At 41.0% G+C, this 144,179-nt stretch overlaps 3 protein-coding genes and 1 long non-coding RNA gene across 5 annotated transcripts; all 4 read right to left on the bottom strand.

Annotated features, from left to right (window-relative positions):
* Positions 1-28,009: 28,009 nt before the first annotated feature.
* Positions 28,010-42,002, bottom strand: LOC115365015 (uncharacterized). The gene is made up of 5 exons (XM_030059726.1): positions 41,915-42,002; positions 40,740-40,799; positions 31,482-32,093; positions 31,360-31,398; positions 28,010-30,822 (listed from the first exon to the last, which is right to left on the bottom strand). Exons 1-5 carry the CDS (start codon positions 42,000-42,002, stop codon positions 28,076-28,078), a joined length of 3,546 nt encoding a protein of 1,181 aa, XP_029915586.1. The 3' UTR covers positions 28,010-28,075.
* Positions 42,003-70,143: 28,141 nt separating this feature from the next.
* LOC115365014 (GTPase IMAP family member 8-like) lies at positions 70,144-73,374 on the bottom strand (the record flags this gene model as incomplete). The annotated part of the gene is made up of 2 exons (XM_030059725.1): positions 70,144-70,178; positions 70,728-73,374. Coding segments are annotated over 2 exons (2,682 nt in total), but the record flags the coding sequence as incomplete, so codon positions are not given.
* Positions 73,375-73,462: 88 nt separating this feature from the next.
* Positions 73,463-76,641, bottom strand: LOC115364902 (uncharacterized). Of its 2 annotated transcripts, none has more exons than XR_003928735.1 (3): positions 76,615-76,641; positions 74,927-74,983; positions 73,463-73,502 (listed from the first exon to the last, which is right to left on the bottom strand). It is a non-coding gene; the product is annotated as an uncharacterized LOC115364902 (long non-coding RNA). The 2 variants fall into 2 exon arrangements; XR_003928734.1 differs by lacking the exon at positions 76,615-76,641 and adding an exon at positions 76,482-76,502.
* A 5,676-nt stretch (positions 76,642-82,317) lies between these two features.
* LOC115365013 (GTPase IMAP family member 8-like) lies at positions 82,318-139,875 on the bottom strand. Its single transcript, XM_030059724.1, has 4 exons — positions 139,793-139,875; positions 138,949-139,014; positions 135,831-135,890; positions 82,318-83,531 (listed from the first exon to the last, which is right to left on the bottom strand). The coding sequence occupies exons 2-4, from the start codon at positions 138,974-138,976 to the stop codon at positions 82,318-82,320; spliced, it is 1,302 nt and encodes a 433-aa protein (XP_029915584.1). The 5' UTR covers positions 138,977-139,014; positions 139,793-139,875.
* Between the last annotated feature and the right edge of the window lie 4,304 nt (positions 139,876-144,179).

Below are 144,179 nucleotides of genomic sequence, written 5' to 3'. Positions count from 1 at the left end.
TGATATGACATCGCAAATAAAACGTGTTTTCTTAAAATAAAGTTGATATTATACGGGACTGGTGGACTCGGCTGAAGCACATGCCATCGTTACACATCCTCATAGCTCGTGGTAAGTCTGCCTTGGATGGTTACAACGTTATGGCGAATAATCAGACCTTTTTCCGGAATATCGATTAAATTTGCACTTCCGGGATCTATGAACCACCACCCACAGCGTGACGTCACGGATCCTCGCCGACTTCCAGTGAACACTTTGTGTGGTGACCACACGGAATTAAAACCATAGAAATCGATTAAAACAGGTTACATGCGAGGAGCACGCAATGCGTTATTAGGAGGTCATGCTCATTTCACGGATTTCTGTGAGAGCAGGTTAACCCCACGCCTCCCTCCCCAGATTTCCACGGTGACAGTGAGGACAATACTTCAGAGCGGAAGCTACATCAGCGACAGTGGTAGCAGCGTCCATAGCAACAGCCATAGCAACGATAGAAACCTGAAAGAATCTTCGTAATAACTAACAAAGTAAACATTATATACACTAACTGAACGAAGATTTTGGAAATAAAATGCACATTTCCCGCTAGAAATGTTATCAAAATGCATTTGCATGCATAAGCTCTCTTAAAATATTGCATTTTCCACTGAGAATAAAAGGAATGTCCGCCATTTTTCTTAAGGCTCTCGCTTCGGGGCTCGCGCAGGCGCGCTGATCGCTCGTGCTGCTGGAAATTCGTAGGAATATGCACGGAAATTTGTGCATTATTTTTCGTAGGAATTTGTACGAACGTTGAATGAGAACAGCCTGAACAATGATCTTGATTTTCTGCATCTTCACGAAGACAAAATAAAATAAAATACATCAAACTACAGAATCAGTGTTGTCCATCTTGAGAGCATCGAAGCTGCTTATTGTTTTGTTTCATGCACAGGTGTTCACCGACACACCTCCCAAACCTACTTCGGCATTTTACGCTGCATCACTCGAATGCGCTTCAGGAAGCCTCGATAATAATGACGTAGGAATCCTCCGCAGGCTGCACCGTCCCAATTCACTAAACTTTTAGTTCCGGTAAACCTGATATCAGCACCTATGTCAGACACCTCCTTCGTGGGCACTCTAGGCTGCAACCTAGTAGTCATCTACCCCTTAGATTGAGACAGACCCCCTCTGACTGGTCCAGCCCAGGTATGCGGCCTCCTTCTGCCAATGAGGCTCCCTGTCAGAAAGCAGTACCCCCCGATACGTCATCCATGCTTGGAAATCCTGTACACCGGTCCACTCCAAAAAAACAAGCAAAGAAGAGAACTACGCACTTTATGAGGACACCTGCGCCTGGGTGCTGTACATGCCAGGTTTTGTTCGCAGAACTGAATGTGGTGAAGAAGCGGCTCAAGACTGAAATCGAAAGGAATCACGAGCTCAAGCAGCTTCGTTCTTCAACCAAGCTATGTTCTTCTGATGGAGCATGTCAGTGTGAAAATACTGTCAGTGACTTTTGATTAAGCTTAATGTACTTTGTTTTTATTTCAGGCAGTTAAATATAGCCGGCGTAAACCTTTTTCGCCCAGCAAAGCCCCTTGTTATAGTAAATATAAACCTCTCTTATTAAAGTTACTAATATTGAATTTATTAAATGGAGAGAATGTTGTGTTATGCACTGAGGCAAAGAATTTAAGAATGTAGGCTATGCAAATAAACTTCATTTGAGTTTTGTTTTTGTCCCTACACTAAGACTGGTGGAGGAATTCAGGGGCCACATGGAAGGCGCCAACCCATCCCAGAAAACACAGGAAAACGCAAAGCAGCGTGCCAGGCACGTCACCTGTTTTCAAGAGTTCATGGCAGACTCGGCAGTTCCGCACGTCAGCCTCCTTTTCCTGAAAAACCATGGGAGAGTCCGCGAGTAAGTACTAAATTCATCTTATCTTATCGATGTCTATTACACGCATAAGACGTGAACTGATTTTTATTTTGACTTTAAAGATTTTTAGTGCATCTCCAAGGCCCCGGGGTTTAGGCCGACAACCCAGAGAAGCTATCTGATGGACGCCGTGGCTTTCCTCAAGTACCTTTTGAACATGCCGCCATCAAGTGTCAGACTTTCAAATAAAAGTATAACGCCCTCTTGGTTGAGCTGAGGACACATCTCAGGGATATTGGTCGGGAGGTAGTCGGGCACCAGCTCACCGGGCGCCTATCTAAATCTGGTGAGTTTAACGAGCAAATGTCCACCTCCGTTTATTTATGTCACATCGTTGATGGTGAGAAAAGTCTTTAATAAACTGTATTTAAATTTGTTTTCAGATAGACTCGTCAAAGCAAAGAAACACACTACGTTCATTCAAGAGGCCCAAGCTGATTGATTCTACACTTGGTATGGATCACTTGTCAATGCAATTATTTGATCTGTAAATTGAATCTATTTTTTTTTATTATTAAGAGGGTCTGTACCGATTGTGAACCTTGTGGATTTTTACATTAGAGGGACTGACCTTTACAAACTGGGTTTTAAGGTATCAGTGTTAATTTTGTCAGCACATTAGAGATTTATTTTTAGTTTTAGTTATAGTCTAGTTATAGTGATCTCACTTTAATTAATTTTAGTCAAGTTTTAGTTGACTAAAATGTCATTGCATTTTAGTCGACTAATTATACAGTAGATTTAGTCGGCTGATTTTGTGTAATGTACAGGGGAACCAGCTTATAGTGATCACGGTCACATAAAAGGGTTCTTCTGTACAGTATTTATGTTTTTCTCTTGAATTTCCAGTCCTTATACTTCTGTAGGAGGATCTACTAGCCTGTCATCATGATAGCCTACCCAAGTTTGAACATGCAGCATTACAATACACAATGCAGTCACGTGCGCACGCACACACGCGCGCGCACACACACACACAGGCTCCCTTTCTGAAACGTTAACGTTAGCTCCAGCTGTAGTGTCCCCCGAAATCTGGGGAGAGCCCGCTTCGTAACACAGAGAAGGTGACTTTATGAACGGGAAAGTGAACGTTATGTCAAAAAGTATACTAATACATATCTTTGCGCATTTTTAAGTGGTTATACGGAAATTCGGGACCTTTTCTAGTGGGTATACGGCGACTACACCACTGCCTTTACCTAACCTTACGTGGGTACTGCAACTTTTCCAGTGTAGCCAAACACTGAGCAGAGAATTGCCGTGTCGTGTTGGAACTGAAGATGCCGTTTGAGGTTGGTGGTATTTTTCCCACTTATCAGATGGCCACATTCGTCGATGGTGCATGTGCTTCTGTTATTTTTTTCTTTATAATTAAAATGACACCATAGGTCCCACCTCCTCTTTCTTCCAAGTCGAGACAGCGGCATGCTGCTGTTTTGTTGTGCGAGGAAGTGGCGGTGGTGCTGCTGCGGATTGGCTACATCCGTCTTCTTTCTCTACGCGCAGAATGGCGGAAATCAAACAAATAATTTAATTCAGATTCTCTGTCCAAACGTCCCTCTTATCAATTTTCATTTCGTTTTTATTTGTTGACGAAAGTGCAAAGAGATTTAGTCCTATTTATAGTCATCATCAATCTGTTTTTATTAGTTAACGTCTCGGAAACGAAAATTGAAAATCTATGTGTTGACGAACATCTTTCGTCTCGTTCTCGTCAACGAAATTAACACTGTAAGGTATGTGTGGGTCTGATGACTAGGACATCTTCCAGTTTCTATGGAAGAGTATTGCGGTGGTTGATGAAATATCGGTCGATCGGGGGCCGAAACGTAGTGGGTTCATATGCACAGCTTTGGATTAAGATGCAGATTTTTACATTACAGCAACCTACATTCAGAAAGTTTTTATGTATGTATGTCGGTCTGGTGATTTGGTGATTTTTTCTCTTTTAAATGAAAGAACACGTTTGTACTTTGTGGCATTTTGTGGTCAGTGCGTGGCTCTCTATGGTCCTTAGCTAAAGAATGTCACCGTTACAAGCTTACGCATACAGTGTTTTTCCTCTGTTTTTACGGGTCACCTTGAGACGCACCCCTCAAACAGACCTTAAACTTGTTCTTTGGACTGTTGGGAGGCTACATCATAACTGGCCACCAAAAGGGCGTCGTCATCAATATGACGCTGGAGGAGGTCGAGAACGCGGAGAGAACCAAGACAGGCGAGTGCATCATCCGTGTAAGTACATGATAATAAAAATCAAAGTTACACAGGAGGCATATTCATTGTTTAATTAGTTGGTCGGATAGGAAAGCCATGTCTCTTGATCCAATAGGCTGGACAGCACAAGACCCAAAGGTACCACGGGCAAGCGGCTGTCCCCCTCTATCGCCACGAGTACGACTGGTTTCAGCGTTACGGGCGACTTCAATACAGAACTGATGGAGGCAAGGAGGCAGAGACATTTTTCCACAATGCCAACAGGGATGTCCTTAAGTTGCCTGAATATTTCAAGGAGGCCTGGGAAAAAAAATAATCTGGAGACTCCTCCCACATTCAGCATGCTGCGTTCTTCCTGTAGCACGTATGTGAGACAACTTTTAATCTGTTTTTTTTTTTTAAATACGATTCCATAGGTTGAGATGTCACATGCATTTCAGTCTTGTGTATTTTTCATCTTTATGTTATTCATTCTTCCAGGCCAAGCGCCAACTGGGACGGAAAACGTATGACAAAGTGTCTACGTTTATGTGTCATGATGCCAACACCGCCAAAAGATTTTACCAAGGTTATTTAAACGAGCTAAATTCATGCAAAACCGTTTATGTCACGTGTGTATGCGCAGTATACATTAACGTGTTTTTTTTTTTTTTTTTTTATCTATTGCTTTACGCAGCGGACGAGCCAGCAGAGGAAACGCTCTGGAGCAGATCGTTGACAATGGTGATTACGAAGAAGAAAAGAAGTGAGAACCGGAAGAAAGACCAGGCAGTGACAATCTCCTCCACGGAGGATGAAAGGGAGGGCAGACGGACCATGCAGGACGAAGACCGAGGGTTTGAAGAGGAGGAGCGGGAGCCATCAGAACCAGAAGAGCAGCTAAGAAAAAGGCTTTACCAACGGATTGGGAACAAGATTTCTGTGCCCTAAGATCCACAGGTGAGAGTCACATGACATTACATATATTACACATATTTTGGTCGTTCACCAGATGCTTTTATCCAAAGCGAGTCGGTTAGTGCTGTGGGAGACTGTGGTGCTTAGTCTATCAGAGGTGTACATACCAAGTACTTCAAGTACTCTCAGCAGGGGTGTGTCTTCAGGAGATTTTTGAAAACCGAGAGGGTCACCGCAGTTCTGATCGCCTTGTTTTGGTGCTTCCAGTCTGTCCAAAATGAGCAAAATACATTTCAATTGTTCCATAAACAGATGGTGAGCACGGCAGAGCAGGACCCAGGTGAGACCTCGCAAGAGGAGGAGGAGACACGAAGGCCTTACACTCTGGATGACAGAGGGGGACTAGTGCTCTCAAATCAACCGATACAAATAATAAGAGTTGTTTTGATTGTTTCCAGCGCTTTCAGACATTACAAATACTTAAATTTTCCATTATTTTTTCTAAAAACAGGCACTTAGCTCTTCTGACAAGGATGGGATGAAGGAGCGCCCTGTCCTGCGAAGCGAGGTGAGAGTTATCGCTAGTTTCATCGTTTCCACACATACTAGAATCTTTTGAATTCAGAATGAACAAAATATATTTTATCTTTTCTAAAAACAGATGCTGAGCTCTTCCGATGAGGATGATGCAGATATTTGGAAACCCACCCAGGAAGATGAGGAGGAATCAGATGATGATGAATCAGATTCTGAGGAAGAAAAACAACCAGCGAAGCAGAGTCCATTGGCAAAGAAAAAGGGGGTCAAGCGCCATGTACCGCAAAGAGAGGTGAGACCTGTCATCGGTTTCATCACTTCCACACACACTTGCATTTTTCAGTCTACAATAAACAAAATATCTCTTTTCTCACAAGGCTCCTCCTCCCTCTCTGCCTCTGTTTTCCTTCTTCGCCCTTCCTTCTTTGCTTCTCTTTCTTTTCCATCTTCAACTTCATTGCTTGTCTCCTTCCAAGGCTCTTCCTGTGTCTCTGCTTCTCTCTCTTTTCCATCTTCGCCCTCCCTGATTGTCTCCTCGCAAGAAAAATAAATTGGAGGGACGGCCACAAAGAAGAGATGGGCTAAGGGCTTTAAAGAGTTTTAAATGTTCAATTGTTTAATTACTCACAGGCACACGTTTTTCATTGTTCATGAAAAAAAAAAGGAAATTAAAAGTTTTCATGTGAAAATTTATAGTTTTTGTCTTCATTCATGGATTATGCAAAACTACTGTATGATACAGATTTTCAGATTTTTTATGATGATGTTTTAAGGCCAGAAATGTGAATATTTTTAAATTAAAAGGGTTACGCTGAAAATATACATGTATATCCGGTGTGATCATGATCCAGTTCATCCAACATACATCAGATCCTTTTAGTTGACGACCTTGTCAGTATATAAGGGCTAAAACCAGGGGTGGAAGTAACTAATTACAAATACTCAAATTACTGTAATATAGTAGTTTGTTGGGGGTAGGTAGATACATAGATAGATTTACTTTATTGATCCCAAACTGGGAAATTCTCATGTTACAGCAGTATCAATACAAACCTAAAATAAAGTTATGCAGAAGTATACACAATAAAGACTAAATATATACAATAAAGACTAAAAATATACAATAAAGATTAATCTAAGAATATGATATAAGAAATGTGAAATATACAGATGGTATTGAAGTATACAGATGGTTGTAATAGATAAAAAGAGAGTGAGCATGAAACCATGAAACCAAGAAACCAAGTGGCAGAACCCGACGCCCGGTACTGGGATTCAGGAACTGTCAGACTTGATTCAGCCCCTTATGGAATCACACCTTCCCCTCCAGTCAGTATGAAAAACAGTATGAATGTATATTAACCTAGGATATAATATATAGATAATAAATAAACAGTTAAGGTGCTGGGTAATGGATAATAAATAAACAGTTAAGGTGCTGGGTTATGGATAATAAATAAACAGTTAAGGTGCTGAGTAATGGATAATAAATAAACAATAAATAAACAAGTAAGGTTCTGAGTAGTGGAGTGTTAAAAACAGAACTATACAGCAGACAGTTGCAAGTCTCTGTCTGACAGATGTGATTTGTTGTACAGTGTGATGGCTTGTGGCAGGAATGATTTCCTGTATCTGTCCCTTCGACAGCGGAGGTGTATCAGTCTGTTGGAGAAGGAGCTCCGCTGTCTGTCCAATGTGAGGTGGAGAGGGTGATCAGGGTTAAGGCCAATTTATGCTTCTGCGGACACTCGACGCAACGCACACGCAGTTGCCATGCAGGGCGTGTGTCCAACATACTTCTGCGAAACACGCTGAGCAATTCTCCACCAAAACGGTATGGGGCGCGATTTTTTTTTCTGCAGACCTACATACACCCTGTGATGTATGGTCGCTCCTCTACCTGTTGTGGTGCCGGCAGCACTATTTTTAAAAGGAGCAGCAGCAGATCCAGATCCAGCATGATCCAAACTTTCCAAACAATTTGAAATTAACTGACGAGAAGATGCAATCACAACAGCAGTTCTTTTAAAAATGACGCTGCCGGCTCAACAACTGGACGTGACGCCGGTGGAACGAAATGACGGAAATGATGTAGTTTGGCGGACCAATCACAGCTCTTGTTGTCAGTGGGGGGCCTGCGTTGGGGGCTATGGGCGGTCTGCGTAGTTACAATTTCTCGGAGGTGCGCGGCAAGGCTCTGCGGTGGTTGCACAAACTCCGTAAGCTCCGCACAACCCCCGTACGCTCCGCGAATGCAGAAGCATAATTATCCATGCTTATTATCCATGATGTTACCCATGTTATCCATGATGGATAACAGTTTGTTCAGTGTCCTCCTCTCGACCACAGCCTCCACAGTGTCCAATCTGCAGCCAATCACAGAGTATTTGTACTTTAATGAGTAGATTTTCAAGTTTGTACTTTTACTTGTACTCAAGTATTAATTTCACCATGTAATCTACATAGTTGAGTTCTGAGTACAATATGAATCAATATACAAACATTTCATCTGCATTTTTGTAGCCAATCAGGTGATCTGATCACAAACAAGCTGATGAAGAAAAGACATACAACTGAAAAACAAAACAAAATGGTGTGGCAGCAAACATTTGGAGTAAGGTTAATGTAAGTGCTTAATCATTAATCAATTAATTGTCAGAAAGAATTTCTTGTATTTTTATCGTGGCAAAGCAGTTTCCCCCAGGGGATTATTAAAGTTTTTTCAATTCAATTCAATTCTCCCTTGGAGGGCTCGGGCCCTAAAAAAAAAAAAAAAAAGCACTGCCAGTGGAGGCGGACGCAGCCCAGGGACAGCGGTAAGCAGCATACGTGATCAACCCACTGGCATGAATGAACACCGGCCCCCAACAAAATTAAAAAATAAAAAAGTGAACACCGGCCCTCACGGCCCAAACATCAGACTGGCCCACCAGGAATTGTCCCGGTCCTCCTGATTAGCCACTCCGGGCCTGCTCAGCAGTTATTAAACCAGCTGCTGAGATTCCTGTCCTTCAGAAATCTCTTCCCCAGACTTTGTTTGAGTCTTTCAAGGTTAGGTAGTTAGGTACAGGGCCACTGTGTAACTTGCTTGTGTCCAGGACAAGATGGACTCAAAACCCCTCCTCCCTCCTGCAGATTATTTAAAGCATTGTGAACTATCATCCCCTGGGCCACAGAATATTGATGAATTCAGAAGATGTGGGGAAGAAAAAACACGTTCTAGTATATGAAGCATTTTTTTCTCCCTATGTTGAAGCATATCAGAAACAACTGAGATGGAAATAATCTATTGGGAATGATTTGCCGGTGTTAAATATGTGTTTAACCCACAGGTTCGAAAGACATTATAAATCCATGTGACGCTCATTGTCAGTTCCCTGCGAGTAGCCACACAACTAGAGTGCCTGTAGAGAGAGAGTGGCGACAACTCCGTTCACTGCAACGGTTCAGTTTTTTCACAGCAATGGCGGCGTACGGAGACCCTCGAAAGTTCCCGGAAGTTAGCATAAGCTAACCGCTACACAATGTATTCCAACGGCGCGGATTGTCGGAGCTACACTTTTTCAAGGTAAAATGTTTAAATAATCGTATTTCCATATCAATTGTGCATCGAAATCAAATTGACACGAGTAATTAAGTATGTTGACGGATTGTCACCGCTTTGATTAGTAGATTTAGAGAATATAAACCGATAAAAGTTTAGGCTAGCACACCGGATAATGATAGCAACACATGCCGCAGGCTTATAAATGCAAATTCTATTGTTAAATATAACTTCATCCAACGCTGTTGATAGCGATGTTAATATGTAGGGAGAACTATTGTACTTCTATTTAATTTTAATTTATTATTGAGGCTGCGGAATGATGGGCAAAGCACTCGATATGGAGATATTGATTCTGGACTGTGGGTCATAATATGTCTTATTACCACCGCGTTGCACACACTTAATAATAACACAGGTCATTTTACATAACTAGAAAGTGAGCTATTTTGTGGAATAGTGCAGTTAATAGCAGTTACCTACACTAGGTGCTGTGTGGTCAAGAAGCAGTGATGTGATTTTTTTCTTGTCATTTTGTTGTTTTGTTTTGTTTTGTTTTTTTTGTTTGTTTGTTTGTTTTTTGCTTGAATCCGCAACCTCAGCCTTATAAATCTCCAGATGATTTTTTCTTTTCCTCCACAGCATGATGGAAGCTTGTTGGAGAGTGCCAGAGCTTCCTTCTCCAACACACCCACAGCGTTAGGAAGCTCCATGGCTTTTGTGTTATTTTCTCTGTTCTGTGTTCTGTTTTTAATTAAAAAATATTAAACTTCCCTATGGTGTGGTCTTTGAAAATGTGCAATGCATTGTTTGAATATGATTACCTCACATATTTTTTTTTGTTTTCACAATCAATTAAGGTGGTCATATTTCTCCTGCTGACTTTAGCCATCCATATTTTCCTCCTGTGCCTGTCTTTGGGGAAGCCATACATGCGCACGCCTTTCTCTGAACGATTGGAGCATCCCCATGCAGCACAGCATACCATGGTGGAGACTGTATTCAAGGACAGCAGAGACAACACATGGCTAGACATGCTGATCTATTAGAGTTCTATGCTGCTGTAAAGGAATTCATTTTGTTATTAAGTGTATTTGGAAAAACAGAGTATGTGTGTGATTTATTATGTATAATATGTATAGAGTAAGTTTGGGATAGTTAACAGTGATAGAAATCCATATATTTGCAATGAATTGAAATCAAAATTGTATTTATTTGCCATGGATTACCTGTAAGAACTCTATATTGTGAGTCCAGACTTGTGTAGTTATTTGGGAAATCATAGTCTGCCTCAGTCAAATAAAAAAAAAAAAAAAAAACATAAAACTGAAAATATTTATATTTTATTGCTGTCAGCGACTGTACAGGTTTAGTGAAAGTAACAGACTTAAAAGTAATTCACACAAGGAGATACTGACAAGCAAGAGTAGTTAACAAAATAAGTCCATTTATTTGCCATGAATAGAAATCCAAATTTTATTTAATGGATGGACATGGATTTCCTGTAAGAACAGTTATCATAATGTTGTGAGTCCAGCCTTATTGTGTTGACAGTTGGCAAATCATTGTTCGTCTGCCTCAGTCAAATCTGAGATAAAATGAGAAAATATTACGATTTACATTGTTTAGACGACCATACAGGTTTAGTAAACTTAACATACTTCAAATCAATTAACACAATTGTAAAAAATAATGCACAGCAAATCATTTTTTGATCATTTTTTACCGATCGTCGTAGTTTTCCAATTACTTTCCAATTGCCCGCCAAGCACTTCCTGGAACTTTTGGGGGCTACATAGACCACGTGATCGGGGAGCGTTTTGAGCTTCCGGTGGCGCCACTCTCTCTCTACAGGCACTCTACACACAACCTGGGGCACTGGGGGCCCCAGTGGCCAGAGTGCAATTTGCATCTGTCAGGGTGGAAGTGACCGTCTCGTCAGCTGATGGATGTTGGCAGTGGTTTTTAAACCTGATTTGGACAGGAAACTGAATCATTAGCTAAGGCAGGCTGCCATCGCTCAGCGATCTGGATGGACTTCCACGCACAAAGCTGGAGAGGCAAAGTCCCTACAGAGAGCAATCACTTCTTTTGCTAACGTTAGCACTAACTTAGCTAACGTTAGCTGGTCTAGCTACTTCTGTCTCGCATAGGTTCAGGGCACTAACGTTGTAAACTCGGTTTAGGCTAACGTTACTATGCTTCGGCTACTATGGATTATGGCTACACCAACGTTGATGGACTTTGAAGGTAAGATGGCAATGTATTTGGTTGTTGCTGCTGACTGTGTGCTCATTATGCTGGGTTGCTCGTAGGGCTGGTCGCGAGCTAACGTATCTTTTATAGATTTCCGAGGAAAATACGCTGATATGTGGTGAACCTACTGTATCGGCAGGATAAACGTGTGTCAGTTGTTACATGGTCTGTCACCCCACATTACACCAGATTCCACCATTTTACTATACAGTTTAAAACAATCTATAACGTGGGGGAGGGAGACACCACCTCCCCCACACCCCCTCCCCGCGTGTTGCCCCCCAAAGTAGTGTGATGTAGTGTGAACAGCACAAAGACAGTCATGTAGTGTGAACAGCACGCTGCTCGGACATGTCTGAAAGTCGTGTAGTAGGGATGGGCGATACCACACTTTTAGGATTCGATACGATACCGATACTTTTTCTTGCATTTTCATCGATACCGATACTGATACCAATACTGATAATTTCTTATTAACAATTGTTTTCATTCAAAATATTATTACATTTAAGACAACTTACATGACAAATACAGACCATTTCTGCCATATTTATTATGGTCAATACATAATAAAACTAAAATTAAAATAAATAACATAAATATGAATGAAATAAATTAAATATGAACAAAAATTTTCACATTTTCACTGTTACTGTTTTTTTCTTGCACTTTTCTTGTCAAAAAAACAAAAAAAAAAGACAGATCTGCCATTATTTTCTGTGTGTTCCTCTGGCTCCCGCATTCGAGCCACTCATGCTGGCTGTGCTGTTGGGCTGTCACGTGACACGGGCCAGATCAATACGCCGCCAGGCACAGGGGTGTGTCGGCACATAGTAAGTGAAGTAAGCTATCTAAAACAGCTGAAAGTTATGCATGCCCCCCAATTCTTAATTGTTAGTATCAATATTTGTTTAAGGAAATTGATGCCAAATGAGTAGTGTGTGAGTATCGATCTATCGATACCACAGAATCGATACGCCCATCCCTATCGTGTAGTGTGAACAAGGCTTTAGGCAGCACAGCTGGGGTCCGTTTCCCAAAGCAGGTTTAGTGAAAACTCTGAGTCTGTTCACCCTGAGTTTTCTGTTTCAGGAGGAAAGTAACTCAAAGCAGAGACAGAGGGGTAACTCTAGCCTGTTTCACAGAGGGAGGTAACTTAAGCTCTCGGTCAGTTACCACAGTAACAGACTCTCATGAAACTAACCTGGTCGGGACCAGGTTTTTCTCATGAAACCTCGAGTTTCTCTCTGTGTCCGCCCTCTTTCAGCCACACGCGGTATTAAACTTTCTCATTCATTCAGTCAGCAGGCGAGTTTTGGCGTGGCATATTAGTTCTGCCATCTGTTAATTTAAAAAAAATAAATAAATAAAAAAACGTCAGTAGGCCTTTATTAGAAGTCCATTAGTAGTTAGGTGGCGACTTTTTTTCACGAACATGGGATGTCCTTTCGACAGAGGCCGAGAATTAAAAATTCATTGGGAGATGGTTATAAGACTGTGCAGAGATGTTTTAGGATTTCCAGACAATTATCTTTTTGAGCATTATCGTTTCACGTCACAGTCGATCATCTGTAAGACTCGGAGTTTGTTGAACCTGTTTCGTGAAACGGACTCCAGAGGGCTGTACTACGAAGGAGGCTCAACATCCCCAGGCTTTGTGTTCACTGTCAGGCTCAACAAAACCTAAAGCTCCAGTCAAAGTTAAGTGGTATCACGACGGCGGTTCTCATCAAGGTTTGTTAAGTCCGGCTGTCAGCTTTGTGCTCTGTGCGCATTCACAGAAAAGGGGGCGTTTTGGCCTCATGATTCTACTTCCCCCAAAAATGGACCGTTCAGGGCCTGCATATTTCACGCAAGAGGAGCAGCTTGTCCTCATGGAAAGCTATGAACATTTCAAAAAATTAAATTAACACTAAGAGCAACACTGTGGCCGCAAATAAGGCGAGAGAGGAGAGCTGGAGATTAATTTCAAAGGAAGCACAAAGGTTGGGGATTCTGTCACTGTTATAGCCATTTTAAATAATTTCTGCAATATTCACTCAGTATTATGAATTGTAGTTTAGAAATATGTAACTCCAGTAGCTTTATGGGAGTGTTGCCTAGGAATTGGAGGTAAAGCCTGAGGTTAAGTCAGGTGACTGAAGGTGTTTGTGGGTGACGGAGCAGGCGGTGGTTACCATGGTTACATGACAATTTTGACCACTATTTCCGCTGCTTAGAGCTACTTGTCAGTAGTTTCAGATAATTGTTGGTTACATTTGAAGTTTAACTTGAATTATGGAGCCATTTCTGTTGATGGTTGTTTGCTCCTTTCTTGTTAAATCTTTTTTTCTAAATGGGAATAAGTGGCGTTTGGAGTGCGTTTGAATCACCACGGGCTGCTCCCGTCCAATCATCACCTTCGGATGCCGAGACAGTCACCGTTATAATATAAAGGGTTTCCTTTAAAAAAGTAGGCTACTATAACAAAGTCTGTGATACAACGGAATATTTCTAACAAACGTGAAGTCTGTGCACCACTAATAGTATACCTGCATTGTGCATATGTGCCACCAATCACCGGACAAAAATTACTTTGTGATTTCACCTGGGTGAGATAGCGCCGCTTTTAGAGCCGGGCGGTTAAACTTAGCTCATAACTTGGTCGGGACCAGGTTATGAGTTAAGCATAAGTTACCATGGTGATCTAGCCGGGTTAAAAGAGAGCCACCTTCGTGATACAGGAAAGCCTGGCTTTAGACTCAACATACCTCGCTAACCCACTAAACCTGCTTCGTAGTACAGCTCTCCGGTGTGTGTGTCACGTTAACATGAGAGACAATAAGAAAAGGCTGTCAGAGTGCGACAGGGATAGCGTTAGGTTGAAGGGGTGGTGTGTGCTGCATATGGAAACACTGCTATGTATAACAGAAAGTGTTCAGACATAACCAGCTGATGTTTAACCAGCAGGTGTGTGTGTTTGTGTGTGGAGTCAGCAGATGTGTGTGTGTGTGTGTGTTAGGGGTGGGCGGATCGATCCAAATATCAATACTATCGATACCAAGTGGGTATCGACACCAGATCTCTGTTGTAAGTTACCCACTATTACAAAAAGAGTAGAACTGTGTGTGCAAACAACGTGCTGCTGTCGTAAATACGTATATGCATACTTTCCCTCCCTCCACTGCTGTCAGTGTTGTGACTCGTGTCACGTGAACTCATAGCGTGCTTGTGAAGCTGCGCGCACCCTGACAACCAGCGCCAAACGGACGACACGTTACAACAGTTGTAAAAGTTTTAAGGCATTCATTGTTCAAATAATTGTGTGCACTTTGTTTAAAAAAAAAAAAAGGAAGTGCAATCAAAGGGAAAAATTGTTGGTCTCAACAAGTATTTGTGTGCACTTTGTTTATTAAAAAAACAAACCTTTTGTTTGCATATTTAATTTAATAAAATAGTAATAAAAATATTTTTGCTTTTTGACTTTAAAATTTGTCCCATGTTTTTACATGCGTGTGGTTAAGTTTGCAGCTAAAAAATGTAACAAATAATTTAGTGGTGAGGAAAATGTATTCAGATTTTGCCTATTGATGATTTATTCACCTCATAAATCATGACACACTGCTCCTCCACTATATAAGCTGCTCGTAAAAGAAAAAAGTATCGGTATTGGTATCGGTATCAGGATACTGGCCCTGTATTTACTTGGTATCGGAATGATTCCAAATTTTGCAGTATCGCACACCCCTAGTGTGTGTGTGTAGGGTCAGCAGATGTGTTGTGTGTGTGTGTGTGTGTGTGTGTGTGTGTGTGTGTGTGTGTGTGCCCGCACGTGCTCTCTGTCTCTCTGACACGTATTAACTGTTGTTAATAGTATACAGAGTGCTGGGTTGCAGTTGCAGCTCTTCCCTCAGGTGTGGTCAAGTCAATACAGATCTGAGACCTGTCTGGGCGTCACTTGACTGTTTTTAAGATGGAGTTGAAAAATTGTGAACCTGCCCTTTAACGGAATACTATGGAAGCAAATCTGTGCCATCAGAGTTAGAATTTGAATTTTTTGCACTGAATTTTTTTGCATCGAATTTCTAGCACTGAATTTTTTTTTTGCATCGAAATCAGACTATGAATTTTAAAAGCCATCAAATTTCAAGCATTGAATTTTATTTGCCTCTGAATTTTTTTTTTAATGTTTAAAATAATTCAGTGTAAAAAAAATTCAATGTCTCAAAAAATTCAGTGCAAAAAAATTTGATGTCAAAGCAGCAGGAGGAGCTGTTTTCATACACACTCTAAAGATTTCCAGGCGTGTGTGTGTCCTGTACTTGATTTCTCTGCAGGGCTCTGAGGTGATAAGAACTGTCCCATCTTTCAGTCAGTTCAAAATAGGGCCATGGGATATTTCCTGGACGTGCATCAGTATGCACCAAGACTATAGCTATTGTAGGGTTTTCTGCCACTTCGTGTTGAAACCAGGCGCTGTTAACATGTAGGAGGAAAAACAAACTTGTTCAACGTGTCATTTAAATGATGTCAAAATAAATACCAGTTTGGTTTTTATTGTCCTTTTTACTGGAAACCTTGTGGTATTTTGTTGAGTACAGTGACAAAATGAAAAGACTGAGCTGGTTAAGTCTGGAAGAAGAGAAGAAAGCTCTTCATCAGCATACAAAGTAAGCTTTATTTATTTCACTTTGTATTTGAAATGTTTGTCCCATGAAGATTTTTTTCCCCCTCTGACTGACAGATTCTTTTCATAATATGAGGGATGGGCCAAAAAATATGGCATGACACATGGATAAAAAAAATTCATGCATTCATTCATATGCCATAGTCTGTCAGTCAGAGGATTTTCCGTTCAGGAGCTGTACCATAAAACTCACATTCAGACTGTAAAAGATTGCCTTTAGCACATTGGGCTTTCAGTCTTGTATGCGAAAAGCTCTGACATTTGAGGCGGAAACAAAGCAGGCTGAGATCTGATGATAAATTTTGATCTCAGTTACAGTGGCGGTTCTAGCAAGTTTTACTTGGGGGGGCGAAAGGGTGGCATGACGTTCTGGCTAGGGGGGGAAGAGGTTCTCTCCCCCCAAATACATTTCAAATTCAGAGATCTCATTTTCTGCATTCACTGGTGATTTTTATGCATGTGAATCAAATAAGACAGTGTAAAATCAACTGAAACTAAACAGCCTAACCTAACTAATGAAATAAAAGCATACAATTAGGATCTTTTTTTGGTCTTAATATTTATTTTTCCATAATGAAAATTTTCATTTTTGGGTGCAGTATTCCTATGGAAGCAAATCTGTGCCATCAGAGTTTGAATTTGAATTTTTAGCACTGAATTTTTTTGCATCGAATTTCTAGCACTGAATTTTTTTTTGCATCGAAATCAGACTATGAATTTTAAAAGCCATCAAATTTCAAGCATTGAATTTTATTTGCCTCTGAATTTTTTCTAATCTTTAAAATAATTCAGTGTAAAAAAAAATTCAATGTCTCAAAAAATTCAGTGCAAAAAAATTCTTTGTCTCAAAAAATTCAGTGTAAAAAAATTCGATGTCTCAAAAAATTCAGTGCAAAAAAATTCGATGTCTCAAAAAATTCAGTGTCCAAAATTCACAGTCAACATCCAGGTAACCAAAGAGAAGCAATCGATCCCTGAATCAAATCCTTCAACATCCAGCCAATCAAGTTACGCTCCACTGGTCCTGTGACCCCGAAACAGGAAAGCGGTGAAGCTCACTCAGCTATGTCAGCAACAGGCAGAAACGACTGCGCTACGGTGAGTGTATTTACTTCTTATTCACAATTTTTATTCATAAAATTCAGTAATAGATATTACCGGACACGTTGCACATTAACAGAAGTTACTGGACAGTATCTGCACGGAACGTGTTATGAGGTGGCGTCCGTTAAAAGTGGGTTAGCAATTGGCTAACGTTATGTTTGCATGGTTTACTTAAGCGATAAGCCCCTTGAAGCCGTGGGTTACAGTGATTCTACAACAGCGGAGGGGAGTGCCCCTAATAATGCAGCAATGAAACTGAGAACTATTCATTCCTCCACCAAGCAAGATAGAGTGGACAGAATGGTTGCCAAGCAACACAGACGCTAAGATTGCTTTGTCATCTAGCGCTATCATCATGTCACATCAGGCTATTTGGGCTCGTTAATGTTGAATTGGATATTTCCATTAATCGTGCAGTTGTTAAAATAGTGTTCAATTATGTTTGGACTCCTCTTTGCAGGGACGGTGGCGTGCGTTTCGCGACAGGTGCGTTTTTGCGCAGACATATGCCTAACGTAGGTTGTAACAATAACAATAAAAGTATACAGTTAACTTACCATACATCGGCGCTGTCACACTGTGTCCGCTTTGGGTGGAGATAAAAGGCAGGTGGATCAGGAGGCAGCAGGGAGAGGTAGGCTATTTCTCCAGGGAGGCCACCAGACACAGTGGGTTACCCGGCTGCTCATATATGAATCCCCGCAGGCGTTCTATGTTTTTTCGGCAGCATCTTTGTGATTTTTTTTTTTTTTTTTTTTGTGCATTCGTTGAAAGACAGGGTGACATATTTTAGGCCATCTTCGTTGTGGCGAATGCTGAAGGAGTCGGTCTTTAATTTGCGGTTGCCCTCGTTCGCCCTGCGTCCCATATGAAGCTGCACGTCAAACCAGACTTTACAGACAAGCCCCCAAGGTGTGTCTGAACTTGGTGCCTGAAAGTGCTTCATCTTCTGGCAGTCTGCCTCGGTTATGGCTTGGTGGTGGGAAGATTTGTCATGTCCTTCTCGGCGGAGTTTCTTTACCACACCGGCGAAAACATCGTTGCTGGTGCCTGGTGGTGAATTCAGCATCCTTTAACAGACACCAAGCAGCTCCTCCAACCACTCATCCAGGCTCAGGCCACCCAGCAAATCAAAATTCACTACAAAGTCTGACATGCTGTTGACAAAAGTCTTGGAACAAATGTGACCTAACGAGTAAGTTGAGCGCAGAGTAGTTGGCTGCTAGGCAACGCTATGTCCGTTTACAGTGGCGCAGGGATATTTTGTGCTGCGGTCTACCAGTGGGTTACACTGATTTTACAACGGCATGGAACGCAGCTCAGCCAATCACATTTAAGGATGGGAAGCACCCGTTTTATAATGTTAGTGCCGTTTTATAATGTTAGTGATGTCACTCATAGTTCTGTGGCAGCGAGTATCTGGACAAGAAATATCTGACTGACAGTACATTTAACATCTGGTTAGTTATGAGTTGCTTTACCCAAAACAGTTTTTTAAAATAGTACGAATGGACAGCAAATAATGTAGCTGTCACCAAACTCCTATACTGCTTATCATTATCATTTAGCTGTTTAAACCCTCATCTTTGTGCTGCTGGTTTGTAAATCCTTATTTTTTTTGTGCTGTATTTGTGATGACAGGATAGTCAGGCTGATCTTGTGCAGTCAGCTGGCGCTTATTGCAGTTAATCAGTTCGTCTGAGAGGGGCGCAGCCAGTGGTGGCGCAACAAATCAAGATATGAGGTTTAGTATTAAACTTCAGTTCATGTACATGGCTTATTTTACCTATCTGTTGCAGATGTATTGATGATTAATAAATATTTTTTTGATACAATCCTACAGAGAACAGAGACAGACAGAGAGACCACCACTTCAAATGGAAATGACCAAGTAAAAACTTAAGGGGAATTTAAATGTAAGCCCTGTGTATACACATTTTGACATGCTGCTGATTTGTACAGGTAAAATTCTGCTCTTTACTTTTACAGAAAGTAACTATAATATTGTGTTGCATGGTATGTTTCTTACCAGTATTGCAGACATTCAAATCTAAGTTAGTAAACCCTGGAAGAAAGCATCTGATGTTTTGTGACTATTCAGTAAAATATATCAAGGCCTGTTTCACTTAAGGCTAATGTGAAATGTGTTTATGAAATAAAAAATATATATGGGATTTGAAGGTGTAAATGATTGCCTATTGTACTTCATAGGAAACTGGTGAGGAGAGGCAATACAGTGCCATGTTTTTTTTATTTTTATTTTCATCTGTCATGTAAGACAATGTTAAAATATGCCTTTTGTAGTAACGTTCTCCTGTAATTAGAAAAAATGTTAACAGATGATGTGGTAGTTCAAGTTTTAACAATCTTATTTTCTATAGGTTCTTCCCAGGTGTTTTTACCAAGGGCAGAGGGAAGAGGCACTTTCCTGCAGCAAATCTTGTTCCTGCCAAGAGACTTAAACCACTTGTTAGACCTAAACCACTGTTACTTTGAACAGATGGTACCTAAATAAAACTTCAAAAGATTTCTTCAAACTCATCTCTGTACATTTATTATTAAGCTGGACAAACAGTTACTTGACTGGATACAGCATTTAAAAACACAAGTTCTTGTGTGCAAGTGAACTCTAAGAAGTCCAGATCCAGAGGCATGTGTCCCAGAATATGCGAAGTCTCTCTAAAAGATGATTCAGCAGGAAATCCTAGCAGAGAAAAACAAAATAGAAAATTACCAATAAAAAAGCAAATTCATGATTGTAAGACCTTGTGTTTGGAAAGTGTGTAATCTGTAATAATAATTGCTTGATCAGATACTTGAACAATTCAAAATCTGCAACATATATTAACATCATTGCACAATAACACATCCACCATGAACTTTTTATGGAAAAAAATAATGGTAAGCATGATATTCTTAAATAAAACATTACAACATTAAATAAACAACATGTTATATTTCTAATGTTTCAAGTAAGTAAACATCTGAGTGAATGTTCAGAGCTGAGCTTATTTATTTTTATATGAAAAATGCTAATTTATAAAAGTCCTCTGTAGTGGAAGTCAGGACTTTGCACTTATGTTTTTTTGGACATTTTTCAGTAGACAGTCCTATGATACAACAAAGGCAATTATTTACAGAATCACTGAAGAGATTCTCAAGTGAACTATCCCATTTAACATTTTTATGTGATGTTAACTGTGCTAAATTATTGTTTGTGCTTTGTCTTTCTCCTCAAGTTTATGCCTGTCTTGTATGCAGAATTACACCAGATAATGCTGCCCTGAGCCATAGAGACTGCAGTATTTCTCACAGTATATCTAGAACAATTATATCCTGTTGTCCACTTAAGTGGACATGGTGTAAAATTTGAATAAAGCAAAGATTTAATATTTTTTCTTTGCAATGTGTTTTTTAACTACCCCAACACTGAATTTATGTCAAAAATTTTACATGAAATATATATTTTCCTGGGACTCGGGAGGAAGGGAGACATTTCCACTCAAACTTTTGGCTCAAAGAAAAATACATTTATATAAAAAATTTCAAGAAAAAAAGTCACAAAGTGATTCAAAAAGGAACGGAAAAAATTAATAAACCAGAACAGAAAGTACACATAACAATGCCACATTTAAGACTTATTATACAATTCGATTGATTTGTCCACTTTCCAATTGAAGATAACACCAAGATGGGCTATAGCTGCGCTACCAATTCATAGCCTAGCCCTAGGCTATGTTTTGCTTGTTTGTTTCATTCATTACAAACAACCTTTGTTGCTTGTAGTTGTCATCACTAACCTATGAGCTAGTATGACCCATGCTGTTACCAGTTAACACTGTAATTAAATCATTTGCGCCTTCTTTTAATGTTTTGGGAAATGTGAAGTAGCTAGTAACTGTGATGGAAATTTACTGCTGATTCCTACAAATATAATGGCTCATGTTGACTTGTTAATCTTCCTTAAGATTATTTTGATCAAATCCAGACAGTGTCTACATTCCTGTTTAAGGTTCCTGTTTTCTATGTCTAATATCTACACTTATCCGGTTGTGCTTGCACTTCCTTATCAGATGAACTTTCGTTAGACCTTTTGAACCCTATGTTAAGGAACTAGAACTTTTGTTAGCGTACGACCTTAGCTGAACTTGTTTTATTTTAGAATCTTGAACTTCTGCACCGAAAGAACTTGAACTTTTAACATGTCTGTATTACCTAATTAGGAAATGGCACATGTCGCTCATAACCAGACAGGATGGAAACGTTTTTTTGATTCATTGTCTGATTTTTCTGCATAAATATCTCTGATTGTAAACAATCGGGGGAACATCCCTGCAGACTGCCTTGCACTCTGTTTGGTTCTTCCCTTCAGCGCTGAATAATAAAATTCCCAAAAAGACAACTCATTGGTTCCAGATCCTTTATTTACTAACTAAAGAGAAAAATCCACGACATAACTTAACAGTTTGCTGTTAAACAAACTAACAGATATTTCTTGCCAGCCACATCATAACATAAGATTAGCCAATTGCCAACCCACTTTTAAGGAACGCCACCTCATAGAACGTTCCGTGCAGATACTGTTCAATAATGGTAATGTATACCATTATTGTATACCTGTAATTTTTTTTTAGTTTCAGTTGATTTTACACTGTCTTATTTGATTCACATGCATAAAAATCACCAGTGAATGCAGAAAATGAGATCTCTGAATTTGAAATGTATTTGGGGGGAGAGAACCTCTTCCCCCCCTAGCCAGAACGTCATGCCACCCTTTCGCCCCCCCAAGTAAAACTTGCTAGAACCGCCACTGTAACTGAGATCAAAATTTATCATCAGATCTCAGCCTGCTTTGTTTCCGCCTCAAATGTCAGAGCTTTTCGCATACAAGACTGAAAGCCCAATGTGCTAAAGGCCATCTTTTACAGTCTGAATGTGAGTTTTATGGTACAGCTCCTGAACGGAAAATCCTCTGACTGACAGACTATGGCATATGAATGAATGCATGAATTTTTTTTATCCATGTGTCATGCCATATTTTTCGGCCCATCCCTCATATTATGAAAAGAATCTGTCTGTCAGAGGGGGGAAAAAATCTTCATGGGACAAACATTTCAAATACAAAGTGAAATAAATAAAGTTTACTTTGTATGTTGATGAAGAGCTTTCTTCTCTTCTTCCAGACTTAACCAGCTCAGTCTTTTCATTTTGTCACTGTACTCAACAAAATACCACAAGGTTTCCAGTAAAAAGGACAATAAAAACCAAACTGGTATTTATTTTGACATCATTTAAATGACACGTTGAACAAGTTTGTTTTTCCTCCTACATGTTAACAGCGCCTGGTTTCAACACGAAGTGGCAGAAAACCCTACAATAGCTATAGTTTTGGTGCATACTGATGCACGTCCAGGAAATATCCCATGGCCCTATTTTGAACTGACTGAAAGATGGGACAGTTCTTATCCCCTCAGAGCCCTGCAGAGAAATCAAGTACAGGACACACACACGCCTGGAAATCTTTAGAGTGTGTATGAAAACAGCTCCTCCTGCTGCTTTGGCAAGTGCACTTGAAAAAGCTCATGTGTTCATCAATATGAAAACCAAAATATTTAACTTATGGCTCCCAGCATAAAACTGATAGGTGCTAAGAGCAGTTGAGGGGTGTCCTAAAATGGAATAATTCAGTTTTCATTTTGTTAATATTCTCCATTTTGTACCCCAGTTAGCTGTATTAAGAAGGCACTTAATGCATTTTTCTTCAAATCCTACACATGAAAAAAAATCATCTGCATATGGTAGAATACTTATCATTTCCCCTCCAAAAATTCTCCTAGAAAAGTGTTGCAGCATATTTTAGTACCACCACATCATTTGAAAGGTCTAATCATGTTGTGTAATAACATCCAGCTCATTTTGATGGACAGTTTTAAACACAAACAGCAGGGGGCGTCACAGTGATCGTCTCTCCCCATAAACACTACAGTCTGACTGGATGTCAGCGGTTAATAAAGGTTTTCTGCAGCTTTGGAGCAGCAGCCACACAACCTCTGTTCTTCCCTGATGAACCACTTGATGGCAGCATCAAAAAGAAGAGGGCACTGTTCACATCCGTGTTGCTCTTTGATTTGAAATCCAAACATTTCTGTGATCTTAAGTTGCAGTTAAGGGAACAAAAATGTATTTATGCAAACCTATTATCTTTATTTCTATTTTTCCACAGCCGTGAAGAGAGACTGGAGAATAATCAGCAAAAATAGCAGAAAAGTGACAAATGTGCACACAACATAATTTAAATGGAAAGTACTATCATATGCATGAGATAGTATAGGCCTATACAGCTGAAAAACAAACAAATACAAACAATAAACAGAGAGACGAACTGTTGGTACATTCAATGGACACACACACACACACACATATGGATGGAATAGATGCATCAATACACAAAACACACACATCTAGGAACACATTACCACTGAACACACATAACTTTATGTTATTCTGTTGAAGTTAAAAACTCATAAATTCAAACTTTAAATGATCTTCTTTGGTCTCTGATATTGTGCAGTTGTGGTTAACTTGTGTTATGCTGCCATCTAGAGGTTCATCAGAGAAAAACACGAGTTGTGTTGTTGTGGGCCTGATGCTGCGGCTCCGAGGCTGCAGCCACAAGAAACATCAGTGGTGTTTGACACAAAAGGTTGTGTTTCATATAAAGGCAAAGGCTATTAAATAACATAACTGCAATCTGTTGTAACAGCATACATCTATAATATAATTAATGCATTTGATTTATGACTCAAAGACCTCAAAAAACTAACAAGATGACAAATATTAATCATCTCTGGTTGAACAAAATTAAACCTGAGAACAAACACAAGACATGGACTGAATCTAAATGTGGTTTATTTCTTATCTAATGTAATTAGATAAGAAATATGCATTTATATCAGACACAAAGTCAAATCAATGCGTGTCAATGCATATCTGCTGTAATATATATAATTTTGCTGTTTGATCTGGGCCCCTCGTGTTTTCACTCCATCCTGTAACATTTCAGCCTCATGCTGTTCATCATCACAAAACAAAAATCATTTTAACTGCAGCAGACTTTCAGGTGTTGTGCCTTTACTGACCTGCTGTGTGTTCACGCTGATAAACTGAACTTTACAGCTGCTACTGAGGAAAAGAGGACCAGTGTTACAATTTACAGGATTATTTCTCGTCCATTCAAGAGCTAATTCAATTTGACATTTATTTATGAGTATTAAATCTTTACAAAATACAAAAGCACATATATCTCGTTCAGCAAGACAATGCATCCTGCCATCCTGCAAAAACGCTTCAGGAACCGTTTGAAAAACAAGTTCAAGGTGTTGACTTGGCCTCCAGTTCCTCAGCTCTCAAGCCAATCAAGCCTCTGTAGGATGTGCAAGACAAACGAGTCTGATCCATGGAGGCCCCACCTTGCAACTCTCAGGACTTAAAGGATCTGCTGCGGACGTCTTGGCAGCAGATACCACAGCACACCTTCAGATGTCTAGTGGAGACCACACCTCGACGGGTCAGGACTGTTTGGGCAGCAAAAGGGTGACCCACACAATATTAGGCAAGTGCTCATAATGTTATGACTGATCGGTGTATATACAGTGCTGCATTCTTGGCGAGCCAGCCAGGAGAAGCTGCCAGTCAAATTAAGAGAATTATAGAAGTTATTTTACCTGTTCACCAGACCACACAGACATAAAATAGTTAAAGTCTGGCAAATATGGAGGTCGTAGATAGAGAGAATATTAAACTACCTAACTCAGTTATTGTTAATGGACTCACTGATACAGATTTAGATGGGGACCTAACTGACTCCTTGAACAAATATGGGCTCATTGCAAAAACAGGGTAGATTAACCCCAATCTCAACACCACAAAAATGTTATTACAAAATAAAACAGTGGATCTGCAGTAAACATCTTGCAGCCTGTACTAATAAATTGCTCCTCTGAACCGAGACTCTGGTCAAACCTTTCAATAGATATGAATATAGTGCTACAAAAAGGCAAATTTGGCATAAATATAAGCAAATTTATTACAGTTTCACCGTAGGCCAGACTACACAGGATGATTACAGGCGTCAATAACATGTTTGAGTTCATTTGTTAGACCAACAGAAACAACACTGAGGCCACAGTCGCAGACGTCATTTGTTCAGGCTGCTGGGCTCTGATCTAAAGCAGCTGGGTAAGATGCTTCCAGAACTCACTGTTGAAAATCATGGAGGAACAAACAAGTTCACTCACTGACACTCACAGGCTGTTCACTGACAGGAAGATTATGGACCAATCAGAGGTAAATTCTCTTCCTGCAGACAAATGAGGCTGAATGAGTGCATGTAAAATGCTTGCTATGAGGGATTATAGAAGGCTATGCTGATTTCCAGGTAGCTGTTGTACCTAATTGGCACCTGAGTTCTCAGGCGCTGGCTTCCCTCGGACTCGACTCCCAGCCTGGCCATCGCCCCGCTCTGCCATCGCCCAGCCCCCAGCCACTCCGTCTACAAGCAGCTCCACAATAAATGACCTCTCTACCTCATTCCTGCCTCTGCGTCTCTGTGTCCTGCTCTTGGGTTTCTGCTCTGAATCGTAACAGAAATACTGACTCTGTTTATTTTAGCTTCAGTTTACTGAACTTTATTTACACCAACAGAGAAACAGGTACAGGACAAACAAGAGAATAAATGTCCAAGTTGGCGAGAGAAAAACCAAAGCATCTTAAGGGCATCTCACCTCCAAATACAACAGAAAAACAAACAGCAAATGTTAACCTCAGTGGTTTCTTCAACATGACTCAGCAGTTTTGCTGATGTGTCAGGATTTATCGAGGACAGTGTGTGGGATTGTTTTTCTGTTCTCTCTACAACAATCACAGCTGGTTTAACACATGCAGGAACTCTAAGAACATATGGATACAGAATAGAAGTGGTTACATTAATTTAATAATAAACATAAGAAGATATATGATTGTAAAGCAACAATTTCTTTCACATAACAGAATATATTTCTGGGTTGTGCAGGTGTGACTCAAAATACAATCAAAAACAAGATTAAAAATATTGAACTAAAATAATGAACGTAATTGAACAAATACAAGATTTAATATGTAAAATTCACTGTTTAACTACAAAAAGTAGAATCGATGTATGATTAATCATTCTTCAGCATTTCACATTTCTCTGATGTGAAAGGTTGAATTCATATAAATTTTAGTCTGCTATAATATTTGGGATTTTGTTTTATTGTTTGAGGGAAAACAGGTGGTTTTACAATAAATGGTATTGGTGAAATGGTGATGAAATGCTGGTGGTGATTTTAGATTTAATTTATGTGCACAACAGAATAAGACAAGAAAAGACCAGTTTTTTAGGTGAGATTTAAAAACCCATAGGTTTGTAGAATGGATCTCACTTCAATAAAACATAAGAAGCACAAACATCAAATAATCAACAAATGTAAACAAGTAAATAAAGTCAAGAGCAGACATCAGGTAAAGCAAAGCAAACAACATATCACTGATTCTTGGGAATTTGGATAAAACAGGTTTTAATTTAAAAAAAAAAAAAAAAAAAAAAGTGTGTTAAATTACAAAATCTGAAGCAATGTACCGGTGCAACCTCCTCATTTTGCATTTTTTTCATAAAATAGGTTTTTCCAGTTATTAGGCTACTTTGTTTTTGGCAACACCATCACTGTAATGTTTTTTTTTTATTGGGAACAAAAAACATATTTTTGTATTAAAGAGACTATTACTTTAATAACTCAACAGCACCAAAGAGACATATTGTAAACATATTCATTTAAAACCAATATAACTGCCTCTGACGGTGGTGACACTAATCTGACGGTGGTGACAGTGGACTCATTAAAACATACATTTCCAAAATTTATACCACTCAAGTCAATGGCTTCTTGCTTAACAACTTTATTTAACTATTTGGTACAAAAAATAACAATCCTGAGCTCTGTTATAAGCATTTTTCAGACTTCAGTCATCACCGTCACACAGAAAACCTGACGGTGGTGACGTCTGAGGGTGGTGACAAAAACCTGCTCTTTCACATGATAAGCATGAGTTGTTCACATTAGCCAGGTTGTTTCCCTCCTGTTGCTACTTGCATCAGACCTCTTCTTAAAAAGTATACATTTATTCCATAATCTAATTTAATATTTTTTATACACAAGTGACGGTGTTGACAATTTATGGTTGTGACAGTAGCAGTGTCCAAAAATATGAAGAGATTTAAGAGAAAATAGCAAACTTCCAGGAGCCTGAGCGGTCTTGAAGCGTGCAGTAGAGCTGAAGGTTTGAAAAGGGGTCCTCAGGAATGCAGCTGACCTTGTAGTTTTTTTATTATTATTTTTTAAATAAATATCTGACGGTGGTGACGAATATCTGGGACACATTTTGAGCAACCACAAAATAATAGTAAATATTGTTCAAAACCCATCGTTTGTAGTTTTTAATACACGTTATGATGTACTCTTTCATGCGGTAAAGATATTATTCAAAGAAATTATTACTTTTTGTTGTTTTAATCAAGTTGAAATGATTATCTCCTATCCGAGGACAACTGGTTTTGTAGGGTATGGGCCAACATATAATCGTTAAATTAATACAAATTAAAAATAAACCTATAAAAGAACCTTACAAATGTGCAAAGGACCCCCTGATTATGCCCTTGATTCTTTTTATTCATTAAAATGTTGTACATTTCCAGCAGAAATAGCATTTTTCTTAGTGGGACATGATTTATCCAAATTCTCAAGAATCAGTGATATAATAAATCAGTATAATAAAATGTGTGTGTGTGTGTGTGTGTGGTGAAGGTGGGGTCACAGTGATGTCATTATAATGAACAAACTGGACAGAATTATCAGAGGATGATACATTTGTCTTTGTCTTTCTGTTCCCATTCTTTGATTTCCTTTTCATGTTCTTTCTTCAGTTTTTCTAATTCCTCCTTGAGATTTTTTTCTTTGTAGTCTGACAGCCCCTTTAAGAGGTCATATTTCTCCTTTTTCTCTTGAATTTGTTTCTCGTGTTCTTGCTTCAGAGCCTTCATCTCCTCCTTATGTTTTTCCATCATAGCTGCAAACTCCTTGATCTTTTTCTCTCTGAATTCATTGAATTCTTCTGCCTTCTTTCTTGCCTCCTCTTCATATTTCTTCTTCATATTCTCCAGTTCTTTCTTATATTCTTCCTCTAATTCTTTTCGCTGTTTTTCCTCCTGTTCTCTTCTGATTCGATCTTCTTCTTTTCTTTTGTTTTCTTCTTTCCTCCTTTCCTGCTCGTACTCTTCCTGAAGCTTTTGAAGTCTCGTTCGCTCCTCCTCTCGTCTCTGTTCATCTTCACAATATCTTTTTTCCCACCATTCTTTTCTTTGCTTCTCCCAAGCCTCTCGCTGTTTTCTCATTTCTTCTCTGCTCTGCTCCAGCTGCTGGTCAACATTTTCTTTTTGTTCTGATTCTGATTTGATTTTGTTCTCCAAGGCTTCAAGTTTTTGTTTCCATTCCTGTCGCTGAACTTCCTCCTGTTCTTTCCTTTTCCTGTCTTCTTCTTCTCTCCTTTCATTTTCTTTCTTTCTCTCCTCTCGCTCTTTGTTAATGTCTTCCTCCTTTTCTTTAAGAAGTTTAGCTCTCTGTTTTCTCTCCTGTTCAATTTCAGATCTCTGTTCCTCCATTCTTCTTCTTACTGCTTCCATTTCTTCTTCATGTTTTCTTTCCAGCTCCTCCTTCTCTCTCTTCATCTCTTCTTCCTTCTCCTTCAAAATCTTCTCCACTTCCTTCTGTATGGCTTCCTCGGCTTCTTGGAACATCTCAGTGGTGTAGCAGCCTCCTCCATTTGTCTTCACCATGTTGTCGATCTTTGTCAGCAGCTCTCTGACTTGTGTGCAGTTTGTCTGATCCCTGTTGTTGAAGACATGGTATCTCCCTCCACAGTCAGCTATCAGCTTTTTGACAAAGTCATTACCCTTCTCTATGTAACTCTCAAAAGATTTATTTCCCAGATCATCTCCTCTAGTGAACACAACAATGATGAAATCTCCTGACTTCTCACCAAAAACTTTCTTGATCAGATTCACTGTTTCTTTTTCCTCCTGTGTAAAGCGACCAATCTGCAGCACCAGTAAGAACACATGTGGTCCAGGAGCCAACATGCTGATGCACTTCAGAAGCTCCTGTGCAACTACATCATTGGAGAGAGTTGTGTCGAACAAGCCGGGCGTGTCGACCACAACAACAGGCCTGCCATCAATCTCTCCAGCTGCTTTCTCACAAAATTTGGTCACAGACATCATACTGGGTTCAGAATTAAAATGATCTTTGCCCAAGATGGTGTTTCCACTTGCACTCTTCCCACTGCCAGTCTTCCCTATCAGCACCATCCTGAGGCCCTCTGTGCTCTGACTTTCAAAACCTGCCACCTCTCCCTTCATTTTCAGATTGTGCACTTCAGCTGTGAGTCTTGTAATAGTTTTCTCCTGCTCTACAATCTTCTTCAACTGAGCCTTGATAAACATCTCCATTGTAAAGCATCTGGATCCTGCAGGACTCATCTTTTCCACAGCATCCAACACCTCAGGTGCTTGCTGTCTGTCCTTGATGTTGAGGACAACGTATCGTCCTCCATAACGCTGACAGAGCTGCTGGATGTCCTGGTCCTGACTTAGAAAGTTAACAACAGCTGGATGGTTAGGATCTGACTCCACAGTGAACAGAATCATGGTAAAGTCATTGACCTGTGAGCTGAATGTGCTCTGGATGGTCTCTAACTCTCCTGTGTCTTCATCCGTGAGGGGACCCACAGGTATGACCAGGACGAAGGCGTGGACGCCCTCAGGATCACAGAGGGAGACACACCTGAATGATTCCTTCATCACTGCCTCCTGAGGTTTTCCAGACAAGGCAGGAAGCTCCACCAGGCAAACCCGACGTCCACACACCTCTCCCTGATTCTTCACACACACTGCAGACTCAGAGCCTGAATCAAACATCTTCTGGCCCAAAATGGCCTCGGGTGCTGAAGTCTTCCCTGCTCCTCTCCTCCCACAGAGCACCAGGTTCACACACTCTGGTCTCACAGTAGCTGTCTCTTCAGTGGAGGTGAGGCAGCTCTCATTGTTTTCTCTCACAATGTTCTCCATCATCTCCATTAACAGTGGACGGTTATCTGATAACATGCTGTAGTGCCTTCCTCCACATTCTTTGAGGAGCTGCTTTACAGATGAACTTGTTCCACCTCCCTCATGTGTGCTGATGACCATGGAGTGTTTAAAGGCCTCTTGACCAAACAAACTCAGGATGAACTTCAGAGTGAGTCTGTTCTCCTCTGTGAAGTCAGAAGGCTTCACTAACAGCAACAGAACATTTGGTCCAGGAGAGCAAAGATCCATGCAGTTCTTCATCTCTTCTCTCACTGTTTCCACAGGCAGACTGAAGATGTCAGGAGTTTTCACCGCTGTTAAACGTTTTCCTTTCCACTCTCCACAGGCAGCCAAACAGTGCTTAGTGCTTGTGTGAATTTTGTTAAAATGGAAAGCTGTTTTCTTCATGATAAAGTTTCCCAATGTCGTTTTTTTGTCCTCACTTTTCCCAAACAGTACAATCCTTAATTCAGATGCTATAAAACAATGAAACAAAATTATTAAAAAAGATTTTTCCAAGATTCAAGTGAACACAGTCCCATTACCCCATTCTCACATTCATTACAATATTAATTGAGAGAAAGATGGAATACTGGGGACATGGATTCATTGTTATTGTGCTAAAATTAATGTGACCTGTACCTTTAAGTATAAGAAGACTGATTCAGCTGACTCTAGACTGTCATCAAGGACAAGGTGGTTCAAAAATGGACATTCACATCTGTCTTCACTGTCTTCCTGCCTTGTCTTACAAGTTCTATCAAGCCTCTAGTTCCACACTACAGACACCAACATGGGATGACATCTGGAACTGGATAATTTAGCTAATAATTAATTCCATTATTCATGTTTGAAAATCTTTGTAAAGCTCCACTCTAACAACAGACATCTACTTATGGTTTGAAAACAGTTTAATTAGTGTATAATTAAACTTTGAATTTATCAACTTTGTAAGACAAAGTCAAGATACTGGAAAATAGCTGAATAATAAACAGTTTTGACTGTTTACTTACACTGGATGTTTGTGTTATTTCCCTTAATAGATTTGAGTCCTGTAAAAAGATAATACCATCAGTTACACAGAGGATGAACAGCATCCTCAGACTTCATAGTCAGAATGTTCTCCTGCACTTACCAGCAGCTCTAACACGATCCAAATTGAAAGGCTTTGGTGTTTGATGATCAGCAGCTGCATCCTTAAACACATCACAGCTCACAGGCTCTCCATTGTTCTCCTTCACTACTTGACGCAGGCAGGCTAACAGCTCTGAGAGTTCAAGGTTCATTCGGTTCAAGTGTCTGTATCTACATTTTCTGATCATGTCCTTTAAGGCTGGATGTTGCATGTAGTTTCCAGCTGATCTCTCCTCTCTGGGTGTTGATATCAGTACCAGTGAATGATCAAAAGAGTGCTCACTGAAGGCTTCAAGGACTCTGTGTAACCTCAGTTTCTGATCCTCAGTGAAGTCTTCAGGCTGTAGTACCAGCAGGAACACATGAGGTCCAGGGGCAGAGAGCCTCACACAGCTTTCTACATCCTGTGTCAGTTTGTCTTGAGAGATGTTGGGAAGCAGCAGATCTGGAGTGTTGATGAGTGTTATTTTCTTCTCTTTCAGCTGTCGACTCACTCTCAGACAGCGATTAGCTGCTCTCTGAAGATCAAACACCGTCTCTCCCAGTATGAAGTTCCCCACTTCACTCCTGTGAGTCCAACTGTTCCCCAGCAGCACAACCCTCAGCTCAGACACTGAAATGAAAATGCTTAGTCAACACAGAGAATAAACATTAATCTTCCTCTTGACCTCACTTTAACTTTAAGTAGGTTAATGAACAGGGAGAAAATCCCACACCAGAAGATGCAGACAAAACCTGTCAGTCATCTACATTTTGCAAACACTCTTTTAACTTTGACTCTTGCAGAAAAAGTGAAGCTGATTTTTTCCTGCCTACAACCTCAGATACAACCTCAGATACTATCAGCCAATTAAAATATACAGCAAATAAATATAGTGTTGAACCTTGAGCCACTTTTGACCCTTAACCCCCACAACATCACACAAGACTGGGCATGCTTCCAGCAGCAAGCTACTGTCAATACCCTGAACAAAATGAACACCCGATCTACAATGAATCACTCCATTCGATGGGAAGAAATTACTCAAAAATCCCCTCATTCAATGGGGCGGAATTGTGCAATTTTTGCAACCCAGTTTACCCAGATTACAGGAATTACTCCAAAATCCCCATCGAATGGAAACGGGTTTCTATTGGCTGACCTCTGGGGGCCCCCGCCCACTGCCTGCGCATGCGTGAGCCCCGAAGCGAGAGCCTTAAGAAAAATGGCGGACATTCCTTTTATTCTCAGTGGAAAATGCAATATTTTAAGATAGCTTATGCATTCAAATGCGTTTTGATAACATTTCTAGCGGGAAATGTGCATTTTATTTCCAAAATCTTCGTTCAGTTAGTGTATATAATGTTTACTTTGTTAGTTATTACGAAGATTCTTTCAGGTTTCTATCGTTGCTATGGCTGTTGCTATGGATGCTGCTACCACTGTCGCTGATGTAGCTTCCGCTCGGAAGTATTGTCCTCACTGTCACCGTGTAAATCTGGGGAGGGAGGCGTGGGGTTAAGCTGCTCTCACAGAAACCTGAAATGAGCATGACCTACTAATAACGCATTGCGTGCTCCTCGCATGTAACCTGTTTTAATCGACTTCTATGGTTTTAATTCCGTGTGGTCACCACACAAACGGTGTTCACTGGAAGTCAGCGAGGATCCGTGACGTCACGCTGTGGGTGGTGGTTCATAGATCCCGGTAATGCAAATTTAATCGATATTCCGGAAAAAGGTCTGATTATTAGCCATAACGTTGTAACCATCCAAGGCAGACTTACCACGAGCTATGAGGATGTGTAACGATGGCATGTGCTTCAGCCGAGTCCACAACTCCCGTATAATATCAACTTTATTTTAAGAAAACATGTTTTATTTGCGATGTCATATCACGGAGAAGCACTACATTACCCATAATCCTAGTGTTTATCAGCGACGTGTCTGATTTGACTTTCATCAATAAAGTCAATAAAGTGTAATAAAGTGCATGAAAGTTGATAATATGCTGATATGTTACGCCATTGAACACAACCCTTTCAGTCAGCGAAACAGAGCGGGTGGAAAAACCGCGGAAACACGTCAAAATAGCACTAACGATTTATATATATTTTTTATTTTTCATAACACATCTTTATTCATGATATAAACATAGGCTACATGTTAAGGTTATAGTTTTGGTGTTGAAAAACTACCGTATGTATGTTTTTTAAACCTAATTTCAAAACTTTTATCCTAACCCGGAAGAGGCGTACCAGAATTACAATCTGCGCGGAGTTGCAACACACAGAGGTGTCCTGCGCCATAGGTTTTGTAGTTCTAATATGTTATGTCTATTACGTGATGTTGTGATCACTACTTTTTCAATCTTCGTTACAGTTTTTGGGTGTGGGAAGAACGCCTGTTTGGTCAGATTTTATTTATTTTTTTCTTAACATAGTAAAATCATGTTTTTTCCATGTTTTGACACTAGTCAGTGGCACACTAGTCATTGGTTTGCCATCGGGTATGATAGTAGAGGTCAAGAGCTTTCCAAAAATGTTGACCCCATGTCTGTATCATTTTTTTGTTGCTGCACTGTAAGCCTTTAAAAGTGTCTCAGGTTGCCATATTACAGTTTTTCTCCATTGGTTTGGCTCATTTCTTGAAACTGAAATGACATTCTCAAAATAACACGGACAAAACTCCAAACCTCTTGGCAATTGTTCAAAACATACTGGAACTTCTCATTCATTTCATGAAATTGCAAATGTCTTAGTACATGTCTCAATGTCTCAGTACATCTTTGCAAATGATTTAGTACAGTTAGCCTACAGTTAGCACAATTTCCAAGTGAATAGATCTTGTTGATCTAAACTGACTGTTGGGTTCTCAGTCTAATGGTTGTTCTCTCCAAAACATGTCAGCATCATTTCATTGTCTACGTCATCACATGCACAATAGTCTGTTCAATTGTCAAAATTAGTCAAGAACATAATACCATGAATAATACCATATATGAATCTCTTGGAACATTTGATAAATTGTTCACAGTTTTTTTCAATCATTTTTTTCCAGTATAATGAAACTGGGATCCACTTTGTCGTCATCTTCACCTCCAAACCACAGCAGAAGTTTTCTTTTGCAAATGTGTTCATACCTTTTCATTGGATTCACACATTTTTCACGCTCTTTTGCACAACACTTCTCACATGTGTCATTTACATGGCCCTGACTCCATTGACTTCACTATGGTAGTCAAAAGCAAAACATCTGCTCACAGCTGATAGAAATGAGCTGCATCACTGTGAAATCACTAGTGCACCTGCATCACTGCCCTTTCCACAAATCACCATTCACCAATCAGGATGCACCTACAAAAAAGGGCCTATAAATTGTATTCTGTATTTTTTTGTTTCAACTCCTTTGAGTTTTTCTGTGTAATACTGTATGTGAATTACAGTATTTCAGTTTTTGCTATCAATACAGTAAAATTTCACCTCAAAGTCTTTGAGTTTGGATGCAGTTCTTTACTGTAAGTTCACATTTGAATGTGTTGCACACAGGAGAACCTTGTTCAAACAGAGCTGTATTTTGTATTCTGCTGTCAGCTGTGTTACAGTACAGTAGAGCTGATTGAAGGAATCTACTCATCTGGGCAGAAGTTGAGTTGTTTGAGGGAAATATTGGCTTTTGCTACTTGCTTTACAATATGTAACTATGTAAATTGCCAAAAAAAAAAAAAAAAAAAAAAAAAATGACTGCAATACACACAGGAAAAAGTAAAGTGGAACCTGCTCAGACTAAAAAGGGTGTGTTGCATTTTGGTTTTGAGTATGAAGTGAGTGAGTGGCTGGATTTACTCACCTGACTGCAAGTTGTATTGGGCGGTGACAAAATGTGCTTTTGCTGCATGTTTGAAATGTTTGTCATGGTAAGAGCCTTTTGCAAACAAAATGTGTTATTTTGGGAAGAGCGCCTCTCATTAGGCCTAAGTATTAGCTGTTTTGATACCAGGGTTTCTGAGTTGACAGAGGAGGTAAAGCGATTGCAATTTCCTTGGCAGTATGAGTGCAATGTGTGATGTCAAACCTTGGAGGCTACTCTTACTGTAAAATCCTATTTTTTTTTTTTTTTTCAGTTTTATACACAATTGTATTCTGTTAGCTAGACAAAAATAATTAGTACAATAACCACTGTCAGTGAAGGACTGGGCTCAGACTGAGAGGTGGACATGAGTGATATTTCAGTGGTCCTCTGCATTTTGGGGGCACTGACTATTGATATGAGAAGGAAACTTCATTTTGACACATGAGTGAACTGTTTTGGGAGAGATATGTGCTTTTGCAGGTGAACCATGGTGTTATGCTGAACCATCCAGGTTATTTTGGCAAAAGCACCAAGCGTGTTGAGAACGTCTGGTCTGTTTCAAGAAATGAGCCAAAGCAATTGAGAAGGATCTTTCTCATTTTGGGGGCACTGACTATTTATATGGGAAAGGAATTTAGTTCTGAAGCATGAGTGAACAGTTTTGGGAGAGATATGTGCTTTTGCAAGTGATCTATGGTGTTGTGCTGAACTGTAAGACTGTTTTGCCAAATGATCTTGAAGTTTTGAGAATGTAATTTCAGTTTCAAGAAATGAGCCAAACCAATGGAGAAAAACTGTAAGTTAATGGGAAAATATGAAATATGAAACATTGAGTATTTTAAGGGGAAAATAAGCTTTGAAATGGTCCAAATTGAAAAGTATGACTGTGTTTAAGACTAACATCAATATTATAAATAAATTTGGCCATTAAATACCCCCTTAAAGAAGTTTGACTGATTTTATCAAGCTTGGCCCTAAAAGAGGTCTGCAGATGTACACCTGAGACAGCCTTGGCTTGGAGCACGATGTAAATCAAACTTTGTCACAGAACAACAATGAAGACATCGTTTGAAAGGTCTTGACCTATGGAGTAACATATCTCAGTGTGAGACCAGTGGGCAGTTCCTGCTTCCCACGAGTGCCCTTTGAACCTTGCACCTGAGACACTTTCATTTCGGGTGAAGTGAATGTGTAAGGGTCAGCTGCTACATGGATGCCCTGTCTCTCACTCATCTTTACTCCTCTGGAAAGCTAACATGTTCATTCATCAGTCTAGATGAATTGTTCTTTACATTTGTTAAAAGAGTAGTATAGCACCTTTTCAAGAATAAAGCAGTGCATAATGTGTGTGGTTGAGCAAGTGAATTACAGTGAATGTGAGCAGAACAGAGGAAAGAGGAGTGAAGCTGTCAATCTGACAGTAAATGTACCCACAGGGAAATTGCAGTGCCATAGCAGCAGATAAAACAGCCACACACAACACAATAAAGACAGTAAAAACCACATTAAAAACAGACTAAGAAGTGCAGTAAAATAAATAAGTAAATAGTAAAATAAATAAAATAAAATAAAATACAATGAAGTAAAATACAATGAGGACCACAGAGGCTGAGGCACTATAGGCAATCGATGGGGCAGTAACTAATAAAAATATGAAGAGTTCATTTGCAAAAACAGATATCTCCATTTGAATTTATCAAATCTTTTCAAACTTTTTTGAATTTTATTACAGTTTACTTTATATTTATTTCTATTTTTTATATGTTTATTTAGCCTGGCATAATGTTTATTATCCTAAATCATGCTTTGTTTGTGTGTGTATATAAAGGTGTGTGTCCTCCAAGCAGTATCAGTGAAAAAGGTGCATTGATTTTAAGGATGGCTTTTATCTGTTTTTGCAAATGAACTCTTCATATATATGTAATATGTTATATGTAAAATATATACACATATATAGGCTATGTCGCCTTTATTTGCGCAAATATACTTACTATAATCAGTTTGAAATGATAATTTAAATATCATGAAATGTTACATTACACTGCAATTAACTTTATTTTGAAAAATGAACACCGGAGTCATCACCCGCCTGTTTGATTTCTAATGCTGCGTGCTCGCAGCATTTTGACATAATTTGAATGAAATGCTGTTTTTGTGTGGAATATGAACGTATGTCTGGGGAAAATCACATGGAGGGAAGCAAATCTGGGTGCCACAACCCCTCCAGTGGTTTCACCTGCACCTGCACCACCAAGAAAAAAATTACAACACCTGCACCGGCACCGTACGAGTCCAAAAGGGAGAGAAACTTTCAAGACTACAGCAGCGCACTGACATAGATTGTGTAACAAAGCAAAGAGTTGCCACTCCGCTCTATTTTCATTGGCTAACAGCAGCACACTGGTTTAGCTTGTCTATTCAAAGAAGAGGTATCACTTCGGCTTATTTTTCAATCTATGTTATCACATGCATACTACTGCTCATTCATTTGTAGTTGAATTGTTAAGTGTGTCTGATAAGTAATTGAAATTAAAATAATAATAATAATAATAATTTAACATATTGTTAAAAATGGGGGAATCGTTCAAATTCAAACGATGCCCACCCCTACTCATGAAAGTGCTGTCAACATTAAAGCTCTGCAGTTTCCTATAAAAATACATACGTTGATGTGCCTTCTTACAGACAGCATCCACATGGAAATCAAAACAGAGCTTGTCATCAATGTTAGTGCCAAGATATTTGTAATTATGGACCAGCTCGACGGCTTGATCCTCAATGACAAGAGGAGAGGTGACTGACAGATGTTTACGAAAGTCTATCAACATTTCTTTAGTCTTTGACACACTGATGCACATAAAGGATGAAGAACACCAGTCTCACAAGGAAAGCAAGAACAGTGGATGCGGTGGGAAGACATCGAGAAGTGAAAGATCTCTTGGAAGGAGTTGTGGGACATGGAAGCATTCCAAACCAGCTTCATCATACGTGCCACATATTATGTCCTACCATCTCCTCAGAATCTTAGCGAATGGTATTGAGAAGATCCTACATGTGCCCTCTGTCTGTCTCCAGCTAATCTGAAGCACATCTTGGTTGGCTGCAAGACAAGCCTGACACAAGGCTGATACACCTGGTGGTACAATCAGGTGCTTGAGTGTCTGGCAGCTACGCTGGAGAGCAGACGGAGGGTTGTCAATGCCTTATGCTCTGGTCCCCTTCAATATGCCAAGCGTGTACATCATCGAGCTCACAGTGCCCTGGGAGGATACTATGGGTGAGACCTGTGAGTGCAAGAGGCTTAGCAGAAAAAGGGGGGTGGAAAGCCACAGTTCTCCCAGTTGAAGTTGGTTGCAGAGGTTTTGTGGGCCAGTCAACATCAAGGCTTCTCAAGGAAATGGGAATCTGAGGCCAGGCCCAACGTCAAGCCATCAAAGACCTGTCTGGAGCTGCTGAAAGGGCCAGTCAGTGGCTCTGGATCAGGAGGAGACATAACACCTGGGCTCCAAAATAACAGCATGCTGTCATTGGGGGTGTGAGAAGTAGAAGGGGCTAAAGTTGGGGGGGGGGGGGGGGGGGGGGGGGGGGGGGGCACACCTGGGACGCCAGATGATGCCGTTGAGCCCTCTGGAGGTGTTGTTGGCCTCACCAAAGAAACACCAAAGAAGGAGGGTGCCCACCTAATGTCCTCTGTGAAATTGTTAGCTCCTTCAGCCACCCAACCCTGAAATGTCATCATCTGTCATATCTGTCAGTTGTCATATTGAGTGAGATGCGTGAAACATCTTTTGTTAGCTCAATGATCCCACTTGCACTTCTAGCAGATAATTGGCAAAAACTGGACTCTGTACTACGATGCTGTGTTTGGCATGGTAAACAACTTCATATGAAGTGGACAGTTCCTCAAAAAATCAGATGGGGAGATGGGCGTGTGCAAAGTTTAACCTGTATTGCTTGGCATTTCTATTAAGAAATCTCAGCCATTGGATGGAGGAAAATACAGCTTTATCTTGGAAAAATATGGAACAGGAATAAATAGCACCAGTAAGATTAAAGGGTTTTCTCTGTGTAGGTACGTCCATTGAAAAATGTGGTTTATATTGCGGTGGGGCAAACACTATCGTTAGCTATCACAAGCTTGTCTCTCAATATAATATTGTAATAGTGATAGATATTGTAATTTTTATTTGGCGTAAAATCAGCTTGTAAACCCTATAGAGTTCCATGGGTGGAAGAGTTGAAAGATCAGCCTATTTTAGGTTGGACACAGAGTCCTCCAAAACATACAGAATCATCTATACTATACTAATTTAATCTCCCAGGAAATTATGCCTGCATGAGACATGAAAGCTTGGAATTGGGATATATTGTAATTGGGACAAGACTTTGACTGGGATGCAATTTGGAATAATAATATTGTTACTCTGAAAAATCCAAATTATCAGAATATATGATATTTTCTCATAGAGCATATCTAACACAGAGAATTATACATCAAATGGAAATGGTACCAGACCCATCCTGTCCACTCAGTTTCCCTGGAGCTGATGGCTCTTTTATTTTACATGTTGTATGGGGATGTCTAGTTGATTTTGATTTTGTAGCGTGTAGCGTATGTTATTCTGTCTGTATTACATTGATGTTACAATAAAAAATAAATAATAAAAAAAATGGCTGCCTACCAGTGGTGTGCACGGGATTTTTGAAGAGCAGGGTCAAATGAAAAAAGGTCAAATGAAAAAAAGGGCACTCTCCCTAGCGGGATCCGGGGGAGAAAGTTTTGGAAAATTGTACATTTAAATCCATCAATCTGGTGCCTTTTGAAAGCAAAATCAAGCTATATAGAATAACAGTGGTGCTCCGATCTATAGGTCTAGGGCTATGTGAAAATACAGGTGCAAAAAAACTTCATGAATTGCAACTCTGCTGTGACCAAATACACAGCAGCAGCGGCATTTTCAACCAGAGGGCACTAGGGGTGCAGCATTTTCAACCAAGAGGGCACCAGGGGTACAGCGTTTTCAACCAAGAGGGCACCAGGGGTACAGCATTTTCAACCAAGAGGGCACCAGGGGTACAGCATTTTCAACCAAGAGGGCACTAGGGGTACAGCGTTTTTAACCAAGAGGACACTTTGGAGCAGCATTTTCAACCAAGAGGGCACTAGGGGTACAGCGTTTTCAACCAAGAGGACACTTTAGCGCGTCAATTTCAACTAGGGGGGCATTTTCAACCCAAAAAAAAGGCACTTTAATTTTCAACCAGGAGGGCAGCAAGTTGTGATATTGTGATCCCAGATAAAATTATTCCTAAAGTTCCTACCAGTTCCTGCCACTAACCCTTACAGTTTGTGTCTCCGTGTCTTGAAATCTAAACTTAAATCTTATGAATCACAAAAACAGCTCTGGTTCAGTCCAATTTAACTTACTGTCAGGAGGCAGGAATTTCCAGCTGCTGCTGAGCTTCACAGGTCTCACATCATCATCATCTGTAAAAATACAGAAAAATAGAACATCATATGATCAAAACTGAATATTAATTTTGACTGAAAAATTTCACATAATCTGTAGGTGTTACTTAAATGACCCGTGTTTACCGATGTCCCCCTTTGATGAGCAAACATCTATTGGTGTTCAGAATATTTCCACCTTTTTATATCCCACAATCACAGCACCAAAGGGAATGAAATATGATGTTTATAATATGATGTTTGTGAGCTAACCAGGACAAAAACAAACAAACAAAGTCAGCTAAACTTTGTGTAAAGTTACATGGCAGCAGATCCAAGTGAAATGTGCATGTATATGTAAAGTGAAATGTAACGATCTGCCGCCACCAAGTGGAATTTTAATGTCATTACACCACTGGAATGACGAGCAGCTAGAATGAAGCAAAAGCTAAGAGAATAAGATGAACCTCCTGGATCCCTGAGGACAAACTGGGTCACTGCAGCAGAGAGATAAGTCAGTAAAATTATTTACAGAGAAAACTGATTCGTCATTTACTATTAAATCATTTTGCTTTGCTGATATGAAGCCAGGCACTTATAGGAAGAAAAAAAACACATTAAGGGTGTAGGAGCCAAATATGTATGTGACCTTTTTTATTTGTTTAGGCTTCACACATGTTCTGTGTGGTTACCATCACTTCCGGTCATTGGCACATGGGTGTGGTTTCACCTTATTTACCTGTTCATTCACTTGTTTAGAGGAACAGAGACAAAGAGGGTGAGTCGGGCTCCAATATTTTCTGTTGACCGGCACGTAGTATCAGATCACATCATTTGCACGTTAGCTTAGTTAATCGAGTACAACAGCAGAAACCACATCTGGACTTCACTCTGGATTTGTAAGAACGTGTCACAGTTACAAGTCTACTTAGCCTGTTAATGGCTTTTTTCATTGATAGTAGTCGCTCCAAAGGTAAATAGATAGAGATAAAGGTGATATAAGGTGAAAAGTGATATAATGAAGATTTTTAATGAAGTAAATTCATCGGTGGATAAATTTTTGTACTAAGCCAGATATTTTTTTTATTTAGTAAAATCTCTATTTCACTAGCAGAACAGAAGCAGAACAGCAGAACAACTGCAGCGGGTGATACGCTCTGCGGAGAGGGTGGTTGGCTGTCCCCTGCCCTCCCTCAAGTGCCTGCACGACTTCAGGGCGCTGAGGAGAGCACGGAAGATCATGGCCGACCCCTCCCACCCTGGCCACGGCCTCCTCACCCTGCTCCCCTCTGGGAGAAGGATGCGGCTGCCGAAGGCTGTGAAAGCCCGCCACAGACTAAGTTTTTTCCTCTCAGCAGCCAGGCTGCTCAATGACTCTGGCTTCCCTCCCACCCCTGCCCCCTAGTGACACCGGCACTGCACTTTATATTGTCATTGCTGTTATTATTTATCATATTTATGTTATGCATCATCATTGCACTGTTTGTATGTGTTGTAATTTGTTGTTGTAATTTGTGGAAAAAGAGAATTTAATACACACACGAAAATACCGCAACAAATTCCTATGTGTGTTACACAATGGTAAATAAAGGATATCTGAATCTGAAAAATGTTTCTGTAAGATGGATAAGAGAGAACAAAATATTTCTGAACAAAGTCACAGTTTGTGCATATTCATGGTGATTCTCACTCACCAGATGAGGAAGTTGCTTCTGCCATACTGAGAAACACAAAGGCATCCAACAGGAGGAGAACGTCTGCTGCTTGAAACACAAGAAGACAAATAATCAATCTGGGAACTCATTTCCTTTCCTGTTTAGTAGCAGTGCTGGTAATACTGGCAGTTGCACTATTGCAGTAGTTGTAGTAGTATAGAGGTACTAACTATTAGTAAATCTATCATTAGTGGTTGCAGTAGTAGTAATGTATGTGCAAACTGCAGAGGGAAGGCTTTTCTTCCTCATTTTGCTTTAATTTGGGCTTGAAGTCCAGCTAAAATTAAAATGCAGCTTTTGGTTTTAGCAGACTGTATGAGGGCTGTGGTGTCATCATTTGATAAAAAATAAAATAACAAAATAAAATATAGAAAACAGAACCCAAAATGAATACAGGCATTACACATTTTTGTAGTTTTTGATCTGATAATATCACCTGCATACTGTGTGTGGCTATCTGGGAAAATATCTTCACTTCTTTTCACAAATTCTGATGTAATTTCCTCTGTGACAAAAGAGGCAGAAATCCTGACAGAACAACGGGACAAAACTCATCATACACAGCTTCTGCTGTGTAGGATATTATTAATCTGCTCCTCATGAAGCGACTTCTGCTTAAAGATCTCAAACTGCAGACTAAACTCGGAAATGAATCCACCGAAAAATAAATCTGTCCGGCGGCCTGACGATCATTTGTTTCCACTTCAGATGTTGAGACTCTCTGAGCCTGTTGTTGATGTTGTTTGTGTCATTTCTATCAGCATAATGTCGGATTCTGCAATAAATCAGAATAAATCAGCTTCTTCTTAGTTTGTAAAGCTGTTCTGATAATCACAAGCGGCTGCTTTATCTGATCAGTCCACACACAAACAGCCCCCTGAGCTTAATCTATTAATTGTCTTCTTTAATTTACATAATCGATACTTTTCTTTCTATGTATTTCTTTTGTGCTGATTCATTAGCGGAAAAGAAATTTTCGGCAGATTTTACTCACCAGATGAAATTCTTACTGTGCCGTCAGTCCAAGCAGCTGAAAGTGAAAGTAAAGAAGATTCCAGTCACACGAAGAGAAAAACAGGATACCTGTTCATTTCAGAACATGTTTGGGTGTGTCTCGACATGCAGCCACAAAAACTTTCCGAAGGCGGAACTGAACTGGTTTCTACACGAGGAAGAAGATTTTTGGCAAGACTTAAGGCCCTGTGTGCTAAAGGCCATCTCTTACAGTCTGAATGTGAGTTTAATGGTACAGCTCCTGAACGGAAAATCCTCTGACTGACAGACTATGGAATATGAATGAATGCATTTTTTTATTATTATTCATGTGTCATGCGATATTATTCAGCCCATCCCTCATAAGATGAAAATAATCTGTGTTGGGGAAAAATCTTCGTGGGATAAACATTTCAAATACAAAGTCAAAAATAAAGCTTAAATATAAGCAGTGAATGCTTATATATATACACTACTGATCAAAATTTTAAGACCACTTGAAAAATTGCAAGAATTTACATTTTGCACTGTTTGATCTTAAGAAGGTTCTAAGTAGAGCTTGAAAATGCAAAAACATGAAATGGGAGTAACACAAAAAATAAATAAATAAATAAAAAAATTAAGTATGCAATTTATTGCAAACAACCATTAAACTGAAATAGGCTGTTCATAAGCTGAGCAAAAGTTTAAGACCATATCTCAAAAAAACCCCAAAAAACCCTAAAATAGAAATAAAAATTTCAAAAAGGGACTCAGTAATGAGTAGCTGCACCATGCTTGTTAATCATCTCAAAAATTCATTTTGGCATGCTTGATGCTAGTGTTTCCAGGGGGCTAGTGGGAATCCAAGTGGTGAACATGGCTTCACGGAGGGCATCCACTGTCTGGAACTGGTGTCCGTTTTTGTAAACTTTCCTTGCCATCCAACCCCAAATGTTCTCAATTGGATTTAGATCAGGGGAACACGCAGGATGGTTCAAAAGAGTAATGTTATTTTTCTGGAAGAAGTCCTTTGTCAGGCGGGCATTGTGAACTGCAGCGTTGTCCTGTTGAAAAACCCAGTCATTACCACACAGACGATGGCCTTCAGTCATGAGGGATGCCCCCTGCAACATCTCCACATAGCCAGCTGCCGTTTGACGCCTCTGCACAACCTGAAGCTCCATTGTTCCACTGAAGGAAAAAGCCCCACAGATCATGATGGTGCCCCCTCCACTGTGCCGTGTAGAAAACATCTCAGGTGGGATCTCCTTGTCATGCCAGTAACGTTGGAAGCCATCAGGACCGTCAAAGTAAAATTTTTTCTCATCAGAGAAGAAAACTTTCTTCCACCTTTCAATGTCCCATGTTTGGTGCTCTCGTAAACTCTAAACGGGCAATTTTGTGCCGTTGAAGGAGACGAGGCCTTTGACGACATTTTTTGTTCTTAAAACCCTTCTCTCACAAGATACCGTCTGATGGTTATGGGACTGCAGTTGGCACCAGCTTACTTTGGGCCGAGGATCGTCCCTTGTCTTGACGGACAGCCAGTTGGATCCTCCGGCTCAGGGCCGGTGAAATTTTTTTGGGTCTACCACTTGACTTTTTTGTTCCGTAATCCTCAGGATCTTTAAGAAGTTTAAAATGACTGTCTTACTACTCAGAGCTCTATGCCAGGGATAACACCGTCTCTGATGCAGCACTCAGCCATGTAGGACGCCTTCCTGTGATGGAAGAGCTCGACATGGAACCATCAACTGTGGAGCTAAATAAAGCAATTAACAGCTTGACCTGTGGAAAAGCACCAGGCAGCGATGGGATAACTGCCGAAGTCCTCAAGTGCGGGAAACCTGCTCTTCTGCAACAACTCCACAGGCTCCTCTGCCTGTGTTGGAATGAAGGTGCTGTATATGTCCCAATACATAGTATGTCAGATGCAGTATGCCAAGAGTACCGGGATGTTCTACTACATCTGGTCAGATTTCGCAGTATGCATGTCAGCATGCTGCTCTGGCCATTCTGACCCACAATCTTTTGTGCAGCGGACGTTACGTCGCACTGACTGAGTTGCGTGTACAGGCCACGCCCACATACGTACGACAACAAAACACACAAATCACACAAAACTCGCTCAGTGACAGCAAAAGTGACAGGAGGACAGAAGATCAGAAATATGACAGACAACAGCGCAGTATGAAACAGCACCGCCATTTTGACAACAACATTCAAATGTTCAAATGTGGCACTACGGATGGAAGTGAGCAAGAGGGTTGGACTTCAGGGATGATGTATGAAGTGTGTCCCAATAGTATGCATACGCATGCATACTGCATACTAAACTATATACTTTGTAAGGGCAGCTGCAGTACATTCTAGAAGTATGAGATTTGGAAGGCAGGGCCAGTTTATTTTAGCTTCAGTTTACTGAACTTTATTTACACCAACAGAGAAACAGGTAAAGGACAAACAAGAATAAATGTCCAAGTTGGTGAGAGAAAAACCAAAGTAGCTTAAGGGCATCTCACCTCCAAATACAACAGAAAAACAAACAGCAAATGTTAACCTCAGTGGTTCCTTAAACACGACTCAGCAGTTTTGCCACAGCAAGTGATGTGTTAGCATTTATCAAGGACATTGTGGGATGTTGTGGGAAAATACAGCACATTCTTGTACCACTGGTGAGGATCATAAAGTTGGGGTTAAACTAAGGACACAGAAGATACCAGATGGCAAACTGAGGACACAGACATGCCGGAAGTTCAACGTGGGGACACAGAGGTGCCAGCATGGTCATTTACAACCAGGGGTGTTGTTACTGAGTGTCTACGAACAACCAAGAATTTACTCACATGAGATGTACATTAACCTGACGGGAAGGTCAACAAGATGGAAAAGTACCAGACGATGTGATGTATACTACAGATGTCCAAACAACATTCCATGACTCTGTATAAAAGCAGGCTGCACCAAACAACAGTGCGCTCTTGGTCCTCTGACATTGCTTGTCGTTGGCTAAGGCGCCCACTTGCAAGTGTCCCCCAATAAAAATCCAGAGTGTACTAGGCTCTTGCTGCGTGTCCTCTGTTCCCAGAAATTCCCACCACAGGGATTATTTTTGTGTTCTCTCTACAACAATCACAGCTTGATGAACACTTGCAGGAACTCTATAAGAACATATGAATATAGAATAGAAGTGTTATATTATTTTAATGATAAACAAAAGCAGATATATGATTGTCAAGCAACATAATTTCTTTCGCATTAGATAATATATTTTCAGGTTGTGCAGAAGTGACTCAAAATGCAATCTAAACTCATTTATCTTCTAAAATAATGAACATAATTGAACAAATACAAAATTTAATTTGCAAAAATCACTGTTGAACTACACAAAGTAGAATCAATGTATGTTTAATCATATTACAACATTACATATACATTAATTTTCTAAAATAATGAACATAATTGAACAAATACAAGACATTTCATTTTTAAAACTCACTGTTCAGCTGAATTATGAATCAATATAAAATCAATGTACTTTGTAAGCACTCAGCCTCATGTTCCTCCTCACATTCCAAATGAAACAAAGATCATTTTCACAGACTCGTCAGTCAGTCTAGTTTCAGACAGTCTGTCTAAACCACAACACAGTTTATTTCCTCCATCTTGTAAGTCATGTTGTCTGTGGCTCCAGCAGCCAAATGGAGGAAAGTTCAGGAGCGTCTGAATGTTTTTCCCCTTTAGTTTCTGATGCATTTACATCACAGCTGTCTGACTGCATTGTGTCTTGTTTAGCTGTTCATATATTAGTCTAGTCATTTTATGAAAAAACCTAGGACAAATTGCAAGAGAAGCAAACTCAACTGATTTTGTATCCTCAGTTTGTCCTGAGTGAGGGAAAAAAGTCCCAAGAAATCCCATTGGTGGAAAGTTTTGAAAATCACCTATTTATGGCCACATATTACCAAAGAACACTGTTTTTAACACACAGGGGAAAGGGGTTCAACATTTTACTTTCAGATATCACTATAAAAATTCACGAGTTGATTACACACACAAAGACAAGACAATTACAAGTTTTTTGAATTATTCTGTTTACACATGCATATCACACATTATCTGATTTGATATGCGCTAATAACGAATATAAGGAATAAATGCCAGAACAGATATTTAAACAGTGAATTATAAGGTTACTATATATATAGTACTTTATATATAGTAAAACTGAAAGTAAAATCTTGATCCCTTTCCCCTGTGTGTTAAAAACAGTGTTTTTTGGTAATATGTGGTCATAAATAGGTGATTTTCAAAACTTTCCACCAATGGGATTTCTTGGGACTTTTTTCCCCTCACTCAGGACAAACTGAGGATACAAAATCAGTTGAGTTTTTTTCTCTTGCAATTTGTCCTAGGTTGACCCCAATTTTGGCCTAAAATTACTGGACTATATCAGCTATTAGTGAAATACTAAATACTAATCAAAATTTAACTTGAACAAAACTACTGATATTAACTAGAAGTCTAACGTTTTTAAAACTCATTTTAACTCAGCAGATTAGTCTGCTCTGCAATAGCAGGGAATAATGTTTTTTTTTTTTTTTTTTTTTTTTTTTTTTTTAATTTTAAAGGCATTGGAGTCAAATGTGTCTCCACACAGCACCGTCACTGAAACAGTGCTGTTGTTGTGTGAAGTTTAACAGAAAAACAATTCAAGGGTCGCTTTAAATGCAACAATTCTATACTTAGATATTGAACAAACATGATATTCTTAAATCATTATGTAATACCATGCTTATGTTATTTATTTGTTTATTTATATATTATTGCTATTTACATTTTCATCAATGGAGAAGAAGCTCCACAACAAGAACAAATGCACATTTGACACTGACAATGAAAATCTGGCTTTTACTGCCAACAAAGACAAACCACAACAAGACCTCAGTGTGTTGTAGGCAAAAACCAGGAGATCATCAAAAATAAAACAGCATTTAGAAATGAAACGTCCAGCCTCTGCACACACAGCAGAAAACAACAACAACAACAACAACAAAAACAAGAGACTGGCTCTAGTGTGGACTGTGACTTACAGAGTGACTGTAAAGCCAAATCCTGACCTGCAGCCTGACCTCTAACGGTGAAAAAATTTAAGATTTGATTTATCTGCATAGTTGAACAAATGAGCAGAAAAAAATGAAAAAAGCAAGTTGCTCGGGTGAGATTTGAAAACTCCAAAAGGTTTGTAAACATCGCACAAAAGGTAAGGAAATTTGTGTTTGGTAGATTATTTCTTTGTTGTAACAATGCTTCTTGGCAGTTGTAGAAGCCAATAACGTAATAACTGCCAATAATGTAATAAGGGCCAATAACGTAATAAATTTGCCCTTTTTAAAAATGTAATAGGCCAATAACGTAATAACTGGCCAATAACGTAATAAAAGTCCTGAAACGATAACGTAATAACTTTTGGCCAATAACGTAATAACTTATTATGTTATTGGCTGGTTATTACGTTATTGGCCTGCTTTAAAAAAAATCTTTGCAAATGTAATAACTAAGCCAATAACATAACAATATGCAAATATCACTTGATTTAAGTTTTATTTATTGGATATAACTGTAATAAAATGCGCGCTCTCTCTCTCTCTCTCTCCCTCCCTCTCTCCCTGTCCCCCTCCCCAGGAATTACGACTATTTGTTTTTATAACTTTATGATTACAATTATGTCCAGCATACCAATCAGATCCTTTTGCCATTCAAGTGCCAAAACATGTTTACAAACACTGACAATTACTCATATATTACATGTATACAGTACAGGCCAAAAGTTTGGACACACCTTCTCATTCAATGCGTTTTCTTTATTTTCATGACTATTTACATTGTAGATTCTCACTGAAGGAATCAAAACTATGAATGAACACATGTGGAGTTATGTACTTAACAAAAAAAGGTGAAATAACTGAAAACATGTTTTATATTCTAGTTTCTTCAAAATAGCCACCCTTTGCTCTGATTACTTTGCACACTCTTGGCATTCTCTCGATGAGCTTCAATGTCAGCCTATAGGCTGACCTATGTCTGAAATTGACGATGGCTCTGTCTAATGTTGCTTTTCCACTAGTTCCTACTTGGCTCGACTCGGCTCGACTCTACTCGCCTTGACATGGTTTCGGTGGTTTTCCATGGAAACCGTGGGTGGAGTTGTAATAGCAAGGCGGTGCACCATCCAGCTCCCTCTGGATTCTTTGGGCCGCCACCAAGCACAGAAAAATCTCCACCTCTTCATTTGACCACAGTACCGGTTTGCTTGCCATTTTCTGACTTTGCCAACTTCAGCGGTGATCAATGCGCACGGTCACTGTTGCCGTTTTTTTTTTTTTTAATGCCGGGTTGGCTTTCGTGCAGGAGCCGCTCTCATGTGCCGTCACTCCCTGTCCAATCAGTGTCCTGCACGGCGTTTATGTCACATTTCGGCTCAACTCAGCTCCACTCAGCTCGCTTGGAACCCCGGCCGAGTAGGTCCAAAAATGGGACCTGCTACCAGGTACTACCACGTAATGGAAAAGCTTACAAACCGAGTAGTCAAGCCGAGTCAAGCCAAGTAGGTACTAGTGGAAAAGCACTTTAACACTGAACCCAGACCTATGTCTGACACTGAACCCTGCCCTCAGTCTGACACTGAAATCTGCCCCGTCTGACATTGAAGATGGCTCTCTGTCTAACACTGAACCCGGCTCTATGTCTGATGTTCAAGTTCAATCTATGGCCAACAATTTGCCAGCATCTCTCACCATGTCAGCCAATGAGCCTCCATACCTGCCCACAGAAATCACGACATGTCCATGCTGGGAATGTTCAATCGAGTGTCAGTCTTGTTCCACGACCTAGCTACACCATTTCACCAACAACTCTACATTAGAGAGAGTCTTGCAGAGAATTTGGAACTTGACAAAAAATAACGATTGTTCCATTAATATTATGAAACTCTACAAGGCTGCTGGACGCAGCAGTGGTCTCAGCAAACGTCTTAAAGAGCTGTTTGGCAAGGACAGTAGATGGATGAAAGCTTGGATTCTCTTAAGTCACGTGGCCTTTGGCCAGTACAAAATTAAGGACATCTACTGAAAGAGTAATGACCATTATTAGTTGGTGTGTTTTTGTTTGTTTTTTTAGGTTAGGAAATAATTTGAATTTGATTTTTTTTTAAATGCTGAATGTTTAAATGTAAGGTTAAAAAGGGACAATAATGCAAAGTTATTATGTAGCTCATGTTATATGTTCTATTTTACAGTTCAGCGTCTTCAGAGGTTGAGACCAGCAGTCAGTCCTGTTATTTAAGGAACAATTGTTACAAAGGTTTAATAAAGATTACATTTTTCATGACCAAAATGTGTGGTCATTACATTTGAGAATACACCATCCTCAAAGAGGCACAGTTTTATAGGTCTACATGTAATATATGAGTAATTGTCAGTGTTTGTAAACATGTTTTGGCACTTGAATGGCAAAAGGAACTGATTGATATGCTGGACATAATTCTAATCATAAAGTTATAAAAACAAATAGTCGTAATTCCTGGGGAGGGGGACAGAGAGAGAGAGAGAGAGAGACAGAGAGAGAGAGAGAGAGAGCATTTTATTACAGTTATATCCAATAAATAAAATTTAAATCAAGTGATATTAGTATATTGTTACGTTATTGGCTTAGTTATTACATTTGCAAAGATTTTTTTTAAAGCAGGCCAATAATGTAATAACCAGCCAATAACGTAATAAGTTATTACATTATTGGCCAAAAGTTATTACGTTATCGTTTCAGGACTTTTATTACGTTATTGGCCAGTTATTACGTTATTGGCCTATTACATTTTTAAAAAGGGCAAATTTATTACGTTATTGGCCGTTATTACGTTATTGGCAGTTATTACGTTATTGGCTTCTACAGCAGTAAATCTCATCCGGTTGGAAAGCCTGTTTATTTCCCTTTTAATTTGAGCCACATCTGTAAGGAACATGACTTTGTGGGATGAGCAGCAGAGCTGAGTATGTGGGTTGCGCCCATGAAAAAATTGCCAAATGTTCTCTGCCAATGCCTTACAGCTGATTCTGTCATTGACTCTGGTTTGGTGTTTGGTGGATTGGATGATTAAAGTTTGAAGAAACAAGACATATTGGCAATTTAACAATTTATTCATTTAACAAACAGGAGCTGCAGTAGCTTTGTGGAAGAACCATCCACAGCAACAACAGCCTGGCACCTCCTCCACACTGCTGTGGGATGGCATCCCATTCCCACCCTACGATCCAAATGCTGTAGGCCAAATCTGGACTCATTGCTAAACACAATGTTTCTCCACATGTTCAGGTTCCAGGCATGTGTTGCCAACACCAGCGCAAATGGGCCTGACGGTAAAGGGCAGTCACGGCAGGCCTCCTGGCAGACTGAGACTGGAGATGTTTGTCTGCAGTGTGTTCCAGATTGTTTGGGCAAAGAGAGAGAGAGAGAGAGAGAGAGAGAGAGAGAGAGAGAGAGAGAGAGAGAGAGAGAGAGAGAGAGAAATCTGTAGAAGACAGCCTACAGTACCTAAGTGCTGACAGGGTGAGGAAATGGTCTTCGTGGCATGTCATCTTCTTGGGACACCCACTCGGCGGTCTGTCTCTGATGTCCCCTGTTATATAGAACTTGAACTTCACTTTGGAGATGGTACTAGGGCTCACTCCAAATAATGCTGCAACTTGGTTTTGCACCAACACCAGCTTGAAGTTGGCCTACCCACATCAGTCAAACGTGGCATGCCGATTCTTGGAGCCAGGCCCGGCTCTTATAGGCGGTCGCCTAGGGCGCCATCTGCGCTGCAAGCGCCCCTCCATTCACTGAAAATGCCCCTATATTGCAACACTTAAGGTAACTAATACGTTAGGTAAAATGCAGAGAAAGGACACAGAGAGAAAGATACAGCCATAGATACAGCCGGCAGCGGGCACTCACTGTCCGCACAGACTCCGCAGCTTCCCGTGAGCTCCGGGTGACTCTCAGCCTTCTGGCTCTGTCCTGCAGCCCCCAGCAGCAGCAGGAAGCCCTCAGCCTGACACCGGGTTGTAAGGAGGACTATAGGTGTACAAAATTAATTTATTCAAAAAGCGAGTCAAATTACATCTGGTACGCACTCAAACATTTCTTGTGCACAACGTAGTAAAACGTAGCATGATGTGTTTTATTTTTCTCTCAATGCCCCCTCCGCGGCTCCTTAGTACATAAACATAAAACAAGAGAACAAGAATTTTAAACAAAAATTTTTAATCCAATCAAAGAGGACGTCATACAATTCAAATAAGCTGTGTTGTGTTGCCTGTTTGAACCGACCGTGTGCATCTGCAAACATGTGAGTAAGAAGACAAAATACTGCCAAACAAAACTGAACTTCATGAAGAATGTTGAGAATCCCGACAGGCCCTGAACCCCCCACAAGGTCTCGCGATGCTGTTGTCACCGACATGCAGTGCTTTTGGCTAGCAGCCAAGATGGAGATCTACCAAGCCGGAGGCAGAGCGTTGACGGCGGTGTGGCGGTAGTAGGATAGCGTTTGAATTACTTTTTGACTGGAAACCTTGGAAAACTGGAATAAATAAAGGACTTTGGCTTTGGATAACGGACATCTGGACTTGGTAACAGTATCTGTGGGTGTTTGGGGGAACAAGGATTCGGAATATCGACCGACGGCCTGTATAGGTCCGGATCGGTATTCGGATTGTTGTTCCAAACAAACACTGACAGGATGGCAGCCTTGGAGGAGGAGGTGGGAGATAACATCTGTGATATGTTTAGTGATGAGGGTGAGATAAGGGAGAGTGAATGGCAAAGGGTGAAGAGGGGGAGCAGAGGAAAGAAATTAAAGAGGAGACGCCAGAATCAGGACGTTACTAGTAGCTCAGGTGGAGGATCAGAGAGTGAGGGAGGAGGAGAGAGGGAAGAGAGAAAAGAGAGAGCAGGAATAATAAATGTTATTGTAAGATTTGAGGAAGAAGGGGGCGTCAAGAAAATGGATCCTTTGAAGTTAACCAAAATCATTCAGTCACAGATGGGAGAAGTAAAAAATGCAAGAATTTTGGGTGACGGGAATCTGTTAATTGGATGTAACTCGGAAATGGAGGTGGCTAAAGCAAGAGTAATGAGGAGTGCTGGGAAAGTTAAAGTGGCAAAAGTGGTCAAAGTGGGAGAACGAAGGGATGATGGATGTAAGGGAGTTATTACTGGAATTCCACTAACAGTTACCATGAAGGAGTTGAAGAAAAACTTGAGGGTGGGAGTTAAAGTCATAGATGCAAAAAGAATGACGAGGGGAGCTGAGAAAATTGAAACTGAGACTATATTGTTAGAATTTGAAGCTAAGGTTATACCAAAGGATGTATACGTTGGGCTTATGTGCTACAGGGTAAGGGAATTTATACCAAAATCACTAAGATGTTTCAACTGCCAAGGGTTTGGGCATGTGGCTAAAGTGTGTAAAGAAAAGAGAAGATGTGCTAAATGCAGTGGAGATCATGAGTATGGGGTGTGTGGAGATGGAGTGAGGCCAAAATGCTGTAACTGTGGAGGGAATCACAGTGTAACATATAGGAGATGTGAAGTGATGAGGAAAGAAATGGAGATACAGAAAATCAGAGTAAAGGAAAAAGTATCTTATGCAGCAGCAGTGAAGAAGGCAGGACAACAAAAACACAAGGAGGACAGCCAAAATACAGCCCAAGTGACAGTGACTAGAACAGAGGTGGATAAAAGTAAAACATGGGTAGAAAAGAAGAGCTTGGTTACCTTTATTGCAGGAGTGATTAATGGAACAGCAGATGAACCGACTAGAACTGGTAGGATTAAAACAATTGTCACAGCAGCAATACATTATTTGGGTATGAGGGGGTTGAAGTGGGAGGAGATCAGAGATGAGCTAAATATTCAGGCAAGCCAAGAGACATCATTTGTAGGGTAATATTATTATTAATTATGTTAATACTCCAGTGGAATGCTAGGAGTTTGATTGCAAATGGGCAGGAATTTAAGAAGTTCATTGATGACCAGAGAGAAAAACCAGACGTATTATGTATTCAGGAAACATGGTTGAAACCACACCTAGATTTTGTTCTATATGGGCATGTATCAGTCAGGAGAGACAGGAAAGAGAGAGGAGGAGGAGGATGTGTGACATTTATTAAACAAGGGATCCCTTATAGAGTTGCTGGGATTGGGAAAGACATAGAGTATGTGGTGGTAGAAGTATGGGCAGAGAGGAAGAAATTTAGTATTGTCAATTATTATAACCCTTGTAAGCAACTAGAGTTAAATAAACTTGAGGAGATTGAAGGACAAAATAGTGCAAATATTGTGTGGTGTGGGGACTTCAATGCACATAATACATTGTGGGGGTGTGAAAGAACAGATGCTAATGGGAAAGTGATAGAAGACTTGTTAGATGAAAAGTCTGTTTAAATGATGGAAAGAAAACTAGAATTGATGTTAATACTGGAAAGGAGTCAACTTTAGATCTAACAATAGCCTCAAATAATATAGCTCCCATATGTGAATGGAAAGTATGTCAGGAGGGAACAATAGGAAGTGACCATTACCCAGTACTATGTTGGATTCAAGTTGATACTTCAGTGTCAGAAGTAGAGAGGGGTGGGAAGTGGATTTTTGAAAAGGCTAAATGGGACATATTTGAAAAAGAATGTGATGAATATCTGAGCCAGGTTAATGATAGCATGGACTTAGAAGCAATGGAAGAAGAAATAAGGAAAGGTATTAGAACAGCTGCACTGAGATCCATCCCTAAGAGCAAAGGAAGAGTGAACAGGAAGGCAGTACCCTGGTGGGATGAGAAATGTAAAGATGCAGTGAGAAATAGAAATAAGGCATTTAAAGTATTGAAAAGAACACATAATTATCAACATATGGTAGAATATAAAAAAGAGCAAGCAGTGGTAAGGAGGACAATAAGACAAGCAAAAAGGAAGTATTGGAGACAATTTTGTGACTCAATAGGGAACACAACTCAAGTAGGTGAGGTGTGGGGCATGATTAGAAAGATGGGAGGGGATAGAAGGGACTGGAGTTACCCAGTTCTAACACAGGGAAGTGAAGTAGCAGTAAATAATAAAGAAAAGGCGGAGTTATTAGTGAGAACTTTTGTTAAGGTGCATAGTTCTAGTAATTTGTCAGAGGAGGAAAGAAGGGGCAGAGATGAAACAAAGTCTGAAAATATAGGTATTTTAAGAAAAAAGGAAAATACAGGGGATGAACAGAGTATCCCATTTAACATTAGAGAGTTAAAAAGAGCATTGACTAAAGCTGGTATGACTGCACCAGGGAAGGATGAGATATGTTATGTTATGATTAAACACTTAAGTGAAAGGAGCCTAGAAAAGTTGTTGACGCTGTACAATAAAGTATGGAAGGAAGGTAGAATTCCAATAATCTGGAAAGAGGCAGTCATAGTCCCAATAAGAAAACCAGGGAAAGATGCAAGTCAACCAACCAACTATAGGCCAATAGCATTAACATCACATTTATGTAAAGTTATGGAGAGGATGGTGAATGAACGATTGATGTACATTGTTGAAAAGAAGGGCATAATTGTTGGATGGCAAAGTGAGGGACGGTAGACCCAATAGTATGTTTAGAAGATGAAATTAGGAAAGCCCAATGTAATAAAGAAACAGTAGCAGCAGTGTTTTTTGATGTTGAGAAAGCGTATGATATGTTATGGAGGGAAGGGCTACTAATAAAGTTACACAAAATGGGTGTGGGAGGCAATATATTTAATTGGGTGATGGATTTCTTGAACAAAAGGAGCATTCAAGTAAAGATAGGAAGTGAAATGTCCAGTAAATATGAAGTGGAAAATGGTACACCACAGGGGAGCGTAGTGAGTCCTTTGCTATTTTCAATAATGATTAATGATATATTTGCAAATGTGCCATCAGACTTAGGGAGGTCGCTATTTGCAGATGATGGGGCATTATGGAAGAGAGGGAGAAACTGGAACCATGTTGTTCAAAAGGTACAAGAGGGGATAAATCAAGTTGAGATGTGGGGGAGGAAGTGGGCATTTAAGTTTTCAGTTGAAAAGACAAAAACAATGTTTTTTACAAGAAAGAAAAATAGAGGTAATTCAGACCTCAAAATGTATGGAAATAAATTAGAAATAGTTCAGTCTTTCAGGTTCCTTGGTTTTCAATTTGATACCAGACTCACGTGGAAAGAACATATTAGAAATATAGTGGAGAAATGCAAAAAAGTTATTAATGAGGATGTGTCTAATAGGACGGGACTGGGGGGCAGATGTATTAGCACTAAAGTATATATATGTAGCTCTCATCAGATCTAGGCTGGATTATGGTAGTATATGGTTCTGCTGCAAAAGCCACATTACAGGCATTAGATGTGATTCAGAATAGGGCCCTCAGGATCTGCATAGGTGCAATTAAAACATCAACAGTGTGTTCTGTACAAGTTGAGGCAGCAGAAATGCCACTTTGTATATGTAGGAAACTACTTTGTGTGAATTATTGGATGAATTTGGCAGGACATGGTGACAACCATCCAACTAAGAGTGTTGCAAACATGTTGGGAAAGGGAGAATGATCAGAAATCAAGTTTTGGATGGACAGGAGACTTAATGGCAAAAGAATTAGGGGTATATGAGCAAGAGTTCTGCCCAGCAGTAGTATGGCCTACAACCCCAGTGTGGGCATCAGAGCCATTAGAAGTAGATCTACAATTATTGCAAGAAAAATGTAGATTTGGTAGAAGAATTTTATGAGTATATTGAAAGGAAATATATAGATTATGTACAAGTCTACGGTGATGGATCCAAAGACCCTGTATTGAATAGGACTGGTTCTGCAGTGGCAGTTCCTAGTCATAATGTAGGTATAAGCAAGAGGACATCAAGCTTCCTTAGTGTGTATACGGTTGAAATGTATGCAGTTAAGATGGCGATAGAATGGGTGGAGCAAGCCAAAGTCAAGAGAGCTATTATATGTAGCGATTCATCAGCTGTACTGCACAGTTTGAAGGATGGAATAGTTAAAAATCAGCAAGAAATTGTTTATGAAAAATTGGAGTTGTACACAAGGGTGAAGAGAGGGGGCACTGAGGTAATGTTAATGTGGGTTCCAGCACATGTGGGCATCTTTGGGAATGAAAGAGTGGACAGATTAGCCAAACAGGCTAATCTGTCCACAGAAAACATAGAGGTTAAAATTAAACTGTCAAAAGCAGAAGGGAAGGCCATTGCATGGAATGGAAGCATGAGAGAGTGGCAGCAACAATGGGATCAAGAGACAAAAGGAAGATCACTGTATGAAATATATAAAAGAGTGGGGACTGGAAGGAGAAGGGGAGGAAACAGAAGAGAGGAGGTGTTTATGACAAGGCTGCGTATTGGGCACAGTTACCTTAATGGGACTCTCCACATGATAGGGAAGCACCCAACTGGACTATGTGAACAATGTAAAGAAAAAAAAGATGTAGAACATGTGTTGATTAGATGCAGGAAATATGAACTGGAAAGAAGGGTCATGATGGAGGGAATGGAAAGAAATGGAGTAACAGGGACAGATTTAAAGAATATAATTGAGGGTGGTGAAAGTGGAAATGGGAGAAAGTTACTAGTTAACTTTCTAATGAGGACTGGACTGATTAAAAGAATACAGAGGACGGAATATTGTAGGGGTTGAATTACCCCGATAGGTGGCGGTAATGCAACTGAAAGGATGCAAGCTGCCGTTAAACATCAAAGAAGAAGAAGAAGAAGAAGAAGAAGAAGAAGAAGAAGAGGAAGAAGAAGAAGAAGAGATCTACCATGAAAAGACTTTCTAACTTGATATTTGAGGGAAAAAATGCCTGACCTCAAGGATTTAATCCGAAGGAAGGGACAAAAATTGTGAGGACTTTTCAAATGGAATAGATAGATTTACTTCAAACGGAATGGTACAAAAAGAAAGGCCGGGTTGTGTGGATGTAGTCAAGCTAGCAGGTTGTTGCTCTCCGAGTCTCCTTTGTTCGGCGGGTAGCGGCAGCATCTGGCTGAGAGAGGCTGACTGTGACCTGCACAACCTGCCGAGGCTTTGCTGGAGCACCAAACCTCCACAGCCCACATTCGCTCTCAGATCAAACTGAACACCTTTGGGAAGAACCCGACAGACACAGACACAGCGCTGGATGAGCAGCTCAGGCTCCACATCACTGCACACAACGAAAAGGTAAAAGCTAACAGGGAGATTTAAAAGCCTCTCTCTCTCTCTCTCTGGTTAGAGTCTTCATATGTTGTGCTCATATGTGACTGACACAGTAGCTTTTCAGACTTAGTTGTGCTTGGAGGTTTAATGATGTGTGATCCGAGCGGGCGGTGTTTATAATGTATTGTTGTTGCTCTTATAGACTGCACTGGAGCTGGAGGTCCTGTGTTGTTGAGATTCAGCTGATTTCTTGTTCTGATCTTGTCTTTGGGAGCTCCTGGGCTGTAAATCCTGCAGATATGCAGGTGAATGTTTGTCTCAGATAATTAATTGGCAGTGATTGTGTGTGCGCTATAATCTGCCGATGTCAGTAACTACATTATTGACAGCGGCAACTTGATTGACTTTGCAGTGGTTTTAATATTGAGTTCTACTTCATATATATTTGTGTATACATGATGTACTATGCGATTTAAGCTCTGGCTGATCCTGCCTACCCAGCCACGGACCTCACTGTGCATTAATTCATGATATACATTGAAACGATAAGTCCAAAGCATTAATTTTTTTTTAAGACACCTCAATCTCGGTGATGGATTTGGGGCATGTGTATCTCGGTTAATGGGAATGAGACACACGTCTTTTTATTTTTATATAGTAAGTGTTGCAAAATAGCGGTATGGATGAGGTGCATGGAATAGAGGCACTGTGAATGAGCTGAACCCCCCCCCCCCTTAAGTGAATCTGGCATTCCTGGTTGTCACCCAGTAGTGGGGGGGGGGTGGCAGGATGGGGGGCGCCAGGGAGTAATTTCGCCTAGGGCACCAACATGGCTAGAGCCGGCCTTGCATACAAGACTTGAAGCCCTGTGTGCTGAAGGCCATCTTTTACAGTCTGAATGTGAGTTTTATGGTACAGCTCCTGAACAGAAAATTCTCTGACTTACAGACTATGACATATGAATGAATGCATGATTTTTTTATTCATGTGTCATGCCATATTATTCGGCCCATCCCTCAAAAAGAATCAGTCAGGGGAAAACAATCTCCATGGGATAAACATTCCCAATACAAAGTGAAATCAAAATCAATTGCAGATTTTTTTTTTTAAATAAAGCTTACTTTGTATGCTGATGAGTTTTCTTTTCATCTTCCAAACTTAACCAGCTCAGTCTTTTCATTTTGTCACTCTACTCAACAAAATATTACAAGGTTTCCAATAAAAAAGAACAATAAATCTAAACTGGTATTTATTTTTCGACATCATTTAAATGACAAATTGAACAAGTTTGTTCTTCTTCCTGCATGTTAACAGTGTCTGGTTTCAACACAGAGTGGCAGAAATCCTTACAATAGCTATGGTTTTGGTGCATACTGATGCACGTCCAGGAAATATCCCATTGCTCTATTAATAACTCACTTTTTCATTTTGTTAATAGTCTCCATTTTGTACACCAGTTAACTGTATCAAGAAGGCACTTAATGCATTTGTCTTCAAATCCTACTCATGAAAAAAAAAAAAATCATCATGCATATGGTAGAATACTTATCATTTCCCTTCCAAAAATTCTCCCAGAAAAGTGTTGCAGCATATTTTAGTACCACCACATCATTTGAAACACTGATATACTGAAACCAAGGTCTAATCATGTTGTGTAATAACATCCAGCTCATTTTGATGGACAGTTTTAAACACAAACAGCAGGGGGCGTCACAGTGATCGTCTCTCCCCATAAACACTACAGTCTGACTCGATGTCAGCAGTTAAAGGTTTTCTGCAGCTTTGGAGCAGCAGCCACACAACCTCTGTTCTTCCCTGATGAACCACTAGATGGCAGCATCAGAAAGAAGAGGTCACTGTTCACATCCGTGTTGCTCTTTGATTTGAAATCCAAACATTTCTGTGATCTTACGTTGCAGTTGAGGGAACAAAAATGTATCTATGTAAACCTATTATCTTCATTTCTATCTTTCCACAGCCATGAAGAGAAACTGGAGAATAATCAGCAAAAAAAACGGCAGAAAAGTGACAAATGTGCACACGACATAATTTAAATGTAGGCTAAGTACTATCATATGCATGAGATAGTATAGGTCTATACAGCTGAAAAAATACAAAACAATAAACAGAGAGACAAACTGTTGGTGGTACACTCAGTGGACCTCCACACACACACACACACACACACACACACACACACACACACACACACACACACACACACACATCTAGGAACACATTACCACTGAACACACATAACTTTATGTTATTCTGTTGAAGTTAAAAACTCATGAATTCAAACTTTAAATGATCTTCTTTGGTCTCTGATATTGTGCAGTTGTGGTTAACTTGTGTTACGCTGCCATCTAGAGGTTCATCAGAGAAAAACAAGAGTTGTGTTGTGGGCCTGATGCTGCAGCTCCGAGGCTGCAGCCACAAGAAACATCAGTGGTGTATGCCACAAAAGGTTGTACTTCATATAAAGGCAAAGGCTATTAAATAACATAACTGCAGTCTGTCATAACAGCACACATGTATAATTTAATTAATGCATCTGATTTATGACTCAAGGATCTCAAAAAACTAACAAGATCACAAATATTAATCATCTCTGGTTGAATAAAATTAAACATGAGAACAAACACAAGACATGGACTGAATCTAAATGTGAGGTTTAATGTGATCAAAATTTGACATAAACATAGAAGTGATTACATTATTTTAATGATAAACATAAGCAGATATATGACTGTCAAGCAACATAATTTCTTTCACATAAGAGAATATATTTCCAGGTTGTGCAGTATTACAAATACAGTATTTATCTTCAGAAATAATGGATATAATAGAACAAATACAAGATTTAATTTGTAAAAATCAGTTGAACTACACAAAGTAGAATCAATGTATGTTTAATCATATTACATAGAGTTACAGAGTATTTATCTTCTAATGAACATAACTGAACAAATACAAGACATTTCAGTCCGTGAAGATTCATAGTGTCTACACTTTATATAGATCATAAAGTTTCATCTGTATCAGACACGAACCAGGTTTCTTCTTACCTTACATGTTTCGGCGGTAAGCTTCCGCCTTCATCAGAGGTGTCACTAGGTGGTGTGTGACGTGTCTTTATCAGCTGATGTTACTCTTGCCGTCACTCCGCTGCTTGAGTACGCTGTCCCAAATCACATCATGGATTGGGAGAAGACAAAAGTCATCCGCACTCAAGACAACAAACAGCAGCGCTGGATAATGGAGGCGGTGGAGATCAGAAAACGAGCGCAAACCACAATGAACCGGGACGAGGGGGCCTACATGCTTTCCACAACCTGGGACAGCGTACTCAAGCAGCGGAGTGACGGCGAGAGGCGTGGCCGACCTGTCAAATTTGACAGGTAGGCTACGCCTCTACGCGTAACATCAGCTGATAAAGACACGTCACACACCACCTAGTGACACCTCTGATGAAGGCGGAAGCTTACCGCCAAAACATGTAAGGTAAGAAGAAACCTGAGGGCTGTACTACGAAGGAGGCTCCACATCCCCAGGCTTTGTGTTCACTATCAGGCTCAACAAAACCTAAAGCTCCAGTCAAAGTTAAGTGGTATCACGACGGTGGTTCTCATCAAGGTTTGTTAAGCCCGGCTGTCAGCTTTGTGCTCTGTGCGCGTTCACAGAAAAGGGGGCGTTTTGGCCTCATATGATTCTACTTCCGTGAAAAATGGACCGTTCACGGGTTGCATATTTCACACAAGAGGAGCAGCTTGTCCTCATGGAAAGCTATGGAAATTAAAAAAATAAAATTAACGCTAAGAGCAACACTGTGGCCGCAAATAAGGCGAGAGAGGAGAGCTGGCAGAAAATTGCTGACCGAGTGAATGCGTACGCTAGCAACACTGACTCTCATTATATTCTATATATCCATTCAGTAGGCTATTATGAATTTTAGTTTAGAAATATGTAACTTCACTAGCTTTATGGGAGTGTTGTAAAGCCTGAGGTTAAGTCAGGTGACTGAAGGTGTGTGTGGGTGAGTGTGGGACGGAGCAGGCGGTGGTTACCATGGTTACATGACAATTTTGACCTCTATAGACAAGTTTATGAGCCGTTTCCGCTCTACTTCCTAAACTCCTCCCATCGATGCAATCCATTTCCGTTTTGGCGTGCTGGTTTGTTTTTAGCCACAGACATACATAGGTTTTTAGCTAGCTAGCTCTGTCCTGCCGACGAAAGGAAATTAAAGATCGATACTTAAAAAAAAAAAAAAAAAAAAGTGGTTCGGGAACGACGTGTGCGGTAGTGTGCTGGCCTAGTTAACCTGAAGAGTCCACTGATCAGAGCCTCGTGAGGTCCCTGTCTATCAGCACCCAGCCATGTTGTTCATTAAATACAGATAAACACAACAAATACTGTGTGAATTGTAGTTTTTAATATTATATATGAATATTTTTATAGTGATGTAATTATGTGGGCTGCTTCTGTATTTTACGGTTTAATACCTGTTAGGATTAAACACGTTCTCTTTCTTGTTGAAGCCATTTGTTTAGTTTCCTCAAAGCAATTCATTCATCCAGTGTTATTAATGTACAGCATGAGCTTACTATGAATGATGAACTGTGTTAAAAGAAACTGTTACACTAAAGTTGGGGGCCTTATGGCAAAGTTCGCGCAAATTCATCTACAAGCGCCAAATTTGGCACAGACGTAGCTGAAGGCATACTGAAATGATTCAGCCAGGGCGCCCAAGCCAGAGACCCCTGAGGCCAAGGTGGCGGCCAAATCCAATATGGCCGCCGCCTGAAAAAGGGATTCGGCTATAACTTTTGAACCAGATGAGATACAAATACAATCTTGATGTCTATTTTACATTTTATGAGCATGGGAAACCCATTAAAACACCTGCATTTGTGATTGGGTATATCAGGACCCCCAAATACCCTAAATCCAATATGGCCGCTGTCCAAAAAAAAAAAAAAAAAAAAGGTTTGGCAACAACTTTTTAACCACATTCGCTGCAATTGAAAACTTGATGTCTATTTAAAATTGTTAACCATGACAAACACACAGGGATGCTTAGATTTATTATTGACCATGTTTGGACCCCAAATGTAGGCTATACATTTACAAGAAAGCAATTACTTTCCAATTGATACTTTCAACACACACTTTATTTTAACTTTTTTGACCATGGGAAACCCATAGGAATACTTACATTTATGATTGGGTATATCAGGACCCCAAGTTTCTAAAATCCAATATGGCCGCTGTTCGAAAAAGGACTATATGGTGTTTATTTTGTGTTTACTGACTATGGGAAGTCCATTGGTATTCTTATATTTATGCTTGTGTGAATCTGGACCCTCTATTCTTTTCAAGACTGTGGTTGAAAATCTTTTTTTTTTTTTTACTATAACTTTGAAGGTTTTTTTCAATGTTGATTAATTTCCTCATAAAACTGAAGTGCTTTCAGTGTAACCCATGTGTATGCATTTAGAAGTGTAATCATAAGACAATTATTTTTGCCAGGCAATATTTACACACATGGACAAAACTGTTGGTACCCTTCCATTAAAAAAGAAAAGCCCACAATGGTCACTGAAATAACTTGAAGCTGACAAAAGTAGTAATAAATAAAAATTCACTGAAAATTAACTAATGAAAATCAGACATTGCTTTTGAATTGTGGTTAAGCAGAATCATTTTAAAAAACAAAATAATGAAACTGGCCCAAACAAAAATGATGGTACCCTTAGAAAAGACTGAAAATGATTTGACCATAGGGACAAGTTCAACTAAGGTGTGTCCTGTAATTAGCATCACAGGTGTCTTCAAACTTGTAATCAGTCAGTCTGCCTATTTAAAGGGTGAAAAGTAGTCACTGTGCTGTTTGGTATCGTGGTGTGTACTACACTGAACATGGACCACCAAGGAGAGAATTGTCTCAGGAGATTAGAAAGAAAATCATAGACAAGCATGTTAAAGGTAAAGGCTATAAGACCATCTCCAAGCAGCTTGATGTTCCTGTGACCACAGTTGCACATATTATTCAGTAGTTTAAGGTCCACAGGACTGTAGCCAACCTCCATGGACGTGGCCGCAAGAGGACAATTGATGACAAATTGAAGAGATGGATAATACGAATGGTAACCAAAGGGCCCAGAACAACTTCCAAAGAGATTAGAGGTGAACTCCAAGGTCAGGGTAGATCAGTATCAGATCGCACCATCCGTCGCTGTTTGAGCCAAAGTGGACATGACCGAGGAGGACACCACTGTTGAAAGCAAATCATAGGCTACTTCATCAGACTGGAATTTGCCAAAATGCATATTGACAAGCCACAAAGTTTCTGGGAGAAGTCCTTTGCAGACGAGGCAAAGCTGGAGCTTTTTGGTAAGTCACATCAGCTCTATGTTCACAGATGCAAAAATGAAGTATACGAAGAAAAGAACACTGTACCTACTGTGAAACAGGGAGGAGGCTCAGTTATGTTCTGGGGCTGCTTTGCTGCATCTGGCACAGGGTGTCTTGAATCTGTGCAGGGTACAATGAAATCTCACGACTATCAAGGAATTCTGGAGCGAAATGTGCTGCCCAGTGTCAGAAAGCTTGGTCTCAGTCGCAGGTCATGGGTCCTCCAACAGGATAATGACTCAAAACACACAGCTAAAAACACCCAAGAATGGCTAAGAACAAAACACTGGACTATTCTGAAGTGGCCTTCTATGATCTAAATCCTATTGAACATTTGTGGAAGGAGCTGAAACATGCAGTCTGGAGAAGACACCCTTCAAACCTGAGACAGCTGGAGCAGTTTGCGCACGAGGAGTGGGCCAAAATACCTGTTGACAGATGCAGAAGTCTCATTGAGAGTTACAGAAATTGCCTGATTGCAGTGATTGCCTCAAAAGGTTGTGCGACAAAAAGCAATGTCTGATTTTCATTAGTTAATTTTCAGTAAATTTTTCTTTATTACTACTTTTGTCAGTTTCAAGTTTCAGTGACCATTGTGGCTTTTTCTTTCTTTAACGAAAGGGTACCAACAATTTTGTCCACGTGTATAAGGTAAAATTATTAAAATAATTAGAAAATTGTCAAATTGTCCAAAACAGTTAAACGAAGGGTTGCTTAGCAGAACAACAAACAGCAACAACATGAATTCTTTTTCTTATTATCTCTCTCTCATTTTCATGGTGTCTCTTACATGAATTATCCTAATCATGCACAGATCACTCATTGTCTCCACCACCATTGTTAGTACAGGCACCCTCACATGCACATACAGAAGTGCAATGAACTCCAGCTTTTGAGCATTTGCAGCACCCTCTACAAGCCTTCTTGCAGCTACAGTGGAGGAGAATGGTGCAAGCTTTACTGGCGTCTGCAAGATTGGTCCAGTACGGTTCCCAAGTCTTGCTCGTCGAGTCCCTATGCCATCCCCATGTACTGAACTTTGGGATAGCTTGCTGCACAGCTGTTGCTTGGTTCCAGAAGAAGCTGGCTTACATTAGTGCCCTTTTGGTGTGCTGTATCAGTACAGCTTGGGTGGGAGGCAGGTTTTCAAGGGACTTGGTACCAGTTGTGAAAAGGTAATGTCTCGCTTCATCAATGCGGCTAGAACCACAGCTCTTGCTGTACATGATGACAACCATACGCTCCAGTCTTTGTACATGGACATCATTGTTGATCTGTTCCGGGTCTGAAGTGAGGGTAACCAGGGATTCTGTGAGATCTGGTGTCCATCTTCATCGTTCACTGTTGTTGTCTATCTTGCTCACTAGCATGGAGTAGCACTACTGTATGTGTCCATGGAGCTCTCCATACATGTACAGTCAACCAGAATTCTCAATTATGCTAAATTTGCTTAACATTTCCCAAATCTAGACTGGAATTCTGACATATACCTTCTATTCCCTATTCTCTAATATTCCCTACTTTCTCGATTAGAAATTTTGTGGGAATATTGTGAAAGTATCAATTGGCAAGTAATTGCTTTCTTGTAAATGTGTAGCCTACATTTGGGGTCTAAACATGGTCAATAATAAATTTAAGCATCCCTGTGTGTTTGTCATGGTTAACAATTTTAAATAGACATTAAGTTTTCAATTGCAGCTAATTTGGTTAAAAAGTTGTTGCCAAACCTTTTTTTTTGGACAGTGGCCATATTGTATTTAGGGTATTTGGGGGTCCTGATATACCCAATCAAATATGCAGGTGTTTTAATGGGTTTCCAATGCTCAAAAAAGGTAAAACAGACATCAAGATTGTATTTGTATCTCATCTGGTTCAAAAGTTATAGCCGAATCCCTTTTTCAGGCGGCGGCCATATTGGATTTGGCCGCCACCTTGGCTTCAGGGGTCTCTGGCTCGGGCACCCTGGCAAATGTAAGTGTTTTTATGGGTTTCCTATGCTCAAAAAAGGTAAAATAGACATCAAGATTGTATTTGTATGTTATCTGGTTCAAAAGTTATAGCCAAATCCCTTTTCAGGCGGCAGCCATATTGGATTTGGCCGCCACCTTGGCCTCAGGGGTCTCTGGCTCGGGCGCCCTGGCAAATGTAAGTGTTTTTATGGGTTTCCTATGCTCAAAAAAGGTAAAATAGACATCAAGATTGTATCTCATCTGGTTCAAAAGTTATAGCCAAATCCCTTTTCAGGCGGCGGCCATATTGGATTTGGCCGCCACCTTGGCCTCAGGGGTCTCTGGCTCGGGCGCCCTGGCAAATGTAAGTGTTTTTATGGGTTTCCCATTCTCAAAAAAGGTAAAATAGACATCAAGATTGTATTTGTATCTTATCTGGTTCAAAAGTTATAGCCGAATCCCTTTTTCAGGCGGCGGCCATATTGGATTTGGCCGCCACCTTGGCTTCAGGGGTCTCTGGCTCGGGCGCACTGGCAAATGTAAGTGTTTTTATGGGTTTCCCATGCTCAAAAAAGGTAAAATAGACATCAAGATTGTATTTGTATCTCATCTGGTTCAAAAGTTATAGCCGAATCTCTTTTCAGGGGGCGGCCATATTGGATTTGGCCGCCATCTTGGCCTCAGGGGTCTCTGGCTCGGGCGCCCTGGCTGAATCATTTCAGTATGCCTTCAGCTACATCTGTGCCAAATTTGGCACTTGTAGATGAATTTGCGCGAAATGACCCTTATTTTGCCATAAGGCCCCCAACTACTAAGGAACATAAGGCCTAGCATTCATGATCGTAGCTCAGTGCAATAATGAAATGAAATTCCATTTTTACATTTACATAAACTTTTATTTTCACACAAACAGTCAAGGTGGTTGAATCGTGTTCCCATTGTAAGGACATAATTATTAAAATTGAAACCTCACGAGCAGCGAGCTACATGTCCAGACGAAGCTGCATTAGCATGGAAGTTTGTTTACACCGGCATACGCTGCGCAAACCACTTCCGGCGGAAATGAAGTGCATTTTTGTAGGGTAATGGCGCCCCCCAGGATTTGGCGCGTAAACTTGTCTATTGACTCTGCTTAGAGCTCCTTGTCAGTAGTTTCAGATAATTGTTCATTACATTTGAAGTTTAACTAGAATTATGGAGCCATTTCTGTTGATGTTTGTTTGCTCCTTTTTTGTTAAATCTTTTTTTTTTTCTAAATGGGAATAAGTGGTGTTTGGAGTGCGTTTGAATCACCACGGGCTGCTCCCGTCTAATCATCACCTTCGGATGCCGTGACAGTCACCGTTATTATATAAGGGGTTTCCTTTAAAAAAAAAAAAGTAGGCTACTATAACAAAGTCTATGATACAACGGAATATTTATAACAAACGTGAAGTCTGTGCACCACTAACAGTATACCTGCATTGTGCAAATGCAAATTTAGCGTATTCCCTCAGATGAAAATCTATACCACTCATGGAGAATATCGTCAGGAAATGCCAGCGGATCCGCGCGATCCCTAAATCCTCTTTGTCTCCGTAATTTTATAGCCGGACGGGGTTAAACTTAGCTCATAACCTGGTCGGGACCAGGTTATGAGTTAAGCATAAGTTACCATGGTGATCTAACATAAGTTACCATGGTGATCTAGCCGGGTTAAAAGAGAGCCACCTTCGTGATACAGGAAAGCCTGGCTTTAGACTCAACATACCTCGCTAAGCCACTAAACCTGCTTCGTAGTACACCCCTCTGGTTCGTGTCTGATACAGATGAAACTTTATGATCTATACAAGACATTTCATTTGTAAAACTCATTGTTCAGCTGAATTATGAATCAATATAAAATCAACGTATTTTTATAAGTAGTCAGACTCATGTTCCTCCTCACATGCAAAATGAAACAAAGATCATTTTCACTTCCACAGACTCATGAGTCAGTCTAGTTTCAGACAGTCTGTCTAAACCACAACACAGTTTATTTCCTCCATCTTGTAGCTCATGTTGTCTGTGGCTCCAGCAGCCAAATGGAGGAAAGTTCAGGAGGGTCTGAATGTTTTTCTCCTTTAGTTTCTGATACATTTACATTACAGCTGTCTGACTGCATCGTGTCTTGTTTAGCTGTTCATATATCAACTATTAGTGAAATACAATCGTAATGTAACCTAAACAAAACTACTGATATCAACCAGAAGTATAACTTTTTTAAAACTCATTTTAACTCAGCAGATTACTCCACTCTGCAATACCAGGGAATAATGTCTCTTTATTTTTTCTTTTAAAGGCACTGCAATCAAATGTGTCTCCACACAGCACCATCACTGACACAGTATTATTGTTGTGTGAAGTTTAACAGAAAAACAATTCAAGGGTCACTTTAAATGCAACAATTCTATATTTAGATATAGAACAAACATCATATTCTAAAATCACTATGCAATACCTTATTGACTGATTGATTGTATTTATCTGAGAGGGAGCAAGGGTCAAGGTTTCAGGTTTCAGGGACAGAAAGATCTTAAAACAGAGGTTGGTTGCAGGCTGTCAGTCCACTCTGTCAAAAAACATCATATTTGATGTGAATGAGTTTTTTTTTCTGAACTACTGTTTCCCTCTGCAGGGTGGGAGTGAGACCAGTTTCATCGATGGACAAGAAGCTCCAAAACAAGAACAAATGCAAGTTTGACACTGACAATGAAAAACTGGCTTTTACTGCCAACGAAGACAAACCACAAGACCTTAGTGTGTTGTGGGCAAAAACCAGGAGATCATCAAAAATAAAACAGCATTTAGAAATGAAACGTCCAGCCTCTGCACACACAGCAGTGGAGCTTATTTGACTCTTTATTTATCTTATTTTTACCAGAAAAGAAAAGAGTGCTGGAGCTCAGAGAATTAGTTTGTGTTTTAACAGTTAATGAAAGTGAGGTGGATCACATCCCAAACTCCAGCCTGACCTCTAACAGTGAAGTTTTTCTTTTTGATTTATTTACACAATAGAACAATTTAAAAAAAAAAAAAAATGAAAAAAGTGAGTTGTTCAGGTGAGATTTTAAAACTCCAAGAGGTCTGTAGAGTGGATCTCACCTCAATAAAACATAAGAAGCACAAACATCAAATAATCAACAAATGTAAACAAGCAAATAAAGTAAAAAGCAGAAATCAGGTCCACAACAAATGAAGCAAACATATAATAAATCAATAAAATAAAATAAAAGTGTGTGTGTGTGTGTGTGTGTGTGTGTGTGTGTGTGTGGTGAAGGTGGGGTCATCATTATAATGAACAAGCTGGGCAGAATTATCATTGGATGATACATTTGTCTTTGTATTTCTGTTCCCATTCTTTGATTTCCTCATCGTGTTTTTTCTTCAGGTTTTCCATTTCTTTTGTCAAACTTTGCTCACTTGCCTTCAAACTTTGCTCACTTGCCTTCAAACTTTGCTCACTTGCCTTCAAACTTTGCTCACTTGCCTTCAAACTTTGCTCACTTGCCTTCAAACTTTGCTCACTTGCCTTCAAGGTTTCGTGTTTTTTCTTCAGGTCTTCCATTTCTTCTGTCAAACTTTGCTCACTTGCCTTCAAGGTTTCGTGTTTTTTCTTGAGGGCTTCCATTTCTTTTGTCAAACTTTGCTCACTTGCCTTCAAACTTTGCTCACTCGCCTTCAAAGTTTCATGTTTTTTCTCCAGTTTTTCTAATTCACCCTTGAGATTTGTTTCTTTGTGGTCTGACAGCTCCTTTAAGCGGTCATATCCTTCCTTCTTCTCTTGAATTTGTTTCTCGTGTTCTTGCTTCAGAGCCTTCATCTCCTCCTCATGTTTTTCCATCAGAGCTACAAACTCCTTGATCTTTTTCTCTCTGAAGTCATTGAATTCTTCTGCCTTCTTTCTGGCCTCCTCTTCATATTTCTTCTTCATCTTCTCCAGTTTTTTCTTATATTTTTCCTCTAATTCTCTTTGCTCTTTTTCCTCCTGTTCTCTTTTGATTCGATCTTCTTCTTTTCTTTTGTTTTCATCTTTCTTCCTTTCCTGATCGTATTCTTCCTGGAGCTTTTGAAGTCTCGTTCGCTCCTCCTCTCGTCTCTGTTGATCTTCACAATGTCTTTTTTCCCACCATTCTTTTCTTTCCTTCTCCCAAGCCTCTCGCTGTTTTCTCATCTCTTCTCTACTCTGCTCCAGCTGCTGGTCAATATTTTCTTTTTGTTCTGATTCTGATTTTATTTTGTTCTCCAAGGATTCAAGTTCTTGTTTCCATTTCTGTCGTTGAACTTCCTCCTGTTCTTTCCTTTTATTGTCTTCTTCCTCTTTCCTTTCCCGGTCTTTCCTTCTCTCCTCACGCTCTTTGTTAATGTCTTCCTCCTTTTCTTTGAGAAGTTTAGCTCTCTGTTTTCTCTCCTGTTCCATTTCAGATCTTTGGTCTTCCATTCTTCTTCTCATCTTTTCCATTTCTTCTTCATGTTTTCTTTCCAGCTCCTCTTTCTCTCTCTTCATCTCTTCTTCCTTCTCCTTCAAAATCTTATCCACTTCTTTCTGTATGGCTGCCTCTGCCTCTTGGAACATCTCAGTGGTGTAGCAGCCTCCTCCATTTGTCTTCACCATGTTGTTGATCTTTGTCAGCAGCTCTCTGACTTGTGTGCGGTTTGTCTGATCCTTGTTGTTGAAGACATGGTATCTCCCTCCACAGTCAGCTATCAGCTTTTTGACAAAGTCATCACAGTCTTCTTCCATGTAACTCTCAAAAGACTGAGCTCCCAGATCATCTCCTCTAGTGAACAAAACAATGATGAAATCTCCTGACTTCTCACCAAATCCTCTCTTGATCAGGTTCACTGTGTCTTTTTCCTCCTGTGTAAAGCGACCAATCTGCAGCACCAGTAAGAACACATGTGGTCCAGGAGCCAACATGCTGATGCACTTCACAAGCTCCTGTGCAACTTCATCATTGGAGAGAGTTGTGTCGAACAAGCCGGGCGTGTCGACCACAACAACAGGCCTGCTATCAATCTCTCCAATTCTTTTCTCACAAAATTTGGTCACAGATTTCTGACTGGCTTTGGATTTAAAATGCTCTTTGCCCAAGATGGTGTTTCCAGTGGCACTCTTCCCACTGCCAGTCTTCCCGATCAGCACCATCCTGAGCACCTCTGTGCTCTGACTTTCAAAATCTGATACCTCTCTTTCCTTTTTTAGATCCTGCAGTTCAACTGTAAGTCTTGTAATAGTTTTCTCCTGCCTCTCCAGTTCAGTCCGTTGCGAGTTGCAGCATTTCTCTTGTTGTATGTTCTTATCTACTTGGGTAAGGTACAACATCTCTGTTGTGTAACCACACGGTTTATCCTTGGAAAGTCTTATTTTGTCCACAGCATCCAACACCTCAGGTGCTTGCTGTCTGTCCTTGATGTTGAGGACAACGTTTCGTCCTCCATAACGCTGACAGAGCTGCTGGATGTCCTGGTCCTTACTTAGAAAGTTAACAACAGCTGGATGGTTAGGATCTGACTCCACAGTGAACAGAATCATGGTAAAGTCATTGACCTGAGAGCTGAATGTGCTCTGGATGGTCTCTAACTCTCCTTTGTCTTCATCAGTGAGGGGACCCACAGGTATGACCAGGACGAAGGCATGGACGCCCTCAGGATCACAGAGGGAGACACACCTGAATGATTCCTTCATCACTGCCTCCTGAGGTTCTCCAGACAAGGCAGGAAGCTCCACCAGGGAAAGCCGACGTCCACACACCTCTCCCTGATTCTTCACACACACTGCAGACTCAAAGCCTGGATCAAACATCTTCTGGCCCAAAATGGCCTCGGCTGCTGAAGTCTTCCCTGCTCCTCTCCTCCCACAGAGCACCAGGTTCACACACTCTGGTCTCACAGTAGCTGTCTCTTCAGTGGAGGTGAGGCAGCTCTCATTGTTTTCTCTCACAATGTTCTCCATCATCTCCATTAACAGTGTACGGTCATCTGATGACATGCTGTAGTGCCTTCCTCCACATTCTTCAAGGAGCTGTTTTACAGATGAACTTGTTCCACCTCCCTTATGTGTGGTGATGACAATGGAGTGTTTAAAGGCCTCTTGACCAAACAAACTCAGGACGTTCATCAGAGTGAGTCTGTTCTCCTCTGTGAAGTCAGAAGGCTTCACTAACAGCAACAGAACATTTGGTCCAGGAGAGCAAAGAGCCATGCAGTTCTTCATCTCTTTTCTCACTGTTTCCACAGGCAGACTGAAGATGTCTGGACTTTTCACCACTGTTACAGGGTTTCCTTTCCACTCTCCACAGGCAGACACACAGTGCTTTATTTGGGAAGGTTTTGGTAAATGAAAAGTTTTGTTTCCTGATATAAAGTTGACTAGTGTTGTCTTTTTCTCCTCACTTTTCCCCAACAGCACAATCCTGAGTCCAGATGCTGCAATAAAAACACAAGAAAATTAAAAACATCCATCATCCCAACATCCCAGTGAGTGTGTAGGTGTTGAAAAAGAATCCCAAGTTAATGTAACAGTACTTAAAAGAACATTTTGATAATCTTTATAAGATAACAAATTCAACAATGAATTGTGACTAGTGGTATTGATCAAGCTGTAATTAGTTTCACTCTGACATGAATAAATTTAAACCCAGATTACCCAACATTAGACCAGCTAAAAGGCCTTCTTACATTGCCCAGCTCAGTGTCAGTGTGGAGGAGACACTGAAGAATGGGTTCAACACCAACAAAACAACAAAACAATAAAAAATTGAAAGTAAATCTTTGTGTTTGACACATTCTTTTTATGATAAATTGTTGAGGTCATAGTGAATATTGTTCTACTCATTACAGTCACTGTATTGTCAGGGTTAATGAACAAAAAGATGGAGTTTTAAAAACTGAACACAACTTGCATGCAACACAGACATAAAATCTAGCTGAGGTTCTCAGATGCTGTGATTTCCTTCTGGCCTCACTGAATTCACCATGAGCTCTTCACCTGAACAGTTCATGATGTTGGACATGGTATCACTGTCATCCTGGACCATCAAACATGGGGGTGGGCGTCATCTGCTCTGTGTTATCATGTTTAGTTCAGTAGATACGATGCAAACTACATCATTCAGTTGTAGTGGAAAGTGAAATGGCAACCTGGCATTTTTGTGACGACTCTGTTTCTGAAAATGTTCAGGGCCCCAAACTGTACAAATGTAACAAGGGTCATGCTTTTATCAATCACTGAACATATCACCTCAAATTAACTGTAATCTTTGATCAACAGCCTGTGTTGGACCAACATAAGCCATACGTGCTCTGTGGGAGTGACGTATACCGTATTTCACCAATTAATCGCCCGGGCGTTTAATATGCCAAATCGACTTGGACCCCGGGCGTTTAAAAGAACCAGGCGGCTCTTCGCTGCAGGCCTTTATTTATTTTTGCACAGACCTGCACCAGGCCATTACTGTGATGACAGTTACTGTCTAACATATTTATAGTCGGTCCATTTAAGATTACGATACACCCTTTTGTTGTAACATTATCTAGCACTCTTATTTTGACAGAAAACGGAAGCGCCGCACAGTTATTGTGCGGCTAACTGTTTACTTCTGCAAAAATAAGGTGAATAGCCTTATTTTGGGTTACCTCAATATAATGCAAATAATCGCCCCGGCGGTTATTCGGGTGGGCGTTTAATATGCCAAATGGGTGCAGACCCCAGGCGTTTATAAGAACCAGGCGGCTATTTGCAGCCAGGGGATTAATTGGTGAAATACGGTAATTAATATTGTAATATAATTTTTAAGATCACATCACAGATTAGAGGCTGGATGTTAAAACCCTGAAATGAATTTACTCACGCTGGTCGACAGAGCTTCCCTCTGATGACAGACTGTGTGTTGTGGTGGATTTCATCCCTGTAAAAAGATGATACCATCAGTCAGTACATCACCATCCTACATGTAGTGCCCTGCTTAAAATGTTAATATTGTGTTGATCTAAATATGTGGTCACTTAACAAATATGCAGTACATTTTGAATTATTGTTGGTTAAAGTACTGTTGTTGTGAAATAAGATATCTTTAATGTAGAGAAATTTATATTTGTTACTCTATTTGGGGAGATACTGAAATGTCCTATGCTCTTAATGGTTCTTGAATGTCTCATGTTGTTTCCTCTGTTTATTTGGGTAATGAGATGTCAATCTTTCATTAGCCAATTAGTGTCAGTCAGAGGTGAGCGTCAACTACCTACCGGATTCTGAGAAGGGGGTGGGACTAAAGAGTTGGAGACGAAGCTCAGACTGATGTCGGAAGAGTATCTAACTCTTGTAATCTGTTAAAACTGTTAAAAGTTGATATGTTTACTGAAACTGAAAGCCGGAGGGTTTTATTTGTTTGTTGTTGTGTACCACATGTAAGAGTGAGCCGTGTTGGAGCTGTCGTCGACGCCATTTTCTGTTGCGCAGTAGTGCTAGTTAGCCTCGTCCGCGCTAGCCGGGATAAAAAAGGACACCGTGCGTGTGTGGGAGACAATATTTTGCGCCGGAATTCCTGAGTGAGTATGGACATTATGAACTGGTGACAATACGAACATTTATGGAAATGAACAGTGGATTTATTAGTTTTGTGAATTTCTGCTTAGTGTGCCTACATGCCTACATGCTTTCTGCCTACTTCGATGCCGCTGCCTCGAGGCCTACATGCTAGTCTGCTGCCGCATGCTGCTGCTGTAGCTGTTGCTGCAGCTGTAGAGGGTGCTCAGGACTTCACGCTAGCGCCAGGAAACCTGCTGTGCACACGGACATGTCTCCAGGATCCGGTTCTCCATCTCATCTCATCTTTTGCCACTGAATGGAAGGTTTGGCTGCTGCAAACCATTTCTGAATTTCCAAGGATCAGTGAGTACTGATAATACACGTTTCTTGTGGATTCTCATGAGCTCCAACATGCGCGCCAACGACATGGTACCATAACTAGGTTTTGAAAACCCCGGGTATTATTTTATTTCTTTTAAATGGTGAATGCTCACATTTTTTTGTGTGTGTGTGTGTGTCAATAAATATTTCATGTTTTGCAAAGTATATCTTGAGCTGAAATGTGTCTGAATACTGTGGTTAATGTTGGGCTATGATGTGGAAAGTGAATGCATGGGAGTGTATAAGGTTATAAACAACATAGCTATGATATCAGCTAACCAGGCCTCTCTGCACCCTAGGCAGAGTCATATGCTCTAGTTAAGGTAAATATACTAAGGTTTATATTTTTTTGTAGACTCCCTTCAACTCGTCTCCCATGCAGGGGTTATTAGGTGTACTGGGGCAGTACAGGATAACTCTTTAACAAATTAGAGTTGAGCGGGAGGGCTACATACACAAGAGAAAAACAAAACTACATTTGTGATGAATTTACATACAGTTCAAGACAGAGCTTGTTGCTTCTTGTTGTAAAGAGATGACATCATCAATGAATTTAACTTTTTACATAATGCTTTAACTGTGTTATAAATCATTATTAGTATATGGTTCATAATGTTCTCCTGCACTTACCAGCAGGTGTTGGTGTTTGTTGATCACCAGCTTCTTCCTCAAACACATCACAGCTCACAGGCTCTCCATTGTTCTCCTTCACTACTTGACCCAGGCGAGTTAACAGCTCTGAGAGTTCAAGGTTCTCCAGTCTCAAGTGTCTGTATCTACATTTTCTGATCAGGTCCTTTAAGGCTGGATGTTGCATGTAGTTTCCAGCTGATCTCTCCTCTCTGGGTGTTGATATCAGTACCAGTGAATGATCAAAAGAGCGCTCACTGAAGGTTTCAAGGACTCTGTGTAACCTCTGTTTCTGATCCTCAGTGAAGTCTTCAGGCTGTAGTACCAGCAGGAACACATGAGGTCCAGGGGCAGAGAGGCTCACACAGCTTTCTACATCCTGTGTCAGTTTGTCTTGAGAGATGTTGGGAAGCAGCAGATCTGGAGTGTTGATGAGCGTTATTTTCTTCTCCTTCAGCTGTCGACTCACTCTCAGACAGTGGTCGTCTTCTTTCTGAAGATTAAACACAGTCTCTCCCAGTATGAAGTTCCCCACTTCACTCCTGAGAGTCCAGCTGTTCCCCAGCAGCACAACCCTCAGCTCAGACACTGAAATGAAAATAACAGAAAAAAATAGGACTTGTTGTTATTATTATTATCATTGTTGTTGTTGTTTTTATCATTAATTTCCAGGGGGCTATTCCATGAAAGCAGCTAAAGAAAGCTGTGCTTACGTGATATAGCCTGGCTTGAATTAGCGTCAACTTTCACTAAAGCCTCAACCCGTTCCACTATTCAGCCGCGTCAAGTCAGCGCTAATTCTAGCCACGTTTGAACAAGCCTCAAGTGCGCGCGTTCACGGGGTACATAAGCAGCCCAGAACAGTCGATTGTCGAAACGAACATACAGCTGTCTCAAAAGGAGGGGAAAAGGAGAGCCTCGACATTTTCAGCGGCGGAGCAGACACTGCTGATGGAACTATATGAAGAATATAGGGAAATCATCACAAACAGGGCCGGCTTTTGGCATAGGTGTTATAGGCAACTGCCTAGGGCACCATCTGCTGGAGGGGCGCTGCTAATGGCCAGAGGGGCGCCGGAAGCGGGACTGTTGACCGGCGCGACACCGTCGGGATATGGAAATAAAAAAAAACTGGGGAAGGAAGTAGGCTAAGTAGCCTATAAATTTAAACACAACAGAAAGCCATGGTTTGGACTGTATTTAATGCTTTCATTCTTTGTCTTCACATCTTGAACAAAATGATGATTATTGAGTTTTTTTTTTGTTTTTTGTTTTTTTTTAATGGTTAATAGGCTAAATGATTTCAAAACTTAGGAATTTATATTAGCCTATATATGAAATTATAGGTAGGCTACATGTAAAAATCCAAATATAAAGGGATCATTCAAAAAGTGGGATGACCATGAATCCAATTGGGATTAACTGAAATATGTGTCTTGTAAACGTCCCTCACCTGTGTCAACTCACCTCTTGGCTTCGGGCAGAATAGAGGCGGATCATTGCAAATTGCGGGTGGGAAATAAAATAAGACGTCTTTTTTTATTTAACCTCATGTTCTTTTCAACCCTTTTATGTTCAACGCTTGTTGTTGCATTTGATGTATGACTTGTGCTATATGAATAAAATTTGATTGAGTAATTGATTGTTTATTTGGTTGATTTCGGAGACTGACAGTGATAACACATGATTTTCATTACGTTTATTTTTATTAAGTAAACACGTACATTCATGCTTGGTCACATTGTGGGAAATAGGCTAAGTCTGAATTTATATTTCCGAACACGGACATGGTGCTACATAATTAAATTTGAATTTAATTAAATTGAATATGTGATGCCGGGGCAACAATACAGACGTGACGGAGCCGTCATTTGGGGGTCTGTTTGTGTCCGTCGGACATTCTTTGACATGCAGCTGAGCTAAGTCTGGCTGTAAGCCGCCACGGAGCAGGCTAGTTCTGCTGACTCAGTTGCCATGGCTACTGAGCTGCAACTTACATAAGCCACTTTGATGGAACGGAACTCTCACTTAAATTAGCGAGGCTCATTGAAATAAGCCAGGCTATCCCGTTAGCCAGCTTGATGGAATAGGCCCCTGGTCTTCCTGTTTTCTGTCCCTGAGCAAGACACTGAAACCCTGATTAGTCCTGATTGGCAGCTTTGCTGCAATTGCTTTGACTGGTCGGAAGACTAAAATATTTCTATAGAAGTGCAGAGCCCAGTTTTTATTTAGACTAAACATTAAATTATTACTCAAATATTTAGAATTATTACTCAAATATTTAGAATCTGTTTTACCTATATTACCTATACTTTCATATGTCAGCTGCACTGACTTAAGTTATTATGTATTGTATTTAACCCATTTAAGGTATGTGAATGTTTCATATTGTCTGTTTTCGAGTGTCCTTTATCGCTGTCTGTAGAGCTGCTAAACTGATTTTCACAGTAATGTTGGTGACAATGTTAACAGTGACAATAAAGGATTCTTATTCTTATTTTAGTCACAGCGAAACATTTCTGTAATCCTTATTTTCACTGATTTACTCGTTGGGACTGGAAACCACCTTAAATCTGCATAGATTTCCGGGCCTGGCATATGATGACCGTGAGTGGTGTCTCAAATGTCCTTCTCAACACTGACATTCTCCTAAAAAGTTACTGCAGAACTGTCCACAAGCTCACTACACAGATAAGGGCAGCAGCACACTCACACACATTTACAGTACCATGAAAAAGTGTTGGCCCCCTTTCTGAGTTCCTGTAATTTGCATATTTGTGACAGTGAAAGCAAATGTAATATCTGACAAGGAGTACCCAACTAAAGAGAATATCATTTATAACAATCATTTTATTTATTGAAGGGAAAAAGTTATCCAACAGTTATATGTGAAAAAGTAATTCCTCCCCTGTACTTAATAACGTTTTGCTTCCAAATGCTTCCTGTAACTGGAGGTCAGTCTTTCACATTGCTGTGGGGGAATTCTGGCCCAGTCCTCTTTGTAGAATTACTGTAATTCAGTGACATTGAGGGTTTTCGAGCATGAACAGCTTGTTTAAGGTCCCGCCACAGCATCACAAGGTTGGTTTCCATCCAAATATATCGAAATTTTTGAGTGAATTTTGTCAAAATGCGCAAAAGAAAATGCAAATTTATGCCTGATTCCATTAGTTTTGTTTTGCGATTATTGGGAGAAGAGTGCGCCGTGAGATGACATCATAAGATAGCGTCTGTGTCCACTGAACAACAACATACACTCAGCTGACACTCAACAGCTGATCATGGACAGATTCCTGTTGAACTTGTGGCTCTTGGGAGAAGTCTGCTTACTATTTTGGCAGCGCTAACTTCGTACCGAACCATCCTAAATAAGGAATAAGATACTACTACTACTACTACTACTACTACTACTACTAATAATAATAATAATAATACTAATAACAATAACTAACAATAAGACTGTCGCGTAGTGGTGTGACGTGGTATCCAGTCCAGTCATCATTTATGCGCAAAACCTGTTTCCACAGCAAAAGGTCGCATTTTCTTTTATCGATACGCTGAGAAATCCGCCCCCTCCAAGCGTAAAAAGTTTTTTGCAAATTTTCGGCCGTTTTTCGAATTTCTGGCGTTTCCATCCAAGTTTTTTTTTTTTTTTTTTTTTTTTTTTTCCCACAATTTCTGAAAATGCGAATAAAAATAGGTGGATGGAAACCCAGCTACAGTGGGGTTCAAGTCAGGACTTGGACTAGGCCACTACAAAACCTTAATTTTGTTTCTTTTGAGCCATTCTGAGGCTTACTCTTATACTTTGGATCACTGTCCTGCTGCATCACCCAGTTGTGCTTCAGTTTCACATCACAATCTGACGACTGAATGTTCTCCTTCAGAATTTTCTTGTAGAGAATAGAATTCATGGTTCCTTCAATCATGACAAGTCTTTCAGGCCCTGAGGCAACAAAGCATCCACACACCATCACTAACACCACCATGTTTGACTGTTACTTTGATGATGATGTCATGAAATGCTGTGTTTGCTGTCAATCGACCAAAGCGGGACAAAGTTACACTTTTGACTTGTCCGTGCACAGGACACTATCCCAAAAGGCTTGGGGGTTATCAGTGTGCTTTTATTGCAAATATGACACAAGCACCAATGTTTCTCTCAGTTTGTTGTCTCTCCCAGTCTCTTTCTTATTGTTGAATCATGAACACTGATCTCAGCTGATGCTAGAGAGGCCTGCAGTTATTTGGATGCTATCCTGGGTGTTTTTGTGACTTCCTGGATGAGAGGTCACTGCAAGAATTTTGGTGGGCCGGCCACTGCTAGAAAGATTGTCTGCTTTTGGTTAATTGGCTGAGTAATTGTGGGGGCAATAACTTTTTCACACTCGGCCAGTTGGCAGTGGATAACTTTTGTCCATCAAATCAATAATCTTTTAAAACATGAAATTTCTGTTTACTCCGGTTCTCTTCATCTTCTGTTAAGCACTACAAAGTGCTTAACAAAGGCAGAAATAAAATAAAATGAAATAAAATAAATAAAACATTCAAAATTAAAATGAAAACTCAAGTAAAATCACGAAAGGCTTACTGATAAAAGTCTGTTTTAAGAAGAGATTTAAAAGAAATGTCTGACTCAGCCGACCTGATTTCCTTGGGCAGATTGTTCCAGAGCCTCGGGGCCTAAACTGCAAACACTCTGTCCCCTTTAGTTTTCAGGAACAGACAAAAGACCTCTGCCCAAGGATCTCAAGGTACATACTGGTGTTTTAGGTACTAAGACGTCAGTCATACAGCAAGGAGAGAGGCCATGAAGAACCTTAAAAGTAATCAGTAAAATCTTTAAATAAATCCTAAAACATACTGGGAGCCAGTGTAAAGTGATGTGATCATGTCTCCTGGTTTTGGTTAAAAGCCTGGCAGCTGAGTTCTGTAAATATGCAAAAATATAGGAAATCGGGAAGGGGGGCACATACTTTTTCATAGTGCTGTACAAGGTGAATAACGAGGGGCCAACAACTGAGCTCTGAGGAACTCCGTACCTGAACTTTGCGTGGTCGGATCTGGATAATGTTATGTTTCAGCTGACCCTCCACTCAACTGAAACAAAGCAGAGCAGAGAACAGCCAGCAACAACCACAAACTCACCTGCTGGCTGCTCATTTCTTTCTTTTTTATAAAGCTTTGCTAAGATTGGTAAAGCTAGGAAGTCATCCTCCTTTGGCAGTTGACAGTGGCTATTCTCTGCTCTGCTCAAGCTCCTGGTGCAGTTGACTCATAGCACCACCTGTTGTTGTGGAGGGTGAATTATATAGGACATTTGTGAGAAAATCCACAGTGGAGATGTCATGCAAAAAGTCACATGATATGTTATTCTCTTTGTGGGAAATACTTTTTTTAAAACTTGTAAGAATTGATTTTTTTTTTTTTTTCTGGAGCATGATGTATTAGAAATCTGGTGTGTATTTGTTTAATAGGCATGCTTCATATTTACAAAAGAAAATACATTGGTTTGTTAATGGTGTTTTGGATTTGCAAACCACACTACATTTGTTAAGGAATCATTGGGCATTTGTAAAACATGTTTTGTTTGTTTGTTAGGTTTTGGTAGCAGTTTAGCTCCATAAATAATTGTTGTTAAACAATTCTGAATCCAGATTGCAGGGACTCTGGTATGTTGTGCAGGTTAAGGTATGTAGCTAGCTACTCACAAGTGACCACAGTCTGCTTTTTCTGCTCCTCCAGTTCAGTCCATTGCGAGCTGATGCGCCTCTCTTGTTGTATGATCTTATCTATTTGGTTAAAACACCACATCTCAGTTGTGTAACCACATGGTTTATCCTTGGAAAGTTTAATTTTGTCCACAGCATCCAACACCTCAGGTACTTGCTGTCTGTCCTTGATGTTGAGGACAACATATCGTCCTCCATAACGCTGACAGAGCTGCTGGATGTCCTGGTCCTTACTTAGAAAGTTAACAACATCTGGATGGTTAGGATCTGACTCCACAGTGAACAGAATCATGGTAAAGTCATTGACCTGAGAGCTGAATGTGCTCTGGATGGTCTCTACCTCTCCTGTGTCTTCATCAGTGAGGGGACCCACAGGTATGACCAGGACGAAGGCGTGGACGCCCTCAGGATCACAGAGGGAGACACACCTGAATGATTCCTTCATCACTGCCTCCTGAGGTTTTCCAGACAAGGCAGGAAGCTCCACCAGGGAGAGCCGACGTCCACACACCTCTCCCTGATTCTTCACACACACTGCAGACTCAAAGCCTGGATCAAACATCTTCTGGCCCAAAATGGCCTCGGCTGCTGAAGTCTTCTCTGCTCCTCTCCTTCCACAGAGCACCAGGTTCACACACTCTGGTCTCACAGTAGCTGTCTCTTCAGTGGAGGTGAGGCAGCTCTCATTGTTTTCTCTCACAATGTTCTCCATCATCTCCATTAACAGTGTACGGTTATTTGATGACATGCTGTAGTGCCTTCCTCCACATTCTTCAAGGAGCTGTTCTACAGATGAACTTTTTCGACCTCCCTCATGTGTGCTGATGACCATGGAGTGTTTAAAAGCCTCTTGACCAAACAAACTCAGGACGTTCATTAGAGTGAGTCTGTTCTCCTCTGTGAAGTCAGAAGGCTTCACTAACAGCAACAGAACATTTGGTCCAGGAGAGCAAAGATCCATGCAGTTCTTCATCTCTTCTCTCACTGTTTCCACAGGCAGACTGAAGATGTCAGGAGTTTTCACCACTGTTACACATTTATCTTTCCACTCTCCACAGGCAGCCACACATTGCTTTGCTGGGGAAAGTTTTTTGGATCGAAAAGCTTTGTTTCCTATTATGAAGTTGCCAAGTGTTGTCCTTTTGTCCTCACTTTTCCCCAACAGCACAATCCTGAGTCCAGATGCTGCAATCAAAAGACAAGAGAAATAAAAACATCCATCATCCCAACATCCCAGTGAGTGTAGGTGTTGATACAAGTGTTTTACAAACCACAGGAATGAACAACAATCCCAAGTTAATGTAATAGTACTTAACAGTACGTAACAGAACATTTTGATAATCTTTATAAGATAACAAATTGAACAATGAGTTGTGACTTGTGGTACTGATCAAAGTGTACTCAGTTTAATTTTGACATGAATAAATTTAAACCCACATTACCCAACATTAGACCAGCTAAAAGGCCTCCTTACGTTGCCCAGCTCTGTGTCAGTGTGGAGGAGACAGTGAAGAATGGCTTCAACACCAACACAACAATCAAACAATAAAACAAAAAATTGAAATAATCTTTGTGTTTGCCACATTCATTTTTGGCAAAATTGTTGAGGTCATAGTGAATATTGTTCTACTCATTACAGTCACTGTATTGTCAGGGTTAATGAACAAAAAGATGGAGTTTTAAAAACTGAACACAACATGGATGCAACACAGACATAAAATCTAGCCGACGTTCTCAGATGCTGTGATTTCCTTCTGGCCTCACTGAATTCACCATGAACTCTTCACCTGAACAGTTCATGATGTTGGACATGGTATCACTGTCATCCTGGACCATCAAACATGGGGGTGGGCATCATCTGTTCTGTGTTATCATGTTTAGTTCAGTAGATATGATGCAAACTACATCATTCAGTTATAGTGGAAAGTGAAATGGCTGTTGTGGCATTTTTGTGACGACTCTGTTTCTGAAAATGTTCAGGGCCCCAAACTGTACAAATGTAACAAGGGTCATGCTTTTATCAATCACTGAACATATCACCTCAAATGAACTGTAATCTTTGATCAACAGCCTGTGTTGGACCAACATAAGCCATACGTGCTCTGTGGGAGTGATGTATAATTAATATTGTAACATAATTTTTAAGATCACATCACAGATTTCAGGCTGGATGTTAAAACCCTGAAGTGAATTTACTCACGCTGGTCGACAGAACTTCCCTCTGATGACAGACTGTGTGTTGTGGTGGATTTCATCCCTGTAAAAAGATGATACCATCAGTCAGTACATCACCATCCTACACAAGAGAAAAACAAAACTACATTTGTGATGAATTTACATACAGTTCAAGGCAGAGCTTGTTGCTGCTTGTTGTAAAGAGATGACATCATCAATGAATTTAACTTTTTACATAATGCTTTAACTGTGTTATAAATCATTATTAGTATATGGTTCATAAATTTCTCCTGCACTTACCAGCAGGTGTTGGTGTTTGTTGACCAGCAGCTGCATCCTCAAACACATCACAGCTCACAGGCTCTCCATTGTTCTCCTTCACTACTTGATCCAGGTGAGTTAACAGCTCTGGGAGTTCAAGGTTCATTTGGTTCAAGTGTCTGTATCTACATTCTCTGATCAGGTCCTTTAAGGCTGGATGTTGCATGTAGTTTCCAGCTGATCTCTCCTCTCTGGGTGTTGATATCAGTACCAGTGAATGATCAAAAGAGCGCTCACTGAAGGTTTCAAGGACTCTGTGTAAGCTCTGTTTCTGCTCCTCAGTGAAGTCTTCAGGCTGTAGTACCAGCAGGAACACATGAGGTCCAGGGGCAGAGAGGCTCACACAGCTTTCTACATCCTGTGTCAGTTTGTCTTGAGAGATGTTGGGAAGCAGCAGATCTGGGGTGTTGATGAGCGTTATTTTCTTCTCCTTCAGCTGTCGACTCTCTCTCAGACAGTGGTCAGCTGCTCTCTGAAGATCAAACACAGTCTCTCCCAGTATGAAGTTCCCCACTTCACTCCTGTGAGTCCAGCTGTTCCCCAGCAGCACAACCCTCAGCTCAGACACTGAAATGAAAATGTGAAGTTAACAAATGGAACCAAACTAAATGTAGGCAAAGAAACCCATGAATGCAACAAGACTATTTTTATGCCTCACTTTGCAAACCTGGTTGCAGGAGCTTCCAAACCATCTCTAAATCCATTGAAGATGTGAGCATGGAAAAAGCACACACACACACACACACACACACACACACGGACACATGTGCACACCCAGAACAAATGGGACAAACACAAAACACAGAAGAGCAAGGGTTGTGTTTTATCGCTCTGAGTTCCTTCAGGCTCCAGGTCTCTGCTGCTGTTTGGACGGTGGACTAAAGGCTGAGATGCTCCAGGCGCCTGGTTCTAAAGGGTTGCAGCAACACAGCAACACAGCAGCTGAGCACAGCTCATTTTAAGAGCAACATGCCCATGGAGCTCAGATGGACACAGGAGACTTTGCTATTTCCACAAGGGGGCGCTGGACAGGGAAATGACAACTGAGCTGCTTGGAAACTAGAAAAGACACTTGAGTCGCACTTGGAGAAGCTTTGCACCAGGTGGAATAACAGGAGCCAGAAACTGGAAGATCAGAGGTCAACCAGAGCAAGAGAACTCCAAATGAAGTTATTCATAAAACTTCTATCACAAAACATGGGAGTCAATAAACTGATTGAACCTCACAGTTTATGTCTACCTGTTATGAGACGTTGGAAACTTAAATCTTATGAATCACCACAACAGTTCTGGTTCAGCTCAGTTTAACTCACTATAAGGTGGCAGGAACTCACAGCTGCTGCTGCGCTTCAAGGTTCTCACATCTTCTGTGTCTGTAAGATACAGAAAAATAAACAAAGTTATATCAAATCAGGATCAACTTAAAGTTCATTTGGACCAACGTGTTTCAAATAATCTGCAGACTTTAGTTAAGTGTCCCAGGTTTAATGATGTTCCCCTTTTGCTGCACAAACAACTATTATCTGTCAAGTTTTCATTTGGTTTCCAGTTCAGTTCAACTTTAATTTACTGTCATTCAGAGGTGGGAAGTAACGAAGTATTTGTACTTCGTTACTTAGTATTTAATTTTCTGCCAACTTTTTACTTTTACTCCCTACATTTGAACACAAATATCTGTACTTTCTACTCCTTACATTGTCAAAACAGGCTCGTTACTTCTCTCTCTCCCTCTCTCTCTTTTTGGTGCGGGCGGGCGGCTCGTTACCACCAAGAAAAAAAATACAACACCTGCACCGGCACCGTACGAGAACAAAAGGCAGAGAAACTCTCCAGACTACAGCAGCGCACTGACATAGATTGTGAAACAAAGCGAAGAGTTGCCACTCCGCTGTATTTTCACTGGCTAACAGCCGCACACTGGCTTAGCTTGTCTATTCAGAGAAGAGGTATCACTTCGGCTTATTTTTCATTCTATGTTATCACATGCATACTACTGCTCATTCATTGGTAGTTGAATTGTTAGGTCTGTTTGATAAGTAATTTACATTTTTAAAACAAATAATAATTTAACATATTTTTAAATTATTGGAGTCAACATCTACTCCTTCAAGATAATTTATTATGTTCTACAACTCATAAACATACACCAACACTACATACTGAGTGTTTGAGCAGCATATCTCCTCTGTGCTACAAAAGATCTGTGGTAAAAATTATTAACATTAACGCTGAAGCCCTCCCCCACAGTTTCCAAAAATCCTGGAGGAAACCCTGCACAGAGAGAGAAAGGGAGAGAGGGCGCAGGATGAGAGAGCAGTTAAGAAAAAGAAAACCATAAAGAGAAATCTGGAGACATGGAGGAAGACAGTTGCCAGGGAAGATAACGTTAGTCGACGACAAAACAGAGTCGCAGAAGCAAGAAAAAATCTGTTAAAAGTCATATACGTTAAGTATATTAAGCCCTGAGAGTACCAAAGCTGTTATCAAGGTACTCATTCAAGACCTCTGGGCAGTTCAGTCTTGATTATTGTGTGAAACTGGGCTTGCAGCAAAACTAGACTGTTGCGTGATTTTCATTCTCTCTGTACCAGCACTTTGCAGGTTGTTAATAAAAGAGGAAAAGTTCCTGTTTTGTGTGCCCTGAACTTTTTTCGTCAAAAAGTTATCAAAAAGGTATATGTATCATTAATGGTAAAAAAATAAATAAATCATTTTTACTTTTTACTTTTGTACTTAAGTACATTTCAGAGCCTGTACTTTCTTACTTTTACTTGAGTAAAGAAGTTGAATTAGTACTTCTACTTTTACCAGAGTCTTTTCTCACACAAGTATCTTTACTTCTACTTAAGTACAGAATGTCAGTACTTTTGCCACCTCTGCTGTCATTATACAATGCTGAGGCTAATATACATGGGAAAGTGGGTTGTGCTTCTCTAAAACACTGCAGCATGGCACAAACAGCTGTACGCAATTCAATTCAAATCTAAAACAATAACATTTTTCAATTATAAGGTAATATCTAGAAACTAGACAGTATTTTGGTAAAACTCTACACACTAAACCACAAAACCTCACACCAAAACTTTTCCAACTGTTTTAAAACATACACTCTCTGCAGGACAGCAGTTTGCAAAAAAAGTTTTGTCATGCATGTAGTAAACACACACACACATACATATCCAAATGTGAAAAGTATGGATGTGTAAAGTACCCATTCTGAATGTCATCATACATAAAATATGCATAAAATTGACTACTTTACAAATTGAAACCATTTTGGTGCGATTATCTTGGTGCGACTAAGCCTTGAACAGAACAGAGATCAGATTTTTTCATACATTCCCACATGCAGTTATGGGCCAATGAAAATCTGACATGAAAACTTTTTTTTTGGATTTGGAGAGGCTGCCATCCAGAAACCGATGCATATATCTGACTAACCATTAATGCTTTGAACAGTCCATGTATATATCTCAAAGCTCTGAAAAAATCAAGAAGCTGGGGCAAATACAAAGTTGTTTTCTGAAGGCCCAAACATGGTCGGCCACAAAACCTGTCATTTTTTTCCATTTTTGAGGGGCTGGCATGCCTACCAGTTATGATGTATGACAGATGTTTTGTATATTCTGAGAGAGTAGGTGGAGTTGTATTATCGTACCAAATTTCAGTTTCCTATGTGGTGTAGTTCCTGAGATATTGACACCTGAAATGGAGGAAAAATAAGGATGTGCCAAAATCGACACATACCCCCTCACTAAATTGGCCATATCTCAAAAAGTATCCATCTAAGCAAACTAAAATTTTACAATGTGCCTATTGGATAAGTAAGGAACAACTGGTGAATTTTTCAGAATTTTTTGAGACCCACCTTTTTTTTTTTTATTAAATGTTGGACAATGAGTTGCTATAAAATCCTAAAATAGTTTTGATTCAGTGCAGTTTAACTCACTGCGAGGGGGCAGATGGTCATAGCTGCGGAAGCGCTTCAGGGGTCTCACACCATCTCTCGCTGTAAGAACACAGAAAAATATATCAGACAATCAAAGCACAGAAACTGTTCCTAAGTTACTGCTCCTAAAAATACTTTACTTAGTTATTCTTTATTAAAAGCAACTCGCTACAGTACTTTTAAGTTACCCACTTTACAGTGTGCTTTTTAAATCATCAAGCATCCCACTGAGCAAAAAGTGTCCAGAAAACGTTAAAAAGACGTCTTTTCTGTACCTCCAGAAGACATCTTCAGGGGGGCCAGAATGAAAGTTTTTAATGTCTTTTCTGTACATTGTGATGACGTCATCTCCGAACCTCCAGAAGACCAATGATACTGTCCAATGACAGTATCATTGAGGAAAAAACAGTTCTCTCGTGCATGCTGTGTGATTTAGCGGATGCTAACAGACTCAACAGACTGATCCGCAAGGCCAGCGACGTTGTGGGAGTGAAGATGGACTCTCTGACGGTGGTGTCAGAGAGGAGAATGCTTCACAAGGTGAAAGCCATCCTGGACAATGTGTCCAACCCGCTCCATGACGTGTTGGTCAGACACAGGAGTTCTTTCAGCACCAGACTGATCGCACCACGATGCACCACAGAGCGACACAGGAAATCATTCCTGCCTGTGGCCATCAAACTGTACAACTCCTCACTCTGAGTGTCAGACACTCTGAGTCAGTGGGCTGGCCCCATAAACGAACTCTTGTGCAAATTCCCTCTGTGCAATAATCCATATTCAATACCATACTTATGTGCAATAACCTGTGCAATAATCCATATTCTATATCATACTTATGTGCAATAACCTGTGCAATAATCCATATTCTATATCATACTTATGTGCAATAACCTGTGCAATAATCCATATTCAATACCATATTTAGGTGCAGTAACCTATAGTGCAATAACTTCTGTCCAAGTTTGTCTTTTTATTCTATATATATTTATATTTATATTTATATTTATATTCCTTTCTTTATTTTTCTTGACTAATTGCTCTTTTTACTTTACACTTTGAGTGGGAGTTGTTATTGCAACAAAAAGTAATTTCCCCCTGGGGATCAATAAAGTATTCTGATTCTGATTCTGATTCTGATTATGGAGCCTCATTTTTCAGTTGAGCCACAGAAGCTTCAATAGTGCAGTGGTTAATGTCTCTGCCTGCCATGCAGGAGACCGGGGTTCATTCTGGCCCATCTGAAGACGTCTTCTGGAGGTTCGGAGATGACGTCATAACAATGTACAGAAAAGACGTATTAAAAACTTTCATTCTGGCCCCTCTGAAGACATCTTCTCGAGGTACAGAAAAGACGTCTTTTTAACGTTTTATGGACACTTTTTGCTCAGTGGGATTCTAGTGATGTCAGAGAGTGACAGTCAACTCAAAAATCATTTGATAAGAATGACTGAGACTGAGACTGACTGAATGTTTTCAGTGTTTGCTGATGCACAAGTAATGAGTAGAAAGTCAGCTTGAATCCAGATAATGTGCTTAGATCCATTTATTCTCCATTATTAGAAAAAAACACAGAAAACTCACATTGGGCAAATACAACAAGGTGCAAGTTGCAGCACAGACCTCATTTCCTGTTGCACCAGGCTCCAGGCTCAACAACCTAGCAGCTGACTGACACGACCATGTATGTATTACTGAGAACAGATATAACATCTCCAGCTTCCAGTTTCCATCTTCCATTCTGCTTCTAGCTGGCTCATCCACAACATCCACATCTCCATCAGGAGCTGAACAACAAGTCAACAAGTTGCCAAGTCAATGCCAACACGTCACATACCACCCCCATGCTAAGTTTTCTAACTTCACTGATTTAAAGAAAATGCGAACAAATTAAAAGTTTCTCAGAAGTAACAAGTGCCTGGTTACTAAATTTATAAAACAAACAAACAAAAGAGAAAGATAAGACACTGCAAAAAATGTATGTGACTCCTGTAACTCGTTACTCTATTTACTTGTCATCCCCAACACAGTCTGCAGTAGGCCTCCTTATTATAACAGTAGCGCTCTTATTATAACAGTAGTGCTACACTGACAACTGTTAGCTGGAGAGCATTCCTTCAGTGTGTTTATTTGAATCATACCAGTGAATGTTACATGTTACACAAATCCTTGTATCTATGTCTTAACACTTTGTGTTTTCTGTTCCTGCTCAGGGACTACAGATGAAAATTAGCTAGTAGCTAATTCTGGCATGGCTGAGAGTTATGCACTGTCCCTGTTAAATAAATTAAATTAAATAAATAAATAAATGTTCTACTCTTTATTGTGAAGCACTTTGAGCTGCAATTCTTGTATGAAAGGTATTATACAAATAAAGTTTTATTATTATTATTATTATACTGGTATGTTTTATTTTGCTAATTCTATAGCCAGCAGACATGTTTACTTGTACATCAAAAATATGATTTTTATAGAATTAAAGCAATAATCTCTGTAGCCTGTATTGGACCTGTAACTCAACTCAGCTCAACTCCACCCAACCCCACCCACCCCACCCAAAGGAAAGAAAACGTTTGCAAGGACTCACAGAAGTTTCCTTGAACCTCCTTTTCTAAAAAAAAAAAAAAAAAAAAAAAACTGTATATAGAACATAATAAATAAACACTGTAGAAACAGTAGAAAAAAACTCAGTGACTGATGGCTGATCATTGTACTACAGCTGTCTCCAGTTTACGTTGATGATGGTCAGTAGCCTAGTAACGTAACGTCAGAGTGACAGAACTGTGCTGAGAACTAGCTGTCAGAGAAAACACTCAGGCTTATGGTACTAGCTACAGTACAATAAAAATGTATCGGTGGCTAAAGACAGGGACAGTAAAAAGAAAATCAAATTAACACGCATTTTTTGTTGACGAAAAAAGACGAGACGAAATCTACTTCATTAAATAAAACTTAATAAAATTTGTCTTTCCTTTTTCGTCAGACTTTTAAATTACAATCCAAAAGTGCATTCATTGGATGCGCGTTAGTTTTTCTCCCCCTGCACTGCTGTGTGCTCATGCCGGGGTGTGTGTGTGTGTATGACTGAGGAGCAGACACCCACCGGCGCTGTCTGAAGCGTAGCGCAGCGAGAACAAAGTTAAAACAGCAGCACACTGACATAGATTGTGTAACAAAGTGAAGAGTTGCCACTCCGGTCTATTTTCACTGGCTAACAGCAGCACACTGGCTTAGCTTGTCTATTCAGAGAAGTGGTATCACTTCGGCTTATTTTTTCAATCTATGAGTACGTTTACATGCACACCATATTCCGGTTCGGCTCAATATTCCGGTTAAGGTAACTGCGCCGCGGCAACTGGAATATTCCGTTTACATGTTACTTGGCATGCCCCCGTGTGCCAAGTAACAGGAATAAGGTGTGCATGTAAACGTGCTCATTGTTATCACATGCATACTACTGCTCATTCATTGGTAGCTGAATTGTTAGGTCTGTGTGATAAGCAATTTACATTTTTAAAATTCATTCATGTTAAGCTTGGTGGTCCGCGAATTTTTTTTGTGGGGGGGTAAGTGGTCCTTGGTCTGAAAAAGTTTGAGAAACACTGAGCACGTTTACATGCAGACCTTATTCCTGTATTAACCGGAATATTCGCAATATTCCGGTTGCGCACGTGTCATGTAAACACGCACCGAACCCGATTAAGGTCATATTCCGGTTGGAGAGAATTCCGAATAAGCCCCCTGGAATATTCCTGTTCCAACCGGAATATTGGGGCATGTAACCACCTTAGTCGGAAAACTCCCCGAACCGGAATATTCAGTCACAACTGCGCATGCTCGACTCACAAGGACTTCTGTGGCGTCTTCGTTGCTATGGTTACCTGCAAGCGGCAAACGGCATGGCGAACAGCAGCAAGAGCCAGGAGACTGCAGTCCGCCTTCAGCTAATGAAAGACTTAAATATCACGGAGTATATCGATGGGAGAAAACATAGAAATAGCGACAGAAGAAGAAGAAAAAGAAGAATAAGACGAGGAAGAAGACTTCTTCGTCTGTTTTTCCGGCAGACCAGACGCCTATACGCGTACTGCTGCCCCCCGCGGCTGAGTGTCGCATTACGTCAGAGAGTGGAATACGCCGAAACACGGGGGCATGCCAAGTGACATGTAAACGGAATATTCCAGTTGCCGCGGCGCAGTTACCTTAGCCGGAATATTGAGCCGAACCGGAATATGGTGTGCATGTAAACGTACTCACTGTTCTATGCCGACATTTTCGAGAGGTTCATAGGCCAAGAGCGACATCTGCTGGTGAAACTGTAATTTGAAAAATCAATCCTAAACTTATGTAGATTTCCCTCCTTCATATTCATAGTTTTCAAATTCTATACAGAATTCTTATATTATGCCCCATCAACCCAGGTCTATAAAGGTAAAATAATTAATTTTTCATGTACCAGTGTTTTAAACATAGGCCTACAGAAGCCTACTCCGTTGTTTAAATTGTTCATATTTTCTATATTTTCTATATTCATTGTTTATATTGTTTATATTGCTCGTTGCTATTTATTGTCTGTTTTTACTGCTGCTTTGTATTTTTGCTATCCACTTTGCTGCTGTAATGCTGGAAATTTCCCCACTGTGGGACTAATAAAGGAATATATTATCTTATCTCTCTACATAATCCTACAATTAATTATGAAATATTTTTGGACCATGGTTCACTGTAGTGAACTGTAGTTCACTGTAGAACCCCTGAGTATTTGTCTTGTCTTTCTGATTACAGGCTCAATGCTTAGATATGTGCAAGGAGGAACTCAAGGCCAAGAGGAAGATTAAGATGATCAACCACCCACCAGCAGTTCAAGCAAACAACATCAACCACCAACCAGCAGGTCTGTAGACTCTACAACAGCAGCCAGCCCTGACCAACAACCATCAGCTACCAGCTCAGGCACAGATACAGCTCAGCATACAACCACCACTTCTGAAGGCAGAGTGAGTCCATCAGCATGTGACACTGTAGAGACATATGTACCCCCTCCTACTGATCCGGCGTGGATTAATTTTTCTGCATCACTCTGAGCAGAAAAGCACATATTAGCACATATTAAGCACATATTAAACATTACAACATGACTCGAGACATTGCACATGTGGAAGGAGGAAGGGATTAGGGGAGGGGGAGGTGTCCCAGCACAGACAAGGGGCGTATGCACCCACTACGGCGCTCCGCAGCCACAAACTGCACTGTAACGGGAGGGAGAGGGGGTGGGGGGCCAACGAGGTGTTTAGTTTCAAGGGATGCATGTATGTGTGTCCTTGTGTATATGTGTGTGTAAGTCCAGGACCTTCTGAACTTCAGAGGGTGTGAATCAGGAATCCGCCAGCACCAAACAGCAGAAATCCTGTTATCATAAATCCAATCATGTAGACATCTTCAACATCCTCGACGGAAAGAATCGACAGGCACACAACCCTCCACTGCTCCCAGGAGTCGATGGTGTACCCGGCGGCAAACGCTCCAGCGGGGCATACGGGCTCTCCTTTGCCCAGTTTTCTTGTACAGAAAATTTGATCAATTGCATTGAGAGACCAGCTGATCAGATCCATGCTTCGTGATCATGTTCCGTCCTTGAAACATTACACTTTCCCCGCTGTGGCACAGTTGGGGGGGTTGTGCTCCAGCACGGTACAAGTGTTCATGCACGAGCCCATGCACGCAGAGCGTGAATGTGGATACAACGTAAATCATGCGACCGTCCCTCCCTGTTTCTTCCTGCCTCTGCAAAATTGTTTAGTGTGCACAGCACGATAAACTGCGAATTTCTGCATTGCACAATCGATAATCAACCATGTTGTCTGTGTCGTTGTCCGTTGGCTGCAATATATGCGCGGCACACCCAGTCAGATCCGGCAGACATGACTGGGTGGCCACGCACACAGACTGCCATATACACTCCTGATCAAAATCTTAAGACCAGTTGAGAAATTGCATTGCAATTGCATTTACATTTTGCACTGTTGGATCTTAAGAAGGTTCTAAGTAGAGCTTCAAAATGCAAAAGAAGAAATGGGAGTGAGACAAAAAAAAACTGAGTAAGCAATTTATTGCAAACAACCATTAAACTGAAATAGGCTGTTCATCAGCTGATCAAAAGTTTAAGACCACAGCCTTTAAAAGCCCAAATCTTCGCAAAAATGTGGATTCAGTGTCATTTTCTGTCAGGTATCCACACTGTCATGACCTCCTGATGGCAAAGGCAAAAAAGCTTTCTGTCTTGAGCGCGGTGGAGAGGGTATAGAGGAGGACAGGAAGAAGAAGAAAGGAAGATGGAAGAGGAATGATTAGAAAAGAGGAAAATACTCAGAGCATGATATGAAGTCCCCCGACAGTCTAGGCCTATAGCAGCATAACTAAGGGTTGGTCCAGGGCAACCTGGGCTGGCCCTAACTATAAGCTTTGTCAAAAGGGAAAGTTTTAAGTCTACTCTTAAAGATAGAGAGTGAATCTGCCCTCCGAACTGAGATAGGAAGATTGTTCCACAAACGTGGAGCCTGGAATTGGAAGGATCTGCCTCCCTATCTAGTTTTAGAGATTTTGGGAATGGGAGCGCAGTGCTCTGGCAGGGTGATAAAGAACTATGAGCTCTTTCAGATAAGATGGTGCCTGCCCAATAACAGCTTTATAGGTGAGGAGAAGAGTTTTAATTTCTATTCTAGATTCTACAGGAAGCCAATGTAAAGAAGCCAACATTGGAGTAATATGATCTCTTCTCCTAGTTCTAGTCAGCACATGTGCAGCAGCGTTTTGGACCAGCTGGAGAGTCTTTAATGACTTGCTGGTAAAACCTGATAGTAAGGAGTTTCAGTAGTCTAACCTAGAGGTAACGAAGGCGTGGATTAATTTTTCTGCATCACTCTGAGACAAGATCAATTCAATTCAATTCAAAGAACTTTATTATTCCGTTAGGAACTTCAGTTGTGCAGAGCATCAGTGCGTAAACTTGACATCACAGACACATACTAGAGGTGTCAGAGGCTATTTGTATTCCTTCTACTTTAGTCCTTCTGTTGTAGATGCTGATGAGTGGGTCCATGTCCTTTCCAATTATTTTGCTGCTCATTGCAATGATTTTTTTTAGTGGGCTGCCATGGATGCTGCATAGAGACCCAAACCAGGCTGTCATGTTGAAAGTTATTATTGATTCAATGTAGCATCTATAGAAGGCTATGAGAACTGACTGATGAACCTGGAGTCTGCTGAGTTTCCTTAAGAAAAAGAGGCGCTGCTGACATTTGGAGAAGATGGTTTCACTGTTTGGTTGAAAGGTGAGTTTATTATCAATTATTGTACCGAGGTATCTGTATGACTCGACCCTTCCTATTGGCTGGTTGTCTACTGACAGGAATGATGAGGGGGTCTTTATGGAAGTCAATGACCAGTTCCATGGTTTTGGAGGTATTGAAGTCAAGGCAGTTCCGCCTACACCAATCTGCAAAGGAGTCCCTCTCAGACTGTAGCTGAGTGGGTGAATTGGTGGAGTCCACAATCACAGTGTCATCTGAATATTTGATGTATGTGATACCAGGGTTAGTGCTTCTGCAATCATTTGTGTGTAATGTGTACAGTACCGGAGATTACAGAGCCTTGGGGGGCTCCTGTGGAGACAGTTTTAGATGAACTGAGGTGACCATTGACCCGGACCCTCTGGCGTCTGTCTGTGAGGAATGAGAGGATCCAAAAAAAATCAGGTGTGGGTTGACATCCATCTGGAGCAGTTTTTGTCCCAACAGGTGGGGTTGTACTGTATTAAAGGCACTGGAGAAGTACACAAATACTAGCCTTATGAGTGATTTTGGCTTCTCAAGATGGGTGTAGGCTCCATGCAGCAATGTTAATACAGCATCATCCACACTTCTGCGCCGTTTGTATGCAAACTGCAAGGGATCAGCATGCATACTGACTTCCTCCTGAAGCTGGGAAAGAATACGCCTTTCAAAGCCTTTCATTACCAGGAATGTCAACGTCACAGGCCGGTAGTCACTGTTGCAGGTGGGATTACTCTTTTTGGCTACAAGGCAGATGATTGAGGATTTCCAAAGTGGGAGAATTGAATGTTCTGACAGGAAGCAATTGAAGAGATGGCAGAAAACACCAGCCAGCTGGCTGCTGCAGGCCTTTAACAGTCGGCCACAGATCTGGTCGGGTCCAGGTGCCTTATTTGGTCTAATCCTCTTCAGCATAAGTTCAACCTCCCCTTGTTGCAGCTCCAGGTTCGCTTGGGTAGGTAACCTATGAGAGAGCTCAACTATAAGCTTCTCTCTATCCCGAGAGTAGTCAAAGTGATCGAACCTGGAGTAGAAATCATTAAGGCTCTCAGCCATGCTGGCAGGGTCAGATGCCCCAGAATTTGGGGATGGTGAGTTGTATTGGAGAGGCCAGCCACTGTTTTAACACCTCGCCAGGCATCCCTGGCTTTACCTTCCCGTAAGAGTTTTTCTACTTTCTCTTTGTACATTCTTTTTGCTGATTTTATTTCCTTGTTCAGTCTGTTTTGAATGAGTTTAGACTCAATTTTGTTTCCTAAGTTAAATGCAATTTTCTTTTCATTCAAAGTTGTTTTCAGAGCTTTAGTAATCCATGGTTTGATGTTTGAAAATACCTTTACAGTTTTTTGGGGGACAATCATGTCCTCAACCACATCGGTGGCTTCCTCAAGGCTGCTCTCCTCCGTCAACACCTCCCAGTTTGTGCAGTCAAAGCAGCCTTGCGGTGTCTGGACCACATCAGCATCCCACTTTTTCACCACTTTCTTGGCCACGCCCTCTGTCTGCAGTTTAGTGCGGTAGGCTGGAACCAGATGGACAACATTATGTTCTGCACTACTAAGAGGTGGTTTTTTATATGCTTTACATGCGTTCCTTATGTTCCCATAGCAGAGGTCGATTGTTCTGTCACCCCTGGTGGCATATGTGACATATTGTTGATATGTAGGGAGAGATTTGTTTAGCCTGCAGGCACTGAAGTCACCAAGAATGAGAACAGGAGAGTCTGGGGACGCGCCTTCGATCTGATGGACAGACGCGGCTATGGCCTCTGATGCGCGTGTGACGTTGCCAGAGGGAGGGATGTAAACAATCACTAGGGCCAGCTGACCAAACTCTCTGGGGAGATACTTGGGTCTGAATGAGACTGCAAGTAGCTCTAGATCAGGTGTGCAGTACGAGTCTTTAACTTCAGCAGTTCTGCTCCAGCTCTTGTTAAAATACACACACAGCCTGCCCCTGTATTTCTTTAGGCTACTCACCGTGTCCCGGTCATGTCGGAGCAGAGTGCCGAATCCGTCCAGCGAGAGCTCTGAATCTGTGATAGTGTCATCTAGCCAGGTTGTGAGGCAGATCAGGCTAGCCTCCTTGTATGCCCAACGGTATGAGATGTTTGCCTGTAATTCATCCAGTTTATTGCGTAGGGAGCGAACTTTGGCAAGTATAATAGAGAGGAGCCGCGGACATTTCTGAGTGCCGGAGAGTCGCTTCAGTCGCTGCCTCACTCCTCCTCTCCTTCCACGCTTTCTCAGAGGAGCTTTCCGCCCATGATTGCAGCTTGATCCGCACGGTCTCCTCACCAGATCTTCCCAGTTGTCCAGGTTCAGGGCTGGATAGCCTAGGTGTCACAGAAGCAGGATATCCTCCCGATTGTACCGCAGCAGTTTGTCCCTGTGAGCTCCAGTTAGTGAGGCTAGCATTGGGACAGTCCAGAGCAACAGCAACAGCAGCCCATACTTTCTCATCATGAAAAGTGTGCTTAATCAACTTCGATTGCACTTATAGTGGTATAGTCAAGCAGGCCTAACTTTATAAAGGCCTAGGTGTCACTCTCCAAACAGGCAAACAAAAACACAGCGCCAACACCCATGTTGGCGGATTTTTGAGATATTACGCAAGTGAAAAAAAGCGGTTTTAGAGATCTGTTTAATATGGGAGGTAAAGGCCAAATCTGCATCAAAAATGACTCCGAGGTTCCTTACCGTGGAGCTGGGGGCCAAAGTAATGCCATCCAGAGTAGCTATGTCATTAGAAACTGATTCCCTAAGGTATTTAGGGCTGAACATGATAACTTCAGTTTTTTCTGAGTTTAATAGTAGAAAATTGGTGGCCATCCAGGCCTTTATCTCCTTAAGGCAGGCTTCAAGTTTACTTAACTGATGAGTTTCATGTGGCTTTATGGATACGTACAACTGAGTATCGTCTGCATAACAATGGAAGTTCACAGAGTATTTCCAGATAATATTACCTAAAGGAAGCATATATGAGATGAATAAAATAGGGCCAAGCACAGAACCCTGACACCATATTTTACCTTCTCACAGGAGGAGGATTCATTATTAACATGAACAAACTGATGTCGATCTAGTAAATAGGACTTAAACCAGTTTAATGCTGTTCCTTTAATGCCAATTAGGTGCTCTAATCTCTGTAATAGAATGCGATGGCCGATGGTATCAAAGGCTGCACTAAGATCCAATAGCACAAGTACGGAGAGAAGTCCATTATCTGATGCAGTTAGGAGGTCGTTAGTAACTCTAACCAGAGCTGTCTCTGTGCTGTGGTGCGCTCTAAATCCTGACTGAAAGTTTTCGAATAGTTCATTTTGCTGTAAGTAGCTACAGAGCTGATTAGCGTCTACTTTCTCTAATATCTTTGAGAGAAAAGGAAGATTTGATACTGGTCTATAGTTGGCGAAGACATCTGAGTCAAGAGTAGGTTTTTTGAGGAGTGGTTTAATTACAGCTACTTTAAAGGACTGTGGCACGTAACCTGTTGATAAAGACATATTGATCATAGCCAGAAGAGATGTGCTAACTAAAGGTAATACTTTTTTAAGCAGGTTGGTTGGAATAGGGTCTAGGACAGAGGCGGAGCGTCCGGGGAGGCTGGGTAGGCGGCCGCACCCGGGCCGCCAGGGGCCCGGCCGTCACCGTCCGTTATTTTTTTTAGAATTTAAACGCACCTCTTCGCATGTCGATCAGCAGGCAGCGTGTGGGCCCATTAATTAAAGCATCATGATGACGATTCATCACTGGGGCTTTCACATAGCCTAGTGCATGCACGGCTCAGCCCTCGGCAGGCTCAGCCATTCATTGTGTTTGTGACCACGGGGCACAAGAAGGCACTGGTGTGCGCCGAGCTGAGCGCAGCGCAAGGCTGGCACCGTCACCAATTAAAAAAAGTTGAAATTTCTTTAACTTGGGCGCAGCGCCCTGTGACAACACCTCAGCGCGGCCAATAGGAGAGAATAGCGGAATCAGAAAAAAAATCTGGCGGATTTTGGCAGAACGGCAAAAAACAATGGAGGAAGCTGCCTCTCTGTGTATAGAGCTGTGGGGCAGCAGACTACAGTCCTACCATGATCTCATTAAAAAAGCCCAAGCATTGAGAGAGAGATCCAACAATTTGGGAATACCACGTGTGTTTAAAAACTGCCAGAGATATATGATGTTCTTGCTTTCCACACTAGGCAAGATTTTTTTTCTCTTTTTTTTTTCAATCAAACACCAATAGCTACTGTTGTAAACTGAAGCAAATGATTTACTACACGGACAGGAGGTGTATGTATTTAGAAACCTAGATGATCGACATCATGAGATATGCACTACTCTTGCAAAGACAATGCAGTATAGTCACTCTGCACGCACCTGCATGCTGCTCTGCTCCCGTCTGCGGCGTACCCAGCACAGAGCGCGCGCTATGTGACAGCCCCTAAGCCTGCATGGGTAGCCTGTACATGTACTACCCAAATCACAAAGGGATTAAGCCAACTTTATCTCTGTTGCACCCGAGTCCCACAACGAAATTATTGTAATTGACAGCCTATAATCACAGCGGGCCACGGACGCGACACATTCAAGACCTAGTAGGTTGGCTGTTTTCTAGCACAGCATACAGTGGCGGTTCTGCCCATGTTGCTGCCCTGGGCGAAATTACTGTCTTGCGCCCTTCCATGTTACTACTCCCCCCCCAGCCTGATGCCGACCGGTGCCACGCCCACCCGGTCAGGTCTGCTGGATCTGACAGGTGAGCGGCGCACACAGACTGCCATATATACCTTTCATTATAAATCAACTTTTGTTCATAGGCGGCTGCAGCAGCACAACGGACAATGACACAGACAACATGGTTGATTATTGACTGCGCAATGCGGCCATTTGCCGGTAATTGCGGCATCAGGCGACCCTACCTACTGTTTTACATATGCAAGTACAATACATGTGTAGGCCTATTTGCTTAGACCCCAATATTAGACAAGGGCGTTTCTTCAGGGCATTTTCAATGGAAAAAATATCGTCTAATATTCAGATGAATACGGTGATAGAAAACTGCTTTGCAGCGTTGATGATTTTTTTTTTTTTTTTTGCGCTTGTGCCGCCCCCCACGTGACATGCCTAAAACTGCTACTGACAGCATAAATTAGGCTTTACTCTCACGTTTTGTAGTAAATTGACAAAACTGATTGTAAATGCTGATTGTAAATCACCCAGCACTAACCTTTACATTCAGTGAGGTTTGCACACCTTTTCTATTATTTCTTCCTCTTCCTGTCACTGTCACAACCTCTGAGCACTCATTCTCTAAATTGAAGCTAATTAAAAACTACTTGAGAAGCACAACGGGACAGGAGAGACTCAGTGGACTTGCTATGTTGTCAGCTAAAAGTAGGCAAAGCAGATGACTTTACAGCGCGCAAGGCGCGTCGAGTCCCTTTCTGATAGGGGTGAGTAGGCCTGCTACCCTACGTGGAACTGAATTTATACTTGTACTTGAACTGATGGGCTGCCGTGACAGCTGTAGTCATAATCATATCATTGTAAATGGATTTGTTAACTACAGAGCTGCTCTGAAGCTGAAGTGGCTTCCAAAATGTCATGTCACTCTCCGTAGTGCTGAACACAAAATGCTTTGAATTTGCGTGAAAAATGGAGTTGATGCTTGCAAGCGGGCATGTGTTTGTTGTAAAGCATGCAACTTACAATAAAATTGAATTGAAATGTAAATCAAAGCTTAAATTTATTATGTAGCCAGGTGCAATAATGAAACAGTAGGCTATAGTGTGTTTTTCTGGCGTGTTCGTTGTGCACAGGACTGTGTCATTTTTTCTTTTTTTCAGGGCGGGACGGCGGCAGTGGAGGCCCGATCATGTGGCTTGCACCCTGGCCCTGCCTTGACTTGTTCCGCTACGTGTCTAGGAGGCAAGTAGATGAATTGGAGGAGGAGATAACTGAAGTTAGTCCCGAGAGATTAATCCGGGAGAAAGCCTCTAAGTTATTATCTTTGATAGATGTCTCAAGAGTTGTTTGGTTAATGCCAACTGTGGGAAGGATGTTATCAATTTTATCTCTAATAGCTAGAATCTTATCATTAAAAAAGTTCATAAAGTCATTACTACTGAGAGTTGTCAGAATACAAGGATCAGTAGAGTTATGACTCTTTGTAAGTCTAGCTAAGGTGCTAAAAAGAAACCTGGGATTATTTTTGTTTTCCTCTATCAGAGATGAGTAGTAGGCCGTTTTAGCGACGTGGAGGGCCTTTCTGTAAATTTTTAGACTATCTTGCCAGGATAAGCGAGATTCTTCCATTTTGGAAGAGCGCCATAACCTTTCGAGTCTCTGTGAGGTTTGAGTATGTGAGTTATACCATGGAGCTGACCTCTTTTGTTTTAGGGCCCACTCACATTGGCATGTTTGGGCCCGTATCGTGCTAAAGCCAAAATCCCCCCCTCCCCAGTCCCCGGCTGGCCTGCACTCACATTACCTAAAGCCCAAACGCACCCAAGCACGATTGCCCCCGGTATGCACGTCATCACGCTGAAATAGACACAGGCATGGCCCGACGACATTATAAATCAATGTAGTTCAAATACATTGATCATGTCTTCCTTTTAACTAAAAGACGTTTGTGGTCCTTTTAATCAGACATGGGGTGTTTATTTACCTTGACAGTTTCGGAAGTAACTTCCTCCTTCTTCAGAAAAGTCCAACTGACAGCCAGAGTGGCACTTGTCAGATCCGGCAGACCAGACCTGACTGGGTGGCCGCGCATCACACGGTGCCGCGGCCAGTGCCAACACGGTGCCGGCCAGTGCCAGGTCTGCCGGATCTCCGCGCACACAGACTGCCGTACTTTCATTATAAACCGTCTTTTGTTTATACGCGGTTGCAGCAGCACAGTGGACAGCGACACAGACAACATGGTTGATTATTCATTGCGCAATGCGGCCATTCGCCGGTAATCGCGCTGCGGGCATTAAACTATTTTGAAGAGGCAGGACGAAAGTTGCATGATTTACGTCCGCACAGTGCGTGCGTGACCGTCCATGTGCTCGTGTATGTGCCCGTACCGCGCTGAAGCACACCCCTTCCAACCGTGCCAGAGCGGGGAAGTTTATTGTATTCAAGCACGATACGGAGCGATCACACTGGTCAAAGAATCCGGATTTTAGGGGCAAACGTGCTTGGGCGCGGATCAAACTTGCCAATGTGAGTGGGCTCTTGTAGTCAATTGGCTGTCTGTCAAGACACGGGACAATCCTTGGCCCAAATTAAGCTTGTCACTGGTGTCAACTGCAGTCCCATAACCATCAGACGGCATCTGCGAGAGAAGGGTTTTAAGAACAAAAAACCTCTTCAAAGGCCTCGTCTCCTTCAACGGCACAAAATTGCTTGTTTGGAGTTTGCACGAGAGCACCAAACAGGGGACATTGAAAGGCAGAAGAAAGTTTTATTCTCTGATGAGAAAAAATTTAACCTTGATGATCCTGATGGCTTCCAACGTTACTGGCATGACAAGCAGATCCCACCTGAGATGTTTTCTACACGGCACAGTGAAGGGGGCCCCATCATGATCTGGGGGGCTTTTTACTTCAATGGAACAATGGAGCTTTAGGTTGTGCAGAGGCCTCAAACAGCAGCTGGCTATGTGGAGATGTTGCAGGGGGCATCCCTCATGACTGAAGGCCATCGTCTGTGTGGTAATGACTGGGTTTTTCAACAGGACAACACTGCAGTTCACAATGCCCGCCTGACAAAGGACTTCTTCCAGAGAAATAACATCACTCTTTGGAACCATCCTGCGTGTTCCCCTGATCTAAATCCAACTGAGAACATTTGGGGTTGGATGGCAAGGGAAGTTTACAGAAATGGACACCAGTTCCAGACTGTGGATGTCCTCCGTGAAGCCATCTTCACCTCTTGGAGCAAGATTCCCACTAGCCTCCTTGAAACACTAGCAGCATGCCGAAACGAATTTTTGAGGTGATTAACAAGAAAGCTTTTTTGCCTGTGCCATCAGGAGGTCATGACAGTGTGGATACCTGACAGAAAATGACACTGAATCCACATTTTTGCGAAGATTTGGGCTTTTAAAGGCTGTGGTCTTAAACTTTTGATCAGCTGATGAACAGCCTATTTCAGTTTAATGGTTGATTGCAATAAACTGCTTACTCAATTTTTTTTTTTGTCTCACTCCCATTTCTTCTTTTGCATTTTGAGGCTCTACTTAGAACCTTCTTAAGATCCAACAGTGCAAAATGTAAATTCTTGCAATTTCTCAACTGGTTTTAAGATTTTGATCAGGAGTGTACAGCAGCCAGCTGACATGTCGCTCCACTGTCAGTTGGATGCTTTCTGAAGATGGAGGAAGTTACCTCCGAAACTGTCAAGGTAAATAAACATCCCTTAACCTGTGTCTGATTAAAAGAAACAAAAATGTCTTGATGAATGTATCTGAACTATATTGATTTATGATTACGTCGGACCATGCATGTTGTCGTATTTCAATGTGATGACATGCATACCGGGGGCAATCACGCTTGAGCGCGTTTGGGCTTTGGGTAATATGAGTGCAGGCCAGCAGGGGGAGAGGGGCATTTTTGCTTTAGTACGATACAGAGCTAATACCCTAATATGAGTAGGCCCTTAATCACAGCGATTTTAGCAAAGCTTATTCAATTTAGACCATCCTACAAGCCAAGAAAGATGACCGTGCTTGATTCAACATGGAAAAGAATTATGCCGAAGCTCTAGCAGAAACTGGGTAAAGCTTCTGCCAGAGTTTTTTTTATCCAACCGCTATGAGATGAGCAAGGACGATGAAGTTACCATAAAGAACATGAGAGGTGAGGGTGAAGAAGACAGCATGCACACAGACATTATGGCAGCGTTTGAGGCCAAAACTGGGTCAATTCTGGCCATTTTCGGTACTGAGGACTTGACCAAAATAGTGCTGATTACCATTAAGGCAGCTGTGCCTGCTATTGTTAAGGCTGTACAGAAGCAATTGGATCTATCTGTGGATAAAACGAAGTTCACCAACAACTTCTTCTTCTTCCTGCTCTCAACAAAGGCGGATGGTTTTTCTCTAGCTCCCTCCTGCCCTTATCTGCCCTGCTCTGCTCTCTGTCTTGTGTTGTCTCTATCGGAGCCTCTCTCTGCATTTCTCTCCGAAAATCCACAACAATGGATCTGATCAGCTTTGATCAATGCAATTGATCAAATTTTCTCTACAAAAAAACTGGGCAAAGGAGAGTCCGCATGCCCCGCTGGAACGTTTGCCGCCGGGTACACCATGGACTCCTGGGAGCAGTGGAGGGTGATGTGCCTGTCGATTCTTTCCTTCGAGGATGTTGAAGACGTCTACATCATTGGATTTATGATAACAGGATTTCTGCTGTTTGGTGCTGGTGGATTCCTGATTTATCGCAAAGTTCAGAGGGTGTTGGCAGCGCTTTTGGCTCTGGAGAAGCTGCCAGCCATAGAAGGTTTGTGCTGTGCTAACAACACTCAGACTCATGCATTGTGCGAATTGATTCGTGAATCAATTCGCAAGCAGGAAGAAATTCCTGGACTTTTACGCCTGATGGGTAACAATTTGGAGAAGTTGGAAGCTCGACTCTGAGGAAATGTGCCATAATTGGAAATTATTCGGAATCACCGAGAGAACCACAGAGACTTAAGGCTGATGGAAATTGCAGAGTCAGCCTGACCAAAACAATCACCTTATCCACAATTCGGTGCCCCAGTGACCTTGGAAGGCCGCTATCTTCAGTTTCTCCTGGATGTTTATGCAGACAGCCGCTCTCCCCCTTCCCTCCCCATCTCCCTCACCCGGGAACTTCAACTCTGTGCAGGACTCACGAGGCCGTCTCCCAGGCAACGGCCGGGGGTGTCATCTTATCAGACGGCAGAGACAATGTGTTGTCTGTATGGGGAAGATGGTCCTGGACTTACGCATACACATACACAAGGACACATATGCACGCATTCCTTGAAATTCAATGCCTCGTTGGCCCCCCACCCCCTCTCCCTCCCGTTACAGTGCAGCTCGTGGGTGCAGAGCACCATAGTGCGTGCATACGGCCCTCGTCTGTGCTGGACATCTCCCCCTTCCCAAATCCCTCCCCCCTTCCACATGTGCAATGTCTTGAGTCATGTTGTTTATTATGTGGTTATTGTGCTGGGGTGTGTTTTTTTTTGCTAATGCCATGTTGTGCTCCCCTTGGAGCCCAGTTTGACATTTGACCTTTTTTTTCCCCCCTCTCCTTCCCTAATGTCCTCCTTTCTCATCTAATGTAAGGGGCGCCGCGCAAGGTGGCCAACCCGAAGTTCTCCTGATCCTGTAACCCTGTATTTGTCATGTCTTTTGGTGTCTCTTGGACCGGATGTAACTTAAATTGGAATTTCCCCTTGTGGGATTAATAAAGTGTACTTAATCTTAACTTAATCTTAATCCTGGAATGTAAATACAAAGAGAATGAGCTGGAACAAAACAGTGGCAGGGAGAACATCACAATTAACGGGATGGAGGAGCTGAGTGGTGAGGAGAGCGAGGATCAGCTGATTGAGAAAGTGTGCAACCTCGCTGCAGCTGCTGGCTCTGACGTGGAGGAGGACATCTCTACAGCACATTGGCTCTGTGGTGCAAAGAAGCAGGGTAAGATGCACCCTGTGATTGCCAGATTTGTGAGTAGAAGAAAGAAAGCTGATCTGATGGAGAAGAACATACAGTTGAAGGAGAAAGACACGTACAAAAAAGTTTTCATCTGTGAAGACCTCACAAATATGAAGTACAAACTGTTCAGATATGCTAAGGGAAAGTGTGATCACACATTCATCAGAGACGGCAAAGTTATCAGTAAGAAAAATGGTAAATACATTACAATTAACAACCCAGATGACCTCTTTCTGATAGGGTATGACAATGAGGACTACAAAGACTTTGGAATTGACTTATAGGACAAATCTGGAGTACAAAGCCACTGTGATGACCTGGTTATTATCACTCTTAATGTATGTGGCTTAAGAAGTAAAATAGAAGTCCCTGACTTCATTTAAATGTGTAAGAAATATGAAGTCTTATGCTTCTGCGAAACAAAAACAGATGATATGGATATACTGGATTTGACTGAAAAGTTTAATCACATAGGCTTTCAAGTGTTCTTCAAGAATCAACAAGTGTGTGCAGAGACCAGTCCATAGTAATGCTTGTGTGTGTGTGTGTACAAATTAACAGAAATACAGTGTGTTGAACTTGGAGAAAGACTTGGTCATCTTGGCAGCATATGTCCCACCGTACATGAGCAGATACTCCAGTACTGGTATCTTTGATTAGAGGTGCACGATAACTATCGGGCCAATAATTATCGGCCCGATAACAGGAAATTATGACGTCATTTCGATAAGTCCGATATCATGACGAATAGCCCCGATAACATATATATTTTTGTCAGCACAGCAGTACCTCGCTCCCACTATGAGACCCGAATGACCTGCAGTGAATTCTGCATTCAAGTGACGTCGGCATAATCAGAAAAACTCTTTCTCACTGGGAAAAATCAAGAATACCCCCTCATGCCAGAAAACAACTCGTTAACTCGGTCATAATTTTGGTAGTTGCTGACTTGAATTGATATTCGCAGTATTTTCCCACATGTTACACATAAAAAAATAGAAAGATGAACTTAAATAGGCCGAAAGAACGATTAGCAAACGAGGGATTTTACGTTACACCTTGAATTTTCCAAAGAAGACAGTTCACTGGTTATTTGTAACAAATGTTCCAAGCGAGTTCCACGAGGAGGAAGAAATAGCACGAGCTTTAATACTTCAAACCTGATCAGCCACCTGAAACATAACCATCGCTTCGATGGAGTTTTGAAAGTGTATGAGGACGCCTGGGCTGCTAAAGATGCTAACGTTAGCAAGCCAGCCGCAAAGAAGCCACCGGGACTTACATACATCGGCGAGGCTTTCGAAAAATCCATGAAATTTTCCAAAGATGACCCACAGGCTAAGGTTATTGAAAATTTAATCATGGACATGATGACGCTTGATGACCAGCCCTTCACCCTCGTTGAGGACAGAGGCTTTTCCCATCTGATTAATCACTTGGAGCCACGGTTTACATTGCCGAGCCGCCACTACTTTTCTGATGTGTGCCTTCCAGCTAAGTATGATGCGATCGCCAAATGTATTCACACTTTGATTGATAACAACGTGAAAGACATATGCTTCACCATGGATATATGGACTTGTGATGTCAGCCCTGTAAGCATGATGAGTCTGACTGTGCAGTGGCAGAAGCAAGCTATTGCAGCATATGCAGTTGAACACCATTTGCCCGCAACACTCAGCGCCCACCAATGGACCCTGCTCGAAAACATCCTGACCATCCTCAATCCAAGTGAACAGCTGACCAGGAACATCAGCAAGGCCGCAGCCACAGCAAGGCCGCAGCCACAGCTGCGGACGTTATCCCCTCCATCCAAGCCTTGACGCGTCTGCTTAAGCAAACTGTTCCAACAGACCATGGAGTAAAGACATCAAAGGACACACTGTTAAAAGCAGTGCAATCACGTTTTGGTCACGTCAAGGAGGAGCCCCTGAACTATTTGGCAACGATAGTGGACCCGCGGTATAAGGACCGCTACTTCACCCTCGCATCAAAACGGCAAGCAACAGGTATGCTGCGGGAAAAGTTGCTGGAGAATGATAGTGCCACAGCTGCCACTCCCCAGCCAGGGGAGCCACCAGAAAAGAGGAGCAGGGGAGACGGGAACAACTCATTGTTGGGAATGTTTGAGGCAATACTGGAAGAAAACAACAAAGCTGCCATTCATCAGGAAAACAGCAGAATTGATGCAGAAGTAAGTGTATAGATTTATTTAACATTTTCTAAAGACACAACTTATAACTCAAGTTCATGGTCGGAACACTATAATAATTACATTGTATTTTTCTGCTGTGCTTTGTTAACTTTTAGCTCCAGTCATATCTGTCGGAGCCAACGCTTCACATGAGCCACTGCCCACTGGAATACTGGAGGAGCAACCAGTCCCGCTTTGAGTGCATGGCCCAGCTTGCGCAGAAATATCTGTCAGCACCGTGCACTAGCGTTGTCAGCGAGCGTTTATTTTCTGCTGCTGGACACGTGATGACCGAGCAAAGAAACAGACATGCATGTGAAGGCAGAGAAGCTGCTTTTCATTAAAAAAAATCTTCCCCTGATCCATCCAGAGGTAGAAGGGTAGATAAATAGTTCCCCTCTTAAAGGATCCAAAAGTTTGAGTGTTGAGAATACAGTGCGATATCAAGTCAGAACATGTGCCACCTTTTGAAATATTAAAGCTTGTAGCTCTTTCCCTCTCTCTCTCTCTTTCTCTTGTCTAAAGCTTCCATAAGATAAAAGAACAACTGAACCTCATTTACTTTAATTAAAGGTATTCATTTGAGTGGAACCACAAGCCAAAATCCTTTAAACTTAATTTTTTGTTACTATGGAGTGCACTTTTCAGTTTGTTTACATAGACAAGTCTAACTTGTGTCAGTACAGTATGCACTGTGCATTATTTTTATTGTCACTGAAGAATGCACTTTTTCAGATTGTTTATATAGAAATGTTTGAATCTAACTTGTGTCAGTGCATTAATTTTCTATGTATATTTATTTTTTGTAAACTTCTGGAATGCACTTTTTCAGTTTGTAATCCTGATGCATGTATTTGCATCAGTTCAAAGGGCCTTTATTTTTTATATCAGTAAGTAATCCACCTTATTTAAATTGATGTGAGATATCAAATAGGTTTGTTTGATAGCTTTAAGAAAATGTTTGAGAGGCTTGCCAATAGTTTTTCATTGGAAAAAATAAATATCTCTTCATTTAAAGAGTCAAAACTGTTTTTGGTTTTGTTCATAGTATTGATGTCATGATCTTAGGTATATGTGTGTGTTATCGGTTATCGGTATCGGCCTTTAGGAGCTGAAAGTTATCGGTTATCGGTATCGGTTTAAAAAAAAAAAACAGTTATCGTGCATCCCTATCTTTGATGATCTGACACAAGTCATTATTGAACTTTCTGTGGAGACTAACTATATTCTTGTTTGTGGAGACATGAATGCAGACACTAGTGAAAGGGAAGAATGGATTATGGATGAAATCGACGAGGAAGAGTATAATGAAGAAACTGTATGCACTGCAAAAATGCTGAAACTTGCTGATATACCATTGAGGAGAAAGTCAGTGGACACTTGTAAAGACTATGGTGGATATGGTACTGTCCTTTAAGATATGTGTAAAAACCTTGCTCTTTGTATCATAAATGGTAGATGTGGGGAGGATAAATATGTAGGGAAAGCCACCTCAACTGATCACACTGTGATTGACTACATGATCGGTTCCCTCCCGATATTTAGCAGAATAAAACAGTTTTATGTGCATGATTTTGACTGCCTGTTGTCAGACAAACATTGTGTAGTCGAACTGGTGTTAAGCGGGAATCACAAAAACCAGAAGGCAGAACCAGTAACTCAAAATGACATAAAGAGCTGTGTTACACAAGACGGGCCAGAAATCGATCGAAAAAAGAGTATATAGAAAATATTCAGCTAAGAAATCTGGAAAACATGTTACATAACTGGGATGCCATGCCTGTGGATGAAATATGTAGAATTATGACTGATAGTGCAAGAGTTACCTTCCCTAGAAAGAGGTGGAAAAAGAAAAAAGAAAAGACCTGTGAATATGAACAAATGGTTTAATTCTGACTGTTATTGTAAGAGACAGACATATCTTAAAGCTAAGAGGATGTGCAATAAATGTAAAAATGTATAAAATGAAGAAAATTTATTGGTCAAAAGTAAAGACTACAAAAAAGAACTGATTAAGGCACAAGAGCATACAGAAACAAATTTAATTAAAGCTGCAAGCAGTGTTGGATGGGCCCTCGCAACCGTGCGCTGTGTCTGCCCTGGCCCGGTGTTGGACGGTCTATTTTTTCCACTATGTTAGGGTGATTTATTGGAGAGAATAAGAGCTTTTATTTTGAAAGAGTTGGGGGCTTTTATGTTGAAAGGCCGAGGATGTCCTTTTACTTTAGACTGCAGGGGTCTAATTAGTGCCAAGTGTCTGCCTCTTCAAACTCCATGGGAAGAAACGAGGTTTTGGTTTTTGCCACTCCGACTTTGAGGGCTTATAAAATCCAAACGATTCGAATTAATAATACATCCTTCAGAACTTTTGTTAAGCTCTGTGTCCTCTGTCATGTATTAAATTTTCAAGCCGATTCCATTTATGCCCTGGGAGGAGATAGATTTTGTTCAAAGGCCATGAATTTTACTTTGACAGGCAAATTGTGGACTTCCTGTTGATTTTAGGTCGGGGGGCGAGCACGAAAAATGTCAGGCTTGATGAGATCTACATTTCCGCGTTGGTTTGGTCTTTCTATCACATTCCTGTGGGCCACAGTGGCCTCCTGTGCCTAGGTGGCGCTAGCAAGCCCATTTTTGCACTTAGGGGGTCCGTTTGTCCATTTTATCAAATTTTTCGCCAGACCTGGTGTGCGTGCCATATTTGGTGAGTTTTTGTGCATGTTTAGGGGGTCAAATTAAGGGTTATTTTGACGTAATAATAAAAAGAAAGGAGGAGAAAAAAAAAAACAAAACACTACAATAACAATAGGGCTTCGCACTGTTTCAGCGCTCGGGCCCTAATAATGAACTTAGAGAAATGAAGGTAAAAGATCCAAAGCAACATGGGAATATACTGTCTGATAACAATACAGGAAAAAGAATGCACTATCCAGCTGAAAGACTTTTATGAGCATTTTAAAACCATGGCAGACAGTGAACCTCACAAGGATCAGTTACCAGAGGTCAGCAGTGATGATATTTTTGCTACTGAGGAATTAAATGCTGATTTTACAGAAGAGGAAGTTGTAAAAGGTATAGCAAACCTTAAAGCTGGTAAGGCTGCTGGTATAGATAAAGTGTTAAATGAATACATTGAGTACAGCTAGCATTTTTTTGCCTGTTTATGTTAAATTGTTTAATATGATTTTGAATTCAGGAGTAATCCCTAGAAACTGGGTTATCGGTCTCATTGTCCCAATCTATTAGAAGAATGGGAATATCGAAGACTGTAACAACTATCGGGGTATTACACTTTTAAGTTGCTTTGGCAAGCTTTTTACTAATATACTTAATGTAAGGTTGTGCAAGTTTGTGAGAGTAATATCCATCCATCCATCCATCTTCTGCCACTTATCCGGGGCCGGGTCGTGGGGGCAGCAGTCTAAGCAGAGATGCCCAGACTTCCCTCTCCCCAGACACTTCCGCCAGCTCCTCAGGAGGAACACCAAGGCATTCGCAGGCCAGCCGAGAGACATAGTCCCTCCAGCGTGTCCTGGGTCTTCCCCGGGGCCTCCTCCCGGTGGGGCATGCCTGGAACACCTCCCCAGGGAGGCGTCCAGGGGGCATCTGAAACAGATGCCCAAGCCACCTCAACTGGTTCCTCTTGATGCGGAGGAGCAGTGGCTCTACTCCGAGCTCCTCCCAAGTGACCGAGCTCCTCACCCTATCTCCCGGCCACCCTGCGAAGGAAACTCATTTCGGCCGCTTGTATCCACGTTCTTGTGCTTTCGGTCATTACCCAAAGCTCATGACCATAGGTGAGGGTAGGAAAGTAGATTGACTGGTAAATCGAGAGCTTCGCCTTTCAGCTCAGCTCCTTCTTCACCATATCGGACCGGTACACCAACTGCATCACTGCGGAGGCTGCACCGATCCGCCTGTCAATCTCACACTCCATCCTTCCCTCACTCGTGAACAGGACCCCGAGATACTTGAACTCCTCCACTTGAGGCAGGACTTCTCCACCAACCCGGAGAGGGCATGCCACCTTTGTCCGGTCGAAAACCATGGCCTCGGACTTGGAGGTGCTGATTCTCATCCCCGCCGCTTCACACTCGGCTGCAAACCGCCCCAGTGCCAGTGTCAAAAACCCCCTTATGAAGAGGAAACTATCACGGACCATGACGTCGTCCAGTATGGCGGAGCCGGGGCCCCACCCTGGAGCCAGGCCTGGGGTTGGGGCTTGTGAGCGAGCACCTGGTGGCCGGGCCTTTGCCCACGGGGCCCGGCCGGGCCCAGCCCGAACTGGTGATGTGGGTCCAACCCTCTGCGGGCTCACCACCCACAAGGGAAGCCGTAAGGGGCTGGTGCTTTGTGGATTGGGCGGCAGCCGAAGGCGAGGGCCTCAGCGACCCGATCCCTGGACGGTGATTGGGAGGACTGGCCACCCCGATCTGAACCCGAGTGGTGTTCTGTTATTGGACTTCTGTGCTAGTCACAGTTTGTCCATAACAAACACCATGTTTGAGCATAGGGGTGAGCTTCTCCCAGCTCCCGAGCGAGGCTGGGGACATTGAGTCCGAATGAACCATGTTCTCATCCTCCATTGTCGATGCGGCTGTTCGGAGCTGTGGCCGCAAGGTCTCTGGTGCTTGTCATGGCAGCAATCCCAGAACCCGGTGGTGGACACCGGAAGTAAGGGATGCCGTCAAGCTGAAGAAGGAGTCCTACCGGTCCATGTTGGCCTGTGGGACTCCTGAGGCAGCTGACGGGTACCAGCAGGCCAGGCGTGCTGCGGCTCGGGCAGTGGCAGAGCCCACAGCTTTAAGACAGCTGTGGTCAGACCACTATTAAAGAAACCACATCTTGATTCTAGTTCCCTAAACAGCTATCGCCCAGTTTCCAATCTCCCGTTCATGTCTAAAGTGCTTGAGAGAGTTGTGTTTCAACAACTCTCCACCCATTTGGCAGTGAATCAGCTGTATGAGCCTTTCCAATCAGCTTTCAGGACCTGTCACTCCACTGAGACAGCACTCACTAGAGTTGCCAATGATCTTCTATTGGCTATTGATGCTGACTCTACCTCTGTGCTTCTATTGCTGGACCTCAGTGCAGCCTTTGATACTGTTGATCACTGCATTCTATTAGAGAGACTAACTGAGAATTTTGGTGTCACTGGCCTGGCTCGTTCATGGCTTAACTCATACTTATCTGAAAGAACACAGTGTGTCATGTACAACAACACTAGATCCAAATTCTCCAATGTTAAATGCGGGGTACTTCAGGGCTCAGTTCTGGGTCCTCTTCTCTTCTCCCTGTACATTTCACCACTTGAACATATTATACGTAGCCATGGTATTAATTTCCATTGTTATGCTGATGATACTCAGCTATATTTGCCCATAAAGGCTGATGATCCCACAGAGATCACTAGATTGTAGGTCTGTCTGGCTGCGGTAAAAAATTGGATGTCACTAAATTTCCTACTGTTAAACTCAGATAAAACTGAGATGTTAGTAGTCGGCCCTCCCAGACATAGACATCATTTTGAACAGCTAACATTACTCCTTGACAACTGTGTGATTTCACAAAGTGTGGCAGCCAAAAATCTTGGTGTTACTTTTGATCCCTGCTTATCCGTTGACAGGCACATTAAGGATGTTACCAAGACTGCCTATTTTCACCTACGTAATATAGCACAATTTCAGTCTTCCCTGTCCATGGCTGACGCAGAGACCTTAATTCATGCATTTGTTTCAGCCAGACTTGATTACTGCAATGTGCTGTTTTCAGGTCTCCCACGGGCCAGCACCAAAAGTCTCCAGATGGTTCAAAATGCTGCAGCTAGGGTCTTGAGTAGAGCAAGAAAATTTGATCATATTACCCCAATTCTTGCCTCCCTTCATTGGCTTCCGGTACATATTAGATCAGACTTTAAGGTGCTTCTGTTAACTTATAAAATCTTAAATGGTTTTGCCCCATCTTATCTTTAAGATCTCCTTAAACCTTATATTCCTTCACGGGCTCTCCGCTCTCAAAATGCGGGGCTGCTTTGCTTACCTAGAATTAAGAAGAAGTCAGCAGGTGGCCGGGCCTTTTCCTATCGAGCTCCGCTGCTGTGGAATAGCCTCCCTGCTGCTGTTAGGCAATCTGAATCTGTTCTTTTAAATCTAGACTAAAAACTCATCTCTTTAGCCTAACTTATGGTTGACAGTTAGTGGTATGGTGGGCTGGTTCTCGGTCTCTGAAGTAACCCAAGCACTCACCTGCCAACGAGATTATTGCTCTCATGGAGCTAGTTTTCTATCTGTCTTCTGCAGACAATTAATGTTGCACCTTTGTCTCTGTGTGAGTGTGTGTGAATGGTTGATGTGTGTTCGTCCGAGTGCGTGCTTTGTCTGTCATTCACTTAGGCCTTCATGAAGTTGGTGGTTGTGTGGCTCGGGTCCCTGGCTGCTCCGGTGCATCTGGTTGCCCTTGGTGTCCTCGTCCCTCATCTGCCAACTGTCGCTACACTTATACACATATATCTTTTATTGTTTGTGTTCTGTGTTTACAACATCTATTGCACGTCTGTCCGTCCTGAGGAGGGATCCCTCCTCTGTTGCTCCCCTGAGGTTTCTTCCTATTTTTCTCCCTGTTAAAGGGGTTTTTTTAGGGAGTTGTTCCTCATCCGATGTGAGGGTCTAAGGACAGAGGATGTCGTATTTTTTTCTGTAAAGCCCTTTGAGACGAATTTGTAATTTGTGATCCTGGGCTATATAAATAAATAAAATTGAATAAATTGAATTGAATTGGCAGAGGCAAAAACTCAAAGCTGGGAGGAGTTCGGGGAGGCCATGGAGGAGGATTATCGGACGGCCTCGAAGAAATTCTGGCAAACTGTCCGGCGCCTCAGGAGGGGGAAGCAGTACTCTGCTGACACTGTTTACAGTGCAGGTGGGGGGCTGCTGACGTCGACTGGGGATATTGTCGGGCGGTGGAAGGAATACTTCGAGGGTCTCCTCAATCCCATCGTCACGTCTTCCGCTGAGGAAGCAGAGGTTGAGGACTCGGGGGTGGACTCGTCCATCACCCAAGCTGAGGTCACTGAGGTGGTTTGTAAGCTCCTCAGTGGCAGGGCAGCGGGGGTGGGTGAGATCCGCCCTGAGTATCTCAAGTCTCTGGATGTTGTGGGACTGTCTTGGCTGACACGCCTCTGCAACATCGCGTGGCGGTTGGGGACAGTGCCTCTGGAGTGGCAGACCGGGGTGGTGGTCCCTCTTTATAAGAAGGGGGACCGGAGAGTGTGCTCCAGCTACAGGGGGATCACACTTCTCAGCCTACCTGGGAAGGTCTACAGTAGGGTGCTGGAGAAGAGGATTCGGCCGATAGTCGAACCTTGGATTCAGGAGGAGAGTAGTAATATCCTGAAGGAAAATCAGGCAGGTTTTCGAAATGGGTACTCCACAGCTGACCATATTTTTGTCCTTAAACAAGCTGTAGACCTATTTTGTTTTTTTAAAAAAGGAACCTGTTTTGTTCATTTATTGACTACAGCAAAGCATTTGATATGGTGTGGAGAGATGCACTTTGGTTTAAATTACAGAAAGAAGGTATTAATGGCAGATTGTTTAATATTGTGAATATGTATAATCATATCAGATCCTGTGTTCCACCATAGAGAGAGCCGGTACAACTTAAGGGGAACTGCCATCTTCAAATAAACTAATGCAAGAATAAATAACAAAAATAGATGTGTATCGGTTATAGAGGTCAAAATATTGAATGGATTAGATAAAGAATTAAAAAATTGTAGTTCAATAAATAAATTTAAAAAGATACAACATAATAGCGAGATATAGAGCAATAGTGTGATATAAATAATGTAAAGGTTAGTTTCTAGTACTTTTCTGTACTTCTCTTTTGGTTTGTAAACTTAAGTGATAAATTGTTTCATTTCCTTTTAGTTGTTTTTTCTTTGTGTTTTTTATTACAACCCCAATTCCAATGGAATTGGGACAATGTGTAAATCGTAAATAAAAACAGAATACAATGATTTGCAAATTCTTTTTCCACCTGTATTTAATTGAATACACTACAAAGACAAAATACTTAATGTTCAAACTGGTAAACTTTGTTATTTTCTGCAAATATTAGCTCATTTGGAATTTGATGCCTGCAACATGTTCCAAAAAAGTTGGGACAGGTGGCAAAAAAGACAGAGAAAGTTGAGGAATGCTCATCAAACACCTGTTTGGAACATCCCACAGGCTGAACAGGCTAATTGGGAACAGGTGGGTGCCATGATTGGGTATAAAAGGAGCTTCCCTGAATTGCTCAGTCATTCACAAGCAAAGATGGGGCGAGGTTCACCACTTTGTGAACAACTGCGTGAGAAAATAGTCGAACAGTTTAAGAACAATATTCCTCAACGTACAATTGCAAGGAATTTAGGGATTTCATCATCTACGGTCCATAATATCATCAACAGGTTCAGAGAATCTGGAGAAATCACTGCACGTAAGCGGCAAGGCCGAAAACCAACATTGAATGCCGGTGACCTTTGATCCCTCAGGCGGCACTGCATCAAAAACCGACATCAATGTGTAAAGGATATCACCACATGGGCTCAGGAACACTTCAGAAAACCACTGTCAGTAAATACAGGTCGTCGCTACATCCGTAAGTGCAACTTAAAACTCTACTATGCAAAGCAAAAGCCATTTATCAACCACATCCAGAAACGCCGCCGGCTTCTCTGGGCCCAAGCTCATCTAAGATGGACTGATGCAAAGTGGAAAAGTGCTCTGTGGTCTGACGAGTCCACATTTCAAATTGTTTTTGGACGTCGTGTCCTCCGGGCCAAAGAGGAAAAGGACCACCCAGACTGTTATCAATGCAAAGTTCAAAAGCCAGCATCTGTGATGGTATGGGGGTGTGCTAGCGCCAATGGCATGGGTAACTTACACATCTGTGAAGGCACCATTAATGCTGAAAGGTACATACAGGTTTTGGAGCAACATATGCTGCCATCCAAGCAACGTCTTTTCCATGGACGCCCCTGCTTATTTCAGCAAGACAATGCCAAACCACATTCTGCACGTGTTACAAAAGCGTGGCTTCGTAGTAAAAGAGTGTGGGTACTAGACTGGCCTGCCTGCAGTCCAGACCTGTCTCCCATTGAAAATGTGTGGCGCATTATGAAGGGTAAAATACGACAACGGAGACCCCGGACTGTTGAACCGCTGAAGCTGTACATCAAGCAAGAATGGGAAAGAATTCCAACTAAAAAGCTTCAACAATTCGTGTCCTCAGTTCCCAAACGTTTATTGAATGTTGTTAAAAGGAAAGGTGATGTAACACAGTGGTAAAAATGACCCTGTCTCAGCTTTTTTGGAACGTGTTGCAGCCATTAAATTCTAAGTTAATCATTATTTGCTAAAAACAATAAAGTTTATCAGTTTGAACATTAAATATCTTGTCTTTGTAGTGTATTCAATTGAATATAGGTTGAACATGATTTGCATATCATTGTATTCTGTTTTTATTTACGATTTACACATTGTCCCAATTTCATTGGAATTGGGGTTGTATTTTATTGGTCTGTTTTGTGTTAGTCTCTGTTTATTGTTTGTTTTCTGTTCTTGTTCTGATTGTGTTGTTGTATTTGCTAGTAAGAAGATATTTATTGGTCTAAAGGGTAGGCACAATAAGCCTAGGCTTCAGCCTACACCTTTTTGGTCTGTTCTCTTTATGAAGTGAAAGACAATTGTAGTGTATTAATCTACTCTTAAATGACCAAATAAAACTACTACTACTATTACTACTACTGTTTTTGTCAAAGGAGAGAAATCCGAGTTTTTTGTTAGTCTGACTGGGGTCAGACAGGGCGAAAATCTATCCCCAATACTATTCACCCTCTTTATAAATGATCTTGAGGAATATTTAATTGTAAGCCAGCTCGATGTAGAGATACGACTCGAGTTTTGGGGTCACATTGAGCAGAAAAAATATTTTTTGAGATTGAGAATAAAGTCGTAATATTACGAGAATAAAGTCGTAATATTTCAAGAATAAAGTTGTAATTTTACAAGAATAAAGTTGTAATTTTACGGGATTAAAGTCATAATTTTGAGTAAAGGATATCCGACAACGGAAGTAAAACAGGCAAGAGCACAGGCAGCCTCTTTGGCGACCACCGTCTCCGGTGTTGTCGTGCTAGCACGATAGCATGCTAGCATGTTGTAACACCAAAACGTAAATTAGGCTCTTTGGTTTGTAGCTCTGTGGAATTAAACTGTGGGCATGTTTGTAATCCAGACAAAACCCAAGACTGTATTACAGCAAAGTTAGTTTTATCCTCACTTATGTAAGTGACCAGACAAGACAGAGACTGAGGTGGTAAAGATCTAAACTGAATCTTACTAATGTATCAGTCTTAGTTTACAGTTCCTTTTTTTTTTTTTAACTTGCCCAAAGGCCAAAAAACATGCCTACACATAGGCCTTGTTTGAAATATTCTCACAGTCTAAACAAAGACACTTGTCTGTGCATGGTAGCCCATTCATTTTGCATGTACATCTCCCTTCCACACATTGTGTTTTTTTACAGGAGCAGTACACAAGCTCCAAGATGCCAACAGGGGCAGGGGGTAGTGTCATCCAGTCAATCCCAAAGAAGTCTCCCTCAATCTTCCAGCCATGGGCCGTTGGCGGGGTTATATCTGGCTGACTCTGCAAGCGCCTCCTATATATGGCTGCCTGGTAGTTTGCCTGCTGAGAGTGTTTCCCTAAAGCATCCCTGTTTGGTTGGAGACCTCTGTCTGTGCATTTTTCGCCCTTGAACATTTGACCTTTTGCATAGTTGACATCTCTACAGCCTTTGAGGTCACAGAGGGCACATGTAAAAGCTTCAGTTGCTTCATACAGTTCTGTTGTGGGTTGAAAAGATGTTCCCAACATCCTTAATGTGATACAGTTGTTCTTCGTTGTCACCAAAGGACAAGAACCTAGACCACTGTTTGGGTATTTTCTGTTCAGCTGAATATATTGTATATTTAAGTAAAACCATGCAAGCACCATCTGTAGAATGTACTTAAGAGGCCCTGAGAGACCAACGAGGAAGAAAAGGATGTCAGTTGACTGCAGTATATTCAGCTGAACAGAAAGTACCCAAACAAAGGTCTAAGTTCTTGTCTTGTGGTGACAACAAAGAAGAACTGCAAAAGTTTCTTGTTGTTTGTACATTTTTGTGTTTTTAATTTGTGTTTTAATGCTTCTTGCACTCTTATATGAAGCACTTTGAATTGCATTGTGTATGAAATGTGCTATACAAATAAATTTGCCTTGCCTTGCCTTACCTGTTATTAAGTCATGCTTCTGAGTAGATCAAGTTACACACCAAAAGCTTATAAACTCATCAGTTTATGGTCTATTATAAATACATTACAAAAATTAATCTTGAATATTAGAACAATATGAGAAGATTATATAGAAAAATCACAGCACTGGTGATTTTAAGCACCTGCAAAAGAATTTACAGTCTGGTTATACATTATATTACATAAACGTGATGATGATGATGATGATGATGATGATTCTATACCATATATATAAACATTATCGTTCGTTTTGACCACAGACTGTAGGATTTTGACACAACAAGTAAATAAGATGAGCTGTCAGTCTGCTTCCTCCCGGTTAGTGTGTTTACATTGGGGTCCTACTAGCGCCGTGCGCCATTGGTTCGTCAGCTTCAGTGGTCCCGCTACTTGCCTGAGCAGAGTGACAAATAAAAGTCAAGTTTTTCAAAATATATGTTCAAACCAGAGCAGTTTTGCTCTGCTGGTGAACCCAGGTTTCCTGATCTCTCTCCTGAAATATCAGAGACAAGAATGACTTTATTCTCCTAATATTTCAACTTTATTCTCCTAAATTTACGACTTTATTCTCGTAAATCTATGACTTTATTTATGTACATTTACGACTTTAATCTCGTAAATCTACAACTTTATTCTCATAAATCTATGACTTTATTCTCGTAAATCTATGACTTTAATCTCGTAAATTTACGACTTTAATCTTGTAAATTTACAACTTTATTCTTGTAAATTAACGACTTTATTCTTGTAAATTTACGACTTTTTAATATTACGACTTTATTCTCGTAATATTACGACTTTAATCTCGAAATCTCTGATTTTTTTTTCTCAGTGTGGCCCTAATCCTCCTTCGTAGTAGAGATGATATGATAGATAGTTACATTAAACTCATGGTACTGAATATCATGTTTTGTTTGAATGTAAAAATTTAACCATGTCCGAGAACAGAAATAAGTACTTGCCTAAATATTTTTTAAACCACCCATCTATGTTCAAATGTATAGCTTTATTGAAGACTGATAATTTACGAACAATATGTAAATTGGGTGCTTTCTTGAATAATGTTTTGCCGCTCTTTAAATGATTGAGTGCAGGCTTGTTTTTTCTGTTTATTTCAATCTGTGATGACTCATTCTGACTGTTCATCATTTATTTTGTATTTTGTCTTGTTTGTACTCCATACTACAATTGTGGTGAATAGGTAATAAATATGACTATGACTATGACTAAAATCTGGATGGATATTTTATTTCATTCTTTATTATTTTATTTTTATTTATTTATTTATTTAATTTTTCAGTTTTATTTTTCAAAACTTGGTTAACTGATTTTTTTTTTATTATTATTATTATTACTAGGCCTACCCTTTTTAGTTTTGTTTATATTGGCAATAGTGAGAAGTGTTATTGTTGGGTTTGAATATATTTGATAATGTAGGCCATCCAGTTATGTTAAATGTCATGTTGTATGTTGTTATAATCTGGATAAGGAATATTTTATTTTATTTTTTATTGTTTTATTTCTCAGTTTTCCCCCCTTAGCCCTCAGGTGGGACACCCAAGTTGGACAGGTCTTAGGGTAGAGGCCTGACAAAGTGCAATCCAATTCCATGACAAAAACAGGTATCCAGAGCCCCCCTCCCCCCTGTCCCCCTCCCACCGCCGCCGCCATGTGTCCCCTTCACATTTCTGTCTGCCCCCTCATATATGCCTGTCTAGAACTGGCCCTGTCGCACAGTCTCTCAGGGCTTGAGTGAGAAGTATGAGGATCACTGGTGTGAAATTAAGCCCCTCCTCTCAGACCCCACAGTCACTGATGAGGCACTCATATGTCTAGTTACCAAAGCAACAAGTGAGGAGAGTGAGAGGAAACAATGCTAAGGCTTGGGATGTAGCACTCGCCCACTCACACTCAGAGGAATGAAGTTAACACTGGTGAGCTAAACAAAGAAAAGTGTAACCCTGACACCAATGCTAAAGATGAGCTGATTCAGCAGCTAAGTGCTCAAATGCAGGCCCTGACTCCAAACTCATATTCAGTAAGTAACAAAATATGGCTTTCTGATTAATAAATTACCCTTCAAAATTCTTTTTCTAAAGTAGTTCACTGAGACGTCAGTCAGCAACAGAGACAGAAGTCCAACATGTTTTCTCACAATGAGATTTCTTTTGATTTGCAGAATGCAGAGTCGTCCTAAACCTGTAGAGGGTTTAACAAGCAGGAATTTCAGTTTTTTCTTAAATCCAACTATTGAAAAATAATAACTTCTAGTTTGAGCCATGCCCACTTTCTTCCCAAATCCAAATCCAAATTATTTTGCTCCAAAACAAATACAAATATAAATACAGATAGTGCTGCCTCCTCACACCTTTAGTTGGTGCAAATTGTCCTCTGATGTCACCTGCTGAGCACGCACAAGGTTGCCAGGCTCAGTCCATTTATCCAAGTACATTTTACCTGCTTTTGTCAGGTGCTACAGTCAGTACAGTGTGATGGATCAAATTTAGGCTATCTATTGAATTGTGGATACATAAGTACAGGCAAACATAAAGTAACACATTAAGTAAAAGGGGGCATTTGAAAGCACTGGAATAATAACTGTAGAACTTAAATAAATAATGGAGGTAATAATTAAAGGGCAATTTTTTTCAGTGTAAAAAAAGGCAAAGTGGAAGAAAAACAAAACGTATTCTTGCACCAGGGGACATTCTTTTGGTTGCAGATGCCACTGCCTCATGAAACAGAACAAAATATATTTTCATCATAAGACAGTTCTACATTTGGAAATGACCTAACTTTTATTTTGAATTTTAATTTATATGGCTCTGTGTGGACACATAATTATAATTGTTTTTAGGAGCTGGCTGTGTTGCAGCCATTTCATTTGTAGACAGAGGGACATTGTGGGTAGCCATGGTAATCCATTTGAGTGTGTGACCGACTGATACAGGTGCAGCACAGTCCACAGATCAGGATGCATCCAATAAAATGTGATGATTTGTTGCCACCAAGTGGCAGTTTAATGTGTTTACACCACTGGACTAACAAGATAATCTGGAATGAAGCAGAGACAATAAGATGAACTTTATTGATCCCTGAGGAGAAACCGGGTCACTGCAGCAGCACACAGACATATAAGTCAGTGAACAGGACTCTGCTGATTTAACACCCAGGCATTTCTGAAAAAAAAACACTAAACAGTAATGAGTACGTCGTCAGCTAACCGGGAAAAAAAAAACACATTTTTGTGCGATGTTTGAAATACAACAGTATATTGTAAGTGTAATAAAAACTCAGTCTGGACTCACCAGATGCTGCCATCGTGTCACTGAACTGGAACCCAGCAGAGAAAAATTCAACTGGAGGAGAACATGTGGTGGTGGTGGAAGACCCTTGAAACAAAAGAATAATCTAACTACAGGATAAACTCTGGTGGTTTGCACACACACATTCCTGCTGCTACATTCCTACAGGATCAGCTGCCACATGACAAAATGGCAGTCACTACACACACTACATCTCCCAGAATGCCTCAGCTCTCATACAGGTGTAGGTGCTGAAGCCACCTGATTACAGCAGGACTTGAAGACGTAACAGAGGGCAGAACAGGGCGAGCCGAGGGTCAGAGAGCACGTGGCTGGAGGAAGCTGGGCCAGTGGACTTTGAAAAGAGCAGCGACACTCAGGAAAGAACGTGGAAGACTCTGAAGACTTGAGGTGGAAGAAGACACACCTGCTGAGTTTCTGAAGAAGCTTTTTCCCTTTGCAATACTGCAACTTCTTTCTGAACTTTCTGTTGGTGCCTGTTTTTTTTTCAGTTGTACTGCACTGCCCCACCCTAACCTGCTCTGCTGACTCACACAGGACTTTTTTAAGAGCAAAATTTCCTGCACAAGCTGTCCAGTCAAACAGGCTCCACAGGCAGGCTGACTGACTGACTGACTTCTTTTTTCTTCATTTGGTTAATTTGCTGTTTCACCCTGAACCCTGTCTAAGGTGTTTCCCTGCCTTCCACCCTATGCATGCTGGGATATGCTCCAGCCCCTCACAGCCTTGATTAGGAATATGTTTGTAAGGTTTTGTAGAGGTATGGAACATGGATGGATAGTAACCTTTGTAATACTGTGTTGGTAGTCCTACTACAGCTGAAATATTATGGCAGCAGCAGCATTTGAAGTTATTAGTAGTATTATTAGCAGTATTTGTAGTATTAATATCAGCACAGGTTAAAAAGGTAACTGTGGTTTGATTATTTATTTTTTTCTGTGAAGGGATTCTAATTTCTGTTAATCTGTCGAAAAGGCAAAGGTTCTCATATGATACACAGAAAGTTCATTTCATAGATATCTGTCAGATGAATAACTGAACAAATTGTTTGAAACCTCAAATCTCGATTATCATTATTTATCTTGAATTGAAATGATTTTGACAGCCTGTTGCACAGTTGTCATTGATTTCCGAGCCGAGCTCGCCTCACAGAGGTTACCTGAGGTCACTGATGATGTCATCTTGAATCGGAGCTCCGCCAAAATTCATAAAAGTCATTTACACACTCAGCTCAGTTTTGCTCTGACAATAACTTTGTTCATGTTCAGTTTGCACATCTTCATACTCCAACCTCCCCTCACTGCATTAAGAACATAGGATATCCTGTTTTGTGTATTACTGTTCCTGTGCAATGTCTTCATAACCTGCTGCTGTAACACAATAACTTCCCCATTTGGGATCAGTAAAGTCAGTCTGTCTCTCTGTCTGTCATTCTAAAGGGAGAATCTACAGTATTCTGTGTTGTTTGAGTTGCTGTGATCATTACAAGCTGTGACTCTGTTCCATCTGATCACCTGAACTGTCCACACGGCTCACAATTATCAGCGATCATTTAATAATTTGAGGATGCAGCCTTTCCCACAGTTGTAGTCTATTATCTATTCTCCTGGACTAGTCACATTATTCATAGCGTTTTACTTATTTATCACAAACTCTATTTTAATTTGAGTTTACTCACCAGCCGTCGTGCGCCGTCAGTCCAAACACACTAAAGAGAAAGTAGAAGATTGAACCAGAGTTACCATGCTGGTCAGAGAACATTCCATGCAGGAAAACCACCATAGCAGCATATGTGTATCATCAAAACTATGTTGGATTGTGTTGTGATGGTGATAAACATCAGAGCTATTTAACTGTAGAAATGCTCAGGGTTTGAAATCAGCTGTCCAGTGCAGCTGTGGTTCACAGAGCTGAGGCCAAAACAGCTGCTTTTTACATGAAGTCACTGCCCAGCCACGCACTCGGGTTTGACCTGGTCTTGTTCATTCGAAGACAAAGAGTAAAAAAGTAAATATACCTATGATAAGGTAAACCTGCTCAGGTAGTCAGTAAAATACAGTGGATTCACCTCAATAACTAATGAACAGACAGCACTTCAGCTGAACATTGCTGTGTGCAATCAGCATGTGACTCCATGTATTTCTTTGTTTGATGTGAGGTTTGAACAAATGACCAGTGATAATCAGCCCTCTGCTCTCTGTCCATGCTGCTGAAATATGAGCCAAAATAGATCTGATGAAAGCTGTTTTCTCTGCTCTGTCTCAATTGTGCATTACATACAAACATTAGGTGTTGTGAATGTGACAGAGAGCTGTATGTCTGTTAAAACAGTTTTCAGAAGAAGAGTCATTCCTTCTGGCTGGTCAAAGACTCAGTCATGCAGTAAACACCTTCAAACTTCACTTAATATCCTGGACTTTTATTTGCTACAATCACTGGAACTGAAACAAAATAAATATCTAACTACAGTATAAACTTTGGAGGCCCCACTGCCCCACCCTAACCTGCCCCGGTGACTCACACAGGACTTTTTTTAAGAGCAAAATTTCCTGCACAAGCCATCCAGTCAAACAGGTTTCACACACACACACACACACACACACACACACACACACACACACACACACACACACACACACACACACACACACACACACACACACACAGGCAGACAGTCACTCCCTGTACCTCTCTTAAAGGTCATCCCGCACTTGGAATGTACTTTTGTTTTTTTGATAAGGTAGAGTCATACTGACTCTACCTTACCTGATTACATGAAGTATATAGCATGTTAACCTGTTTTTTCTCTCTGTATGTACATATATAAATACTGACATACTGTATACTGTATATCCTGTACATTGATATACTGTATACTATTAGCTCAACTACCATGGAGTCAGGTTTATACACACAATTCTCACTGATTCATTTTTAAATACAATAGAGACAATATTCCACTCAGTCCATAATATGCCTGTCAGTGATTCTAAATGTCAGTGAGTGAAGCGTGATTGTAGGTGTTTTTTTTTTTGTTTTGTTGTTTTTTTTTAATTAAAGAATGAATCCAAACCTGTTATTGAAGGCTCAGATCAGCCAGTGTGGTCAGCCCTCAGTACTTTCAAACTACAATAAATTAGATTATTTTGTACCAAATTTTCCTTTTGTCTCTTAATGGGAGAGACGGTGCTGCAGGTATTTAATAAACTGAAATGAGAGTTTTTTCACCCACCTGCGATGCATATTAATCACAGTGTTATATTTATGATCTGAACTGCCTGACCTGCTGACTATTCACAGAGCACATGGATATGACTGCAAAATCAAATACAAGTGAAGAACACCATATCCAGTCTGTTGTTGAGTACAGTGTTAGGAGCGTCAGAAGTGACATAGCTCACTGACTGGAGGTGCAGAGGAGAGGGTGCATGGAGCCTGCTGACCCATTCAGAGCTTCACATATCTTCACCTCTGCAGATCTGCAACTCTTTGGAAGTCCAATACTTACTGTGTGATATTTACTGACAGCGAGTGGAGAAAATACAACACAGTGCAGACATGCATGAACATTCTGCACACAGTGGAATTCACTATCAGATACTGAAGACTGAAAGCCCTGTGTGCTAAAGGCCATCTTTTACAGTCTAAATGTGAGTTTTATGGTACAGCTCCTGAACGGAAAATTCTCTGACTGACAGACTATGACATATGAATGAATGCATGATTTTTTTATCCATGTGTCATGCGATAGTATTCGGCCCATTCATCATAAGATGAAAAGAATGTGTCAGTCAGAGGAAATAAAATCTTCATGGGATAAACATTTCCAACCCAGTCTCCATGGGGAAATGTCACCCTTTTACGTTTCTGCAAACTAGGGAAATGTTATCATATCAACGTTTCCAAGCTCAAATTTGTTACATATCAACATTCAATTGTTATAGTGGCCCCTGCGCCCGGGTCACGTGACTTCCAAGTTTCTGACTGCAAAAGGAAGCAAGATGGCGGACATTTTGTTCATTCTCAGTGGAAAATGTAATATTTTAAGGTAGTTTCTGTATTAAAATGTGTTTTGATGACATTTCTAGCGAGAAATATGCACTTTGTTTTCATAATCTGTGTTCAGTGAATGTATACGTTCTCTAGTTTGTTAGTAATCACGATCATTTCGCCCAGACTTGCCAGCAAAACGTTGGAATCCAACATTGTTGACATCCGTATAGTGCCAAAGCAGCCTAGAAAATGCAATATTTTGAGGTCGTTTCTATATTTAAATGTGTTTTGATAATATTTCCAGCGAAAAATGTGCACTTCTTGCATAATGTGGGTTCAGTGAATGTATACGGTCTTTAATTTGTTAGTTATCATGAAGATTTCGCCCGGTCTTGCCAGCAAATGTTGGAATCCAACATTGTTGATCCGACATTGTTGACATCCGTTGCCATGGTGCCATGGTATGACACAAACATCTTACTGTCCCATAAAAGCCCTTTATTTTCTTGCTTTCCAAGCCGTTTTTATTCCAAAGACAACATATGTGGACGTTCATATTATAAATCTGATTACTTTTAATTTGGATATCTTGCAAACTTGAAGCGTTAATATAACTGTCCATGGAACCCACCAACGTGAATAGGCTACTTGATAAAATATCCGAAATAAATCAACATTGTTTGAATGTTTTTTTTTCCCCTCTCAAACAAAACCAACTAAAGGCAGGGTAATTTATGTTTCGGCTGCGGGAAATGGTTAATATATTTGTTTCAATATTCATTTTTACGACCATTTAAAACCCGGAAGTAAACCAAGCCTGCCTGCCTCCCCCAGCCAAGAAGCTTAGCCTATACTAAAAAAAAAAAAAAAAAAAAAAAAATCCGAAATTAACCAACAGCTTAACTTTTTCTTAACATTGGTCATCTAGATGGAGTGTAATTAGCAGTTTGGCTGCAGTAAATATTTTATTATATTCCACCCCCCAGCTCTCGTATGCACTTGTTTACAGCTTATAAAGTTGGTTTCCTGTGCGGGTGGCTGTGATGAGGTAGATCACTGTTTAGACTGTTGCACACTCTTTGCTTAATGTTGCACAGTTGACGTTGTTTAAGCCCTCAATTTTATTAATTCTATGTAAAGTCTCATTTACACAAACCTGGGTGAAGATTGATCGTCTAAACAATCTACTTCAGTAATTTATTAGTTTCTAGATAAATTATTTTAGCCGACCGTCACCTCAGAAGCCAGCACATTCGTTGCCATGACGACGCTGGCAGCTGCCATATTACGTCCCTCCGATTAACCTGACATGACACATTTGACAGCGACACAGCCGTAGCCGACAACCCACAAGACACAGAGCTCATTGATTTCAACGAGGCGCCTTTACTTGACACCATATTAAGGTATTGTTACAGTTATTGGCAGTTATCCATATTGCACGCCCAAAGGATAACGCAGGCAAACTTGTAGCCTCCAAAATTCCAATCACTCTCTTATTCAACTTACCAGTCAAAACAGCGCCTCCCCGAGTGCCGCCGAGGTAATTACTCTTCAGGTGTGAGAGAACTTCAGTGTACTTTGTTGTAACAATTAAATGTGCTTTTTTAATAAACTGAGTGGAATGAAAACCAAGAATGTTGTGTCGTGCTATTAACCTCATGTCTCAGCTGTCTCTTGAATTCTGATCTTATTTTCCTGTAGAGGAACTACATGTAAATAGACTGAAATGCAGCTATGGTGTGTATTGGCTATTTCTGTTGACTTCAGTGATCCAGGAATAGAGAACCAAATTAATAGATCTGCCATTCATGAAGCAGGCTGTTCTCATTCAACGTTCATACAAATTCCTACGAAAAATATTGCACTATAATTTGTATATTTCCCACGTAATTGTGAACCAGAAAGTTGTGCTCACGTGACCTATGCGCTGCAGGCTGGTCTTACTGTGAAAACAAAATAAATGTCGCACATTCCTTTTATTCTCGGTGGAAAATGCAATATTTTAAGAGAGCTTATGCATTCAAATGCGTTTTGATAACATTTCTAGTAGGGATGTCCCGATCACGTTTTTTTGCCCCCGAGTCCGAGTCCGAGTCATTTGATTTTGAGTATCTGCCGATACCGAGTCCCGATCCGATACTTCTATAAAACCAGGAAATGATATGTTATTAATGACTGAACAAAAATGACAAGATGATGTATCAGTAATTATTTCACCTGAGGGTTGACAGAGTACTTTTTACTGTAACAATATGTTAAATTATTATTTGTTTTAACAATGTAAATTGCTTATCAAACAGACCTAACAATTCAGCTACCAGTGAATGAGCAGTAGTATGCATGTGATAACATAGATTGAAAAATAAGCCGAAGTGATACGTCTTCTCTGAATAGACAAGCTAAGCCAGTGTGCTGCTGTTAGCCAGTGAAAACAGAGCGGAGTGGCAACTCTTCGCTTTGTTACACAATCTATGTCAGTGCGCTGCTGTAGCCTGGGAAGTTTCTTTGCCTTTTAGACTCGGTTTCCGTTATATTTGGCTAATTCCGCGATTCCGTCCGTGATACTAGCAGCATATCACCAGAGCCCATCTACTGTATTAGAGTTTCTCTGATATCACGCGCCTCAGCTTCAAAACAAACTACTGCGTGCTGCCGTGTTCTGCGCATGCGCTGTTCAGTGGCGTCTGTCACAGACAGACCCGGCCTGTAAACGTTGGTATTTTATTCTTAATAATGTATTATCACTAATAGCCCATATATTGAAAATGTGATTAAAAATAATAACAATAATTAAAGCTGCAAGCAGCATTGGACGGGCCCTCGCCCCCCCGTGCACGTCGGGGATGGCGCGCGCATCGAAGTGCAGACAATTCGTCCGTTTGTGCCAGTTTTAAGGGTATTTTTTGGGGCTTTTATTTTGAAAGAGTCGGGGGCTTTTATTTTGAAAGGCAGAGGATGTCCAAGTGTGTGGTTGATATGAGTACTGGCAGCTGTGTCGTGATCAGACCAAACTGCAGCCAGACAGAAAAATCCTCATTCAATCCAATGGAGAAATGGAGAAAACCCACCCCTGTTTGAGGTGTCACAGCTCGGTCACCGTTTGAGTGACAGACTTAATTTTAACTTTAAATGTGTCACAAGACCTTGATCTACAAATCTCATATTTACAAGTTTTTTCCATCCTGTGCTGTTTTGGAGCTATGGCAGTTTAAGTTTGAGAGTGTTTTCTGCTCCCTCTGAGGCTTTATAATCGGTGTGTATTGGCATTCCTGCAGGCAGCTAGAGTGAGTCACATGACCAGGCAGAGAGGAGAGCAGAGCAGAGCACACCAAAGTCCAAAAGTGTTAAACACGTCTTCACAGCGGCCAGAAACTTGGTCACATTAAAACAAAAATTACATACTTTTGTAGGAATTTTCATCCTCTTTCCATCTGCATAGGTTTGGAAGCAGTCAGACTTTTAGTTTAGACGGCTGGGGCCTAATTAGTGCCCAGTGCCTGCCAAGTTTCTGCCTCTTCACACCAGAGTCCATAGGGAAAAAGGAGGTTTTGGCCACTCCGACTTTGAGAGCTTTTTACAAAAAAACTAAGCGAGGAGTGACGAAATCCTGAACAACTTTTGTTAAGCACTGTATCCTCTGTTCATGTATTAGCGTTTCAAGTCGCTGCCATTTACGGCCTCGGAGGAGATAGATTCGGCGTAAAGCGAAAATTTGGGCGAAAACGTGACTTTGAAATGCAAATTGCGGACTTCCTGTTGGTTTTAGATCGGGGGGCGAGCACGAAAGTTGTCGGACTTGATGAGATCCACATTTCGGCTTTGGTTTGGTCTTTCTAGCACATTCCTGTGGGCCGCAGCGGCTGCCTTTGCATGCCTAGGTGGCGCTACCGAGCCCATTTTTGCACCTTGGGGGTCCATTTGTCCATTTTATCAAATTTTTCGCCAGACCTCGCCTGCGTGCCAAATTTGGTGAGTTTTGGAGTATGTTTAGGGGGTCAAATTAAGGTTTATTTTGATGAAATAAGAAGAAGAAGAAAGGAGAAGAAAAAACGAAGCAATAACAATAGGGCTTCACACTGTTCCAGTGCTTGGGCCCTAAATATACATATGTATATATATTATTTATCCGATACCTGATCGGGACATAACGTCCGAGTCCCGATCGAGTCTTCAGTCATGTGATCGGCCCCGATTTCCGATCATATGATCGGATCGGGACAACCCTAGTACTTAGTTTAATTTTGACATGAATACATTTAAACCCAGATTACCCAACATTAGACCAGCTAAAAGGCCTCCTTACATTGCACAACTCTGTGTCAGTGTGGAGGAGACAGTGAAGAATGGGTCCAACAAAGACAAAACAATCAAACAATAAAACTGCTATTAATTTTTGAAGTATATCTTTGTGTTTGACACATTCTTTTTAGGCTAAATTGTTGAGGTCACATTGAATATTGTTCACTCTATTGTCATCCTGGACCATCAAACATCCTGTGCGTCATCTGTTCTGTGTTATCATGTTTGGTTCAGTAGATATGATGCAAAAATTCAGTTATAGTGGAAAGTAAAATGGCTGTTTTGGCATCCAAATGGCATTTTTGTGATGATTCTGTTTCTGAAAATGTTCAGGGCCCCAAACTGTATAAGTGTATCAAGGGTCATGCTTTTATGAAAAAAATAACATATCACCTCAAATTAACTGTAATCTTTGATCAGCAGCCTGTGTTGGACCAACATAAGCCATACGTGCTCTGTGGGAGTGATGTATAATTAATATTGTAACATAATTTTTAAGATCACATGACAGATTTCAGGCTGGATGTTAAAACCCTGAAGTGAATTTACTCACGCTGGTCGACAGAGCTTCCCTCTGATGACAGACTGTGTGTTGTGGTGGATTTCATCCCTGTAACAAGATGATACCATCAGTCAGTACATCACCATCCTACACAAGAGAAAAACAAAACTACATTTGTGATGAATTTACATACAGTTCAAGACGGAGCCTGTTGCTGAGTACAGTTTCTGCCCTGTAAAGAGATGACATCATCAATGAAATTAACTTTCTACTTAATGCTTTAACTGTGTCATAAATCATTATTAGTATATGGTTCAGAATGTTCTCCTGCACTTACCAGCAGCTCTAACAGGATCCCAGTTGCGAGGTGTTGGTGTTTGTTGATCAGCAGCTGCATCTTCAAACACATCACAGCTCACAGGCTCTCCATTGTTCTCCTTCACTACTTGACCCAGGCAAGTTAACAGCTCTGGGAGTTCAAGGTTCATTCGGTTCAAGTGTCTGTATCTACATTCTCTGATCAGGTCCTTTAAGGCTGGATGTTGCATGTAGTTTCCAGCTGATGTCTCCTCTCTGGGTGTTGATGTCAGTACCAGTGAATGATCAAAAGAGCGCTCACTGAAGGTTTCAAGGACTCTGTGTAACCTCTGTTTCTGATCCTCAGTGAAGTCTTCAGGCTGTAGTACCAGCAGGAACACATGAGGTCCAGGGGCAGAGAGGCTCACACAGCTTTCTACATCCTGTGTCAGTTTGTCTTGAGAGATGTTGGGAAACAGCAGATCTGGAGTGTTGATGAGCGTTATTTTCTTCTCCTTCAGCTGTCGACTCACTCTCAGACAGTGGTCAGCTGCTCTCTGAAGATTAAACACAGTCTCTCCCAGTATGAAGTTCCCCACTTCCCTCCTGTGAGTCCAGCTGTTCCCCAGCAGCACAACCCTCAGCTCAGACACTGAAATGAAAATGCATAGTAAACACAGAGAACCAATGCAACTGTACACCAAATGTAAGTTTACACACTGATTCTTGGGAATTTGGATAAAACAGGTTTTAATTTTGAGAAAAAAAGTGTGTTAAAATACAAAATCTGAAGGCATATCATTATAGGCCAAGGTCTTGGCTGTTCAGCAATGTACCGGTGCAACCTCCTCATTTTGCATTTTTTTCATAAAATAGGTTTTTCCAGTTATTGGGCTACTTTGTTTTTGTCAACACCGTCACCGTAATGTTTTTTTTTTTTTTTTATAATTTGAAGAACATATTTTTGTATTAAAGAGACTATTACTTTAATAACTCAACAGCACCAAAGAAACATATTGTAAGCATATTCATTTAAAACCAATATAACTGCCTCTGACGGTGGTGACACTAATCTGACGGTGGTGACAGTGGCCTCATTAAAACATACATTTCCAAAATTTATACCACTCAAGTCAATGGCTCCTTGCTTAACAACTTTATTTAACTATTTGGTACAAAAAATAACAATCCTGAGCTCTGTTATAAGCATTTTTCAGACTTCAGTCATCACCGTCACACAGAAAACCTGACGGTGGTGACGTCTGACGGTGGTGACAAAAACCTGCTCTTTCACATGATCAGCATGAGTTGTTCACATTAGCCAGCTTGTTTCCCCCCTGTTGCTACCTGCATCAGACCTCTTCTTAAAAAGTATACATTTATTCCATAATCTAATTTAATATTTTTTATACAGAAGTGACGGTGTTGACAATTTATGGCTGTGACAGTAGCAGTGTCCAAAAATATGAAGAGATTTAAGAGAAAATAGCAAACTTCCAGGAGCCTGAGCGGTCTTGAAGCATGCAGTAGAGCTGACGGTTTGAAAAGGGCTCCTCAGGAATGTAACTGACCTTGTAGTTTTTTTTAATTATTATTTTTTAAATAAATATCTGACAGTGGTGACGAATATCTGGGACACATTTTGAGCAACCACAAAATAATAGTAAATATTGTTCAAAACCCATCGTTTGTAGTTTTTAATACATATTATGATGTACTCTTTCATGTGGTAAAGATATTATTCAGTGAAATTATAACTTTTTGTTGTTTTAATCAAGTTGAAATGATTATCTCCTGTCCGAGGACAACTGGTTTTATAGGCCATGGGCCAACATATAATCATTAAATTAATACAAATTAAAAATAAACCTATGAAAAAAACTTACAAATGTGCAAAGGACCCCATGATTATGCCGTTGATTCTTTTTATTCATTAAAATGTTGTAAATTTCCAGCAGAAATAGCATTTTTCTTAGTGGGACATGATTTATCCAAATTCTCAAGAATCAGTGTTACATCAACATATTAACATTTAACTGAAATCAGTGCAAACACACCGGGAAATGATCAGGTCAGATTTGAGGTGAACCTGAAGACGCTGAGGCGAAACGCGTTGTTCCCTCTAAATAAAGTGTTACAGTAAAGTCTGAGTCAGTGTGCGGAGGATCTGTTTGTATGATATTAAGATTTAATTTCACTTGTGAAACGCATGAATGCAACTACACTATTTTTATGCCTCACTTTGCAAACCTGTATGTTGGAGCTTCCAAACCATCGCTAAATCCATTGAGGACGTGAGCATGGAAAAAGAACACACACACACACACACACACACACACACACACACAAACAGAGATGTGTGCACACCCAGAACAAATGCAAAGACAAACACAAAACATGGAAGAGCGAGGGCTCTATTTTAACAATCTGTTCTCCTGGTCTGCAGCTCCTTCAGGCTCCAAGTCTCTGCTGCTGTTTGAACGGTGGAAAAAAGGCTGAGCTGCTCCAGGCTCCTGGTTCTAAAGGCTTGTACTGAGTCTCTTCATTAATCATGGCTGTGGAACAAGCAGAGTGCTCGCTGGCGCCCCCTATGTAGGCCACAATTACTATCTTGATAATGAGCTTCAGAGAGCAGAGAAACCTGCAGCACTGACCTCAGAGCTGCTGTTTGTTGCTCAGTCACTTTCAGCAACGCAGCAACACTGCAGCTGAGCTCAGCTCATTTTAAGATCAACACGCCCATGGAGCTCAGATGGACACAAGACACTTTGCTGTTACCACAAGGGGGCGCTGGATGGGGAAATGAAAACTGAGCTGCTTGGAAACTAGAGAAGACACTTGAGTCGTGCTTGGAGAAGCTTTGCACCAGGTGGAATAACAGGAGCCAGAAACTGGAAGATCAGAGGTCAACCAGAGCAAGAGAACTCCAAATGAAGTTATTCATCAAACTCCTATCATAAAACATGGGAGTCAATAAACTGATTGAATCTCACAGTTTATGTCTACCTGTTATGAGACGTTGGAAACTTAAATCTTATGAATCACCACAACAGTTCTGGTTCAGCTCAGTTTAACTCACTGTTAGGTGGCAGGAAGTCATAGCTGCTGCTGCGCTTCAAGGTTCTCACATCTTCTGTCTCTGTAAGATACAGAAAAATAAACAAAGTTATATCAAACCAGGGTCAATTCAAAGTTCATTTGGACTGACATGTCTCAAATAATCTGTAGACTTTAGTTAAATGTACCAGGTTTACTGATGTGCCTCTTTTGCTGCACAAACAACAATTATCTTCATTTGGTTTTCAGTTCAGTTCAACTTTAATTTACTGTCGTTATACAATGCTGAGGCTGATATACCAGGGAAAGTGAGTTGTGCTTCACTAAAACACTGCAACATTGCGCACACACACACACACACACACACACACACACACACACTCAAACACACACACACACTCAAACACACACACACGCCATCATTTTAATAAGCAACACGAAGCAGAAACTACACTCTGACGGTAGAACTGAAAAACACTTGTGTCTTTTGCTTTTTCTCTCTGCAGGACAGCAATTGCAAAAACGTTTTGTCATGCATGTAGTAAACACACACACACACACACACACACACACACACACACACAAACACATATCCAAATGTGAAAAGTATGGATGTGTATTCTGAACATAACACACAATCAGTACAAATAGGAAGAAAGAAAACATTTTTTTCTCAAAATGTTCTACTGTAACTCTCCAAGAACAACAACAGCACAGAAGAGGAAAACAAAAACAGAAAAACATTCGGCTAAATCTCGACTTTTTTGTGGGTCTGACCAAAAGGTTTCTTCTTTGCCTCCTCCTGACTGACTGACTGACTGTCAATCAAACCAACAATCTACTTGACTGAGCCACTGAGGGGTGAACGGGTGAACTTGCTCTGACTCGTGTTCTGGGGCCAAGCATAAACCGATGTCCTTTGTCTATCTTTGGATTCACAATCTATTTATTCATAGTGGCGAATAAACATGCTCACTGTAGCACAGGTACAACATCAAGTTTCATATCCAGTGCAAACAATAATGTTCCCATTCATCAACTCAAACATGAGAGTAAAAACTTGTCGGCTGTCCACAGAGATGGTCAACAAACTGTTTGCCTCCCGTCTCACACACCTGACTGTCTTCACCCACAGCTCAGCTATATACACTTCCTTCATTAACTCTGTTTTTAAGTGAGCTCATTATTCATCTAAAAGTGTTTTGTCATCTCTAAATGTGGAAAGGCAGTTGGCAAAATAATGCAGCAATGTAGAGACGAGTAAATTTGGTAAATTTCAGTTTTTAGTTTTTAGTCTTTTTTTCTTTTCTTTTTTTTTTTTCTTTTTTTTTTCAAATTTCATGTTTTTTGTGAGCTGCTGAGTGATTCAACAGCTCCAAGTTGTTCAGGAAGACTGTACCAAAGTCTGAAGCCATGTGATGCAAAAGCTGCATCCCGAGTCTCTGTTTTACTTTTAGAAACTATGGGCCCTATCTTGCGCCAGACTCCCTAAACCCGCTATTTGCGGATTTAGGATTTAGGAAGAGGCGTTCCCCCGTAAAAGTTGCTATCTTGTGCACCTCCCGCTATCCGCAAAACACCTCCGCTACCCGCTATATTATGAATAGGTGTGTTTTGGGCGTTACGCCAGACCAATCAGTGTGCCAGGTGCCATTGCCTTTAAGGGCAGGCTGCGCTATCCTAAATCCTAAATCCTAAACCCGCGATGGAGAGAGGGAGGGAGATTTTCTCAGGGCTTCTACTGAGGCTAAAGCAAGTTGGCTTTATATACATATTATATATTATATTATAGGCGAGTTAATTCGGGAGGTGGAGCCACATGTGTCCAAGTGGACGCGTCACAAGGTTGTACTGATTGAGTAAAATCCCCGGGCCACACCACACACACACAAGAGGCAGAGGTGGAACTATGTGTAAACTAATTTATTGACAAGGTAGATTGGGCAAATAAAATATTAAAAATAAAAATATAGCACAGCTGCTGGCTTATGATAAAACAATAAAACGTGCTGGCGTAAGTGTCCAATTAAAACAGTCTTTCCTCTAAACAGTCTATATGAGTAATATACTCAGTCCATTCCGGCGGCGTCCCGGTATCAGTCCGACCGTGTGTGTGGCGAGGCTCCGTCGGGGCGCGCATTGAAGCCGCCTGGGCGCGCTCTCGTAACAGCCCAAACTTTAGGGATAGCGGATAGCGGGTGGTCCTGACCACCCGCTATCCGCTATCCCTAAAGTGTGTGCGCAAGATAGCAACTTTAGGGATAGCGCATGAAACACGCCCACGACGCACCTCCAGGCGCAAATGATGCAGTCGGCATAACGGATAGCGGGTAGCGGGTGGCGCAAGATACCGTTTAGGGATAGCGGAGGTTCCTAAATCCGCAATTTGCGGGTAGCGGGTCGTGGCAGCGGATAGCGGGTGGCACAAGATAGGGCCCTATAAAAGACTTTGGGATTTTTATGCACCTGTGGATCAACAGGTGTGCAGGAGACCAGAGACAAAGACAGAAGAAAAGACTCCCACACACTGTCCACATCACTTGATAACAGATTCACACTAAATATGTTAAATAACCCAATGAAGGTCTTGGTAACTGGAGGTGGGAAAAACTGCTGTTTGAGTGCAGCGAGGACACAGGATTTAATGTGGGTCTGAACTCAACTTTCAAAATATTTCACTATGGAGGAAAAGATAGATAGATAGATAGATAGATAGATTTTTATTGTCATTGCACAATCATATACGTATAATAATGCAACGAAATTAGGGCTCAGTCCTTTCGGTGCAGGGGAGAATAGAAAGACAACAAGCAATAAAATACAGGACAAAACAAAAGTCAACACAGTCAGTGAAATGGGGAGAAAAGTTTCACTGCAGCAAATCTACAGAGCAGCACAGCTTGTGTTGTGCAACCAGTGAAATGTAATGATCTGTCGCCACCAAGTGGAATTTTAATGTCATTACACCACTGGAATGACAAGAGCAGCTAGAATGAAGCAAAAACTAAGAGAATAAGATGAACCTCCTGGACCCCTGAGGACAAAGTGGGTCAGTGCAGCAGCACACAGAGAGATAAGTCAGTGAACAGGAGTAACATTCACAGTTAGTTCAGCTTCAGAAAAGGAGTGTCTGGACTCACCAGATGCTGCAGTCGCTGCCTCTGCCATCGTGTCACTGAACTGGAACCCAGCAGAGAGAAACTCACCTGGAGGAGAACATGAAGAAGCTTCATGAAGGGAGGCGTTCCATGTAGAAACTGCACATTTTAGAAATGTGATTCACTCATTTCAGTCCCAGCAGACCTTCATCAGAGTGTCAGAATAGTTTCCTGTGCACCGAGTCTCCAACTTAACCCATGCACACAACTGGAACTGCAATGACTTCATATTAAAAGATAACTGATGTTTGTATCCTGTAACTCTCCTTTTTGTAATACAGTCACTCTATATGGATATTTCTCATGCATGGTTTGTGTATCAGGCCACTCATTGCACTATAGAGGCTGCACTGTGGTTTAGTTCATAATGTTTATTTTTTGTAGACCACTGACATTTAATAATATCTGTAATATTAAAGAGTCATAACTTTAACATTCTTGCCTGTTGCCTTGAGTTTTCATCAGTGGAATTGGAAGTTATTTGTCATTTTCAAGATGATGTCATCATATACAATCTTTCTCTCAAAGTATCTTATGAGCAATTTTACAGTCCAGTGTTTGTTTGGTCTCCCTTGTCAACATGATGACCTGCTTACAGTAACACTGAGTCAGCAGGTTCATTACCTGTGATGAGGCTGATGATGAACACCTGTGTGAGCCTGTAACTGTGCTGTTATCGATCAAACCTGTGGACAAATGGAATGAGGATGAGCTGCAATTCATGCTTTGTGTCAGATTACATATTTATTCATTATAGCAACTTGCTTCTAAAATGTTTGTTCATTTATTCAGGGCAGGTTAACAGTTCAGTTGTACACGTTCTCACCTGGAAGTCCGCTGTCAGCCACTGAGCTGCTTCATATCCACACTGTGGACTCAAACCAGCAACCTCCAGCTCACATGCAGCTTTGTGCCCTTTGTGTGTACCTGGAGGTGCAGCTGGGTGTGGCTGAGAGGAAACTCGCTGCTGTCACAACGACATGCCGACACAAAAACAAGTTTAATTCCCAGTGGGCTAGTTCTGTTGTAAGCTGTGTGAAAGAGAGGTTTTTCTCTTATCATTCATATTCCCTGAAATATAGCCAAAAAATCATAAATTCCTCCAGGGTATGTAAACTTATGAGCACAACTGTACATACAGTATGCACGTCCAGGAAATATCCCATTGCTCTTAATAACTCACTTTTTCATTTTGTTAATAGTCTCCATTCTGTACACCAGTTGACTGTATCAAGAAGGCACTTAATGCATTTGTCTTCAAATCCTACTCATGAAAAAAAAAAAAAAAAAAATCATCTGCATATGGTAGAATACTTATCATTTCCCTTCCAAAAATTCTCCTAGAAAAGTGTTACATCAAATTTTAGTACCCCCACATCATTTGAAACATTGATATACGGAAACCAAGGTCTAATCATGTTGTGTAATAACACCCAGCTCATTTTGTTGGAGAGTTTTAAACACAAACAGCAGGGGGCGTCACAGGGATCGTCTCTCCCCATAAACACTACAGTCTGGCTCGATGTCAGCAGTTGATAAAGGTTTTCTGCAACTTTGGAGCAGCAGCCACACAACCTTTGTTCTTCCCCGATGAACCACTAGATGGCAGCATCAGAAAAGCACTGGACAGCGCCACGACCGAGCGACCCTGATCAGCTGTTTCAGCACTGGACAGCGCCATGACCGAGCGACCATGATCAGCGGTTTCAGCACTGGACAGCGCCACGACCGAGTGACCCTGATCAGCGGTTTCAGCACTGGACAGCGCCACGACCGAGCCGCCCTGATCAGCGGTTTCAGCACTGGACAGCGCCACGACCGAGCGACCCTGATCAGCGGTTTCAGCACTGGACAGCGCCCAGGCAGCCTTGCCCTGTGTTCTGACAGTAGGGGGGAAACAAGCAGCCCTCTGCAGAGACCTGTATCATAAAGCTGGATTAGCATACCCGGGGTTTCTCTTATCTAGCTTCACTTAACCAGACATCTACAATCCCGATTTTCTGTACCACGAAGCAGGCTTATCAACTCGCTAACTGAACCCAAGGTTTTCCCGTCTAGATCTGTGCATGCTCACATAAAAAGGGCGGTGTTTGCTGCATACGACCAATCGCACACATGGAAAAATCCACCAGAGCTGCATACTTTACGGCGGAGGAGTCATTTATTTATTTTTCTGTTTCTTACAGAGACAGAAGATGTGAGACCCAGGAAGCGCAGCAGTAGCATTGGGATCCTGTCACCTAACAGTGAGTTAAACTGAGCTTAACCAGAACTGTTGTGGTGATCCATAAGATTTAAGTTTCCAACGTCTCAAACAGGTAGACATAAACTGTAAGAGTCAATCAGTTTATTTCCTCGCATGTTTTGTGATAGAAGTTTAATGAATAACTACATTTGGAGTCAAAATGTCACAGCCCCCGCTTGCTCTAGTTGACCTCTGATCTTCCAGTTTCTGGCTCCTGTTATTCCACCTGGTGCAAAGCTTCAAATTATTCAACATCATACAGAGCAGAAGCACAACTGTTTAATTTCTCACATCCATGGTGACTTTAGTCCCGTTGTTCTCTCAGGATTTCTGCTTCATTTGGCTGCTGTTGTTCATAAGAATCTCATTCTCAGTTATATAAGATATATAATATAATAATTATATACAAATAGCATTATATACAAATAACCCTAATACTTACCACTGGTTCAGGGGTTACGGTATGAGAAGCTCATATTACAAACATGTGACACACAGGGGACTCTTCTGTGATTGGACGGTCGAAGTGTCAGTAGGCCCACAGAGTTACCGTAATGGCACTGTATATAGGCGCAATGCGCCGTTTCTCCGGTTTCTGACTTTTTTTTCTTTTTTTTTTTAAGTTTCTGTATGTCATGAACAGTTTAGGAGATACAGGTATGTAAAGCAGGCATGCCGAATCCTGTCGGCTCAGACATCATCGCTTTAAGAGACATCTTTGCTGTCTTCCCCGGGCTTCATGAACCTGCGGTCCATCCTGGGGGCTGCAGTGCGTCACTGAAGGCTAACGTACAGTGGAAGATACGAGACTGAAAGCCATGTGTGCTAAAGGTCATCTTTTACAGTCTAAATGTGAGTTTTATGGCACAGCTCCTGAACGGAAAATTCTCTGACTGACAGACTATGGCATATGAATGAATGCATGATTTTTTTTTTATCCATGTGTCATGCCATATTATTCAGCCCATTCCTCATAAGATGAAAAAAATCTGTCAGTCAGAGGAAATAAAATCTTCATGCGATAAACATTTCAAATACAAAGTGAAATCAAAATCAAATACAGTTTTTTTTTTTAATAAAGAATTTTTTATGCTGATGAGGAGCACTGTATTGAACAAAATATTACAAGGTTTCCAATAAGAAAGGATAATAAAAACCAAACTTGTATTCATTTTTCAACATCATTTAAATGACACAGTGAACAAGTTTGTTTTTTTCCTGCATGTTAAAAGAGTCTGGTTTCAACACAGAGTGGCAGAATACGAAACCTCAGCTCAGCACACCATGATCTGCACTTCTTAGTTAAATTATGTGAGAAATGATTGTCTGTAACTTACTTATATTTCATCATTCTAGATGTGCTTATTTTGGGTTTATTTCAGATTTTATCAGCTCACTTTTCCTTTATGTCACTGACCACAGTTTCTGTAAACATGGGAATATTAACACTTTCATTATTGGAGAATAGAAAAATCATCTGCATATGGTAGAATACATACCATTTCCCTTCCAAACATTAACCTAGAAAAGTGTTGTATCATATTTTAGTATCACCACATCATTTGAAACACTAATATACTGAAACCAAGGTTCATGTTGTGTAATAACATCAAGCTTGTTTGGATGGACAGTTTAAACACAAACAGCAGGGGGCGTCACAGGGATCATCTCTCCCCATAAACACTACAGTCTGATTGGATGTCAGTCAAATGGATGACTGGATGTCAAGTTTTCTGCAGCTTTGGAGCAGCAGCCACACAACCTCTGTTCTTCCCTGATGAACCACTAGATGGCAGCATCAGAAAGAAGAGGTCACTGTTCACATCCATGTTGCTCTTTGATTTGACATCCAAACATTTCTGTGATCTTACGTTGCAGATGAGGGTACAAAAATGTGTCTATGTAAACCTATTACCTTCATTTCTATTTTTCCACAGCCATGAAGAGAAACTGGAGAATAATCAGCACAAAATGGCAGAAAAGTTACAAATGTGCACACAACATAATTAAAATGTAAGTACTATCATATGCATGAGATAGTATAGGCCAATACAGCTGTAAAAATACAAAACAATAAAGAGATAGACAAACTGTTGGTGGTACACTCAATGGACCTCCACCCACCCACTCACATATGGATGGAATAGATACATCAATACACAAAGCTCTCTCTCTCTCTCTCTCTCTCTCTCACATACACACACACACACACACACACACACACACCCTCTCTCTCTCACACACACACACACATACATGGATGGAATAGATACATCAACACACACACACACACACACACACACACGGATCGAATAGATACATCAACACACACACACATATAACTTTATGTTATTCTGTTGAAGTTAAAAACATAAATTGAAACTTTAAATGATTTTCTTTGGTCTCTGATATTGTGCAGTTGTGTTTAACTTGTGTTATGGTGCCATCTAGAGGTTCATCAGAGAAAAACAACACGAGTTGTGTTGCTGTGGGCCTGATGCTGCGGCTCCGAGGCTGCAGCCACAAGAAACATCAGTGGTGTTTGCCACAAAAGGTTGTGCTTCATAAAGGCAAAGGCTATTAAATAACATAACTGCAATCTGTTGTAACAGCACACATCTATAATTTAATTAATGCATCTGATTTATGACTGAAGGACCTCAAAAAACTAACAAGGTTTACAAATATTAATCATCTGTCTGGTTGAACAAAACTAATCCTGAGAACAAACACAAAACATGGACTGAATGTAAATGTGGTTTAATGTGATCAAAATTTGACATAAACATAGAAGTGATTACATTATTTTAATGATAAACATAAGCAGATATATGACTGTCAAGCAACATAATTTCTTTCACGTAAGAGAATTTTTCTACTCATGCCATAAAATGGATGAGATCCTATCTTGAGGGTAGGACACAATGTGTCAGAATAGACAGTAAACTATCTCCCCCCCTGGTCTACA

The sequence above is a fragment of the Myripristis murdjan genome, chromosome 9 (assembly GCF_902150065.1).
Source record: "Myripristis murdjan chromosome 9, fMyrMur1.1, whole genome shotgun sequence".
Taxonomy (NCBI): Eukaryota; Metazoa; Chordata; class Actinopteri; order Holocentriformes; family Holocentridae; genus Myripristis; species Myripristis murdjan.
The sequence above is the reverse complement of the archived record's forward strand: the minus strand, read 5'-3'. Positions and strand labels throughout refer to the sequence as shown.

Bases quoted from the DNA above. Each gene is read 5' to 3' on its own strand.
- LOC115365015 (XM_030059726.1), bottom strand. From the start codon at position 42,002: ATGATCTTCCGTGCTCTCCTCAGCGCCCTGAAGTCGTGCAGGCACTTG. The intron at 31,399-31,481 runs GTAAGTGCAGGA...ATCTTTTTACAG, and splicing joins GGATCGTGTTAGAGCTGCTG to GACTCAAATCTATTAAGGGA. The intron at 30,823-31,359 runs GTAAGTAAACAG...ATTGTTTTATAG, and splicing joins AAATAACACAAACATCCAGT to CATCTGAATTAAGGATTGTA.
- LOC115365013 (XM_030059724.1), bottom strand. From the start codon at position 138,976: ATGGCAGAGGCAGCGACTGCAGCATCTG. The intron at 135,891-138,948 runs GTGAGTCCAGAC...TGTATCTTACAG, and splicing joins GGCAGCGACTGCAGCATCTG to AGACAGAAGATGTGAGAACC. The intron at 83,532-135,830 runs GTGAGTTAAACT...TTTTGATTGCAG, and splicing joins TGACTTCCTGCCACCTAACA to CATCTGGACTCAGGATTGTG.